A 101924-nucleotide genomic window follows, 5' to 3' on the forward strand; every position below is an offset into this window, starting at 1 on the left:
AGTTGTGAAATTTATAAATTATGCAATGAATATGCAAAAGTGTGCATACATGTGCAAGTGTGTGTTTTAAAGGCCACGGCAGGGGTTCAGAGGAACAAGGGTTGTTTGTTTTGGATTTCAGTGCAGTTACAGACACATTCCTCTGTTATGGGGATCACTAGCTCTCACTTGGCTCATTGTCAGAAATCACAACCCCGACTCTCCCAGCAGAACTGACCTCACAATAAGAAATAAATCAAGGATTTGGAATATAGGGCTCGACTATGCCAAATGTTATTTTCTCAGAGGTAGTGTGTCTTGGGCAAAAGAACTGCTTCTTCTTTGAAGTATGGAAACATGGTTTTTATGTGTGAAATTCATCTGGGGCCAGAGCACATCAGGGGTTTTATAACACTTATAATATGCTTTTCACACTGGCAAGAATGTGTAGAAATGCCTTCTACGCTCCTCCCGGGAAAAGTGTCTTTCCCTGCTGATAAAAACCTCAATGTGTCCTCACTGTGTGCAGGTACACTATATACACAAAAAATATTGGCCCACCTGACCATAACACCAACAGGGACTGTAATGACGTTGCATTCTACATACATAGACAGTCTTGCAGCTATAATAGCTTCCACTCTTGTGGGAAGGCTTTCCACAACATTTTGGAGTGTTTCTGTGGGAATTTGTGCCCATTCATGAAGTAGAGCTTTTGTGAGGTCACACACTGATGTTGGACCAAAAGGTCTGGCTCATAGTCTCTGTTCCAGTTCATCCCAAAGGTGTTGGATGGGGTTGAGGTCAGGACTCTGTGTGGGCCAGTCAAGTTCTTCCACACCAAACTCATCCAGCCATGTCTTTATGGAGCTTTGCTTTGTGCACTGGGGCACAGTCATGCTGGAATAGAAAAGGGCCTTCAACAAACTGTTGTCACAAAGTTGGAGGCATAGCATTGTCCAAAATGTCTTGGTATGCTGAAGCATTAAGATTTCCCTTCACTGGAAGTAAGGGGCCCAACCCCTGATAAACAGCCATATAAAGAGGAGTGTCTGGATACTTTTGTCTGAGAGGGAAAAATCCCACATTCCCACAACATCCATCAATGTGCCTCCTCCCAAGTGCTCAGAGCTCTCTGGCCAAGTAACAAGGTCAAAGCTACTCTTACATTCATGTGAGATGCCAATTATGAAACAAAACATTTACTTTAAGCCTAATTTGAGAACTTTTCTTACTTTTCTTGTGGGTGACACAGTGGTGCAGTGTTTAGCACTGTCGCCTCATAGCAAGAGGGTTCCAGGTTCGAATCCCGGTCTGGGCCCTTCTATGTGGAGTTTGCATGTTCTCCCTGGGCCTGTGTGGGTTTTCTCCAGGTACTCCGGCTTCCTCCCACAATACCAAAAACATGCACATTAGGTTAACTGGCTGCTCTACATTGCCCCTAGGTGTGAGTGTGTGGGATTGTCTCTCTTTGTCTTTGTCTTTCACTCATTGACAGCTGGGATAGGTTCCAACCCCCAGTGGTCTTGCTCAGATAAGCAGTGTACAAAACAGAGGGATGGATGGACTTTTCTGGTATCATGTTCACGCTTGCTCACGTGTTCACACAACCCATGTTTAAATCTTAACAAAGGCATCACAAACTCAGTAATGAGAAGAGTTGAGGAACAGTGTTACTAAATGCATTTAAACTAGATTTGTAGTTTGCCTAGTTTGTAGTTGTTTGGTGTTCAATTTTTCAGAGGTTCCCTACTACTGTATTTGTTTTAATCTTTGCTTTTTTCTTTGGTTTGTAAACTTTAGGAGCTTTCCTATGCAATCTTCAAGGGTAAAAATTCTACTTATATGGGAAATATTAAATTTGAACAGACAAATTGAGCTAAAATCTATTGAGCACATTTTTGCTTCCAAAGGGAAAAATCCTTTCAGTGTTAATTATATTACTCCTAGCTTCCTACTCATGATAAATTTTGGGTGGCTTTCTAGCAGATGTTTGTTGATTTTTGAACTTCTGAATGTCTAGAACACAATGTTTCTTCTCTTTTCTTCTGTTCTGCTACAGTTTAATTCAATTCAATATTTGTTACACGAAAGAAACTGTGCACATAGTTGCTGTGTTCCACAACGAAGGACCAGAAATACACATCGCTAAATACACATTGCTTCAGTACAATTTGTTGTGATTTTAAAGCTGTATTCACCAATTATCACATCCAGGAGGCAGAAAAACCTCTTTGTTGTCGCTTGCTGTTCAACTACTGTATATCACTGATTCCTAACCACAGGGTTGGGACATTATCCAATAAAGTTGCTTTGCTAAAATGTTAGCTGACAGTTTCCTACTTAAAAATCCAGGAGGCACAGAGCAACATTATTCCTGAAGTTCTCTGCAACACCATTCCCACTGGGTGCCTCTGGTGGATATCCATGCTCCATCATCAAGGTCTCAATTATGAGAAGAACATCAGCATTTCTACACTGTCATCACCTCCTTCATCTCCACCTCTTCCATAACCATCTGATATTTTCTGTTTATGCAATACTTGCTTTTTGCAAATCATTTTCTACATATTTTTCTGCTTACCATTTGAGTTAAGCTCAAAGGTACCTTGTGTCTGTATCAGGCACAGAGAGGCGTGATAAATGTCAGTATTCGACAACCTTGGGATGAGATCAGTCTGTCCAGATTTCACAGTGCTGTGATTCTGCTGCTCATTTCATTACTCATGACCTGCAGCAACGAAAAGGGTGTAACAATGAAACGTTTCTCCCAGCTGAAGTCACACAAGCTCACAAGAGGTGCAATGAGGCACCTCATCAAGAGGGATGGGCAGGAGTCTTGACCCAGTGAAGCTTCATTACCCCCCACCCATGGAGAACAATGTGTTCAACATGCTGAGTCTGAGAAAACCACTATGATATCATGGTTCAGATCAGGAAACCCCCCAAATTATATTGAGAGGGACATAGCATGAAGATCCTTTAGACAAGGGCAGCAGTGTGGTGAAACATTTCCACATTCGCACTCATCAGCACACACTGGGACTCTTTTCACAGAGAGGACCTCTCAGGAAGACAGGAACTTGGGGAGAAATTTGTCATTAGGGCCTGTGTCAAAAACGGGATAAATGATGATTTACTTGTATTTTAGTGACCTAATCTGTTCCAGTGGTTGCTGCGGGATCATTGGTACACTGAATGCATACATTATGGAAGAACAGTGATCATACAAAGTAATAGAAGAGATGATAGTTTCAAATGTGCCCAGTCCAGTGAAACTCTAATAGCTGAAAAACAGGTCAAAGTTACAGTACGTCACAGTCTCCAGCACTGCAGCTGGCATGAGAGCGTATTGCATCATAGACCTGTTTCTTGAACATTTCCTTTCCAAGCAATTTTATGTCAGTGGAAACTTTGTCTAATCTTTACTGGAGGAGAGGTGACATTTCTGATTTTCTACTGATGACCTCTGACTGTCCACCAATAAACGATACACACTTGCAGTGCGGGCACACTTGAGACAAAAGCACCACAAAGCGCCTCTCTTCCTTTCAGTGTCCATGTTAACCAATTTGGCTGTCCTCACAGGGTGTGACCTAGCACAAGGGGAATCTGGACAGACAACACACTGATAATCCATTAGAACTAGTATCACAGCTGTTTGTGATTGTGTTTTCACGTATGTATTTCACAGATATGTCGGTTGTGTCTCGATAGAGAGGGATGGAGATATAAACCCCTCCGCACTGACAACACGTTTATCCAGGAACAAATAGTAACAGGTGATACGCTAGAAATCCAAGAGGTTATAATAAAGCTCTATGTGCGATTACACCATGGGAGAAGGAGACCAGGGCGGCCAAATATGTGTTCATTATGAACAGCCCGGCTACTTCTCGAGTATTTTGGGGGGAATCCGCTAAAGCCAGAGCTGCGTCACCATCTAGCATTACATGATTTTATTTTCGGGACACTGACACTGGCTAAAACGGCTGGTGTTCCCATTTACTTTTTTCTGCAAGACAAATTATGCCACATTCTCACCCCAGAAATCCAGATACATTGGCTTCTAGTTTTAGTTTGTTTACTTTCTTCTTTTCTTCTTTGAGTTGTTAGCTGAGTGATCTGATGTTTTTTGTTCTTGTTGTTGTTTTATTTCCATAGATTGCTCTCTAGAAGCTTTACCAGGGTTGATGTAAAAAGAAAAGGGGAACATTTTGATGCAAAATAAGGGAATAAAAAAGAGTGGAAGTGGGTGACTGAATGGGTTAGGTGGGGTGAGCGGGAGGGAGGAATAAGGGAAAACTATTTGCTCATACTGTTTATTACTGTAGCAACCCCACTTTCCCACAGGGATAATTAAAGTTTCCTCTGAGAGAAATAGATCAAATTGTGGTCACAGAAATAAGCAATAAGACTGATGGTTTGAAGACCAGTTTGGGATGGCATATCATCCCTCAATAACTCTTACTGAGCTGTCTTAATCAAAGTATTTATCTCAGCTGTTGCTCCAATGGAGCTGCTCAACACCCAGCTGCCTGAACTAGTTCATAGCAGGTAAGAAATACTACAGAGCTTTATGCTTGTGGCAGCAGTGGTGAAAGGTCATGTGAAACACTGTCCCCTGAGGCCTGTGGAAAGCACTCACACATGTTTTCTATTATAATCTTGTAGATTAGGCTGATTTTCTAATGTGCTAAACATAAACATCCTTATTGAATCAGTTCCAAACCTGGGTGCCCTCTGATTTTTGCAAAATAAGATTAAAGTCTAAAGACATGCTGAGGTTGCAATGTTTATTACACCTCATAATACAAAAGTCAACACACAGTTCATTTTGTTGTTCTTAGAGCCTTAACATTGCTGGAGCTTAAAATGCAAAGTGGTTAGAACACACAACAGAACAACTAATAAAACTTTTACTAAAAAATAGAGTATAACAGTATTTAATTACTGAAGTTGTTCAGTCTGGAGCTGTCATTACAAGTGAACTTATTGATACACAGTTTGGTAGTTTGATAACAATTCTTCAAATGCTTTGTTGGGGACAGACCTTTGAATCAGCTCTCGCCACTGAGTTGATTCCCCTGGTATCATGACATGAAACAGCAGTTTTTCAGTTGAAAAAACAGTGAATCTAATGGGCACTGGGGGTGAATAACAAGGAGACAATCAGTGCAACAGGTGGGACTAACATTATTGTCAAGCTTTTAACAAGAATTGTAAGTTGTGTGGTGGAACCAAGGTCGAGTAAAAACAACAAATGCAACCACTATAGACAAGGAAGACACTCTTATCAGGGCGGAAAAGAAATCATTTAAAAGTACCAATTACTCTGAAACCCAATTCTGATTCTGATTCCCATCAGCTTCACATGTACTTTGTGCGTAATGCTAATTAGCATGCTAAACTAATGTGTTGGTAATGGTAATGATTATATCTGCTGATCATCAGCATGTTAGCTTTTTCATTGTGAACGCTTCACCATTTCCTATTTACAAGTAGCAATTTGCGACTGCGGAAAGAACAGGTATTACCAAAAACCCCCGCAAAGCTGCTGGCCCAGACAACATCCCAGGGTGTGTACTGAGGGACTGCGCACACCAGCTGTCTGAAGTGCTGACAGACATCTTTAACACCTCGCTGTCACTGGCGTCCGTCCCCACCTGCCTAAAGACTGCCACTATTGTCCCCGTCCCAAAGTGCTCCACAGTGACAGGCCCGAACAACTACCGACCCATAGCCCTGACCCCGGTAGTCATGAAGTGCTTCGAGAGGCTGGTCATGGCACACATCAGAGACTCCATCGACGTCACTGTGGACCCCCACCAGTACGCTTACAGGAAAACCCGCTCCACGGATGACGCCATCTCATCAGGGGTCCACACAGCCCTCACCCACCTGGAGAGCAGAAACTCCTACATCCGCCTGCTCTTCCTGGACTTCTCCTCTGCCTTTAACACCATCATCCCACAGACCCTGGTACAGAAACTCTCCACCCTGGGTCTGAGTCACACACTTGGGAACTGGGTCCTGGACTTCCTGACCAACAGACCTCAGACCGTCAGGGTCCACAACTCCACCTCTTCCTCCATCACCCTCAGCACTGGTTCTCCCCAGGGCTGTGTGCTGAGCCCCCTCCTGTTCACTCTGCTGACGTACGACTGCTCGGCGAGGCATCCCAGCTGTCATGTAGTGAAGTTTACAGACGACACAGCAGTGGTGGGACGCATCAACAACAACGACGAGTCCGAATACAGAGAGGAGGTGGAACACCTGGTGCAGTGATGCAGAGAAAACAACCTCTGCATCAGTGTGATGAAGACCAAAGAGATGGTGGTGGACTTCAGGAAGGACAGGCGCCCCACCCCTCCTCTGCACATCTGAGGAGTAGCTGTGGAAGTGGTATCCAGCTACAGGTACCTGGGCGTGCACCTAACCGAGGACCTCACCTGGAACACCAACACTTCCCGGCTGGTCAGGAAGGCCCACCAGCGTCTCTGCGTCCTCAGGAAGCTGTGGCGAGCTGGGCTTGGGAGCTCAGTCCTGAGGAGCTTCTACCACTGCGCGGTGGAGAGCGTCCTCTGCACCTGCATCACTGTGTGGCATGGAAGCTGCACCGCTGATGAGAGGAAGGCTCTGCAGAGGGTGGTAAAGGCTGCACAGAGGACCATGGGGGGCAGTCTCCCCATCACCTCAGACCTCTACACAGCACGATGCAGGGGGAGGGCCCTCCGCATCATGAAGGACTCCACCCATCCTGCACATGGACTCTTCCAACCCCTCCCCTCAGGCAGGCGGCTGAGGAGCATCCAGAGCAAGACCACCAGGCTCAGAAACAACTTCTTCCCCAAAGCTGTCAGACTGCTGAACTCTAGCCATGCCCTGTAGACCCCCCCCACCCCCGACAACACAGACCTGCACTACAAACACTTTACACCTACAAGTGCAATATTACAGACTACTTCCTGGACTACCTCACACTAGCACATACTTGCACGTGCATATTTATGCTGCACAGGCTAAAACTGGCTCCTTTATTTATTTATTTCATTTTCAAATGTTTAGTTTTTATATTGTATTTGTATTTAGCTTATATATTCTATTTTTACCTAGCTTCTATTTTTATTTTTTTATTCAACTCTTCATTTCATATTTCTATATTCTTCTTATTGCTCCCGGGACCTGAGTCCTAATTTCGTACCATAAGCATGTAAATGTGAGCTGGTATGATAATAAAGTTCCTTGATCCATCCCCTGGGGACCATGATTCACCATGAGTAGTAGTAGCAGCAGTTGTTGAGAAGGTGATTGATAAGTTCATGGCCAAAGTACAAGGACTCAATTTTAGAAAACACATTTTTTTCTACAACATAATCACCTCCCTTATTTACATACTTAGTCTAGCCATCATGAAACAGTCCAAGTCTTGGCGTTGAACTGCATGTGCACGAAACAAGAGCTTTATGAGTCATTTCCTTCAAACTTAGGCCACAATCTTATCAGTCAGCCTTGCTTCGAATTTTTTGATGGATAAAAAGACAGCAAATTGACAGACATCATCACTTTTAAAAAAAATCAAGAGAAAATGGAATAATGGAATATTAGGAAGCTCCCACAGTATATGCACATGTGCCTAATTTGAGAGACTCCTGCTCGGTCAATACTCCCTGTAGTAGCAGAGGTTAAACAAATAAGCTCAACTTATGGACAATAGTGGTGGTATTGTCAACACAGTGCTATGTACCAGATCTCACCTGGATATCATCAAAAAGAGGTGCTGCAGACTGTATGAATTCCTTCTGCACCTGTCCTCCTTTTAAATTAAATCAGTATTATGTGGTGATAAAGCATCAAGGAGGAGGCTTAAATCCACTGAGTAATGTTAAACTGACTTCACACGGATGATGTTTCATTTTAGTCGCTTACCTTCTGAATTATTACCCAAGGCTAACAAGAGCCCGTCTTCATGAGGCAGCCTATTGCTGCTGTCCACAACAGAGCACACGTGGATCAGTGGATATATAAACTCCACTCCCTGTACAGGCTTTGCAGTTGCTTTACACATGACAGATGCACAGCTTTCATCCTAGAGACTGGAAATTTCATCCAAACGCTATTGGTGATCATGTTCAAAACCTAACCACGTAGTTTTTGTGCCTAAACTTAACGTTACGATACATTATGAAATTATAGTATAGGCATGGATACATACATACATACATCAGACCATCATACTATTTTTAATATAGTATAGACTAGATTCTATTTACTCTATTTAGACTGAATACTTTCTGATCAACATTCTGAGTTGTAGTTTGAGAATCATCAGCTCAGTTACACTCCATCAATTTTCTATGCCAAAGTAACCTTACTATTAATTGGGATTGCAACTCACCCTGCAAAAAGAAGATGATGTGAAGAAGAACATGGAGGGTCTCTTATGAAACTGCATTAAGAGAACTGCAGGATCCAGTGCTTCTGGAACTTACTGGGGAATGACCATGACCATTCTTCAATTAATCACGATTGCAAATCACCTGGATTTATAGAAACGAAATTCTCAGTTGGTGAAATCAGCATAGTTAGTTAGCATTTTTCTAAATTTCTAAATTGCTGAAGCAGCTGCAAGGAGCTTTTTTTAATATGTACTTTTCTCTCCCCCCTTTTTTTTTTGTCTGAACACCACTGCCTCCCAACACAGCTGTTGGCAGAATGCAGTAGTGAGGTAGGATCTATTTGTGGCTTTGAAAGATAACTGTCACGTGGCAATGGTGAAACTAAGTAAACTTTGGTTTAGTAAAGTTTTCAACATATATAAACTTTTCACCAGTTTAAAGTATCTTGGGAATTCGTCCGAAAAATGTGACGTCAGACTTCCATGCACCAATGAGAATTTAGCAACATTTCAGGTTGAATCTGATGACACTGATGGTTGTTCGGTTACTATCACTCGAATCTGGCACCACACCACACCTACTGGTGAAGCAGACAAGCTTAGTATAAACTCTTAATGATGGTTTTTCAACATTGATTGCTACAACTACATTGATTGTAGTTACTCAGTACTGAATATTTCATGTTTTAATCACTTTCACACATGCAATCTATTCTTGTAATATTCAAGAACATTTCCTTCATGGGGTCATGTGTGAATGGGTGCAGGGGTTGATATTCAGGGAAATCTGTACCACGTCTCAAGACCACGTAACATTGGCCCCAGACGAAAACAGCTCCTTGTCCACCATGGTTCTGATAATAATAAGAGGCCTCTTCTGCCACATACACACAGTCTCGCTCCATCCCCTTCTTCTGTTGAGTTTTACGGCAGTTGAAATCAAGTGTTGCGTTATCTCCATCTGCTGGACTATCCCTTGGTCAGTCTTTTCGGGCATTGCCATGACATTTGTGAAAAGGTGCAAGACAGAAATGTTTCTCAGTTCAGCTGTTAGGCCTGGGCAATGAAACAATGAATATATGCACCAATGACAGATACTCCACCAATAGCAATAAGAAAATAATTTGATAATAATAATTTAATAACAATAATAATAAATTTAATAATAATTTAATAATAAATAATTTCTCTTTCATCCTCTCTGTCCTGTCTACCTCTTCTTTCCCCCCCTTCACTCAGCCGACTATCAGCAGGATGGTTCTCCCTTGTGAGTCGGGTCCTGCTCAAGGTTTCTTCCTGTTAAAAGGGAGTTTTTCCTTGCCACTGTCTGCTTGCTCGGGGGTTCAGGCTCTGGGTTTCTGTAAAGCATCTTGTATTTTGTTGTATAAGGTGCTATATAAATAAATTGAAACTGATAAAATATTCGGTACTTTCACACATGCGACAGGCAAATGACACACACATCCAGTCATTTAACAAGTATGTTTTTTTTGGTTGCACCACTGACAATACCACATGACCAGGTTTTTGGAGTGCCACACTGGAGATAAGATAAAAAAAATTAAGTTTCCCCCTTTTCCCTGTGACGTTTTGTTTCAACTTCTTGTCCATGTGTTAGATGTCTGCAATATAACTGAAGCACCCATATTAAACCTTGTTGGAGCACGGAAAGCAAGCTGACCAACTATCGGGCAATGTAAGTAAATGCTCTGGGATTCAGCTGAAACGGGCAAGATTTGGACAGTATCTGGACAACACTGTGAATGATTATGAAGACAATGAAGATGCTGTGTCCCAACAAAAAGTTACAGCTTTCAGGAAGCAGGGAAGCTAATGTTCGCTAACTACACGTTGCCTGTCGGGCAGCATGTATACCATGTGTAACAGGTCTTTTACAATGTTATAGCTAGTTTCCTAATGCTTAATGTCACTGTTTCACCATACTCCTGTGTGAGGTTACATGGGTAGAGTGAAATCAGCTGGTTAGATTCCAAGCAGATTGCAGTAACTTCACTTACTGCATTGGTCATAGTTTTGTAGCAGATTTTGTAGTTATTGTAATTTTTATACAATTTCTTTCTTTAAAACAAAGCAAAATTGAATTTTGAAACTTTGTTAAAAGATAAAACTGATAGCAAAAGTTGCTTTTTAGTTACAACTTAACTTCTGACATTGATGTGGTTAATCTTTACCACCTTTAATACATTACCACAAAAAAAACCAAAAAAATTTATTGGATTTGGATTTAATTACTCCATTGGTATTACTCAAAAATCACTTCAAAAGAAGTTATTGTAACCTGTAGAGCTTTTGGTCAAAATAAAACCACTGTAATAACTCTTCATACACATGAGGAATAATAAAAATGAGTCAGGTGTAATTTTACAATGTGTGCCATGCATGATTAAGTGCATCCCTCTCCTTATTATCTGTAAGATCTGCATTTGTGGGTAGCTTAGTTTAGTTGGTTTGGATTTCTTTCTCATTCATTAACAACATGTACCACAGTCCTCCTGGCCGAGAACTGACGTGCATTTCAATGTGTTTATGTGCTGCTGCCATGTTTCAACTTCACTGTTCCCACCAACTGACCCAAGTAAGAAGGATACACAGCAGAGGTCAAATAAACTACTCATGCTGGGTGTGAACACACACTAACAAACTCCAACAGTTTTTTAGCCCACTGCTGACCTGGTGGAGTGTGGATCTTCCTCATGGTAACCAAAGACAAGGTTACATCCCCTGAAAGTCTTGTTAAAACATCAACCACAATGCCATTGTGTCACAGAAAGCATGGCTTGTAACTATGACAGTTGACAACTGTGACACCTTACCACTCCAACACCCCTATCAACGAAAAACAAACCCAGAGAGGGAGCTCACAGTCCCACAGTGGATCTAGAGTAACAGCACAGTTCGTAAAATCAGCGTTTGGGTCATGGAGCCATATTCAGCGTGATTTCATTCAGCTCTGCATTTATGAACCCTCACAAAGCCCTGCTGAAAGACTTGAATGTCTGAATGGGTGCAGGTAAGAGCAGTCACTTTTACCATTGTGGGAGAGTTGCTTAAGGGCAGTTTAATGAACTGTAACCCTATCCTTAACCACACACACATGCTTTCTGTTAAGACGCTGTTGATAACCCCACTTGTCTGAGTCACTCAAACTAAATGGTCAAATTAGTTCCAGAGGAGTGTGCCTTCTGTTTTGGTTTAAAATGTGTCAGGCTGTTAAAATGGATTTATAAAAAAAAACAAAAAACGTGCTGGCAATGTAAACTGTTGTGCAGTTTTGTCCCAGAACAGAAGGAAATGTCTGCTATACCCTCTTTAATAATACAAAGAGTTATTTCCCAATCAGTCAGTCAATCTATAGAGGCTGCTCTGTTTGATCTGGCTATACAGGCAAGTAGGCCTGCGGGCTTCATTCTCATTGTTTGCATTTGACAAGATTTTTGCAGGGAGTTTGATAACAGTGCCTGCTTAGTTTATCTAAAAGTGAAGAGCTAATCATTGATAAAAGACCACAGTGAGGATTACATGTGATGAAAGTGTGAAATACTGTAAACTCATTGGACGAATATGAGATAAGATAAAATGGATTGATCACACAGAATTATTGTCAAGCGCTGCTGGAAAATTTTATTGTTATTTTATATGCTGGCTCCAAAGTGGTGATTGGATAGTTCTGACATATGGTCCCCCCGAGGACGAATCCAGTGTACTTTGACGAAGATTTGGTGCAGATATGGAGGATAAATCTTAATGTCATAGATCTCCTGACTGAAATATAAGTGCAGACATTCATGGATCCCATGAGATGAATCCTGATTCTTTGATCTTCTGACATTGCTTGTAGCACCTCTAAACATTTGTGGAGCAAATGCCAAGATAAAAACACCAAATGAAAAAGTGTAAACTGAAGTTCTTCATTTTAGATGTGTTTTAGTCTATAAGCAATGTAGATAACTGACCAAATTTATCAGGGGAGTCTCTGCACAGGCACTGGAAAATGAGCCTTAAGCAAGGCACATGGTAATGATTTAAGTTGTTTTTTGCAAACAGACAGAGAATTGCGTGGAGGGTTTAACAGAACACACACATATTGAATGACTTCTGCTTGACAAATCAACATTCAGAAATGATGCTTATATGTAAAACGTTACAAATTAACCATATTCATATTGCAAAGGTCCTTCAGTCTGTGTACCCGGTGCACAGTCGAAAGCTTATCTTCCTCAATCCACAAAAGGTTTTACTACCTTCAGAACTATGTGGTGTGGCATTTATTTCACTGTACTCAGTTTTTGCATTTTAAAATAACTGTCCACTTCTTATAGTGAGACTAAGGCAATTAGTCAGCTATGCTACATGGTGATTAACTCAATGTTAAGTTCAGAATAACATTCCGTCAGCCACGTATAGTGTAAATTGTGTTTATCATACAGCTGTTCTGAGAGCTGCTCAGAGTGCAGAAATACAACCACTGTGTTTTTACTGTAAAACCAAAACCAAAAGCAATGTTTATATGAGGTTTTGTCTAACATCTAAATCTGAAAACTACCCCAAAAGCCCATGAATTTGTAGAAATTTATATTTTCTTTAAATATTTGGGGGGTTTTTTGGGGGGGGGAGGGGGGGGGGGGTTATATTCAAGGATAACAGGAAGAGGAAAAGTAAACAACATGCAACAAAGGCCCAAGGGGCACACTGGATTTGTAGTTCATGCTGTAGTTCATGATGTCTGACCATAAACACAATAACACAATAACAGCACCAAGAAATTTTAAATAATCAGTGAAGAAATTGTGAAGGAACACAAAGGAAAAACATGATATGCCACAACAGTACACTTACACAGGTTTAGAACAGATACTTTGAAGTTGTTTTCTTTGTGTAATATATTCCAAACATTTACAAAATGTCTGAAGTCTGTCATCTGAAGATTAGAAATCCATACCAAAGTTTTTAAAACTGCTTAACATTTTCCTTTTAAATCAACAACACAGACAGTTTAATTTTATTTTATTTAACCTATCTTTAACCAGGTTAGTCTCACTGAGATCAATAAGATGAATGAAGATGAATAAAAAAGTTACAAACACAACAATGCAGTATTACTGTTACTATAAATATTACTAGTTAAAATACATATGTACATACCAGTCTATTAAATAGAGAAGTCCCTCAGTTTCTAGTTTTGAAGGCTATTCCAATAAAGAGGAGCAGAGCACTGAAAAGCTTTGTTTCCCCATTTGGTCCATGTACTTGAAACAGACAGTAAAGCCACATTTTAAATCGTGTACGTATTTTGTCCGTATGCATGTATGTGTCATATGTATGCATTGCAAGCCACACAGTGTCGCTTACTTACCACATGCTGAGTGTGCACCATCTGTCTTTGCAGAAAAAAATTGTTGGATGTGTGATGAATGAGAGAAGGAAGCATCAAGTGGACTGTAGTTTGGATGGAAGCGTGCACGGTGAACAGAGGAGAAACTTTCAGTCTAAATCCCTTCATGAGAGCACTTTGCTTCCACCAAGACCGCGGTCCTATGGAGACGCAGGGCTTTTGTTCAAAGGCTCTGAACTCCTGGGCCTGCAAGGTGACTACAGGCTGTCTGTTACTGTACCCTCAAATTAAGTGGCATGGCATACAATTATGTTATGCCGTGTCATACAATTATGACACAGCTGTTATGCTGACATTTTATCACATGTCAGATGTCTTATGTTATGTCATGTCATGTCATTTTGTATCATTACATATCATTTAATGTCACTTTATGTTATGTAATTTCGTTGTGTGTGTTGATATGTCATTTAATTCAGTGTCATGTTATTTAATATCATGTTATTTCAATTCATTATGTGTTGTGTTATTATTTATTTGTTGCATCATTGTATTTCCTGCCCTTTCGTCTTATTTTTTGTCATTTCATTTTGTCTTGTGACATGTCATTTCCTCTTGTGTAGTATAGTTTCTTTTTATTTTATGTGTTGTCTTTTCATTTTATAACATGTAATGTCATTTTTGTGTCCTGTCAAGTGATTTTGTGTTATTTTCCATCATGTCACATTGTTTCATCTTCACACGTTAATAATGTTAGTAGTACCACCGTTGGTTTTAAAGGTATGCATACATCAGTCACAATATTAAAACCAGTCACAGGTGAAGTGAATAAAATTAATCACATGTTTACAATGCAGTGTTCTGCGGAGAAACCTTGGATTCCAGCAATCATGTGGATGTTCTTTAACTCACACCACCCAATGAAACATTGCAGACCAACCCGGAAGTTCCACCTGACCTGTCAGGGGACGGGACACAGGATCTCTGGGGGTATTCTGTGGTCCTAACATCAAAATGTTGGATCCTTTGGATCCTGTGCATTGAGGGTGGGGCTGGAGGCCCCAGCTGGAGCCAGAGCACAAAGTTTCTCCACGGAACACTGCATTGTAAACATATGATTAATTTTATTCACTTCACTTGTCATTGGCTTTAATGCTGTGGCTGATCGGTGTATATTAATATATAGAAAACAATTAATATGATAAATGGTAATGGTCTTGTGAGCCTTGTGATTAAATGACAACCACTCCAGGGTGTACCCTGCCTCTCGCCCATTGAAGTGGATGGATGGATGGATGGATGGAGGGTAATGGTCTAATCATTGTTCCTGCCCTAGTGCAGGGATTTTGTTGTCCTCTCCAGCAGAGGCCCAGCAGTGGGAGCACTGTACACAAGGTGACGCCAAAGGGCAGAGGGGGAGGAAACGGGAGCGTGACTCTGCTAAGCAGCCTCAAGGGAAGGCTGGAGAGCAGTGTGAAACCAGCCTCAAGGTTCAGGACTGGGAGCAGACCTGAGATGACTCCAGGAGGTGGAGCTCCCATTATGTGCCACTACAGAGACCCAGTCAGTGAAACAGCAGGTGGATGGATCATATCTGTTATCATATCATATATGTTTATATCCATGTATTCTCAGTGCTGAGTGATGAATTAGTTTCACCACGCAGCATGGATACCCTTACTTTCATTGGTGTGGCTGTGTTCTTGTGGTGTATTCAGAGTTTTAAGGGTTTAGTAAGTTTGAAACTAGTGGCTTCAGATGCAGATGTCAGGTCTTGTAGATCTGTTGTTTATTTAGTTCGTCTGGTTGCCTTTTCATGATTCCTGAAGCGTAAATGTTCTTTTTGTACACTCTTGTACAGCTGAGGTTACAGTCTCTCTCCAGTTCCCTACACTCAAATGGAGTGTGATTTATTTGCTAGAAAAAGACAAAACATACAGTAAACAAAGATTTTCTATTTCTAAACACTCTCTGCCCATTTCAGTTCAATTCAATTCAGTTTATTTATATAGCGCCAATTCACAACAAAAGTTATCTCATGACACTTTCCAATTTGAGCAGGTCTAGACCAAACTCTTTAATTAAATTGTAATGCCTTCATAATGTTGCTCAGATGTCGCGCAGTGCTTCCCCTGGAGTTCACTTTTGTCAGGGTGTAAAACTATCTCTATCTATTTAGGTATTCAGTGAAGCGAAACATTCACGTGAGATCATCATGTGAATCAGTTTATAAATCAGTTTATATTAAGGTCTGTCACAGACAAACAGTTTAGTGTTCATAGACACTACAGTTATCATCAGTCAAAACAGAAGCAGATGGGATTTTTTATGTTGTTTTGTTGTCTAACTCTGTCTGGTATTAATATTGACTTTTCATAATGAGGCTTTAACTGCTGTTTACTCACACCGTTAACCACTTGAAAGACCTTTTTGATCAACATACACAACAGTTTCATCTGCCTGCAAATCTCCATAATCATATCCAGACGACATGCATGTATAAAATTTTCTTCTGACTTTGGGCAGGAACAGCTGTGCTTGACTCAAACAAATAATCATATTTCATTTCCAACTCACATGAAAGTTTCTCTGTTTTGCATTCTTTCTGTATTATTTGGACCTCTGGTGATAAGCAGACACAATTGTTCAGATGTAGTCATCAGTCAAATGACATCTGCAGCATGAACGTGATTTCATTCAAAGCTGTATCTCTGACCGTGACTGAGCCTCTGAAACACATTCTCCTCCCAGAAACTCTCACACGCCGCTGCGACAATGAGATGCAGGCTGGTCAAGGACACCTCGGCGCTGCAAAGGTTTCAGAACTCCATCTGTATCTGCCACTCTGCGATGATGAAGAGCAGGATGCTGAGACAGAGGAGATGAGGTATGAGTTCGTAGTGGTGGGGTTTGGGGTGTGGATGCCATTGCAAGTCAGAGGAGAGCGGTCATCTGCATCGTTTTCTACAACAGCTCCTCGGATAATACCCTTCCCCATCTTTCACGTCACATTTGCGGTTTTCACCCTCCTTTCCAAAAACTGGAACAGAGCTCCAAAACTGGTCTCAGAAGTGATGTCAGTTGGAGGGTGGGGAGACAAAAACATACTTTCCCATGTAAAGACATGCCCACTCTGTCTAAATGGGATCTGTTATATTCATGGAATCATTCCATGTAACAATAAAGCCAAAGAGGTTGAATTTACTGGATGTTCTGTGAAAAGGAGTCCTGTGAAACATCAGTGTACAGATGGGAAGAGACACAGATATGTCAAGGAGGAGGGTGAAGCCAATAAACCTAAAAGAGTTAACCACTTGTTGTTCTACTCAATATTTGTAATGTAAAATGGATCGAAACACTGCTCGTATTGTGAGAAGTGTTGTTCATTGTGATGAACCCACAGAGGTCTGTCAACCCATCACTGCAGTTCCTTTTGGCTCTACTCAGATTTTTGTGGTCTCTCTCAGTGATCTGGTTTTCAGGACCACAGCTTTACTGTTTTGGTTCAATTTCAATATGCTCATTAACCGTGTTTTGAGCAGCAGCGGGCAGCTATTTTGAATTAAATTCAAATAAAGACTCATAAACCTGCTGGACACTACCTGTTGAGAACCAAACCACAAACCCATAAAGTAAGCAACTATCTGGTGAACATAGTGGAGTATTTAGCAGCTAAATAACCAAATGTTTTTCTCGGGAAGCGGTGGAGACCAAACGAGAGCTAAAAGGAGAGTGGATGTCTCACTTACATTCATCAGGTGGACTCAAACACAACTCTAAGCCAATATTAATGTTACTTGGATGTACATATAGGCATCTTTATAAGGTGCTAATGTTGTATTTACAGTTTGTTGTGCAGTGACAGTTAGAGCATGAGACTAAATAATCTAAATTCCCCACAGCCAAGTGGCGGCCCTTCATCTGCAAAATTTGTTAGATGTAAGAATATGAAAATAGAATATGAAAATATAAATATGATTATGATTTAGAATCTTTCTGTGTAATGTATGCTCCAAAGGGGCACTAGAGAAAATATATATGGGAAAATATGTTGAAACGTGTACAGCGTTTTGCCTGATGGTAGAGCTATGTGGTGTTAGACCATAATCAATAGCAGTGATCATCTGAAAGAATGAATGTGCACAGCAAATTTAATGACAGTCTGGCAAGATGTATAAATGAAAATCACTCTACAGCTTCTGAGATGTATTGTGTCAAAACCCAGACTATAGACCACGGCAAAAGAAGGGAAATGTATGTGGTTGTACTGGAAAAAATTAACATGATGTTTGTTTACAGAAATAGTGATGGAAACCATTACATACATTTGTGAAATGGGCCGTCATTAGTGTTAGTGAGTGGATGTGTGGAAAGTGCAGTGTTGTATGATGTAAAATAAAGAGAAGTTCAACTACACCATATCAAATAAAAGAAACCACGACTGAAAGCCAGTTCAGCCAGTGACGAGTGATGAGATTGGAGATTGCAAGGTGAACTCACCTTTTCTTATAGCTCATTGACTAAAACTGCTCCTACCGGTACCTGAGTGGAGGGAAAACAGAGCAGCCGAGGGCAAAACACACACTGACAGGCTGTCGAAAAGCCATAGTGTCATCACTCCCTGTCATGAACCAAGGAGATAGACAGACTGACTGACATGGCCACCATTAGGCTCTACCATGAATATTATACAAACATTTCTCTGGCCTGTTGACTAAGAAGATAAAGTTGTGGTCAGTTACATTTCTGTGTCCTGTACAGAGGTAGGTACATGACATATTTAGCAAAGCTGGGGGAAATATTTGCAAGTGTCAAAAGTTGTGATGTGTTAGGGACCACTATATCACTGCATGTAAAGTTTCTGTGCTCCTTCCAGGACTTCAGCAGAGAAGATTAGCTCTCGGGGGTCTGAAGTCAAACCTAACAACACCAACAGTCCTGTGTTTCCCAGCCCTTCACACACCAGTCAAGACCAGCTTAACACAGGACAGTTCGTTCCACAGCACACCTTCTCATGATTACAGAAGAATGGCACAGCACAGGAGAGCCACCTCCACAGGACAAGACTCAGCAGTCCACCTACATCTTAAGGAAAAGGGACATTCCTTTGATGACAACGATGTCCACATTCTCGACAGGGGGGACATTTGGTACGAAAGAGGGGTCAAGGAAGCCATCTGTGTTGGAAAAACCTTCTCTTAACAGAGGTGGTGGACTTAGACATCATCTCTCCTGCACTTACAATGCTGTCCTCCCATCCATACCTAGGAAGTTTCACTCCAATCCACATGAAAGCCATAGGAACAATAGGTCGTTAACTGGTCATACCCGAACTCATTAACATTCTCACAGCCATTAGCCAGTCGTTAGACACAGGGGACCAATCACTGTCCGTCCAACTACATAGACCAATCTGTAGGACAATCAGATCCTTTGTTTTAGTTAGTTTCACTTAGTCACTCCCACTGAGGGGCATATATTTGTTCCCCACCAGTCAGTTTTTCAGAACTGATGAACTGCTTGGATTATCAGCGAAACGTCTTCAAGACAATCTTCACAAGTCCAGACGCCTTGCTTTAACTCTTCGAGTGACTTCTCATGATATCACACTGGAATACTCAGAGCACAGATGTGGTGTGGAAGACAACAGAGCCCAGAGCAGATAACAGATGGAGACAATTTGCCCGTAAAGAACTTGCACGTGGGCAGAGCAATGGGAAAACAGGCCTGTGCTGATAAGGTCTGCAGCTGTCCACAGATGGAGGACCCACTCTCAGGTTAAAACACGGGCTCCATGGTGACATGCTGGAGAGCCTTCTGATGGTTGAAACCTAGTACACAGCTGAACCACATATGGTCAATGCACTCTGGAGGATGTCTGAGCCTCCTTAAGGCTCTGTGAGTCACTGCAGCTTGTGGTCATACACTTCCAGTTTTTGGGACTGAGATGCCCGCTGCACGCACAGGGCTTTTCATTTCAAGAATTCAGAGGGGGGTTTTGAATGTTGTGCTTTCTGGGCTTTGAAAAAGTTTTACACAGATGGCTGAAAGAGAACTGGTGTTACAGAAAGGTAGACTAACGTCTTTGGCAGATATATGTGCTCTCCCAGTGAACTCATGGTTTAAAAATAAAACTCATATGGGGGACATCTGCAGATGGGACAGCAACTGAAAAGCAAATATAACAAAATACTTAACCAAAAATTAGCTATAAATATGAAGAATGTGATAAACAGAGACTATGTGAATTCAAAGAAAGATGTGACAAACTGGGATGACTATCAGCAGGATAGTTCTCCCTTGTGAGTCGGGTCCTGCTCAAGGTTTCTTCCTGTTAAAAGGGAGTTTTTCCTTGCCACTGTCTGCTTGCTCGGGGGTTCAGGCTCTGGGTCTCTGTAAAGCATCTAGAGATGATTTTGATTGTATAAGGTGCTATATAAATAAATTAAACTGAATTGAATTGAATTGGATGTATCTACCACTGAGGACACTGATGTGATTTGGGGGTTGTTGACCTGTTACAATGTGTACATCAATTCCAAAAAAAAAAAAAAGCAGTTTTAGTAAATTTTTAAGAAATGTGTCCTTTTAACCAAAGCAGTTAAACAAAACAGTATCCATGAAAACCATCAGCAGGGCCCAACATTTTTCAAATCCTGGCTGTGGCTCTAGAAAGGATGTTCATTCTTGACATTTCAGGGAACTTGTTTTCTACCCAAAACACAGTGATAGTTATCCAAAACAAGCAAACAAAAGAGGCATCTCTAATTTACCAATTGAGTTCATACAACGCCGTTTACTGAGCACAAACTTGTTATTGTGAGCAAACTAGGCAGCCGTGGCCTAGAGGTTGGAGAAGCGGCTTGTGATCGGAGGGTCACCGGTTCGATTCCCCCACCGGACGGGCACTGGTGGAGTGATTAATGCGATAAAAAATGCCCCCCCCCCTTCATTAGCCGGCTGATGTGCCCTTGAGCAAGGCACTTAACCTCCCAATATGCTCCCCGGGCGCTTGATGTTGCCCACTGCTCCTGTGTGTGTTTCACTGCATGTAATTTGCCGGGTGTTGACACCTTTAGGTCAAAAAACTTGCCACACTGAGGCTGCAGTGTTCCAGAGATATGCTGCTGCTTATCGTTCACGGTGGGGCATGTCTGTATAGTGTGTTCTTGCTGGCCTTCTCTCAGCACAGAGGCAGCAGACCATACACCACACGCTGTGCTCTGGAGAGATCTGGACCCCGCCGCTGCTCCGAAAAGGCCTCAGAGCGCAGGAGCCTGTCAGGACAAGAGAGGGGAGATCAAAGTCAAGATGAAAAGGGAAGATCTCTAAGTTAGAAGTCAGAAGAAATGACTTGACTATATTAAAAAAAACAATGAATCCAGCAAAATGACCGATTAATATGACTGAGTCTATTTCCACATCTGGAGATCCATCTGTGCATATCTGGTTTGTGGCAGAGCATACAGTCAAAAGTGAAATAACAGCAGTTTTATCTGAAGGGTTATAAACAAGAATTCTAAACGAATGGCATTAATGTGCAGCAGAATTTAATTAAAATGAAGGTACTCATATGACATATTTTACAGTCTTTTGGGAAATTGAAAACAGTGAATCATATTTTATAAACCGATGATGTAATGTGTGGGCGGCACGGTGGTGCAGTGGTTAGCACTGTTGCCTCATAGTAAGAGGGTTCCAGGTTGGAATCCCGGTCTGGGCCCTTCTATGTGGAGTTTGCATGTTCTCCCTGTGCCTGCGTGGGTTTTCTCCGGGTACTCCGGCTTCCTCCCACAATACCAAAAACATGCACATTAGGTTAATTGGCTACTCTACATTGCCCCTAGGTGTGAGTGTGAGAGTGTGTGGTTGTTTGTCTTTGTGTGTTGGCCCTGTGATTGACTGGCGACCAGTCCAGGGTGAACCCCGCCTCTCGCCCGTAGTCAGCTGGGATAGGCTCCAGCTCCCCCCCGACCCTGACGGATAAGCGGTATAGAAAATGGATGGATGAGATAGTGTGTAAAACCTTCATCTATAAAATAAGTAACTAGCTGTCAGATAAATGTTGTTTAGTAGAAACATGATAGCATAACATGGAAATACTTGAGTAAAGTACTAAAGTACTTCAGAATTTGTCTACCAGTGTTCACAGAGGACAAACACTAATAACTGGTGAACCTCTGGTCTCGATTTACATTGGAACATACCGCATCATCAGAATCTACTGGGGACTTGCTCAGAAAGTTTGATAAAAATTAAGACTTAATTAAACTTGCTGAGCACAAACTCCATTCATCCATCCATTTCCTACACTGCTTTATCCATCACGATTGGGGGGCGAGGTGGAGCCTATCCCAGCTGACTATGGGTGGGGTTCACCCTGGACTGGTCGCTAGTCAATCGCAGGGCCAACACACAAAGACAGACAACCACACACACAGGGGCAATGCAGAGTAGCCAGTTAACCTAATCATTTTTGGGACCGTCGGATGAAGTCAGCACCAATTCGTTTTATCTTAATCACCCCGTAGTCATTCAAACATAAATTGTCATTGTCTCTTCTGGATATTCTCTTCTGTAACTCCATCCTGAAGACTGATTATTTCTGTGTGTGGGACGTGGTGTTTGCGCTCAGAGTCTAAAAACAGTAAAGCCTTCAACACAGTGCACGATAGTCCAACACAAACAAACACATCAACATCTAACGACTGCAGGCATGTGAAACAGGAAATTTAGTCATAATCCTTTACTTTTCACACTCTGTTGACATTATCTGCTTTAAGTATGATACAAAGCATTACCAAGGATGAAGTATGCAGCAGCACTAATGGAGAGGATGATGAGAAATATGGTGCCCAGGCCCAGATCTCCCATGGCACAAGCATTTGGACAAGCACAGGGGCTCTCCACCCAGATCTGCAGGGGCTCCTCCATGCTGAGGCTGTGGTCCCGGATGAAAGAAGTGGACTGATTTGGATTACAGTGGTAATGCACTATTGTCAGCGGCTGCTCGTCATGAGCTGGGACAGGAGAAAAACAGGACTGGTTATCGGTCACAAGGTGAGCAGTGGCATAAATGAATGCATGTGTGATGTTTGTGTTGTAACTCACAAAAGTATAAAACAGACAACATCTTCAGGGTGTTGTTGTAGTGGAATTCATTCCCTTCATGTCTCCCATAGCTGATATAATGGCTAAAGTCTCTGCGATACCTGTGCACATGACAAGACATCACTAAACAACAAAGGGATTCTTTGAGTTAACAAAGTGTCGGAAGTGCCAGATGACGAAAGCAGACGGATGACAACATATTTTCTAAATGAAGTTAAACATATGTCGCTGAAAGGATATTTATTAAAGGATTGAGGCTGCTCAATCAAAAAAGAGGCAGTAACTACATTTAGAAAAAAAACAGTGTGAAATGTGGTAGATGTGCACTACAGTCGACTATAGTTATGTTTTTATTTGTTTTACTATGGAAAGTGTTAAGTACTTAAAATAAGAACAAATATAACAAAAGACAAGACAAGACAACTTTATTTGTACAGCCCGTTTTTACAAGCAGTTTGTCTCAAAGGGCTTAACATAACATCAGCAACATCCTCTGCCCTTCGACCCTCACATCGACTAAGGAAAAACTCCCAGAAAAACCATTAACAGGTAACATTTGACAAAAAGCACACAAATCTTTTCACACATTTTCAGTCTGTATGTTTGGGCGCCCCCTGGTGGCCACTGCTGGTCACCACTATGCAAAACCAGAGAGACATGGGGGAAAAAAATGCCCTCCCCAAAGAGGAAGAACCTTGATGCAAAAGCAAAGTGCACATTCACGGTCGGAATTGGTAGCTAAACATCTCAACCTGTCTGAAAGAGTTTACAGGCAATGACTTCCAGCCTGTCAGTGTTCCAAATCAGAGTATTCACAACCAAAAGCAAGTTTTCCAAGCATGCTTCTAAAGATCACACTATGATCAACAAAACATGACAGCCAGATATACACAGAAATATGGTGAAGAATTAAGACAGGCTGGTCATATTCTGGCTTTTCCTTATTGTCAACAAATTAAAGAAAAGTCTGATAATATCTCCTTCCTCTGTGACATAGAGCTCCATTGCTGAGCTGCACTGTCGCACTGGCTGACATGTTAGTTCAATACCATGAACACACACATTGTTGCTCATTTTGACCCAGTCCCACACACACACACACACACACACACACACACACACACACACCACGCTGCTGTCCCAAATACTCACTAAGGTACTTCTGCTGTTGTCAGGGGGTATGTGAGAGATTGTAGGGTAGCTTTAATTTGAAAAAAAAAAAAGAATTGGTTAAAACCGATTTACTTCCATTTGAGTAACGTTTGATTAAAAACTACCAGCCGTTTAAAGAAATGAGTGGAACCTTTTTTAAAAAATAAAACTATACATTTGTGAGCCATTTTTAAATTCAATTCAAGTTCAATTTATTCATATAGCACCTTATACAATCAAAATTGTCTCTAGATGCTTTACAGAAACCCAGAGCCTGAACCCCCGAGCAAGCAGACAGTGGCAAGGAAAAACTCCCTTTTAACAGGAAGAAACCTTGAGCAGGACCCCGCAATGAGTAATTTGCATCTTCAGTTGAACCTAACTGGACCTGAGAGCCACAGGCGGAGTAGAAAAGTCTGAAAGTATTTATTGATATGCCAACACGTTGTTGGTTTTGGTCTTTTCATGGGCCTTGTTGACAATAATGAAAATCGAATCATTTCAGCCCTACCCTTTAAAGAACAAGTTAGTAGTTTATGGAAACAAAAGGTTAAGGAGGGATGAAAATAGCATTAAACTTGGTGGGAAGTTGTAGCATGCAAATGTCTCACGTGCTCCTCAGTAAATAAAGAATCTTAGTGAAATAACCTTCATTCCTTAAAGCATAGCAGCAGTGAGCAGAAGGGTTAAAGTCATGGTGAATCTCAGCACTGAATCCTGTCTACTGTACCTGACAGTGAGGCATACAGCGACATTGGTGCAATCAGTTCCCGTCAGGTCCTCTGGCTGTGAGAAGGGCTGGCAGGGGCTGAAGGACAGAAGGACCTCCGACATGGATCTCCCACTGGCCCACATGTTCTCTGCTGACACAGGCTTCAAACGCCCCAGGAAACCGTCTGCATCTCCCATAGCCTTCAGGTTTATCACACCGCTCCCATCCTTCATGATGCATTTGCAGTTGTTGACTTTGAAGCAACCTAACTTCTTTGCAGATTTGGGATGAGATGAGGAAAACATGTTAAAACAAAGTGAGAGCGCGAGGAGGGCGGTTTGAACACGCATCGTGACAATGTGCACCAGTGCAAGGGACAGTGACGGGTTGTGTGTTGTAAGGTAACTAAAGAGCAGCTAACAGAATGGTGATAGCAGGAAAGTAATTAGAATAAAGGTGATTGCCATTCCAGGCATTCCTAAGGCTCACTATTCTCAGACCACTGTCTTTCCAAATGCAGCACAACACATCCCAACAGCCTGCATGAGAGTGTAAGGTCTGGCACCCAGGTTTCTGCCGTTCCTGGAAAAACACGATCCCTTCAGGTTTGCCAGTAACATTTTGAAGCACCTTGAGAATCAAGACCCCAAGTTTAGTTCACTCCGTTGTATTGGCTTAGAGGCAGATGTCTTAAAACCTGGTCGCCTGGTTTCAGACAGCGAAATTAAAATAAAGTTTGGCATTGGAAACAAACCCCAAATTTAAAACGGAAACAAATTTATATTTCAAAAAATAAACGGCACTGAAAAAAGTTTCTATTTATTTATTTATTCAGCGTTTCAGCTCTAAGACCCACACACACTCACCTGAAACTCCTCAGCTACAATTTTTTCCAAATACAAATGTAATACCAATATTTTCTTAGTTCTTGTTTTGCTTTCCAAATTTTAGTTTAGTTTCCAAAATTTCAAATAACTCTTCTTGGCCCGTAGTTGACCAGTTGCTTTTAAATTTCCTTTAATATTCTATAAACGACAACAGCAGGCTTATTACAATCCAGAAACAACAGAGATCAGCTAGTTGCGATACACCGCAGTTATGCTGTCATTGTTGAGCATTTGCCTTTACGCAGTCAAAAGAAGTGGCCTGGTTAAACAGAATCCTCCAATTTAAATTAACTAGTGACAGCCACACTTGCTGTTCTGAGCCACTTGGAGATCATAGAACAATGATCACAAAAAGTAATCATTATCATCAAACAATATTTTAAACTAGAGCTGCAGCCAGTTTCCCTTTTCTAGACTAATCATCGCTGGCTTTTTTTTTTTTACTCCTCCCTACTTTATCAACTTCATTCAGTATTTAAATTTAACTCATTTATCTAGAGTTAGTGATTTAAGACAATTAGAAATTTCTGTTCCACTGAGCACATTTGACCCAAAGCCATGTTAACATTGCTTGTCCAAACATAAAAAGATCTCCATTTGACAGGCCAACTCTAAAAAACAAAACCACTACACAAGATGAATCATCTTTTACATAGATTTTATTTTGTCAATAGAAAAAGCCTCTAAGCTTTGACTGCGAATTTGCGGATGGAGTAGAGGAGGTCTTTCCTCTGCTGTTTCTTGGTCCGCAGACTCTCTTCATGCTTGTTGAGGCGACGACGCAGAGCTCTGGTCTTCTTGGGTCTCAGATCCAGGGGCTTGTACTTCTTACCCTGAAAAGCATTAACTTTCAGTAAACATGAATAAAATAATAAAAACATTCTGCAGTTCTGTCAGAATGACAGCTGACAAAAGATGACGGAAAAGGCTGATCTGCAGCTGGTTAAGAAGGACAAATGTCTTATGCTAAAGACATTCAAAAAGAGCACGGTTTTAGTATTTTCATACATTTGGTTTTTCAAAGTAAGATGCAAAATGCAATTTTTTGTTTGACAAAGAGGTGAGCCTCAGCCCATGATGATCGGCAGTAACAACATTTAACGTCTCTCTCACACTCACACTCACACACACACACGTGCTTGTGGCCAGCTCAGGAAAATATGACGTGTAACGCATCAACAGAAGAGAATATTACTGTCATGTTCACCGTGTTTACACTGACTGCAATTTTGAAGCAGCACTAAATGAAATTCCATTGCATTTGGATATGACAACATGAAACTTCATCTGCCTTTTTTCTAAGATGTGATTCTAAGATGAGTAGTCACAATCCATATGTCTGGTAAGACATGGTAAGAGATATTTAGGAAGATTTACTATCCTTTACCATCCATTTAGTTTTGTTTCATCTTTAACTGCCACAATCACTAGACCAGGCTTTTCAAATTCTAGTAACAACTTTATAATCAGCAACCCCAATTAACATACAAATCAAAATGTCTGAATTTGAATTATTGCAGTCCATGTAAACACTGATTATGAGGGTTATTCAGTTCATCAAGTCTCAGTCTTTTGGTAAGCAGTTGTCAATGCATCAGCAAAACATCAGCTCAACAAGTATCATCTTCGACTCGAGAAGCAAAGAGAAAATGCCTGAAGTCCCAAGAGGACATGCTTGTGTTTGTTTTCAGTGAGGCGTGTTGGTACAATCCAAAGCAATTCAAAGCTCTCACCTTGTAGAACTTCCTCAGGTTCTCCTTCTGTGTCTGGTTGATTACAGTCAGGACTCTGGCAATGGATTTGCGGACAACGCGGCTGCAATAACAAACAGCAAAGTCAGACCTTCTGTTGGCATCCCAGACTTTTGTTTACTGATGAACTGGCCTAGACATATACAGGTGTTCACAAATCATGTTAAATCCCTATCAAATAAATAGCGCCTAACGCAGCTATTCTACCCCCAGAGGTTAGTCTGCATGTGTAGAACTACCCACCGATTCAAAGGAACTGCATATTATAAAATACTTCGAGCACAAAATACTACCAACTGTACCATCTTCTTAGGTGTACCATTCTTATTAGGTGATGGTAGTGTGTTTGCAGATTGGAGAATCCAAACCATTTAACTACAGTGAAAATGTTAAATGTCAAAGTAGTAACCTCACGCACTTCTAATCACATTAATCTTCAAAAGTCGATTTTAAACATTTTGATCAACGTGAAAGCTGTTCAGTAGCACATAAATTATACCTCTTTCTTCCTAGCTCCCACACTACTACCAAGCCATACTTCTACAGAGAGCACCCCTGTATCTATTAGCCACTAGTAGGGCAATGGACGATAGTGCTGTTAAGTCACTTTGATGTTGCACTTACATCTTGGAGAGCTTGGAAGCAGCTCCACCCGTAACCTTGGCCACACGGAGCTGGGACAGTTCGTTTTTCAGGTCGTCCAGCTGCTTGAGCAGCTCCTCCTTCTTCTTGCCCCGCAGATCTCGTGCCTTGATTTTGGCCTGAGCCATCACAAGAACAGAAACATTTTTAAGTGACAGTAACACATTACTATCAAATACGCCATCTTAGGCGGCATCAGCACACAAACCCCCCATCTCTGTTCAGTGTGATTCTTCCCGACACGAGTCGATCAAGTTGATACAGCTCATTGAGATTATCACACATTATCAATTAGCAACATCATTCGTCATGTTGTAAAAAAGAAAATCTGTTACCGGTATATACAAAGACACAATATCGCTGCACGCTATCTGTTGGCAAAATTTTAGCTAGTTGGCTAGCAGCTCAGGTTAGCGGAGTCGGACGGTGACAGCGCTCCATATTATAACATTTTATTCCTTTCCCATAGCACCCCACGAATCAGCGTATGTAACAACAACTATATGAGAAGCTTATGTGTCCGTATAACACACATTTAATCGCACTTAGCTGAGATAAACACAAAAAAACTCATAATTGCTAGATGAGTATCGGCTCCCCACCATGTTCCTCCTCGCTGCCCTGTTGGAAAGGCCGGACGTACCGCGTGCTCAGATAAAGTAGCTTCCGGAAAAATTCTTCTTCGTCAGCTTGGACTTCATTTTTGACAATACGTCAACAGCGCCACCGATTGGCGAGGCATTGGACAGGCAAAAACAACGCAAAAATCAGAAGAGAATAGCATTTGACAACTGAGGAATTTAAAACGGCTATAATGGTACATTTAAAGAAAACAGGACCTTCATTGCAGTATGGGAAATATATTCACTATTGTATTTTATAAAGTTGATAAGCAATTAAATTAATTATACATTTGACACAACTGAAATGTTCTGATACTGTATATAAAAAATACATGGATGGAATGAATAATTGCAAAATCACAATATTAGTGAGTTTATAATTTTAGATTTATTATTAATAAATGTGGGAAAAGGAAACCTTTCTATTGGCAGCAACAGTTAAATCCTAAAAAGCAAAAGACAGAACAGCTGTAGTGATTGTACCATTTAGTTTCAGCGTTTAACACAGCAGAATTAATCAGGTTAAAAAGTGCATTCAGTGTTTTGATTCTCATGGAGACAATATATTACCCAGAAAGATTGGGGTGACTACATTAGTCTGCTACCTGTCATTAAAAACACAAGATGATGACAGTGTTGCATTCAAAGATGTACTCCTGCGTCCCAATATGCAAATAATGTGCTCACCAGATACAACTTTGGACACCAGAAAAACAACAATCAGACCTAAAATACAGTTTAATTTTCTGTGATTGATTGAATTTTTTTTTTTATGCAAACAGCACCTCGATGTATTTCTGCTTCATATTGTATGCAACTTACTGGAATGAATGCAAACACAGAATCCCCTGGCCTTTACAAATGAAGAACTTCGTAAAAGAAAAACCATACTGCTTAAGGAATTCAACAATGCAGTTTAACAGCAGGCATGCAGATTCCCAGACATCCCACTGATTCTCACCAAAAACCTCTTTATGTTGTGACTGACATCACATTGAGGAAGAAGAACAGTGATGGGCAGTTCCGGTCTATGATGACAATAAATACTGCAAACCGGTTACATCAAAAACATTTACATCCACTGATTTATAAAGTTCTCAATGCATACAGTATGTACATATTTCTACATATAAATAGACATGTGGAATGTACTTTCATTTACATTAGCAAAGGCAGGAAAGGTAGAGTATGTCCTCCAGTCATCTTTTATACAGCATTCACTTATCACATTGTTATTATCCAGATGGACAACTGTAACCAAAATGGTTTATGTTGACACTGAAGGACTTAAACAGTCTGTGTGTTCAGATTGTATCAGCTGTGGCAGCCATTTCTGTTCTGTACTAATTGAGAAAAGACTTTTTCTAACCTTGACCAGAGCTTCCAAGGCATCCTTCAGCTCTATTAGTCAAATGTTTCAGCTAATAGGTAGTTTAGGTCAGAGATGTGGTCAGATTGGTCTGCCAGTCCAGGTGATGGAGGATTTGGGAGCAAGGTTTGCTGGGAGGCTGAACTCATGGTAATAATAACAGTCATGGCCAAGCAGTTTCGATATCCATTTAACCGAGCTGTGGAACTCCAGCACAGCTGTCATCATCAGTATGCAGGTATATATCGGCCAATGGGCAATGAGAAACTGCTGTAGAGAAATGCCAAAGATACAGTATGTTTTGAGGTTTTTTTTTTTTTTTTTTAGAACACAATGATGTCACCATTACATAGTTTGCCCACCAGAAAGCACTTGAGTAGATATCTTGGTCTCAAAATATGAACCAGATTTATCTATCAAAAAATGTTTTTTATATGTTTTTATGTAACTGGACAGGAGCCACAGCCTGAATTCCACCCCTGGAAATCATAGAAACATTTCTTTCACTGCCAGCATGAATATTCTGAAAGATAACGAAGGACACAAATTTAGTCCTATTCCAGTAAATAAAATGTTTTTTATGGCAATTTTAGAAAAAGGGCATTGCAAATGTGAGCCATCTATGTCAATTTGGCTAGCACGAAGAAATAAACTGTCACTGAAACTGAAAGCACATTTGTTTCAGTATCCAGTACAGGTCTTTAAATGACACATTTTCATTAAGAAGACCTCTGTGAAAAAAATGAAAGCGAACAAAATGACAGGATACAAGGCAGCAAGCAAAGGCTGGACCACTGCTGTCCACTGTAGACAGTCAGAACAAGTCCCACCGCGCTGTGCTTCAACAAATCACGTCAAGTTATTTCCTTCTGATCTTTTGTCTTATTGTTATTATACTGATCCATGCTATCTCACCTTTTGCTGTTTCCATAGACTAAAAAATATCAGCTCTATGTCATACGTCAGGGAAGAAAAATAAGACTTGAGACCCTTAAAACTACAGTGTGAAAGATTCCGTTGATCTGCCCTCCATCTCTACCCATCAGTCCATCTGCCTTCACCGCTGAAAACAAAGTAATGCCACTTTAAAATCAACAGCTGATTATGAAATGGTCTTTATCCTGCAAATCTACTCTGCAGTCCCTCTCCACTCCCAAAGAGCCCTTTCCAAACAGATCCAGAGGAATCCATTCAGAGGAAGGCCATTCAAAGCCTAAAGCTGAAGTCCTGCTCAGTGATGGGAGCCACAGAGGAAGGACATCTTCCCTTCAGCTCTCGCTGCTGCTTATCAGCTCCAGTGAGTCGAAGCGCCTGAGACCGAAGGCCGGATGATACCTTTTGGAGAAGGCTTGGATCCAAACCAGGACATCTAGAACACAGAACATACCCCTCGCCAGGTTAGTTTAAATAAAGCTTGCTTGGGTAAATGAATATGAAGTGAATGAAGTGTAATCTCATTCTAAAGAGACATTGGGCATAATACAAGAGCATTTTCATATCTTTCTGTTCTAAACCTCCCTTACTTTCTTTTGTGAAGTTTACTTGTCTAAGTGTTTCCAGTTGGCGTAATCAACCAGTATGAAAGATTTAGCGACATCTAGTGGTGTGATTGCTGTTTGCAACCAAATGTACCCTGTCTCAATTCAATTCAGTTTATTTACATAGCACCAGTTCACAACAAATGTCATCTCATGACACTTTTCAGTTAGAGCAGGCCTAGACCATACTCTTTAATTAAGCAGTAATATAGAGAACCCAATACACCCTCCCCTACGGTAGCTGTTAAACATGTGAAAGGCCCTCTTTGGAGCCATTGTTTGTTTGTCCATTCTAGGCTACTGTACGGCTGGGCGATATGGCAAAAAACGTTATCACAATATAAATTTTTCTATACTGAAAGATATCGATTTTTATCATGATTTCTCTTTCCCCCCTGGCACTGCCAGTTTAAAGCATCTGGACTGAAACCGGAAGAAACCAGAGATTAGTTTTATTAACATATAAAGCAAATGACATACATTAACAAGAGTGATTTAGAAAATATAAGAACAAAACTGCACTTATTCAAATCCTTCAATTTCAAGAGGGAGTGAAAAGTAAAATCTGCAGAATCTTTAACTAATACAGTGCACTGAAGACCAAGCAAACAGCAAAATCTCCATGGTCAATATTTTAAAATGTAAAATGTGTACCAACTGAAAAAAGTGCAAACGCCTTCTTGTAAGGCGTAATGGTCGCAAAAGATGACACAATGTACAGACTGAGCTCGCATTTTCATGCTATCTGAGTAGTCACTTGGATGATATTTTTCCAAGTGATTCGCCAGCATATCTTACATACCGGCTTAATCAGCTGCTCGTCACTTTGGCCATAACCAAACCATCACCACCACCACTGACGTTGTGTAACCTTTTTTGTCAACAATGACTTCAGCTTCGGAGGGTAACTCCAAGTCATGTCCAGCATCGCTTTTACTGCTTTCAGCTCCACCTTCAGCCATTCTATTGTCTTCTGATTTTAGGCTACCTTCTCTGGTAAACTCACGTTAGCTCGCAGCGGTGCAGGGAAGGTGGATTGTGATTGGTAGTTGTTGTGCACCTTTCCGCCGCATGTAATGCACATGATCGAATAAATACGCCCACAGCCGATCACCGTGATCAAACTGAATTTAATCGGGATCACTGATCATGATCGTATAATCGCCAAGCCCTGGGCTACTGTAAAAACATGGTGGTGCAGCATGGCAGACTCTGTGGAAGAGGACCTGCTCTCTCTTTACCTAAACAGTATAAAGCTCATTCTAAGGTAAAGGTAACTGCCTTGTTTGATGTGTACATTTAGTTTCTAGTTTAGCTGACGTCCCACTGTTAACATGGAGCGGGAGGGGTTTAAGACCTGTACTGCAGCCAGCCATGAGGGGGCGATCAAGATATTTTTTGGAACGCTCCTATGTCATCCATCTTTACAGTCAGTCACTGATCTGGACCCATCACTTCTTTTCAGGGTCTATATTTGCACCGCTAATCCCAGGTTTTAGTTGGTGTCGCATGGTGTTCATGTCTGAGGCTTCTCCCCCCACAATCATAGCAAATTAGTGGTATGTTTTGTAATAAAATGTGTGAAGACCAAGAATGAAACAGAGAACTATAAACAGTCATCATCATGCGCAAAAACAGCTGTTCTGTTGGAGAACCTTGCTGATGAAACACAGTCGGTATATAGTGCATTTTGTCTTGTCTCTTGTCTATGACAGGTGTAATGAGCGGTGGAGCGGATGTTTCTACATCCACTTATGGATAATTGTTGAAATGAAGCTTGTGGGCATGTGTCAGTTTGCAACAATGACTGAGATTTAAAATACACAATCCGTGGAATGTAATTAAATTTAAATATCCCTGAAAAGACTTAAATGACCTTTAAATGAAAATGAATTATCAACCTTTCACACTGTGCGGCCCACAGACATGCTGTTAATGACAGTGAAAGTAATGAAACACCAACCTTGTACTCCAGAGTCTGTTTCAACATGTCCTCTTCCTCACGAGTGAAGTTCAGAAGCACGGATACGGCTCGTATTAGCTGGAATGCCTGGCGGAGCAAGACACACAGATTCAGACTAGGTTTGTTACAGAGCATGGCTCAGTCATTTAGTCGATGCATACAAGGCAGACCTACAGTACTGAACACAAAACTTCTGTTAGCCTACTACGGTATTAAAGTTCCTTTTTCTTTTGTTTGTTTGTTTTTTCAATGCGCACTGAGGACTTACCTCAGCCTCTCTGGATGACATAAACTTGAGGACAACGTGCTTGAGGTACTCAAAGTTGATCTCTCGTGAGTCATTGAGGTCTGAGGTGTTGGTCACCATGGTGTTGGAGGTTGGGGGGCTCGGGGTGGATGCTGGTGGTGGGTCTGGACAAACCCTCTCTTGTTTTTCTGCTTTGCATTCTGGCAACTTCTCCTTCCCTTCAGCTTCTGGCTCAGGCTTAAGTTTCTACAGAACACAAAGAAGGAAATACATACTGTATATAATACTCATCTATATCTTCCAAAAATATTAACCCCTTTGCAATGTAGTACAATCTGGTACAAGTTCCTGCAATAGTGTCAAGAGTGGAACGTTGTGGACTTCACTGCTACTCAGAAACACCTGTTTGGAACATTACACAGGTTAACAGGTTTACTGGTAACATCAAAAGATTCTGGGAATGTTGTTACGTTTGTAACTTGCGCTGCAACTGACAATTATTTTCATCATCTATTAATCTGACAGTTATTTTCATGAGGTCTATAAAATGCCAAAAAAATTGTGAATGTGCTCATAACAGTTTCCCAGAGCCCAAAGTGATGCCCTCAAATTGCTTCTATTGTCCAACCAACAGTCTAAAACTTACTATAATAAATGACAATAAAAGCAACTAATTTTCCTTTGATAGGCTAATCGACTCATTGCAGCTCAAGATGCAACACAGTTACACATTACTGAAATGCAAATATTAACAAAGATGCTTACTTCATTAGTTTGCCAACAATATCAAATGTGAACAACAAAATTAGTCAACAAGGTAAACTGCATGTAGTTAAATATCATACAGTTCCTTTATAGAGTGACATCAGGTCAGACACTGATGTTGGACCAAAAGGTCTGGCTCATAGTCTCTGTTCCAGCTCATCCCAAAGGTGTTGGATGGGGTTGAGGTCAGGACTCTGTGTGGGCCAGTCAAGTTCTTCCACACCAAACTCATCCAACCATGTCTTTATGGACTTTGCTTTGTGCACTGGGACTCAGTCATGCTGGAATAGAAAAGGGCCTTCAACAAACTGTTGTCACAAGGTTGGAGGCATAGCATTGTTCAAAATTTCTTGGTATGCTGAAGCATTAAGATTTCTCTTCACTGGAAGTCAGGGGCCGAGCCCAAACCCTGATAAACAGCCACATACCAGACCTGAATTCAATAATAAAGAGGTATGTCCCAAAACTTTTTTTCTACATAGTGTATTTACATTGGAGTTGAAATCATAACAGTTTCTGTGGCCTTCACTGAGTTACTGAACTTAAACCAGGAAGTAAGGTACTGTCAGCCTTCATTTGGTTTTTTTCCCAGCTCTAAACAACACGGTGGACCGGTGCTGCTTCCTGAACAAATGCTTCATCTGTAGACATATAGTCACAACAAAAGAGAACGGGTTCACAGTGACTCACCAGTTCCTTCTGCAGTGTCCTCTTCAGTTCTGCCAGTCTCTGTTGCAGCTGCTTGATGGTCTGCAGAACAATGTAAATGTGTTGTATGAGTGGTGATTGGTACATCTGCTTGGAGCTGATATCAATACTTTATTGAGAGCTAGATTAACAACTGAACGGGAGTATAAGGTTAGCTGACCCTGTTCTTGTCACTGAGCTGCTGCTCCAGCTCTCTGTTGATCTTCTGAATGTGATCCAGATCGTTTACGGTCACACTTCCATTCTGATCCTCTTCACATACTTCAGGGCTGTGAAGCTGTTCGCTCAGGGTTTCCACCTCCACCTCCAGGTATGAGATCTGGCCAACACATGTAAAACCACATGGACCATTAATTCATCCTACATTGGTGGAATGTGATGAAATTTTGTATTTTAGAAATGCTGTAGTTGGAAATAGGTTCTTATATCAAAGAAAATCGGAATATCAACAAGATGAGAGCAAACAGAGAAAGAAAATAAATTTATAAAAAGTAATTACCCACAGGAACAATGAAAATACGCAAAATATGAAAAACATTACAGGAGAAACCTCTACGTTTGGCTGGACATTAAATCCTACAATTTACTAATTTTGCTTGCTGCATCCGTATTGCATGGACAGTGTAAGATCATGCTTATATGTAGGTATTTGGGAGGCTAACCCGAGCCTGGCAGCCGTCTAGCTGCTGTGTCTGGCTGAGCAGCTCCTCCCTCAGTCTAATCAGCTGGGAGTCTTTGTCCAGCTCCATCTGCTCCAGCTGGGCTCGCTGCTGCGCCACCTCCTCCTGCAGCTGGACCAGCGATGCTTGCCGATGCTGTACCTCTGCAAACGCAGACACAGACAATAGATTTCGTGCTAAAAACGACATGTACAGTAAGGGTGGACAAAATCGAAATCCTTCACTTGATGAAAAAGTTACAACATGCAGTTTGTTTTAACACAATCCAAAGTATTAAAGGTTACACTTCTTTTATGAAGACAAATTCTGCAGAGTAGAGGCAACCTAATGTAACAAAGTGACTGTTGTATACAACTGTTGTTAGTTGCTGATAATTCCATTTCTAAGAGGTGTATGAGGGTCCAGTACCTCTATGTTAACAGCTGGCACAAGTACATATGAAACAGTCACCAGAATTTTTAATCTTGTCATAATGGAAAAGCCTTTGAAACAGCACCGATACCATCATGCAATGTTGAACCTCCCTCCGCAAAACCACAGTTTGTGTTCTGTTCTTCAAGAATAAAATGTATTCATGCATATTTACATGGATTGTGTTCAATAAGGCTTCCTTAAGACACCGATCTGAAATAAATTCAGCACATCATTTAATAGCATCATGTTCCTTCTCACAGTGGTGAACCACACTGTATGGACCATATCTGAGCTTTATAAAATCGTATGCTGATAATTAGTCTAACCCTAGGACACCACTTTGGGAAATTAATGACTAGTGTAAGATAAAGGAGAACTATATTAGAGCTTAAAGCTGTGATGACAAAATGAAAACATGTGAACTTCAAGGGTCAATGTTTCCAAAGGATTTAAAATGTGTCTGTGCATGTATGTACCATTCTGGAGTGTTCTGATGTCTTCCTCTCTCAGCGCTAACTTCTCAGTGACTGCTGACAGTTCCTGCTGTGTGCTCTGGAGAGATGAGGTCAGCTTTCCAACCTGACAGCGAGCAAAATCAAACAGAGAGAGCAAGCTTTCACACACAGAATGACACCGAGCTCTCAATTTCTATTACATTTCCTTATACTCTGTGAGCAATCAAATGACAATGTCCACGATCTGATTTTCTGTTCTGTGTATGTATAATTGTAAATACTGCATGATGTGTGTTTGCCCACAGACCTGTGTTTGCAGCTCTTCTTTCTGTTGTCTGCTTTCTTCTATAGCTTCGGCCATTTCCATGCTCTCTTTCTGCCTGCTGTTCAACTCTTCCTAAGGAAATACACAAAGAGTGGACAAGAGAAATTATTTTATTGAATTTTTAATCCCATATACATCTAGTGGATCTGACAATTTTGGTGGATGTTCAGTAAAAAATGATATAACTTTATAGCAAGGCTTTGTGCCATGACTGGGATTTCAGCTGCTTCACAGTATAGCCCCTTTCTCACTGGTCAAAAAAACTCACTAACATCGGACTTGTGTCTTCATTACCATCTGCATCCACTCATTTTTATTATCTATTTACTTTTTATCTGTCTCCATGGAAGGATCGCTCACAAAACGTTCAGTTGGTGGCAAGTTTAGAAAAGAGACTGAAATACAGGGGATAAACACTGTCCCCCCTCTTTTTTTTTCCATGCTGTACCCTGTTTTCTGGTGTGTTTGCATTGTCTAATTGTGACACACCAGAATTAAATAAATAAAAAATACAGAAAGCCAAACTGATTTGTTGACAATGTGAAAGTGAATTTACCAACATTTAAAACACCTGCTTATTCACTATTCACAATACAGCTGAAGACTACACCTAAAGAATGAGTTCTCGACAGTGAAAACTCAGTCAAATGCTGATCTGTGTGTTTAAAAAAAAAAACAACACATGTATACCAGCTGTGGTTGTTCTTACCTTGTACTGCTGCAGCTCTTCCGCCCGCTGCCTCACAATGGAGTCTGCCTCAGCCTTCTGACTGTCCAGATGAGCCTAGCACACACGATGGGAGAGTAACATAGAGCAAACAGCGTTCTCTCTTGACGAATAGTAACGTTTGCCTCATTAATCTACACCTCTCATGACTACTACACAGTGATTAAAACACATCTTGGGGGGGGAGAGAACATACCAGCCTGTCCTGCAGCATGTCTCTTTCTGCCTGTAGTGACGTGATGCTTTCCTCCAGCCGGCTGGCCTTCTCCTGACTCTGCTGCTCCAACAAACACACCTGCTCATCCCAAAATGCCTTCTCTGCACTCCACTCTTCTTGCTGAATAAAATACATGTTGTGGATCAACGGTTTATTGCATAATTTAATATTTTAATTGTGACTGCTCACTTGCAACTGACATGTTTTCAGCAGTCAGGGCATACAAGTTTACTCAAAAGTTAATATGGTTGTTTTTTCAAAACAATAATCCTCAAATTGCAGTATAAGATATTACTAAATTAGCATGGAGCTGTCATTGCCATATGTGTTATTCTTGATACTACCACCAGATGACGCCAAAGTAAAAACATTTTAAAATCCCATCCACTGGTTTAATATTTAAAAATTTTAAGTGACTCTTAATGACATATTGACCTTCACTCAATGTTTAATTCAATTCTTTTTGTGTGAATTAGTAAATGAAAATATGTATTTCATCTTTATTAAGCTCCTAGAGATGAACCATTTTTATACAAATGTCCAACAACAGAGAGGTGACAGCATCCATAGTTCTTGCTTCTGTTTTTGGTGAGGAAAGCTCTACCAGGCCATGTTTTCCAGCTGGCTGAGAAATACGCGTGACAATGTCAGACAGCATCTAGCGAGAGGTTTCTAAGCCACTTCGGGAAGAATCAGGCCTACTTCTGGGGACTAACTTTGCGCTCTTGACTGTTGAAATACTTACCAGTTTATCCACGTGCTGCTGTTTTTCTGTGATCTGCTGCTCTGCATTTTTCAGTCTCTCACTACTGTCTAGGACCTGCTGCTCCAGGTTAGCTATCTAAAACAGAAAATAGCACGATAATTGACTGTGACCAGAGTTCCACACTGTGAGTGAGATTAGGAGCATGTCAACAGAATGCATTTATTTCCTGTTATGGTGAGGGACTAGACACACCAAAGTCAGCCCGACAAACTGGTGATATCTGGTGGCTCTGTATTCTTGCAGTACTATCTGTTTGCTTACTTACTTGTGCGTCCGTTCTCTCTCTGTAGGCTCTGGAGGAGTCGTCTTTGTGTCGGAGAAGGGTCTGCAGTTCAGTAATGCTGCCGTTCATTCTGGATACCTGAAGTCAGACAGGAGAGACACAGATGGATGGGGCAACGGGGCATTCTTTGACAACGATTTACCGTTTAACCTTCATTTAACAATTAAGCCAGTACGAAAGAAAAACCACATTGAAATTAAAATTCTAAGATTTGTAAAGGACAGTCATGTTAGTATAAATGGAAATAAATGAATGAACTCCTTCTTTATTCACTTGACTAGTATTACCTGTTGTTTGATTACCTGTATCTACTAATTCATCCACTTTATCCACAGAAATTCTATTAATTTATAATCATGGCTTTGCCGATTTAGTGCCAAATGATAATAGAAGCAAAGACTTTACCATAGATCAGAAGGCATAGATGGTTTACCTGCGTCTCCAGAGAGCTGACAGTATCAGCATGGTTTGTGCGAACCGCCAGCAGCTCCGCTCTCGTCTCTTCCAGACTTTGCTCCAGGCTGGACTTCTGAAAAGGTATAAACAACTGCACTGAAAAATAGGCGGTAGACTCCCATCTGTCTTACATTTCAATAGGATGTCCCCAAAACAAGTGCACAACACATGTAAAGCTAAACATTAGATGTTTTAATGCACACTGTGTGTGCTAACAAAGACCACAAACTAACCACATGAAAAATGGATGGGAAGCTTCTATTAAAAAGTTAGCAGTTCTTATTATATACAGTTCAGACATAAGACAACAATAATAATAAAAAAAATACTTATGAATGTTTTCTGATGATGTTAGATGTTTGTTTACATCAGCAATGATTGTAAAAGAGACGGAAAATGATCTAATAATTTAACCCAACACAACATACATAATTTAACTATTGTTCATTTTCTATCACTATGTGAACACACATGTAAAAATTACAGATGGGGTCTTTAAAGATCAGTTTTACTGACTTTATACTGAATTGAATCTATTTAATTCCATTTAACTGAAGGATACTGGTCCTAGTCCTAAAAATGACTAATTAATTTGGTATGTACCAAATGTTTTCTCAATTTGGATTCAAAGATTTAAGACTCTTATGATCACCAATGACTCTCAAATTCTGAGCACAAATTTGTTAAAATCCATATAAGTGAGCACAAGACAATCCATCTACCTGACAGCTGTAGCATATCAAGATGCTAATTAAACAACACGGTTATTGCACAGATGCTGGGCTGGTCACTAATAAAAGGCAACTCTAAAATGTGCAGTTAAAATCCACATAAGTTAAGTCACACACCACAACGTCATTCACGTCTCAAGTTTTGTGGAGCATATGATTGGAATACTGAGTGCAGGACTGTCCACCAGAACTGTTGCCCATTTCACTCACACGAATCATCTCTACTATTGTGTCAAAGAACTTAATGGTACACCCAACCAGCCTCACGGCGAGTCACTGAACAGTCCATAACCATCGTGTGCTTAAAACCTGAGAGAATTAAGTATCAGCCTTGCATTTTTGTTGGGTGTACATTTTGGTGTATTGCATATTGCTGCCCTGAATGTTTTTTAAAGGATTCTCATATAAATTATTGAGCTGAGTGAGTTTTTCATTATCTGCCACATGAAATTAGATGGTAGGTTCCAGGCAATGCTGGCCTAAACCAGGCCCTGCTCGTGACATTCACCTCCTGGAGAAGCTCCTGTAGATGCTCATCCTGGCTCAGGTTCCCCTGCAGCCGTCTCTCCAGAGACATCACTTTCTTCTGAAGGTCCATTAATAAGCGTACCTTGTCCTCCTCTGTTACAGCAGCCTGATGATGCCAAGGGAAGACATGAAACTTGGTTCCACCGCTGTTTAATTTATTTTAAAACTCCACTGTGGATATTGCTCTTCTAAAGAACTTATTATCCTACTGATAATTCCAGACTGTCCCAAAGAAATTATCCCTGCCTTGAATACATTCTCATTCTGAATTACACTATAAAGACAAAAGTATACATATACACCTCTTTATGGGTCTGTTTTTCAGGGGTTGGACTAGGCCCCTTACTTCCAGTGAAGGGAATTGCTTAATGCTTAACAGAATGCTGTGTCATTAAATCCATGTTGGTGTAATGGTCCAATGTCCCAATACTTTTGGAGCACACTTAACTTTTATACTAAAAATTCAGTTATAGTTTCAGCATGGGGAAAATGTTAAAGCTAAATTTGCAGTATACAAACAGAAGACTGTCTGAATTAGCTTACATTGTACTCCAGCAAGGATGACACTGACACATTGCCCAATAAACTAGGATAGTAACATCACAAATAGCAACATTATGGATAAAGGTAAAGTTAAGTGGATCAATGTCAAACCAGGATCAAGTCTGCAATTAAACTGTGTGTTCTTTCAGTCTTTTGACAGCCTTAACTACCCTTCCGTGACTCTCCCATTCACGGTGTGGAGTTCACTTCTAGGCTGTTGCCAAAAACTACGTATTACAATATGTATTGCATTTTTAGAACGTGCACAGGGATGGAGAAGCCTCAGTTTGATTACCATCTGACCTTTTGTTGTTGCAGCTTCAGGGCGTCATGTTCAGTCTGCAATTCCTGGAGGGACTTCTCTAAAGTTGACACCATACTCTGTGACTGAGATGCAAACATTTCAAAAACTTGCTTGGTTAAAAACGACTGCATTTACAAATGATTTATGAGTGACTGGTGTTAATAACTTCGGCTAAGTAGCAGTAGAGTATATGTTGTACTTAAAACTGACTTTCTGGAAGTCTTCAGAGACTTGTTGGATGACTGACTGCAGCTCTTGGCATTGTCCATCCAGTTCAGTAATCTTCTTTTCTGCCTCCTCCCTGAGCAACAGCAGTTCCTCTCTGCACAAATCCAATAAAATGCCACTTAGTCATCTGATATTCTTTCACAAAAATCACAGCTCAAAAACAAATGCAGACTTTTAATTTCCCCAGTAGAGTGTATATTGAACTTTTTTAAGATTAGAAAGTTCAACTTAAATTTTTCGTGCTCTTAGAAACTTATAATAACAGTAATCCTAAGTAATCCTTCACCATAATCCTAATTTTTCCTGCAGACTGATTATAAGAGCATAAAATCACACACTGCAGCATTCCTTCTTACCGCTCTATTTCAAGCTCAGAGTTGAGTCTGCAGCTCTCATCATGATGCTGTTCCAGGGCCTTGAGTTTTGCACGAGTCTCAGACAGCCCTCGCTTTGCAGACTGAACTTCAGCCTCCTTGTGCTGAAGCTCCTGCTCCCGCTGGGCAAGCTGCTCTTCCTTCTTCAGCAACTGACAAGCAGAAATGGAAAATAAATTATTAATTAAAGAACATAGCATTCACTGAAGGAAGCACTACTATGGAATGGGGGCTATTCTGCACTGAGGCTAACAGATTGCGGTTAGTGTAGGCCAACAGGTCCTTCCCAGCTTATATCCTCTATCACTGTTTTTAAGTGATGCTAATCTAACTAACCACCTCTACATGTACACACCATGTGTTTAACTTTAGCAAGTTCCTGCTGCTGAAAGCCGTCCAGTTCATCCAGGTCGTCCCTCTTCTGGAAGAGTGCTAAGCTTTGCTCCATCATCTCGTCTAGCCGGGCTGACAGGGCAGCCTTTTCCTAAACAAGCAGCAGTTACATTACACCAATGTACACAGATATGTGGAGGTTTCAACAAGCCAAATTTGTGTGCTTCCCTACTGTAAGTTTTTACATTGTTTCATACTAGAGACACAACAAGCACAAAACACATCTGATTCTCACTCCTTTTCACTTCCTGTTTGTGCAAACCAACTTATGAGGAAAAATCCTTGCATTAACAGATGCAAAAACATACCTTTTCTACAACGGCTATCTTGTCCATCCATTCCTGCGGGTAAAGGAGAGAAAGAAATAATTACGAAATCCACAAATCAGGACTGTTCGGTAAGTGAGACATTTCGAGGCATTTACCTGATCCTTCTTTTCCAGTGCGAAAGCCATCCCCTCTGCCATTTTGGTTCTGCTGGCCTGATGAGACTCATTCTGGTCTTTAAGTTTCTTTATAGATGCTGGGCAATCAAGTAAAAGAGAAACAAAAAGAAAGGAAAAGATGGAAACCATACACAGAGGTTTTGTATGCAAAAGAAGGAACAGAAATCTTAAATAGCAAAGACAGTGGCACCATTAGTAGCTGTGAAAAGTTAGAGTCTGATTAAGAAGTGTGTTCATCCCAGAAGCAAAGACAGGCAAAGACAAGCAATGCATGACGACTGACAAAAACTAAACCAAAAAAGAAAATCCACCCTGAAGTCAACAACTCCTCGAAGTTGCACTGTTCATCACAACCCAGAAGACTAAAGTACCACAACGAACCAACAACAAACTGATGACTTTACTATACCTTAATACCTAATACTTGGTAATATGCCTCAATAATTAGTAGTTCTTGACTATGAAATAAACCTTTAAAGTGAGCGATGAGAAGAGATATTTTGAGGAAAATGGTGACATCTTGGTCTGATGATAGCACTAGAGACTTATGGAGTGCCCAAACTGGAAATGGTTCATCCTCTTGGGAGGATGAATACGCTCGGTTACATGGCAACCTGCCAAAACCCTTTCAAATCCAATAGAGGCAGATTTCCTGTTGTGGTACCACTCCGAAGCTCCAGTGTGCACTGGAACTGTTTCAAAAACATCTTCAAGTAGTTCGTTATCCAGCAGTCACATTTCCAGTAAAGTTGGAGTAAAGTTGAATCGACGACATTACATATTGGGAAAAAAATTGCAGCTAATTATAATAAATGACATAGTACATCTTGTACTTGTGTCTGTGCTTTACTGCTTTTAATTATCAAACACTACAAACCATATTATGTATTTCTTGCCTTTCTCTTTTCTGAACAGTGTATATTACTATATTAGATGAAAAACTTGTACCAAGAAAAGACCTGCAAGTAAGAAACTCTGCTCACACACATCAGATTTATTCCTACACCACTCTCATATACCAGTTTTTCCACTGGCAGTGAGTCCAACAGACCAGAATGCAAAAGAGGATATTGATACTTAATGGTGTGGCTGCAATCACAGCCCTAATGTTCTAAACCATAGGTAGAGTAGCTAGTGAGTTAGGTTTTATACAGTCTATGTTTCTTACACATGCAGTGTCCCACTGTAAGAAGTAGGTGCAGTAGGTTTAGGAGCGGTCATCAGGCAATGCAGAAAAAGTAGGAAAATATGAACTATTAAAGCAGACATGGGGCAGATTGAGGGAAAGTGGGTACACCAACAAATAACAGACAATGCATACGCAACTCTGAAATCAATGTGCTAAACAAACATCAGTGGAAAAGATCTGAAGGTGGATTTTTTGAATAAAATAAAAAAGCATTCAGCGCTCCCAAAGCAAACCTATAAAGCCCAAAATATTGGCATCTGGAATAAAAAAATTCTTTATGGGAGTAAGTGATGGCGGCTATTACAGCTGACAGACAGATGAGAGAAAGGAAGCTAACTGGGAGGAGAGTAGAGGTACGTACAATCCTGATGTTTTTCTAATGCAATTTCAAGCTTGTCCTTGGTCTTCTGCATAATTCGTAGCTGCTCAGCGTAGTCTAGTGTTGGGAAGTAGGATGATGGAATGGGGTATCAAGAGTACATAGACACGCACACACAACCACACACACACAACAAAACACAAACAACAGGCAGGAACAGGCAGATGATGGTAAAGAGAGAGGCAGGAGAAAGTGAACAAAAGGAGAGGGAGAAAGCAAAAGGGAAAACATGATTGAGAAATAATGGAAGGTAAAACTATTAATGATTTTCTTATAAGAGAAAACCATACTGGTTAAGGCTGCATGACAATGAGCGACCTTTAACCTTTTCTAGGAGGTGCAAAGTTACATAAGCCACCCAAAAGAAAAGAGAGTCATTATACTGAGTAGAGGCGAAAAAAAAAACACCTTAAAACTACAAATACGTTTGAACTTGGTCTTGCTGAATAGACACCCAGCAAATATTTCAACAGCAACAAATTTTCATGTTCATTGTGACACATTTGTACAATCACCATTAACAACATTACTGCTAGCATGGCTAACACCTTCTGTGCTGTGCAGGTTTATAAAGAAAACTGTTTTCTTGTTTTAAACTAGAAACAGGTACAGAACACTGTCCTTCCATGGCAAACACAGCACAGAATCTCAAACTTAGGGACAAAGCGGCCAATGAAAAATAACTTGCTTATATTGATTGATATAATGTGTTTAACAAGTGCGTCATATCTGATACACAGTCAACATCTTAATGTAAATTTGACTCCCTAAATAGAATCTGGGCCCCTAAGTGTGTCCACCAAACTGAACTGAGCTGAGCTAACCAGAAAGAGAAGTAGTCATGCCCAAAGACAGCTCAGATAAGATAAACCCTATTGTCCCACGTGTGGGAAATTTGTCATGAGTTCTTCACCCGTGCCATAGCCACATACACAACCGTACAAATCAACAGCAATGATCTGTGTGGTTGACTGACTGACAGAGGCAGGACTCACAAAGTGTAACTTTAGCTTTATGCTACAAGACTCTCACAAACATTTCAAACTGGTTCCAGACAGGCTCTATTCATATTCCTTGGGCAAACACACTTTGTTTGAGTTGCTGTTACCAGTCTCAAAGACCAGAGGCATTCTATTTTCACTACCAAGATCAGTGTGTAATGTGTGTTTCAATGGTTCTTTAAGAGGAGTGCGCTGGTTGGTCCTGTATGGGTCAGAAGGTTAGGTTTATCTATATTAGTTTTCTTATGGTCTGGCAGCTATAAACTTAAGTGCTTTTATTTATTGTGGGCGTGATTGGTTTGCAGAGAAAAAAAAAAGAGAGTAGGCTCTTAACTGACAAGCTGACAAGCTGCACTGGGGTTTAAATTTCTCTGATCATGAGTACTGATTGGTCCTGAGACCTACAGGCTGAATCACTACAGCTGTTTAACCTTGGTCTGATATGTCCTACCTGACAGCTTGGCCTCCAGCTTCCGAATCTGATCATTCCTTCTGAGCAGCTGAGCAGGCAGGTCGTCCCTGGAGCTGCTGCCATCAGATGCCTAAAGACACCAACACAACAAAAGGTAGCACTACATCCTGTTCATAGTGTCCCATGTGTGGCCAATATTCACCAAAAAGTTGCTCTTTCACAGAGCTGTGACGTTCAAAGCATTTCTGTGGCAACTTGATATTTGCATGGCAGGAAACATTGCTCTACTCCCCGCTTTCCTAATCTGGTGACTAACCAGAAATTGTGGTAACTCTGTGCATATCAAGTCCAAAAGCTCAAGAGAAAAATGCTCTGTTATCATACTACGCTGCTGTTGCACTACAAATACCGCTGTGTGATATGTCAGCGCTATCTTGCTTGTCAAAAAAAATAAACATGAAATGGACGCAGAAAGAAAATTTGTCACCAGTCACTGTCATGCAAACAAGCTGGACAAATTGTGTCACCAACACTATTAAGTATTCATTGTTCTAGAAACACAATATGACATATCAGTTGGCAGTGTTGCTACTCAGCAACACCACTAAATAATTTAGCCAAGTAGAAGCAAGATGGAAGTACAGCCTAAGGAGTATGGCTCCCCTGTGAGGGACTGCTCTACCCTGTTAGATGCAGTGAACATAGTTATGGATTTCCTTTACAAGCTCTGACAAAAAGATTTCTCTTGAAATAAGGGAACAGACTGATCAGTCCCTGAAAATACCACGGCACGATCCTTCTGTAAAAATGAGTAACCACAACCAAAAAGAATAAACGCAGGTTTAAAACACACACAGCGTCAGCTGTGAGTGTATTCTGTAGTTTCTGTAACACAGATTTGTGTTCTACTGGTTGGTTCAATCAATACAATGGAGACCAACCCACTAAGTCATCCATATTCTACAGTAATGTCAGTCACACCCAAGCCTTGCTACCAGAGCTGCCTGTCTGGTGACTATTTCAAAAGCCAGTCAAGGTTCCAATCATAGCACTGATCTTAAATTCATGGACTTTCCAGAACTGACTCTGCCCAATTTCATTACAGCTGAACTGTAATATATAACACGTATCATTTCCACATTAAAATATCTAAAGACGATGAGATCTTGGTATATGTTGTACTGAGTTGTGTTCCTATGTTATCCCAAATATTTCCAACAATGTTCAAACCAAGAGAAATCTGTAATTTTATTCAAAGCTAACAATGCACTTCAATAAGATGTCCAAACAACGACTGATTATTAGGGCCGCGTCTTAACAAGAATCGGGATACAATACAGATCACGATACAGGGGTTATAATTCTATATACTGTGATATAATATGATTTATTTATTCATATTATATATAACTACCATGCTACCACAACCACCACTATATGCAGACAATATGAGTAAATAAAAGTTTGTTTGTTGTTTTACTCTGTCAGGACAGTGGGATCTGCCTTCGTATTAACACAACACTGTAACGTCCAAACATCATCAACATCATTAGCACAATTTTTAGCGAAAGTTAAAAAAGATAAAGCAAAGTAAGAAAATAAATAGCTGCAGCATGCTTTTGAGAATCGATACAGAATCACAATGTCATGATACTCCACTGTATCCATATTTTCTTACACTCCTTGTTTATACGCCAAACGTGTAACAAAGACTGAAAAACAAACTCACATAAAGGTTTCAAAGCATCACTCTGGTGAATGGTTCTGATTTCACAGACTACTTACAAAGTCATCCCCCGAGTCCGCCCCCACTGAGGTGATGGATTCCTTGCTAATGGTGCGTGGTATACGAACGCCACTCCGAGGTGCTGTGGCCGCCTCTTCTGCAATCTTCTTCTTCAGCTTGGCAAACATAGTTATCCTTTTAGCGTCTCTTTCTGAATGCAGTTTGCAGATTCTGGAGTGCAAGTAGCTTCACACGATGCATGGAGCTTACGACTTTGTGTTCTGAAGGCTGAAACAGAGCTGCGTCCTTATGCAGTACTGCTCAAGAAAAGTCTGTACTGTTGATGGCATTCTACTACATCTAGAAAAGAAAAGAATGATTAGAATACCAAGAGTGGCAAATGAGGCCATTTTTTGTGCAACAGCCAAACCATTCCAATGAACCAAAGGAAAAAAAGGTCAAGAACCACTCTTTTTGGCAACCATTACTATCATCATGTAACAGGTGGGCTAATTTGAAGCATCGGTGACAGACTGACAAATGGGACCTGATTTTGTTTGTGTTTACTTAGTCTGCTAGTATATAGACCACCTCTAGCAAAGAATCTGACTATAACTTAGAAGGCTTGTGACAACAGGACATTTTACCAGACAAATAATCAAATGGCCATTAAACTGATGTGTCAGTGTGGCTTTGCTTCCTAAAGTAAACCAATATTTCGCTGACTTTTTTCCAGAAAAGTTTGTTTCTGAAAGCAGAAGAAAACTGCTTTCTGAAGGTTTCATTTTCACGCGAAATGCACCAGACCAAAACCTGGGCTACTGCATTAAAAATACTTTTCAAAGTGTTAAAGAAATCTGATTCTGGAGTTACAATACACGTCAACATAAAAAACAGCATTGGAAAACAAAACGAAATTTCGACTTTGTAATTAAATCTGTTTCCATGACTGGGATACCTTGTGTCATAACTCTAAACCTTCTGGCTAAGTAATGTGTGGATAAGTTAGGTGACAAGTTCCTGCAAAGGAAAAGCTCCGTCTGTTGTGTTTCATCAGTGTCAATCCCATTATTAAATATAGAATTACACTGTCAGACTATGTTTTGACAGACACATAGCAAGCTAGACCTTCTAGCCACAACAATGAGAGTTAACACTAACGTTACAACCACCAGTGATGTTAGCTATCGTTAGCTTGCTCGTTCACTAAAGTCGCCTTTCTCTTACCATATTAGCTTGGACAAAATATCAGCCCGTGGCGTTTTCAGATGGTCAATAAATGTATATTCGCCTTTCCTCTGTACAGCTACCGGTGTGGCAGTCGTTACAAACTCGATGAGCACTGCCTCGTCTGAAAGGCTAGCTGCTGCTACTTTGTGAGCTTAGCTACACGTAATCACCCCAACACAGATGACTGAAGACGTCACTGCTGCGTCTCTGTTCATTGGATGGAACAACCGAGCGTTAGCTAGCGCTAGCAACACGCGCCACCTAGAGACAAGAACAGTAAGAGCAGCAGCAGCTTCAGACCTCCATTTACATACGTCTTTAGGCTGTTTATTATTTCAGTTTATTATCTTTTTTATTATGCAGTGAATGCTGACTGTAGGGCTTGAACAAGTTCCCTACACTATATGCCTATATTCTGCGTGTCCTTATAAACCTTATACAATTCTCCGAGTGAATCTGGGCAAAGTGACTGTTTGTCTGCAAAATTCTTTTCTTTTCTTTTGCTGCATATTTCTTCCACCAACTTCTGAAATTTGTGCTATTGTTTGAACAAATATTTTGTTTGCTTAAACAAATAGCACAAATAGTAAGCTTTTTGCCCGGTATTTTTTAGCAGAAACCTGTATACTTTATATTATTTTATATTTTATCACGTTTGGAAGCAATAGCCTTACAACAGTTTTACAACATAAGTATACTTTAAGAGTCATGTGACAAAGAAGTCAGGTTATTTTGGGATCATTTCATTGACTAAAGAATGTATGACAGAAGTTATAGAACACAGTATATTTAACACATTGCACAACATTTCAAATTGTACATACCTTTGTCTTAAAATTCTTCCATTTATCTATCCATTTTCTAAAACTCCTTTATCCGTGCAGGGCCGCAGGGGATTGGAAGCCTATCCCAGCTGACAACGGGTGAGAAGCAGGATACACCATGGATCGGTCCACAGTCAAGCGCAGGACCAACACACACAGACCGACAATCACACCCGCTCACACACTCACACACCTAGGGGCAATGTAGAGTAGCCAATTAACCTAATGTGTGTGTTTTTGGGATTGTGGGAGGAAGCTGAAGTACACAGAGAAAACCCACACAGGCACAGGGAGAACATGCAAACTCCACACAGAAAGGCCCAGACCCTGACTCGAACCCAGAACCCTCCTGCTGTGAGGCAACGCACCACCGTACCACCCCTCCCACCCCCTCTTTAAAATTGAAATGTGAACTGTTTCCTGGTCACTGATCTCAAGAGTAGAAGCTGCACCTGCCCTTTAATGTTTTGAACCAAACTCACTGAATCTATTGTTAGCAGGATAGTTTAAATTCTAATGCAGCTATTATGTGCTTGATCTTTGTCCTTCTATCACAACAACCGTGGCTCCTAAACAACCATCTTGTCAGGCTAAGTCAGGTGTCACTCTGATTTGACCTTCAGGCAAAATGTACCCTAACCATAGCTCAAGAAGGCCACTTGAGAGGCTCTGGACACCTCTGACTTCTATTAGGGGCATTTCAATCACTTGAATGCTGGTTACTTGATTATCAATTTATCAATGCACTGGATAGGTTGATGTTTGAGGACAATGTTATTTACTAACCAAATATTATGACTTCTTAATGTTAAGCATGGCACTCTTATTGCCTCAGCAACCAGGTACTGATATCAACCTTTACTACAATTTTTGGATTTCTTTATTTAAAAACAGAATGATAACACACAAAAAAATAATAATTACAGGAGCTGATTCCAAATCTGGACATTACAGATAATATTTTAAGGTACCACAGGCTTAACAAAAGTGAAATTCCTAATCTTAGGCTTAACCTCTTAGGCTTACATTATATAAGCTCACATAATAGTATAAGTCTACAACTCCACTGACATTTGTCAGAATAGATGCAGTTTTTGTTTTTGTGCAGTGCTTTATCATCTTACAGCTGAAATACATTACCATGACAAGAGAAGATGAAACATATATAGCACTGCAACTTGAATGTGAATTTGTTTTGTAAAGTAAAATGGAGATTTATACATATGAACATTTTAATCTTTCCTCAAAAAAATTCAACAGCATAACAATGCTGTTGAGACAACTAGCTTCAGTGTAATTAAACCTGCAATTTATACTGCGATAAGGACATTAAATGCCAGAGTGTGAATAATAATTGACAATTGGCACCATGAAATGTACTGTAAATACTCTAAATGTGCTATACAAAATTCATATGGGTACACAAGTGCTGATGCCCCTGTCCCAGTCGTTTGGTTTTAATGTGCTTACAGGAAATAAGGTGTTGTTGTTCGAGGCGGAATGACCCTTTCAGAGTCAGGCACTGCTCTGAAAAGCTTTGGCTCTCTTGTGTTGGCATCTTTGAAGACCATAATGGAGGCGATGTTGCCACAGCGATAGCAGTAGTTAGGAGCCGACCACACGGTGACCAGCTTCTCGTCAAACATGAACTTGTAGCCTTCATGGACAAGTTGATGTGCCCTACAGATCAGCTTCAGGTTGTTGATGTGAACAAACTGCAGTTTTTTGGGAGAGGGACAGGGAGAGGGGGAGAGAGGGAGAGAGAGAGAGAGAGAGAGAGAGAGAGAGAGAGAGAGAGAAACAGACAAAGGAGAGAAAGAAAAATATGTTAAAAACCAAAAATATACACAGCATTTGCGTTCTGGGGACAATCAAGAGCAGAGAGAGACAGACAATTGTCTATATTTTGAGAATACCTATAGATAAAGAGAATAAGCTTAACAAAGGCTGTGTCATATTAATTAGAATTTGTCAAATTAATTACATGGAATTTTATTTGTGATTTTACAATCAACAAAATACTGCACTTATTACTAATTTTAGATTTTTTGGCAGTAGCTATTATTACATTGGGCTGCCTCCCTGATGACATATGAGGAAATATACTTACATTTCAGTCAAAGTAAGCCCAAAGACTTTTGGGAATTTGCTGCCATGACGCATGACTGCACATGTGCTATGGTCAGTTTTGCCTCTTGGCAGTCACATACAGCAACTAAACATAACTGAACCTGTGTCTCAAAGCTGTCTCTACTTCTGTTTGAGCACAGAGCTCAATATTGTCTAAGCTGTCCCAAAGTCAAATTTGTATCACTGGTGGTTGAGCTCCCTAAAAGGATGTCCAGAATTCACAGCAGAAAATAGTGAGCTGCATTCTTGCTTTTGCCTTTCAAGCTTTATTCACAGCACATATTTTCACTTGTTGTACTCAAACACAGGTGTTTCTGATAACATAAACAGAGGATCTGTCTTGTTCAAGTGTCCCAGTAAACCATGGCAGTGTGACAGTTAGCCCAGTTAGTCCCAATATGAGTTTTTCATGCATTCTGCCACTGTGGCCTATCAACTTACGTAAATGAACACTATGTATATACAGTGTATTATTCGTATTATTAGTATAGTGTATTAGAGACATGTTTGGCCTTGGAATCATGTCACAGCCAGTGACCCAACAAATTCTAATCAGTTCAGCCTTGAGTCCAAGAAAACATTTGCACTAATTTTGGAGAAATTTCATCAAAGCTTCCCTGAAAAGAATGGGACATACATAGATACAGACAAACCAACAACCTAGTAACATAATGGCTTTAGCTATGGCTATCACTGTGAAGGCATAAAAAACAGAAAGCCTAAATAGGAGTAAGTAGGATGAAAAACACATTTTCGTTGTTTCATTGAGTGATATATTTTTGTTCTGCCTTACGTCACCACTATAACATAAGATTAAGAAACACAGGTATGCGTTTGTTCCGCCTTGGGTCTTAGTTCGCTAACAGGTGCACTCCTTGCTACTTTTGTTAATAATGTTGAGGATCAGGTAGGAATTTAACCTTAATGTACATGTGTGTTTACTGCAAGTTACTCAACGAAAACAAAGACAATGTACCTCATTTGTGACCTTTGCACCAAACAGCCAGCCTGCTCCTCTGGGACTGATGGCCCAAGTGTCCACGTCCTCAGGGTCTGACCACACCAGATCACAGAATGCTCCTTTGTGGGGGATCTCCTGGTTCCGCTCAATGGTTCGAATTTGATCTAGAGTTTTTATGTCTGGGGAGAGGCCTCCGTGGACACACAGGATCTGTTCGTCCATCAGCTGACAAAAAAAGGAAGGGTTAGGACATCATACATATGTATGTTATTCTGTTTCACAGCTGGCAATATGGTTTGCCATGCAGCAACAAACTGGCCTCTTCTAAGCACTGATTGCTTTGTTTAGGAACAGAACAGTGTCAAAAAAACAACTGTCCTCTGAAATACAGAATACAGTGACATTACTAATGCTGAGATAAGATATACAAACAGACAAAGCTGTAGCTTAATCAGGAGAGTTTTCTAAGTGAGCTAAAAGAGTAGCATTCCAATAGTAGTAGGAATGGAGCTATCACCTACAGCTAACATAGGTTATATGACATTAGATGTTAATAAACCCATAGCTGACAAGCAATGACATAAATTTAGCGCAACGGTGATCAGTGGTTACAGAATTCAGCTGAAAATTAAATTCATTCATAATGTCAAAAAATATTGAAATGGTTCAGTTTTTTGAGTGTATGAAATGCTGCATGGCTCTGAGATGATTTTGAAAATAGTGGCATGGGTTACACTGCTTTGTGTTCGGCCACTGTTCTTGTGTAGCTATGGTAGTTACTGTTGTGTGCAGTAACTTGTCGTGTATGACCTTCGTGTTGTGGTAACTGCACATTTGCTGGGTGGGTTGCTCCTTAGGTATAAGGTGGCAACATTTGTGTGTAGTGAATGACTATAGTGAGACTACTTTGTGTTGTGGCTGTTGCAGTCCACTTTTGGTGTGTGTTACTGCAGTCACTCCACAGATAAATGGATCTTGGGATGGTGGGCGCGGCCTCCAAGTTTATCAGGTTAGCTTATGCTGCTGGTTCCGAACATCAATCACAGAAACCCGTATTTGTTCGTTGGTCTACTTGTTGTGATCCGTTTGGTTTGTGCCTGTCGCACTCCGATTTTGTGTTGGTCACCTGTGCTGCTATTTTGTTGTTCATCAACACTGCTTGTGTGCTCCTTCCCTCTGCCTCTCTCCCTTGCTCTCTCTCTCGCTCTCTCTCTCTCTCCTCCTCTCTCAATCCAACCGGTCAAGGCAGATGGCCGCCCATCTTGAGCCGGGGTCTGCTCCGAGGTTTTTGCCTTCTAAAAGGCAGTTTTTCCTCGCCACTGTCGCCAAGTGCTTCCTCAAGGGGGAATGTTGGGCTCTCTCTATTTTACAATTTAATTAAAGAGTTTGGTCTAGACCTGCTCTAATTGGAAAGTGTCATGAGATAACTTTTGTTGTGAATTGGCGCTATATAAATAAACTGAATTGAATTGAATTGAAATTGAATTGAAACACATTCATTTTTTTTTACGTTCGGTTTTGTGGATTTTCTTTTCACCTCATGGTAGTAGCCATTTTGTACCTTGTGGAAGTGCCACCCATTGATTTGGCTACTTGGTGTGGTTGTTGCTCATTCTTAAATTCTCAGTGGTCTCTTGGTTGGCCTATTTGTGTGTGAAAATCTTGTCTGTTCCACACTTGACCCAAGTCTCTAGCCCAGGTTTTGACCCAAGTTTTTTTCTCTGACCCCCCCCCCACCTGACTTTATGTTTTTTTTTAACTGCTGGTGCCCTAATACGCCAATCTAAATATATGAAAACAACTGAAATAATTAAATTAGGATACACATCACAGAAACTGACTTGCTTAATTAATCCACCCACTCCATAAAGCACTTAGGCTTTAGGGCTAACTGTATGACTGTAGATGTAGAAAGAGTAACATGGAGTTAACAACAAATCTGGATAGGACAGTTACCTCTCTTCATAGTATAGCCCCCAGGAAAGAAACACCATTTAATCTGCACTATAGCATCACAGTAATGACCATCTGCTGCTCATACACAGTTCAGTTGCTCCAATCAATCTTCTTACATGAAATACCAACACATAAACACAACACACAATTACAACTCAGTACTTACAGCTGCAACTGTTAACATATCAAACACTTTGGTGCAATAACGCCAGGCGTTTGCATTCCCATACTTGGTCTGACACTCATCTGTGAGACAAAAAAGCACTAATTTATATCAGACAGAATGTGTGATTACTGTTTAGGATGTCCAATTATTAACAGTTCTGTTTGCAGTTGACCAAAAACTGATCAGCAGATAAAATCTCACCATAAAAGCCGTAAACTTGGGTGATCTGTCTGCTCTCGTGGTTACCACGTAGAAGTGTGATACGGTCGGGCCATTTTGCTTTCAGCACCAGCAGGTAGGTGAACGTCTCCAAACTGTAATAGCCTCTGTCAACAAAGTCGCCCTGCAGGTGACAGGTGTTCATTACCAACACTGAGCCAAAGCACCAGGTCAATAGAATGCATTAAGATAGATGCCTCTCAGGTTCAGAAAAATTTCGATATACAAACCATAAATATGTAATTTGTGTCTGGAACCTGGCCACCAGTTCGGAAGAGCTCACAGAGATCATAAAACTAAGACACAAAAAGACTTAAATGTAGTGTGAGCAAGACATTTTATGTGTACATTGATAAATATAAAAAAACACAAGCATACATGCTCAGTAGTATTATAGCAAACAAATTGTTCTGTGGTACTCTTCTGCAGTCACTGCTTTTTACCTGTCCATGTATGTCACCACATACTGTTACAGGTGTAGAAACAGGCTGAACGTTGGACTCCTCCAGCAGCAGGTCACACACATAGTCACATAACCTCTGTGTAGATGAAAACATAACAAACAGGCAAAAGTGATTCTCGTTCAGCGTTCATTTTGCATCGGTGCCGACTTTTAAATGTGACAACCCCAAAACTACTCCTTGTCAGGAAAAAACCTTGGAAGCATCGCTTAGTTCATTAAACTGTCCAGCAACACTTGATCTAATACATTCATTTCAGGTTACCAGCTCTCTTTTGGCAGGGTAACCTTCTATACCTCTGTGATCCTGAAGTTATGTCTTTAAATGAAGACCTAATTTTGCAATAACATTTTAGATATGCCAAACATTAGTCGATGTGAGGGTGAACAAAGTCGCAATAGGCATACAGTGAAAGATTCATTTTATTGTCTATGTAATCCTTCAGTTTTAGGAGAAAAGCAAATGAACAAATTAGGACAAACTCTGCTCAGCCGTCTTAATTGTGATTGGGCTGTGGTTTGACACTGACTCGTTGACTGCCCGAAAACTATGAACTGACTATACTTTGAGTACACCTTGGTTTACCTGTGTTACCAGTTCATTAGAATGCAGCTACTTACACTGAATATCCTGTCACACTCTGGTGATTTCTACATTTTTTAAATCTAAAAGGTTGTCTAATATTAAATGCTGAGACCAGAATGTGACCAGATAAGAATATTCACGTCTTTACTGCTGATCAAAAAATACAGGGAGATCGTTTCGACGTAAAGGAGCAATACATTATTCCCACAAACTTCTGAGCTACCTTTTAAGGTGCAAAGTGTGATAAGGAATTTAAAAAGACGTTATTAATTAAAATAACGTCCATACTAAATGTGTAATTAACAATAGCCCATCAGAAAACGTCTAAACACGCTGCCTGGCAACAGCTTTCAATGCTCCAGATACATTTTCAGTCCAGACTGGTAATAAACATTCAGCTGTCATCCCACCATAATTTCAGCATCATCAAGTCAGCATGGACAACTAGATATTTTAACGTGATCAGCTCATCTCACTCTCGCTCGATAACATGCTATAGCATAGTTGGACTTGTATTTAACTATTGTTGCAAAGCAATAACAATTTCTTTTAACTGTTCTGACTTCCTGGCCAAGAGATGAAGTCAACAGGCTAAGGTTACTAGCTGGCTAAAGCTAACGTTAGCTACTTACGCTGTTATAACCCAACACAGCAATGAGGTAATGTTACCATTATAGGATCAGTCCGTAACCTAAACAAAAACATTTCTATAAAGTCTCGTTTACCTTGAGGTCATTTTCTGGGAGGTATTTACACTGTTTTGCAATCTCTGCATACTTATCCAAATCTAGGGGCGCCATTACGCCTATCTAGCCGTCATGCACAACTTCCTGCAACACTTCGGCGGAGTTCCAAACCTGTTCTTTACTCTTTACTGCCATCTATTGTCTGTATTCAGGAATGGGACTTGGCAGCATTTTAACTTTTGACATATTGGAAACCGAAGCGCAACATCAAAAGCGACATCGGGATATAGATATGAAGCAGGAGTATGTCTTTCTTCCCCATTAATAAATACGAGAATTTATGTTTGTTGGCGAAATGTCATTCATTTCATTGCTTACACCGTATTATTGCGGCGTTATGTCTGACTTGATGCTTGTGCAGTCGATAGATTTCTGGCTGTTATAAGCGTTTTTATAACGTTTATATAATTTTCATAGCGAGTAGCTACAAGTGCTCATTTCAAAAGCTTATTCACTTGACTTAACTAACATGGTAGAATAAAAGCAGAATATAACCAAATTAAGATAAAAAAATATTCTGCTGGATAAATAAAGAAACGAATTAATTACATCAGAATTCAAGGTAAATCTATCACAGTAAGCAGGGACGCAGTTGAACATTGTGACCAACTACGCCCACGTTGTAAATGTATGGAAAACCGATGAAGTATACGATACTTATGTCACCTAGAACTTCACAAGCGTCTAGGTAGACACAAAACATACTATTGCTTCCGGTGAGAACAGTCAAAGTAAAGGTTCTAAACTACAAGCGCACTTACACAATGTGGCGTGTGTGATATGTTTTATTGATTGGTTGATTATATTTTGTTCATTTTCAGACGGGTGAGAACGTTTCATAATTTATAACACACCGTGTTTCCATGGGGCTTTACAGTGACTGTCCAAGCAGCGAACGAAAGACCGCCCAGAGGCCCTTTTCCCATTGGCTAACAAGCACGTCAATCTAGGCTGGCGGATGGTAGGTTGCAGAGTAAGTGAAGTGGGACTGTGGTTCATGGGGCAACAAACAGCAGCGTACGCCGGCGGTGGACATCAATGGTGGAGTATTCAGGGACGGGTCTGAGAGAGACCATTACTGGAGTTTACATGGAGAGCTGAAACAGAATATGAGATTAACATCCTTAATGATGTACATATCTCCGGTTCTGCTGGTTATTTTGTATATATATATTGGATTTTCCGAAGCTGCACCTCGCATCAGCTCCTATGATGCGTCGCCTATATCCAGGAAGCCCGATTCAGCCTCCGACACCTGGGAGACCTTCCACACCGACATGCCTCGTACTTTACCCGAGAGCACGTCAGCTCTCGGTCCTCTAACCGAACTCACACCGTCGCCTGCTATTGTTTCTGCCGGCTCGTCCACTATTACGAGCCCTGTTTCTAAAATTGCAACCACCTTCCAGCCCCCAACAACGGACCCGACGACGACCACCGCTAGCACTGATACCGTCCCCGATACTGGGATTATTTCAGCCACAAAAGAACAAATATCAGCGCTGCTTTCCAGAGTAATCGGCGCACGCAAAAGATCTACCGATGCCCAAACATCACTTTTTGCTCCAGAGAAAATGCTACAGACCGTGGTGTCCATGGTTTCCCAGCGCACCGCAAACGATGCTTGGGCTGCAGATAACATTGGCACATCTGTTACCTCAATAGAGAGTCGTCAAGGTGAGAACCTTTCGAACGAAATAGCTACCAGGGACGGTGAAAACAAAACGAATCCGATTTTATTAGCCTTTGTTAACGACGCAGTCTCAAAAATAGACGTTGGCTGGAAAATTCTGGGTTGCGTGTAACACATTCATGTTGAGAAGATGAGTTTGTGAAGAAGCCATGTCTAATGTGGGCTGTTGAAAGGATAGGGTGGTCGCACGGTGAATTTGACGCAGAGAGCTACCAAATTAAACCAGATTACAACAATGGACAGCCCCCCTCTTGTAGCATGGTGTACCCCTTGGGAAAACCACCAAATCTTTATCTTGAAAAACAGTATTCATGCACAGTTTGTCTATTGTTGATTTTGTTTTGTAGTCTATACTGTATAATATTCCAGAGGCCTTTTTGTTATAGAATCAGTGTGCCTGTTACTGTGGGCTGGAAAGGGTGGGGGGTGTCGTTGTTCAGGCAGTTTATCCAATCCGTTAGTGCAAACACACTCGTGATCCCTTTGTGTTAGATTAGACATGTTTGATATTGACTGGAAATCACAAATAGCTGCTCAGATAGCTGCTCTATCGCCTCTATTGTTGTTTCAATGGAACATACATAACGAGGCCACCCAACCAAAATGGCCAGGCAGGCCAAGCCATGAATGAGCAATGACAGTGGAGCCCCTCCTCTCACACCTCACACATCCCAGTATCCATGTGGATGTGTTGTTCTCCAGTCATGCAGCAGCAAACACTGAGGGATCCTGCCCAAAATGTTTCTTTATTGGTTGGGAAAGCCTGCTGAAGCTAAAGGTATTGGTTTCAGAGCATGGTCTTCCTTTCTCTGAGGAGAGCAAGCTTATTACTTTTTCTTAAACTATCCATGCAGGAAGTGGAGTTTGCCATCTTGTTTGAGATTACGAAGAATACATTAATATCTTTCTTTTCACTTATTGTTTCTCAAAATGCCATTATTTTTCTTCCGTTTACTACCTTACTGGCAGCATTAGTCTCAGTCGTAGGAGGAGTATTCCTGCAAAAATGCCAGACATTGATTGTTTTCAGCTTTTTATTGTCACGATTTGCTGCTGTTAAGTGACAGTTAACTGAATCTATTTGGATTTTGTACCATCTGTCAGATAAAACGGGAAATATGAAGACAGTGGACTCGAGCGATTTTACACCATTTTCTAAAATTTTATTGACCAAACATTAAAATAGTTACGGAAATGAAGAGTGATAGACAAATATACAAATTAACAGTTTGTATGTATACACTCACATATTGAGTAAATGATAAAATAACTGGTAGTTGCAGCCCAGTAAATGATTATAATGCTTAAATTAGTTGATGTATTTTTGTCATTTTTGGAGATGAATTGACCTTTCATGTTTATGCAATTTGCCTCTGGAAATCAGTCAAAATGAATTCTGCTCCTTTGGGTGAGATCATGCATGAAAGCTTTACTGTGCCTTATTGAAAGTACATATCAGGAACCTCAGCACTCTTTATTGTTTGACAATAAAGGTTACTCACACGATAATATCACGTCAACGCCACCTGGGTTAACCTCGCCCAGCTGCAAATATGCATTCTTCTGTAGTGCAGATGGGTGTTAGGTGTGTTTTTACATAGTTCAGGGTTCCCTCTCTTTGAAACATGTTTCAGTATCTTCAGTCAACCTTGCTTGCTTGACGCTGAAATCAAAATTGAAAGTACAGCAATTGTTTCCATCCAGGGGCACCTCCCACAACTGTTGTTTTCTCTGTAGCAGCACAGACAGACGAGTGGGGAATTAGACAACAGACGAGTTTTGAGACATGACTTGTTCTGAACAGCCTGCTGCTGCCCATGTCTTAGTACCAGTCATGCTGTCACACCATTTTACAGCAGTCCCATAGATAGAGGAGAGGCGAACTTTGCCTGTGCTTCCCCCTTTCCTCTCCACTTCACACAGGTCCAGTCTAATCTACATCAAACCTGTTGTGTGGCTTTACAGTTCGCCCGTATCCCACACCTAGAGGAAGTGAGACTGGCTTTAAAACTGAAATGCAGCATGTGTGTGTGTGTGTGTGTGATATACATTCACTAGATCTCAGGCGTGATTAGTGCTGGCAGTTCTTCAGTGGACGTCACTGTAGCAAAGGGTCTGACAGCATACTCCACTGGTTTGCATAAGCCTGCATCAGCCTCCTTTAGGTAACAGAGAAAGAGGAGCATAATCCGAGTGTCTATCTGTGTGCATGCCTTATATGGAAAGTGTTTGTATTTTGCTCTTGCATCTGTTATCTGTCTGTTTCCATTGTCTGGCAGCTGAGCACTGAGTGGAGACATACAGTCAGGGATTCAGTCATCACTCACCACACCTAGCCTGACATCAGATAAATAACAGATTGCCACTCTGTACACTATAAGGTCATCCACATGCCTGTCATTACATCCTGTTTTTAACTGTACAAAGCCCATCTTTGGCAACACAGCAGGACTCAGGTTTACTGGGTTTATATCATCTTATGTTGTACGCTGACATAAAGGTCACGTCATCATATGCAAAATTACATCAGCTAGTTAAAATGGGCCCGATGCCAATGTGGTCTTTTTAAAATCATTAATCCTCATACTGACAATCACAAAGAATGTTTAATGTGCAATAGAGTGCATAGAAGATGCTCATGACAGGAAAGGCAGCCTTTCTGAGTTCTTTGGTGAGAGAAATATGGGCGAGGAAAGTGAATTGGCAGCTTTCAATATTTGTTTAGCATGTTGTACTAGCTTACAGTGGCCCATGATGCAGGAAGACTGTGAATGAACTCGGCAGCTTTACGTAATGGTATGGTCACATAAGCTCACTATCTAATTTCATTTTCTTGCACTCTGTCCCAAAAAAAAATCAATGCAATCTTCCAGGTTCAGTGTATTATTGTATTTAAGAGGGTGATGGTTTATCACAAGAAAACAGCTACCAAATGAATTAATCTTTCAGATATTTTAACAGAGTAATTGCTTATGCTTCCTGTTCAAAGTATCTTCTTCGTTTGTTGTTTTTTTTTCACACAAAAGTCCCTAACCAAAACCATAATCTAAATTGAGCAAATAAACAGAGAAAAAAAAGTAGCAAATCTGAAACCACAGAACTGTTTCCACACTTTTTTGAATAGCTAAATAAATAATCTGTCGGCCAAGTGGTTCATGTTCATTTGTTTTTGTTTTTTGTTTTTTTGAAATATGAATCAGATAAAGTAAAATAAAAAGTAAATAAGCTTATGTTGTTCAGATTTTTGTCAATGCTAGTGCACCTCATGCAGTATTTCCCATTTCTCTCTCCTATTCACTGTGACATGCCCCCTTTTATCCACCCAGGGGGACTCTGTAACTGCAGCAGTGGTAGTGAGGGGATTTTGGATCCGGACGAGTGTGATCACATCACCGGTCAGTGTTTGTGTCTGTCGGGCTACACTGGTCTGCAGTGTGAGGACTGTGAGGAGGGATTCTTCACCAACGGCACCAGCGGCTGCCTGACCTGCGCCTGTGACTCCTTTGGCGCAGTGAACCACCTCTGTGACAGGTCAGGCTGCTTTCTCTGCTTTCTGTATGGTTGAAGTAACACACCACCATTGCTGGAGGTATGTGTTTGTTGTGTCAGCATACTATAACTGAGACCTGGCTGATGAGTGTTTGTCCTAGCTCTAATAAACTGGACTGAAGCTCTATAGAATGCTTTGCGAAATAAATTCCAACGTTGCTCTTTCTCTGATAGATGTGTAAATCAGCAACTGTTTACAGCATGTTCCACTGCCCCCAAATTGACAAAAACAAAGATCAATGCAACTCTTGATCCTGGGCCCGAGGTCCAGCCTTTCACAAAGTTTAAATGTAATCAGACAGCAAATAACAATAAGAACACAATCTTGTTGAGGAACTTCCGCTAAACTAGCATTAGCTGTGGTTAGCAGTTGCATTATCGGTATCAGACATGTAGTATTTACTGAGAAATCATGTGATTAGATGAAGATAACAAAACTGACTAGTAACTAAAGAAATTAAGAAACAGAAATTATTATGTTTAGGTACAACTAAGATCGATTATAATGTTGGGATTAGGCTTGCTTAGGTATAATATTGCAGATGGGTTAATTGGATCTTAATACACTGCTGTGTGCTGCCACTTCTGTTTTACTGTTTTGCTGGAATATTGCTGCTGACATTGGTTGAACTTGGATTTAATCTGCATTTTTAAAAAAAAGCATGTGACTGGATTTGCTTGGACAATCAACCTTAAGCGCTATGCAAGCACACTGAATGTTCACTTAGGCTTCATGAGTAAATGAGCATCAGACTGCAGTTTATGACTGACAGCCCACCACGGCATTCTGCAGAGCGTGGGAAAAACAAGACGGCTAATTGTGCCACTGTGATCTAAACTTGGGTTTTATCAGTTGGTTGATATTTATTTTGAGCATGAGTGTATATTTTCAGGGTTCTCTCATTTGAAGCCTTATTGTATTCATTATGTGTTGGGTGGATTTTAATGACAGACAGGCATATGGATGATGTACATGCACAAGGCTTCAGCTTTTTAAGTGAGTGCTATCTTTCGCAGCACAAAGCACAAACAAATTATCCACAGTGAATTAGTGTTTGTTATCTCATAAAGACACAGCCAAATATTCTGGTGTTTAGTGTTTTTCAGTCATTATGTTCATCTTAACTCTATAGCCCTGCAGAATCATTATTATGCCTATTGAGTCTGACTTGCATGCCTCCCTGAAGCCAGCACAATGTTCAGACCCTGTTTAGTCCTCAAATTCAAAGCCAGAGAACTCACAGCAGGCCTTACATGCAGCTTCTCTGTGATTTGGAAAAGAGGCCGTGTGTGTGTGTGGGTTAGGAACGTGTAAAAATAGAGGCTGTACTTTCTGCCCCCAACCATGAAAAAGAATGCTGCTGCTGCTTGAGTCAGTGTCCAGCGTGTGGAAAATTTGTGCTGTCATGCTCTGAAAAATACGTCACAGGCTTACATAAGATAACTCTTAATCGGTGTGGCCCATCACAGCGCAAGAATGTATTTTCATGTTTAAGTCTAAAGTGCAGTGTCTAGAGACTAATGAAATATGTGTGTGAAGGTGCAGGCAGCAGGGTTATTTCAGACTTTGAGCTTTCACACAGCAACACATGAAATACAGTCCTTCTTAGACAGTCTGAGCCTTGGGCCAACGCTAGCCACTGCTAACCTTGCTAGCCTAGCCTAGCCCCCCTCAGGAGCTTATCACTGTGAGTTACACAGATTAGCCAGCTTTTCTACCCCCCAGCCTGCTGCTTTAGGTATTTTTCCTGTTAAGTAATGAGAAATCCAGTCAAGATAGAACCAGTTGGTACTTCAGTTGTGTCAACTGCCACGAGAACACTGCACTGGCAGTGCAAATAGAACAAATGATATAGTGACTTTACAGCATTAGCTCATATATTCAGAAACAACACATCTATCCAAGTTGCCGACATGTAGGTACCATGAGAAACGTAACATAGTGGGATTTACTATCATACATACTTAATATGTATCTGATATGTTCTTTTCATTCAGAATATATTTCAGAATATATAAATGTAAGTTAAACAGCTGTACAACATGTTTCTAAACTCTATTTACAGTGTTTGTGTGCTGGAGATTTCAAGTTTTTTTTATATCAGGACCAGAATCTGTCCTTCCAAACTGAGAGCGCCTGAAAGCGTCCATGACACATGATACAAGACAAAGTATATGGATATTTGAACATTACAGTCTGATTGTTAAATGTGGAAACAAAATGTAGTCTGTTGTTCAAGGAAATGCTTATTTGCTTTCTTGAGTGTTTGATAAGCTGATTGACACCATTCATCTGTATATTAAATATAAAATGGAACTAGCCACCAGTTAGAATAGCTTAGCACAAGCTGGACATGAGAGGTAAAACAGCTTCTGTACAAAGGTAACCAAATGTGCTCAAAGCTCACTAATTAACATATTATATCCCAATTCTTTCACCTGTACAGAAATCAAACCTTAAGAACTTCAGTTTTATTTCCATTTTATGTGGATTATATGCCACTGGTTGCCTGACAACTAGTATTGGTCAAGAAGTAGCACAAAGGGAGGTTCACTTTAAGATAGCTAGAAGCAGACTTGCAGCATGAGGAAAAAGCTGGAGGGTTACTTTTTATCCTTAAAGCAAAAACAATCGCACATGCATTGTTGTGAAACAGTCTCACAGTTTTTGTCTGAGGCAGCATTACATAACTGGCAGCAGCAAGGATTTGGTTATAATGTGGTGCTGTGTCTGCTACATATACATGCAGAGTACCGTTAAAAACGTCATTTGAATTTGTTGAATTACTGTTGGTGGTACATTTGTCTGAATCGCCAAATATAGATGACATGACATCACAGGGAGATATTTCCAGCAGATAGGGCTGACTGTAATAGAATACTTATTTTCAGCTCCCTAAAACAAAATGGAAGAAGTTGCATCATTTCCTTTGAATCAAAGAGAAAAATCTTCTGTCTTGGCAAATAGTTTGCATGGCCACTTGGCAGTGTCACGGAAGCAGAAACTCCCTATGAAATATCAATTTGTTCTCTAATAACCTGAAGGAAGCAGAATGCGTAGAAGCCACTCAATTCTCTTAAAAATTAAATCTGCGTAGATTCACAAACTAAAAACTTGAGGCTTATGGCCTTAGCAAAGACATGTCGTAGCACAGAATTCGTTGCAGTAGCACTTAATTTGAAAAGGCTTAATGGACCAGAAGTTTGCCTTCCTACACTTTCAATTTGGACTCTGTCCTCAGATGACACTGGTGATTCTCAGATGTGCAATATGAAGTTGAGACTGCTAACAGGCTGCAAACAGGCTGCAGAGCTCTTTAACAGCTTACATCCCAGTGGGTATGCAATGTGGAAACAGCCACTCATTACGACAAACTAGAGGTGCATTGATTGCAATTTTTTTGGCTGATTCCAAATTTTTTGTAAGTATGACCTTCCGGTACCGCTTTTTGCCAGTACAAGAAAGTACTATAACTGACAGCATATATAAACAAAAATCAAATTTTTTTCTTCATTGCAAAATTTTGCTTTCAGAATGAAAGAGTTTATAAGCTTTACAATTTCCTCTCAGCTACCCGACCTTTGTTTTCATTTTACAGTGTGCTTATAAATTCACCAGATTCACCAGACCAGCCAGAACGACTGATCATCCAGGGTCATGAATTCCATAGCTTTCTTCGTATTTTTTTTTCTTTTTCTTTGGTCTTTTCACTGCTTGTACCAAGAAAAGATAAGAAAGACTGCTAGCTTGTGTCCGGCACTGAGCTCTGGCTAGCCTTAGCTTTACCTGCTTTTCCTTTGCTGGCTTCTTCAAACTGGGCATGTTCAGCTGAGTGTTAGCGTTTTAAATGTCTGATTAGGTTTGTTGTTTAAAACAATTTCATGGTAGTGCCCCTTTGTTTTGTTTTGGGGTGTTTTGGCCTTACATGTGTTACAAATGCTTTGTGTCTTCTTCACTCACAGTGAAGAACTTCCATGCTTAAGAGATGTTAGCATGCGGCTGTGACGCTAATTCCTGCCTTCACAATTTTTTGACATTATATGGACAAATCAGTTATCAGGTTAATTTGCACATTATTTCTTAATAAAAATAATCATTATTTGCAACCCTGTGATAGTTGTATCAGTACTGCATTTGGGTCAGGTCTGGTGGGATTTGCCTCCAGGGATTTACAGTACTGTATGGAAAGTGCCACGGTCTATGATGAAATATTGATTGTGAGTGCAGATGTTTCCGCCTTTGCATCATGTGTTAGTGTGCACTGAATATCACTGCCATCAGTGTATCTGCACTCTGTACTGTCTGCAATGTTGTTTCCATATAATTTGATATTATTTCCAGGTACCAAAAGTGCTGTATTTTTCACTGTAATTTAAGCTGTATTATTTATGATTTCAAAAGTCATCATATAAAATGTAAAATAAAAATAGAATGCAGTCATTTATAGATCCCTCTCAACCTCTATTCAGCTGAATACTGTACGAAGACAAGATGCTGTATTTAATGTTCAAACGGAAAAACTTGATTGTGTTTTGTAAATACACTGATTCTGAATATGATGGCAGCAACACATTTCAAAGTTGGGATAGGGGCGACAAAAGACAAAAGAAAATTGTGGATTGCTAAAAACAAAAAAACACACGCTTGTCACATTCAACAGATAAACAGGTTCATTGGTTAACAGGTGACGGTATCATGATTGGGTATAAAAGTGGCATCCTTGAAAGACTCAAGCAAGGATAGCCCAAGTCCTCCACTTTGTGGAAAAACTGAGTGGGCAAATAGGCAGCAGTCTAAGAACAAAGTTTCTTGATGCACATTTTCAAGGAATTTAGGGATTTCACATAAAGTCCAGGATATCATCAAAAGATTCAGAAATTCAGAAGAAATCTCTGGACATAAGGGGCAAGAATGAAAAACAACAGGACTGTTGAGTGGCTGAAGTTGTATATCAAGCAAAAGACTGATTGATTTATCGGTCTGATCATTAAAAATATCACCTTTATATTGTAGTGAATTAGATTTGATTTGAAACGGATTTACAAATCATTGCATTCTGCTTTTATTTATGTTAGGCACAGTGTCCTTGTTTGGTAGCTGTCAGAGACCAGCAGCAATACAAAAAAAATGTATATAAAACAATTAAATTAACTAAAAATAGGATATAAGTTGAATAAGTTAAGAATTCCAGGAAGTTCCGGTTTTAACAATAGGGGTGATATGAATGGCACAGCTTTGGTGTCAGTCGTGCGGGCTGAAAAATCTGAGCATGTCACAAACTTGTGGGGAGTTTTGTGGTGAGGACAGGAATGGAGCAGAAAGGCACAGCCAGGTGAGCTGACTTCAAGCATCCACACGCGTACCCTCACCTGCCATTAGGTGCTAGCTTTTGGCTAGTGTACGGTAATCCCGTTACTTGCGTGAGTAACTTGAATAAAAACTGCATGCATACATCATAAGTTTCGCTGAACTCGCAGAAGAATGGGTTTGAGCTGTGTCATAAATGCAGTCAACAAAATCCAGCTGACTAGCACACAACATAAAAAGTGACACATAATATATGCTGTAATTTGGAACAAAATAATGCATTTCTCATGTGATTCTAGTTACAAAGGAAAACAAGTTTCCTATGTAATTTTATTTAAGCCAGCAACATTTCATTTAGTCGCCTATCACTGTAACATCCACAAGAAAGTCAGAGCATGAGTAAACAAGTCTGTGACTAGACATTATAAAGCTTAAAAACATTAAATTGTCCATGAACATTTTTGCCTGAGTCATGACAGAACAATAAAGACAACAACCTCCATTATCCCTTACTACACAGTCTTTTGTTTTTATCGACCCCTAGCAGCAGAAGCTACATACTTTGTATTTAAATGTATTTGGTTCACTCCACAAATCCATGATATAACTCTCATAAACACTACAGATTTCACCCTTTGCCCACATGCCTTGAAGTGTTGTTAGCTTTTCATTTGAAAACAGACTCCTTAACTCTCATAACAAAATAAATGGCCTGGAGGTTGGGGAGGCGGCTTGTGATTCTTCTTCCTTTTCTTCTAAATGCTGACAGCAGAGCGTGGCGTGAGCCAGGAACAGTGGAGTAGACATCACCATTCCTGCTGCTCTGTTGCTAAACGCAGCCTTTCGGGATTTGGCTGCACACCCAGCAATGCCACTTAACCTGCTTAGTGTAGTTTCCTCTTTTTGCAGGCCATTCACTTCCTGTTAATTAAACCGGCAGTCTCTTCCCTGTTGCAGAGGGGATGTTTTTTTTGACCGTCTGCTCTTATGCATTGCAGCCGCAGCCACAGAATGGGGTTAAGCTTTGTTGCGCATGTAACACTGACCCACTTAACATGCAGATCAGATGCAGAATGGCTGGGCCAGCACAGTGCAGTAAAATCACACCAAAACAAAAACAGCCCCCTCCTCCTGGCCAAGAGGGCACACATTAACACAAGGATTACTGCTCACTGTGAGAGGAGTATCCAGCACCTCACAAGCTTCATCTCTGTACAACCAAAATAATAATCTGTCCTCCACTCCCCCTGCTACTGGGACAACAGGGGACCTGGTGGGTTTTATGTTAGATGAGAAACTTATTAATAGGTGATAGTCTCATTTTTTTAGCTAGGGCTGCAAAACATTGTAAATAAAGAACATGAAAAAATGCAGCAGTTATCATCAGATCACTTGAATTGGTCCATTCGCAAAAGAATGAATCATTCTACAGCTTTCCATAGCAGGTTTGACACTAAGGAGGGGTGCCAGTCACAGTCAGGTCTAACAAATAATAATTATAATATTAAAAAAAAATGGCTCCGTCAAGCCATGCAGAACAAAGCAAATAACAAGTAGCAATGAAATATACATCAGCAAATACCAGCAGTGTAAAAACCACAACTCAGTAGACCACAACTCGAATCAGTTTTCAATAGGTGTTTTCAATCAATCATCTGATGATCTGCAAATATGTGCTTTTGACTTTCCTTACACTGCCAAGGTCTGTTTTGTTTTCCCCACAACCCCAAAACTGCTCAGTTCCAGTAAAGGACAGGTCCCTATTTTGAGCTGTTCATAGTCTGAAATCTCAAAAGACATAGAAAACCGATTTGGCGGTACTGCCACAGGTTGGTGTCTGACTTAATTTTTAATTTTTAATTTTTACTTACCTATTTTTTGGTAGCAGGGACATAAAAAAATGTCACTGCACATTGTACCGTGTATGATTGTGTATGTGACAAATAAACCTATCTTGTATCTTGTAGCCTGTTACAGACGCTCCCAATCTTCTTCACTGTTTTCTACTGTTTTTATTATAAAGGAATTCTGACTGACTGCTGGACCAGAGCAGAAAGCAGGTCATCGCAGGTGCTGGCTTGATTGAGTCTTCATCAGATGATTATGGCCAGCGACAGGCAGGTTAACCAATAGGATGACATAAAGTAGGGTTGAAACTTGAAATGTGAAAATAGTAGTAGCCTGGACAATATGAGGATTTTTTTTTATTTACCTAAAAGAGGAGCTACTTTTGTGGCATGGACATGGTATGACAAGTCTGACACAAACTAGAAAGTGGTCCCCATAACACTCAGACATGAGACTCAGTCACCACCAACCTCTGTACCTTCACCTTAATCACCATTCCTGCCAGTATTTGAACAGTGTGAGCTGTTGGTAGAGGCAATACAGTCAGTGGCCATGCCAGGCTATTTGTTTAGCGGTCTGGCAACAGTGGCATTTTTATTTCTTCTCCCACAAACGGTCACTGCTGGCACAAGCAGCAAGTGCTCTTTGTTTATTGAATATAAACTGTCGAACAATCACTGTTCCTATTGGGCTTCAGAGCACACAGTTACACCGAGCGTTCTCCGCCTTTGTTGTCCACAACATAGACCAGTATTTTATGCAATAAATGATCATCGATTAACTGAGACAAAATTGGGAGATTAAATGATAATGAACTTAAAGCTCACTGTTAACTAAGAATAACAGATATTTGTTTATATTTATTTAAATGTATGATACTTTATCTGCCCTGTTGTTTGCGTCATTTAAAATTCCTTATTATGATAATTACTGTATTTAATGAAGACAGAATAAACAAAGAAGGGAAATACATGCAGAAGAATATTGCTGATCAACAGTGTTTCGACTGGGATTCGTTTTTGAGCACAAAATCATCTGCAGTTGCGCATAACTGAATTTGTATGTTTAGTTGGAAGAATGAGTACTGATCTCACAGCCTTGTCCTCAACGGTGCCCACACCCCACTAAGCATTTCAGTGGGCCTCTTCATTTGCATTAAGTGCATTTGTTAACAAAGCCCTGTTTGTGTGAAGACCCACGCACACACTCATGGAAAGTGCTCACAGTCACTCCTAATTTACTCCAATTGTTTTGAAGTTATTGTCTCCAGATTATAAGTCTGAGTCTATTGTCTGGGTTTAAGGACTGATCGGGCTTGACTTAACATTGTTCTTTTCTGAGGGAATTAGCTTGAGCCATTAAAGAACCACTGGGCGATTTGGCTTCAGGAACGGATAAAATCTCTCACTGTCACTTACATTTCCTTCATGTATGAAAGGGATGAACCTACTGTATTTAACAGCCTGCTACACACAATGGTGACATGCAGATGTGTATTATTGTTTAAATGCAATTAGATTTACTTTTGCTGGAGCTTTCTTGGAGACATTATCCACTGAGAGCAATATACCGTGTTATGTAAAACGCCAATAAAAAGCTTTTATGCTCAGTGCTATGATTTCCAGTATTCAGCTCTGATTATAGCCTAAATCAAAAAATCCCATTATATTTAAAACACAGCTTAGATTGGGATTTTTAAGAATTGTGACTAAAATGCATATTTACTGGGATGTTTTACAGTATGATAATCAGTCAGTGCTCTCTACTGGACAAATTATGAACATTATGAAAATTAACAGGTGAAGCGAATAGCACTGATCATTACAGTGGCAACTGGCAGTGGGTAGGATATAATATATATCACATATATATATAATTTCAAGTGTTCCATAGCCAGATAAAATCTGATGCTATTTAATATGCTTTCTGTGACTATATATGCTTACTTACTTATGTATTCTCCCATTTACCAAATGTGATTGCAGTCTGTTTCGCCTCAGTGCTGTATGCTGTTCAGGGTCAACCCTTCTCCTGCCCACAGGGTGGTGGCAATGCTTCTGAAACCCCACGCTAATGGACAGAAATGCAGTTTAGGTAGCTAGCTAACAACTAGCCCTAAACTAAGATAAAACATGAAAGACTGAGCTGTTCAGCTGAGCTGCTTTCTCCTTGTCGCTTTAATTTGGCAGGTAAACAGATGGCTGATTTCAGAGTATTTTAGTTCCATTCAGCTGCCACCACTACAGTAGCAAGACCCTCCTTGTAGCCATGTCCAGTCTGTTCAAGATGCATTCTGTGGTTAATGGGTTTTCTTCTTCAGTAGAAAGTGCTTCCAATAAAAACTGTGTATTGTGAGGGCTGGGGATTCTTCAGTATATATCACTTTAAAACACTTTTTTAGAGAACAGAAATATTTTAAAGTTTCAAATGTGGCTCTTCAATATATCGCATATTAAATATGTTGTATTGGGGTGGCAGCAGAAATCTCCAAAACCACAACAATCTGTATACTAGGTTAACATTAGTGGTAGGTGTTATTTTGTGGTTTGGACTGATCCTTTAGGTACAGACAAAATTATTTAAGAACAAAACAAAACAGGGAAATACCAGATTTTATGGACACCACTCTTCAGCACTGCCTAACATGAGATGAGAAGCATGTCAGTTGATAAACTAATATGATTGGTCTAGATGGCTCTGAACTATACTGTAACCCAGGGTTCTTCCCTCATGCATAGAGGGAGCAGAGTTATAGGAAGCAGATGGATAAATGGGAGACCCTGCAGGACGTCTGGACATCAGCTGTTATACCTACAATCCAAAAAGCAAAGGCACACAGCTGCCATCACAATTCTAGCTTTGTGTTCAGTTGCATTAAATGAACTGCATTTTTTAAACAATTTATTTTTTCTTCTGTTCTGCCTCTTTCAGCTCAGGGATATGTGTCTGCAAGACAGGAGTGTATGGACCCAAGTGTGATGAATGCCACCCAGGTTTCTTCCACTTCAGCAGCACTGGCTGCCGGCCCTGCCAGTGTCACAACCACACCAACAACTGCCATCCACAGTCCGGTGAGTCTGCTGAGGACACAGAAAATTTCAGTGTTAGATGGATGCACTTTATCATTTTGTTAATTACATAACTGGCTGCTGTTTTCCTCTGAAGACAATAGAAAATATTTAAACAAGTCTGTGTTGCAGTTCTGATTACATTATGACGCCCCCAAAGTTGCTACAGTAGGGGAGCGGGTTGACCATTAATAGCAGGGTTGCTCATTCCATCCCCAGCTTCCCCTGTCTATTGTACATGTTGAAGGGTCCTTCAGCAGGAAAGTACTCCTGATATGTACACGAACCAAAAAAGCTAAAAGATGGATTGAGAAGTGAATTTGCCAGCTGAAAAATAAGTAGGTACACTATATAGACAAAAATAGTGGGATGGGGCTGCTTTTCAAGGGTTGGGCTAGGCTCCTTCCTTCCAGTGAGGGGAGATCTTAATGCTTCTGCATTAACAGGCATTTTGGACAATGTTATGCTTCCAAGTTTGTGGCAACAGTGAAGGCCCTTTTCTGTTCCACCATGATTGTGCCCCAGTGCACAAAGGAAAGTCCGTAAAGACATGGCTGGATGAGTTTGGTGAGCCCTGACCTCAACCCCACTGAACACCTTTGGAATGAACTGGAATGGAGACTGCGAGCCAGGCCTTTTTGTCCAACATCAGTGCCTGACCTCACAAATATTCTACTGCATGAATGGGCAAAAGTTTCAACACAAACGATCCAAAATCTTGTGTAGAGCCTTCCCAGAACAGTAGAAATTGTTATAGCAGCAAAGCTGTATGTATTTAGAATGCAATGTCATTTAAAGTCTTTTTTGTTGTAATGGTCGGGTGCCCCGATACTTTTGTCCATATAGTGTCAGCTCATTATGTTCTCCATAATTTTATATGCAGGTTAACGCCTCAGTTCTATTTGTTTGAGTAGAGACTTGGGCAGTACACAAGTCTTCCAGGTTCTCTAAAGGGACTATTTATTGCGGAACCACAACGGATGTTTAATATTCCATTTGGTAAGAAGGAACTTGAGTCGACCTGGAAAGTGTTGTATCTGAAACAAATGAAATGTGAACGTTCACAAAAATCACAAATCCAGCTTTCAGTCTTACTTGTATATACTCTAAGGTACATCTGTCCTCCTCTGTATACCCAGCAGTCAGGCTTTTAGTTAGTGACAGGCACGAAGAAAGGTGGAGGCCAAGGTGGTGCAGGGGGCTAGTTTCAGAAGCCATATGTCCTTCCATTATAATGCAGGGACAGATGGAGTGCTGTAGCTTTGCCTGTGCTCAGTGTTCACAGTGCTGCGGATTAACATAACTCAGGTTGGACAACTCTCTTTAAAGACTGACCCTGGCCTCTCCCTTGGGCTGCTTACACAAGAACACATTGTGAATATGCAAATTATACAGTATACCAAACACTGCAACTTTCCAATAAACATGACAGGAACCCGTCATTTCCAACAGAAGAGAGCTGGATTGTCCCCACACTGACCCATTGTTTTCAGCTGAAATATTCTCTAAAGACTCCATCAAAGGAAAACATAAGGTTTATTATCAGAAGATATTTTTTATCAAGGTTTCATAATTTCATATTCCTCTGAACTTTAAAACCTGCTCTGTAAAATTAGGAATGTGTTAAATCCAGCGATTCAATTTGGCACAATAAATATAAATTTTAACTTTATCTCATTTGATTCAGAAAACCCATCATTGATCAACAAAAGTTGTGTGAAAACATATCCACAGGTTTGTGTAGAGGATCATTTCTCTCCAGATCAAACCCCTCTTCAGCCTGCAGTTTGACCTGTAATGTGTTTGGTTTGCTGCCGTGACTCTTGGTCAGTTTTCAGCAGCAGATTTCACTTATTAGTAGCTCCTCTGTGGATACTGGATTAATGTATAGTTGGAACAGGGGACTGTAGAGTCTTCCAAGGCTCATGGTTGAAACCGCTGTTACCCAAAGGTATAGCAAGCTGAGCAGCCTATGGACTAGTTTAGTCATGTCTGCATAACCTCTGTCTGACATCACAGAGGCACAACAACTCATCCACACACAGACAAGCACCACAACAGTGGTAATACCTTCAGAAATGTTTACGACAATACCAATTAATGATTTAATTCTGAGAGAACATTTGTTTTTGATGTAATAAAAACATGGCAGTAAACATACACACTTGAATGTCAAGAGTCCGAGTGTCCTTGGAAACGACAATAAGTTCTGAAAACTGCAAGTGAAAATGCTGCTAAGGGTTAGGAGTTAGCGACACACCTTGGCCATCGCTGTCACCACAGCGCTTCCTTCATAGCTCCTCTCCAGTCTCATAGTTGTTCACTGTGATGTACTCAACAAATGGCGTCAGCTCACAGAAGAATGAGCTGGCTAATCTTTTAACACTGCTAGCCAATGAGGTGATGAGAGAGAGAGAGCTTGTTATCTGTCTCTTGCTGTGCTAATTTATCGGCTTTGTTTCATGGCTCCGTGCAAGACATTCATAGACAGAGGTTATATCACTCTGTCCCGCCCAAAAATGAAATTATGGATGTATAATGTATGTGTTCTAGTAGAACAGTGAACACATGCAACTGTAACCACTGTAATGTTTCTATATGAAATGGTCACATTCAGTGGATAGAAATGGCTGCAAGAATCCAAAGATTTCAAAAATCTCACAGTAGGTGAATGATTTTGCAACTTGTGAATATTAAAAAAGTAGCGAGACACCTCATTTTTGGTTTTGACTGAAGTGTGCAGATCCAGGAAATAGCCCTGTAATCATGTGACCTTTGTTCTGTCCTCCAGGAGTGTGTTTGAACTGTGAGGGCAACACCCAAGGATCCAACTGTGAGGAGTGTAAAGCAGGTTTCTATCGCAGCCCTGGAGCTGCCGTGACCGAAGCCTGTGCCCTGTGTCCCTGCTCCAACTTCAGCTCCACCGGCACCTGTCACACAGGTGAGTCACATCAGGCCGTTAGCTTACATCTCATTACACAGCATTAAGTTTATTGTATACAGTACACTGTACTGGCTATTGTTTGTACTTACAGCTGTCAAGCTAGCAAGTTAGTATTGGGACCACTTTCTCTTCTCTTTTGCTTGTGTGACTAGCTTGTTTATAGTTCTAACAATATGTGTTGAAAGCCATGAAATGATTGGATGGGCTTAATACAGTATCTGATTTACTTACAGCTGTCAGTATGTTAAAGAGTTTCAACAAATATAATAAAAATGTTTCTAAAATACATTACTAATCCATGCTTTAAGAGTGATAAATTGAGTTGGAAAACACTGATTAAAAGAATAGTGTGACATTTCTGCAGTTGCCAGGTACTCAGTGGAAGTTTGGAAGTACTCAGTGGAAGTACTCACACAGCCTTGTGTGTAACAGCATACCGGTTTTGGAATGGACTAAACAAACCAGTGTTAACTAGTGAACTTGAGGTGCTGATAGGTGGATTTTGTTGACTTTGGACAGAGCCAGACTAATTGTTTCTTAATCTTCGGTATTAACGCCAAGCTAAGCTAACCTGTCAAGGCAGATGGCTGCCCACATTGAACCGGGGTCTGCTCCATGGTTTCTGACTTTTAAAAGTTTTTCCTCACCAGGTGCTTGCTCATGCGGGCTTAATTGGGTCTCTCTGTACCAAAAATGAAATTAAAGAATTTGGTCTAGACCTGCTCTAATTGGAAAGTGTCATGAGACAACTTTTGTTGTGATTTGGCGCTATATAAATAAACTGAATTCAACATTCAAAGCTGGTCCGTTTTAGGCAAGCGCATATGCAGAGTGGCGCGGGCAATAACGTCACACAGCTACACGCTAACATCATAATGAAGTGAAAAAATTGAATTTCCCTCTAGTTTCCCCTGTTGTATACAACTCATTGAATATTTCCTTAAAGTGTTTATATTAATTTGCAAAATAATGTTTTGGCAGTTGGTAAGAAAAACTCCAAAAGTTCCCAAATGGTTAAGTAGAGTGCTTTCGATCTCTGTTTCCAGACAGTCTGGGATTAACAATGACCTTTCTATATGACCCCACTCTTTCACCTCCAGGCTGCTGCTGTCCTACTTATACAACACACCCACAGGTCTCTGTAGGGTTGAGATCTGGGTTGAGCTACAGTCACTGAACTATTCCTAAACCACCACAGTTCTGTCTGAAATTGTATTTTAAAACGGCTTAACTAACCATGAAGGGATGCACCTGGTCAAAAATAATGCGAAGTGTGAAAAGGAAAGACATCAGTACACAGTCATCTTGTGCTATGTGGAGTATATTTTTGAATTCATGCTACTGCACTAGAATTAACTGGAGACAGCAGTATGTTTCATACCTAATCTCCCAGTCCAGTACAGCCTTCCACCACTTACTTACACCAGCTGTATGTGAAATGCCCTTCTGCCTCTCGCCTATAGTATATTAATTGGCTAATATATCAATTGTTTCTTTTCCAGACCAAACCTTTTCATATTGTCTTGCTGGATGACAGAAGCAGCACAGCTGTCAGCGGTTTTAATGTTGTAGCTGATCAGCGTATGCACCATATGTAGAAGCCACTTTGGCTGGCTCGGTTCAGTCCTGCAATATGGGAACATTGCTGCAATATTGGAAAGGCCACAAGGCTGGCCTGTAAATATATACAATAAATGGGGGCGCTGCTGCTTTTATGAATAAAAAGCCCTATAACATTGCTCAAGAAAGGAGTGTGTATTAACCCATGATTTAAAAAAAAGTATGGAATGTGCATATATATATGTGTGTGTGTATATATAATTAAAAAATTAAAATAGCTTCAGAATATATACTAGATTATGTATTTATGATAACAGCGATTAATCTAATATTATTTGAATTATTACTTTACAATGCATACTCATACTACACATTATATATGAATATATACTGTGTAGTATGAGTATGCATTGTATGCATCCTGATATAGGATCCTATATCAGGTTGCATTTATATTCCAAACATTCCATTAAACTTTCTGCACACTTCATGTACATTAAACTGTATTATAAAGGGACATCAAAATAAGCCAAATCTATGGTTGATAAACATCATCTTTTTTATTTATTTATTTTTTTAACTTTTTAACAATGAATTATTTTCCACAACATAGATAATTCAGGTCCTGTAAGCCTCTAACAGTGATACACACTCTCTTAAGCATCTAGCTGGGTTAAGTGGAGAGGTTTTTTTTATAGTACTCCATGTAGATCATAAAACCTTGAATATGAAATCACTTGCAAAATGTAAACATAACAGCACTATATATATAGTTGCAATGCTGGCGTACAGTCCAACAGCCAATGAGGTATCTGTGTTTCTGTATTTGGGAAGGAGAAAGGACACAAACTAAGCTGAGCTGAGTTGGGACATCATGAACACAGCTGGGTTATATCAGCGCCAGTCAGGCAGTAACAGAGTGGGGAGGGGGTGCACCGCCACGTTCTCTGCTTAGACAGAAACACTAGAGCTGTATCAGAGAGGACTCACACCATGGAGAGCTGCTCTTACGTTAATAGTGTGTGTGGCTGTAAGGATGTTTTATACTAAACCCCTGGAGCAGGAAAAAGAAACTGCCTCCAAGTAGAGGTTGCCCTGGCAACACTGACAAATGAGAAGATGCCACAACGCAGTATCATGGTTCTACACCGGAGGATAGATGCTTTCTAAATGTGCTGATGAGGCCTGTTGCTGTAAGTGAATATCCCTCCATGCTGACACACAGAGAGGTGCAATGGAGCATTGCACCAGTTCAGAATGTGGGTCACACATGTTCACTCATCCATGTATAATTTTATCTTTAGTCAGTGGTATAGGGTTGTTCAGCTCATTCAGTTTATCTGGAGGTTCATCAAATATTTTTCTTCATTTTTATCAGTAGTAGTTAACAGGCCTTGTGTGTCATAGCAAAGTGAAGGGCAATGGTAAACAAGTGAGTCAGATCCTCTGGCCCAATGCAGTGCTGTGAAGCTCATGTTTCCTTCTGGTTATATAACCCAGCAGGCGAGCTGTCTTTGAACCCCCAGCAGAGGTTAAATCAAGCTTATCCATAGCAGCCTTCTCAATGCTGGAATATAACACAGTTACATGACCATACTAGTGAGAGACCAACATCTAGGCCATTGGAAAGCAGCTATCTGTGTCTAAATCATTCAGCATAGAGGGCTCTGGTTTGGTGAGGATTGGGATTGAAATACAGAGCATCAGTTGGTCAACAGAGCTGCAGAGGAGGCTAGTTAAAAGGGATTTAGTATCAGAATCAGCTTCACTGCTGACAAGTCTGTGTTCACATACAAGTAATTTGAGTCCATTTTTTTCTGCTCTCAATGTTAGACACGGTTCCAGTTTCTTCCAATTTCAGGAGGATAGAACTAGATATCCAGTTAAAAACAACTACAACAAAGCTTAATAAAGATAATATAAAAAATAAATTATTATGTACTCACAATATGTAGCTATACATAGATAAATGAGAGCAACAATGACCAACAAAATACAATGTCTATATACAAACATAAATGGTTTTGTTATTGCGACACCAGTATGTACACATCCAAATTATCAATCTGTCTTTGGAAAACTGCTTAATTTTCCACTGCCAGAGTTCAGTCTCTTAACAATATGTTCACAATATGCACTGTATCCTTATTTCTTTCCTTGTGGTAAGAGAGCCCATACCAAGGCAGTCGCACCTTTTGCTGAGGGGTAAATCCAGACAAACTTCTCTCCCAGGTATGGCTCGAGGAGGGGGCCCCAGTGGCTTCATAAGGGTAAAAACAATCTATAAAAACAAAAAGGAGCAGGCTGTAGTGGAACTCCAACATAAATAACAGCTTTAGTTTGTCTGTTTTCAAGTTAAATGAACATGATGCCCCACTGTAAGGAGGAGGAGACACCAGGGCAAATCTAAAACATACTGGAGAGACATGTCCCATCTGGTCTGGGAACACCTTGAGATCTCCAAGGAGGAGGATGTGGGGAGAAAGACATCTGGGGGAGAGAAAGACACCTGGGGTCTGTTCCATTAAGCAGGTTTATCAAATAAACCAGGCCCATTTCCCTCAGTCTGACTCATTTTCAGTTGATCCGGTACCATAAAGCAAATACTATCTGTCTATCTCTCTGCTTTTGTTTATGGCATCTATATGACCTTTCTTTGGTTACTAGATGTTGGAAATGTTTCTTTTTCTCTAATAGCAAGCTCTGTACCACTGCTGTGTGTAATGGTGGATCAATCTGATCTATGTCCCGCCTCTCAAGCTGCTTAAGAACAGTGTACACATGCTCTTATCTTAACTGTTTGAACCTTCCTGAAATTAGTCTAATTGTGTGAGCTTAAATTGATCTCACTTAAGTCTGGACTCATTTGTTAGGTTCATTTAAGTGTTGGACTTAAATCCCTGCTTTTCTGAGTATGTTTTATATGACAGGCCCCTGGTCTACTCTATGAGTGCTTTCATTGTCACATTGCATTTGTAAACTTACAGTGTTTTAAGTTTGTCTCAGGTACATGCAAAATCCAAATAAAATGTTACCTTTTAAATTAACATTGGGTTTATAAATTATAGTTAAATAAAAATGGTAATAAGACCATATGCAGTAACCACAAGATTTCTTGGTTGCTTTTGTAGTAAAAATGCTCTTGCAAGAAGACTGGTTAACCTTTGAACGGCCTGCTGTTTTGCCAAACATTCCTACATGCCGCGTCTGTAGAGCTTAGGTAATACAGATTGAAGTAAGCATTACAATAACGCTGTTTGTTAAATATTCAGTGTTAACAACACTAAATGGCCGAATGATATCAGCATTCAGTGGTAGAGAAAATATTTAGATCCTTTACTTAAGTAGAAATACTAATACCACACTGTAAAAATACTCTGATAGATGTAAAGTTCCTGCTTTGAATATGTCTCCCTATTAAGTAGCTATAACATAACCAGGATACCAAAGGGCTTTATAAAGTTGCAAGAATTTTGCAAATAAATTTAGGAGTATACAATGGGGCATCTGATGCTTTTCCTTGGGAACGTTGTGCTGCTGAGAGTAAGGTACTGTTGTACTGTAGTTCCTGTTTATAGTGGCATCATATTACCAGCGACCGCAGGTTGCAGGAAAAAGCTGACCCCCTTTAAATGACATGCCTGTGCTGCTGCAGCTGAATGATGGTACTCATAAGGAGCTGGAACCAGTTCAAACTCCAGCTGAGCCTTTAAGAACTCCACTTGGCCATGAGATCTCATTCATGTGTAATGTTCAATACAATTCAAGAGTTACACAAAGAGTCTTATGGATCCATGAGTACATATAAGTCTTTAAAAAAACATATTCAGAAATATACAATTTGATGACAAACTAATAGGAAACCAATTTACAGTAAGATCTTAAGAGTAAGAGTTGTTAAGACTTTGTTCCACTGCAAGCCTCCAGATAAATGAATCTTGTCATAGATGTTAAGTGTGTGAAACTCAGCTGCAGGGATTCTTTCCAAGGAGGGGGGGGGGGGGGGTGGGTGATGTGAGCCAGAGCACTGTCATAATATAGATTTACACCAGTGAATCATAATCATGCCATCATGTTTAGGTACTTTCATCCAGGAAGTGACCACTCTCATTAAGATAAAAAAAGGTTTAATCGTGAACACTCAGGATAACTTCTTATGCAGTGACCTATTCCTTTAAGGGGATATGTAGACCCACACCATTCAGGTAAACCTTAACTCAGTACTTAGTTGAAACACCTATGGCAGTACCTTCTTTAGTACAATGTGACAAGCTGGATTGGATCTAGATTTGAGGATTTTGGTTAAGTCTTTTCTGCATAATCTCTAAAGCTTCATTAGATTGGATGGGGACTGTCAGTGGATAGCCATTTTCAGGTATCTTCAGAGATGTGTGTTTGGGTTAAAGTCTGGGATCTGGCCAGACCACTCAAGGTCATTCAGAGATTGTCCCTGTGTGCTTAGGCTCAATGTCCAGTTAGAAGGTGTCCCTTCAACCCAATGTGAAGTCAAGTGGACCAGGTTTTCATTATGCAGTAATTTCAGTTCAATTCAATTCAGTTTCATTTAAAGTGCCAATTCACAACAGAGCCATCTCAAGACACTTTACAGGTGTGTAAACAACACATTTTTTAAAAAAAAGAAGAGAAACAGAGAGAAACAGGTCTTAGGGCAAAACCCCACACCGAGCAAGCATTTGGCGACAGTGGCGAGGAAAAACATCCTTTTAACTGGCAGAAACCTTGAGCAGAACCAGACTCAGTGTAGATGGCCATCTGCTGCAACTGGCTAGGAGGGAGGGGAAAGAGGGGGACGACAGGGAGGATAGAGAGAACAGTGCAGAGCAGGAGCAGCAGGATCCGGGCAGGGCCATGGAGAGTCTTCTGGATCCAGCAGCAGTACCAGGCCTCAGCAAGGCGAGGCAGGAGATTTTGGATCCAGCAACATGCTCTGGAAGTGCTGAGAAAAGATAAGAGCTCCGAGGGAGAGGGCAAGTTAGTACTGTACCGGTGATGGGACATGATGAGTGAGTTCCCCTGCTCTGAAAGCTCGGTGTCTAAGGATCTCCCCCAGCAATCTAAACGTATAGCAGCATAACTGGGGGTTGGTCTAACTATAGGCTTTGTCAAAAAGGAGGGTTTTAAGTCTACTCTTAAACATAGAGAGGGTGTCTGCCGCCCAGACTGAAGCTAGTAATTGATTCCACAGCAGAGGAGACTTACCAGTAAGTCTGAATCTGAACGCAGCATCCTAGAACGCTGATATGGTTCAATGAGATCAGTGATATATGCTGGTGTCAGACCATGCACGTCTTTGTAGGTTAGGAGGAGGATCTTAAATTCTACTCTAAATTTACTGGAAGCCAATGTAGAGAGGCCAGCACAGGTGAAATGTGGTCACGCTTCTTAGTCAGAACACAAGCTGCAGAGTTCTGAGGGACTTTTTAGGGCATCCTGACAAAAGAGAGTTACAGTAACCCAGCCCAGAGGTAACAAAAGCATGAATGAGCTTCTCAGCAGCATCTAAGGAAAGGACATGCCTGATTTTTGCAATGTTATGAAGGTGGAAGTATGCAGTCCCAGAGATTTGTTCTGATCAAAGCTAACACCCAGGTTCTTTACAATGGTACTAGAGGCAGGAGCTAGTCCGTTATGAAAGGCTATATCATTAGCTAAAGATTGTCTAAGATGTTTTGGACCAACTAGTAGAACCTCAGTTTTGTCTGAGTTCAATAGAAGAAACTTGTGGGTCACCCAGGACTTAATATCTGCAACACTGGATTGTAGTTGTGTTAGCTGATTGCTTTCATCTGGCTTCATTGACAAATACAATTGGGTGTCGTCATTATAACAGTGAAAATTTATCAAGTGGTTTCTGATCACATTGCCTAGTGGGAGCATACAGATTGTGAATAGGATCGGGCACAGAACCTTGTGGAACACCATGGCTAACCTTAGTGTGCATGGATGAGTTGTGATTTACATGTACAAAGTGATGTCTGTCTGATAGATAGTATTTGAACCAGCTTAAAGCAGTTTCTAGTCTCTGTAAAAGAATCTGGTGGTCAACAGTATCAGATAACAGGTCATTGGTGACTTTAACCAGTGCGGGCCCTAAAACCTGACTGAAAGACCTAAAATAGGCTGTTATTATGGAGATACTTGCACAGCTGACTGGCGACGACTTTCTTCAAAATTTCTGAAATTTTTTAGCAGGGGTTTGATTACAGCAACTTTAAAAGTCTGTGGGACATAGCCTGATGTCAGGGACAAATTAATAATAATCTAGTAAGGAGGTGCCAAGTAAAGGGAACACTTCCTTAAGTAGCCAAGTAGGAATAGGATCTAAGAGACAGGTTGTGGATTTAGAGGAGGAAACGATAGAAGCCAATTGTTGAGGGCTGATAGAAAGAAATGAGTCCTGGTACGTATCTGGCTTAGTGGTTATCTCCAGTGCGGCTGCATTGACGGACAAATAGAGTTATGACTCTGGGTCAGCCTGGCTACAGTGCTGAATAGAAACCTGGGGTTGTTCTTATTTTCTTCTATCAGTGATGAGTAATAACTGGCTCTGCTGCCCTGTGTGTTTTTAGACTATCTTGCCAGGCCTGCTAGAATTCATCCTTTTTTGTTGAACCCCATTTCTTCTCCATGTGTCGTGATCTTTGCTTTAACTTGCGTGTTTCCTGAGTGTACCATGGAGCAGAGCTTCTTCTAGTTATATTCTTTTTAGACATAGGCGCGAATAGCTGCCTGCAATGCTATCAACAAAGTTATCAATGTCATGGCAACTAGGGGGAGCGCTTGAGTCCCCTGACACGCTGAGCCTGGGTATTGTACTAAGAATCGACGGAACTGCTTCCTTAAATTTGGCTAGTGAGAGTGCTTCTGCTCGGTTTTGTGCAATCAGCTAAAAGAAAATCAAAAGTTATTAAATGTTGGTCAGACAAAACTGCATTCCGAGGAGAGACTGTTTCAGTGTTCAATTTCAATCCCATATGCTAACACAAGGTCTAGGGTGTGGTTGAAGCAGTGAGTGGGTTCATGCACACATTGACAGAAGCCAATTGTTTCTAGTATGGAAATGAATGCAGCAGCCAAGCTATCATTAACCACATCTACGTGGACGTTAAAGTCACCAATAATTATAACTTTATCTGATTTAAGCACCAGGCTTGACAGTACCTGGTATCTTCCAGATATGATACTAGAATTAAGGCCGAACAGTTCAATATTGGTTTCATCAGACCAGAGAACATTATTTCTTACAGTCCACAGCACTTTAGGTGCCATTTTTGCAAACTCCAAGTGAGATTTTGTCTGTCTTTCACTGAGAGGCCTCCATTTGGCCACCCTGCCACAAAGCCATAAAGACTAGTCGAGTGTTGCCGTGATAGGGTGACGATTTTAAATGATTTTATCTTAAGGCTGCAACATGACAAAATGTGAAAAAAGTAAAGAAGTTATGTACTGAATGCACTTTTCAAATACCACATGTATTTACTGATTACCAAACCCCTCACATGGAAACACTCGTGTTCCCTCATCAATACAATGTCATCTTGATCCACTTGGTGGCAGTGTTAGCTGTTTCATTTACAGCTATCTAACTGAAGAGAAGATTATTTTCACAACTCTTGAGTACCTTTTACCAAATAGTAAATAAATTATTTCACTGACTATATTTGTGACATATTGACAAAGAAATACCAGGAAATTGTACAAATTTGTTACTTCACGTTAATGATCACCATATATAACATAAATATGGACTAGACTTGAAGATTTGCCTAGCCTTGTAGCTACATGATTAGTAGTTGTCTGTCTTTTTTTTTTTTTGCACAGATCCCAGTGGCTCCCCAGTGTGTGAACGATGCCTTCCCCGGTACAGTGGCTCACTCTGTGATGAGTGCAGCTCTGGCTTTTTCAAAGCATCTGGAGTTTGTGTTCCATGTGACTGCAGTGGGAATGCAGACCCTCAAGAGCCCACCCAGCTCTGTCACCCCAACACCGGCCACTGCCTACGCTGCATCAACAACACTGCCGGGCCTCAGTGCCAGCTCTGTGCACCAGGCTTCATCGGGGACGCCAAAGCACATAATTGCACCCGTCCAAGTAAGACCAAATCACAATGTATTGTTTGATCAGACAAATGATTTCATTACTTACTTGTTGTGAGACACATTTTCATTTGCTTTGGGAGGAAATGGAACTCTGGACTGGAACTGGAAAGATTTTAGTCCTGTTGTTGGAGTAACATACAGATGAATGTCAGAGTAAGGTGTTGCTGGAGTTATTTAAAATAGGTTTACTTTTAAAAGTATTGATGAGAGTTAGATTTTGCATTTCAGAATTTTGTAACTATAGGTTGATTTGTAAGAAAATTAAAAAAAATGCAGTCCCACAATAACGGTTGTATGTAATGTAATGGCGCAAGACTTTGAATCCCAAATTGCTCCCGATGGCAGTTCCATCAGTGTGTGAATGGTTATGACTCCTGATGAGCAGGTGTCACCTTGCATGGTATGCTCTGCCACCAGTGTATGAATGTTTATGTGTATGGGTAAAGGCCGGCTGGTGTTGAATTTCCCTCGGGATCAATAAAGTATCTATCTATTTATCTAAAGCACTTTGAGTGGTCAGTCAGACTAGAAGAATGCTATATAAGTACAGTCCATTTACTCACAACTGAGACAACTAGTGTTATGCTGTGTCTGTTATATTGGGAGTTGTTTGAGTGAGGACAGTTGTGCCGTATGTCTTATGCTGCACATAGCAGTTTACTAAATAAACTTTTCAAAAAAACGTAATTAGCCCTTCTTGCCACAAGGTGTCACTAGTTCCTTTGGTTATGCCAACCTGGAGTCGTCATAGAAGAGTCTATTTGCACATTTACACTCATTCGTTGCATTGGTTTTCAGGATTGAGAATTGAACAAATTTTTGAAGTAAAACCTTGAAATGTTAATAATGTTAAATGTTAATTAACATTTTAACTCCTTATCTGTCCTCAGCTCGTCAGCTTGTTCCTACACCAGCAGACACAACCACAACAGAGGCCCCTAAGTCGAGTACATCCTCCCCCTCCATGCACACCACCAGCACCATTTTGGCCTCTGCTACAGGCATTCCAACCACCACAACCAGCAGCAACATGAGCACGGTCCTGAGCACTGCAGCCACTACCCAGGCCTTGTTGACCAGCCTGAGCAGCCCCACCGACAACACCACAGCAGCCCTGACGGAAGTCTCCTGGACACAGTTCAATATCATTATCTTGGCTGTCATCATTCTGGTGGTGGTGCTGCTGCTGGGCTTTGTCGGAGGTGTGTACACCTACAGGGAGTACCAGAACCGCAAGCTCAACGCCCCCTTCTGGACCATCGAACTGAAAGAGGACAACATCAGCTTCAGCAGCTACCATGACAGCATTCCTAATGCTGATGTGTCAGGCCTCCTGGAGGATGAGGCCAACGAAGTGACACCCAACGGCCAGCTGGCACTCACCACGCAGGGCAATTGTTACAAGGCTTAGTAATCCACCCATCCCCAGACTGGATACGTAGATTTACAGATGACACAAAGCTGCTGGAAAGTACCAAATCCAAAACTCAGTGATGTATGCTTGTTACCCTGCCAGTTTGTGGCACTTCACAACGCTCTGTAATCTTACAGTGAGATCAAGAAGATGTGATCAAAGATACGGAAAACAGATGCAGAGCTTCCGCTTGAAACATTTTCCTTTTGTGATATGATTTTGTGTGGACAAAATGGGAGAACAGTAAAATGGGTCCAAAGAAAAAAAAAAAAAGGTGTTTTGTTTGAGTTATGACTGCAAAAGGCGCTATTGTGCAGATTAGTAAGGTAACTGGCATGGAGCCAGACAGGTGCAAAGCATACACCTGTTTGCAACAATGACCTTGACAATGGTTAGCGGACTGCAGGAGCTTAGCATTTCAGACATTTTTAAAATTGACTTTTGACTGTTTAAGGTATAACTGGATCACTTGAACTGTGATCTTAATCTGAGACAATGATTGTTATTTAATTAATTTTTATTCAGTTCTTATTTATTGGTTGATGTTTCATTCTTGGGAGAAATGCTGCACACGTATGATGTGGTTAATTCATTGTGTTTTACCTTACGTGCTGTTGAATGGTAATTCGAATCGCCCAGTGTGTTTTCATGTATAGTTTCTATGTTTGGAAAGAGTCATAGGTGAAAATGAAGGCTGCTGGCACAAGCATTTCAATGACCTCATATTTTGTTTATAGCTTCCTGACTTTTGTGCGCCAGCTCACCTGAAGTATCTAAGAGGAGTGTTTCTTTGATAGAATCTACAACTACCAATTATAAACTCTCCCTACTTGGCAGTACTACAAGGGAGTGACTCATACTAGGCTAACATGCTTGTGATTTCACCTGCTCTTTGCTGGCTACCTCAGCAAAAGTTGAACAAACCATTTGAAAAATGTTCCACAGAAAAATGTTCCACTCCACAGTTGTGTGGAGGTTGGGTTCTGTGACTCAGATGATAAGACATTTTGAAAAGCAGTATTCTAGTGTTGATACTGTTGTTATGGAGTGAAACCAGCCTACATCATGTTGCATCAGTACTTCAAAGCTTCACACTGGATCCTGAACACAAGTCCCATATTTTCTGTGTTGTTTATCATCGGTTGGGTGTGCTTCATGTTGCCACGGTGACTGAGTAAAGCTAATTATGGAACTAACTCCTCAGGTACTGGCTCTTTCCCTAATGTGATCACTGTAAATATGATTATTGTACAGATGAATGTGAATAGTAGCACTATTATTGTACAGGTAGAATACTGTGTGTACACTGTCACTCAAGAAGCTCCCAACCTTCACTCTGCAGGGTGTGATTTTGCAGTCAGCCCACAGCTTTTTGTATTTTTATTTCTTATTCTCATTGGACTTTGCTATTTACACAGCTGCAAGACTAAAACGCGCCACGCAGAATTCAAAACAAAAAATAAAATGATGTAAATAATACCCCAAAGTCAGAACTCACCTCTCAAATAAAAATGGGTTTAACTCTTGTCTTTGTGTTTCGCACATACCTTTAATCTCAACCACTGCTGCTACAGATTCTGCAATAATAATGAGTCTAAAGTCTAAGCCTAAAGTCGACTGTCATTCATTTGAAGGCACTCCTGGCCCATACTTTCAGGGTTAAAACAATTAAAGTAAATATTATGAGTGATTTCAGTATCCATGTGGACAATGATAAGGATAGCCTTTGCACAGCATTTATGTCTCTATTAGATTCAATGGGCTTCTGTCACTGTGTACATAAACCCACTCACTGTTATATTCATGCTCTTGAACTTGTTTCGAAATATGGCTTTGAAGTAGAACATTTAATAGTCTTTGAACAAAATCCTCTTTTATCTGACCATTGTTTAATAACTTTTGAGTTCGTAGTACTTGACTACATACCACCAAGAAAAAACTCCTACACTAGATACCTGTCTGATAGTGCTGTGGCTAAATTTAAAGAAACAGTTCCATTGTCATTTACTTCAGTATCATGTCCTGGTACAGCAGAACATTACAATACTAAAGAAAAGTCTTATTCCAGTTATATTCCCTCTCAAATCGACCATTTTGTGGACAGTGCTGCAAGCTTGCTATGGTTAACAATCAGCTCTATTGCCACGCTAAAGAAGACTAGTGCCATGTTATAACACTGAGGTTCACATATTAAGAAGAAGTATATTGACAGTATATATATTTTTACATGCACACACTGAATTCGCCTTCTGCGTTTGACCCATCCTTAGTTGAACACACATGCAACACCTGGCAAATTACATGCAGTGAAACACACACAGGAGCAGTGGGCAGCATCAAGCGCCCGGGGAGCATATTGGGGGTTAAGTGCCTTGCTCAAGGGCACATCAGCCGGCTGATGGAGGGGTGGGGGCATTATTATATCATGACATTATCCCTGACAGTGGGGGGCAATGTCGTGTTGTGATATGGGACAGTTAAAACTTATCACATAAAGTCCGTTGTCGATATTTTGGGTGGGCATCAGCTATTACAGAAATTCAAAAATCATTTCGAATGGGAACATGGAAGCAGTCGCCGACCGTACACATAACGCGTCTCGTGCTGAAGATGTAAACGTTTGTAAATCTCAGAAAGAGGAAGTTCATGTTTGAGTGCCTGCACTCAGTGAAACTCGCTTAAATCGAGACTCCTTACCATCGCGGTGGTTTTCAACGTGGGCGACACCACACTGATAAATGGAGATGCTGGATGGGAGCGGAAGGCTGATCCGTGAATGGGAAACCAGTGGCATGGAGGAAGACGGCTTCTTCCGAGGAGTGGACGCACGATCACATCGACACCACACGAATACATCGCCAAACGAGGCACGACTACAACGGATGGTGCAGTTTTTAGCCGTGGCTATCCTGCTACTGACTTCTGTAGTCCTGGCTTTGCTGGTCACGGTTCTGCTCGGAGGACGAACACATGAGTTCCCGAGCAGCCAGGTAACCTGTACACCCCTAACAGGCGATGTTGTTGCCAATGGCTCACCTTAGTATTATTGTTTTTGAAGTAACGTTACAGTCTACCTGTGTCCAATGGCTAGTCGATTAAAATGCCTTCTAACAGCTGATCGGCGAGTCGTTCAATTTGCTGCTCTTAATGAAAAAGTTACGTTCGGATAATTTGACGGTTCTGTAAGCTTTCTTGGTAGGTCAAAGTTTATTTCCTGTTGCATTATTTGCTACTGTTAGCCTAAATGGACGTCCAATGAAATGATCCCTATGTTGCTACACGCGCACGAAGGCAATGCAGGCGCTCGCGCTGCTGTGAGCTCCCGTTGGTGACAATCAAGCTGTTAACTTTCAAGGTGTTTAGTTTTTATTTAGTGACACATTTTTCCCCTTTTTGTTCCTCTAATGAAATTGCTACGAGGGTGTCTGTTGTCGTATTAAAACAAGTTTTTGATCTGTTTGTTTCTGATATGGCTGTTCAGGTCGGAGCTCTAATATCCTACCCAATCGAACGCAGCCTAAATCAATCACAGACTTGGCTGTCGGGATGTTGTGTTTGATTTCCTTTTAGTTGACCAAACCAACCAAACAGGCTTTTCATCGGTCGTTAGCTTAGTTTTCCCAGCATTAACACGACATTCACCATGCATTTGTTCTATGGTCATTTCAATCAGACCCAGCTTGTGTTTACTAGAGAAGTATTGTGAGTGATATTGTACCACTTACAGTATATTTAAATCCTTAAGTGTTCTCCCTATGAATAATGTGCTCCTACAATATGGTTACAGCAGCAGTGTTTAAATGAACTGTTTTTTAAGTAATATGTGTTGAAATATAATAATATTGCTTTCTTTAAACGGGATGATTTATATTTACAACTATTCAAGTGAATCAGTTCATTATGTAGTTACAGTTGTGCCATGAAAATGCACACTCGCCATGACATGTATTATTGCTTTATAGTAGTATTCTTTTTGTCTTGTATCATAATTTGCAGTTCTCACAAATGTTGCTAACACTGCTTGATTCTTTACAGCCCACAGCGCATCCTGTCAGCAAACCACCAGGTAAATATCTTGTTCAGTGGCTCGTGCTAGTGACATTAAGATTAATGTTTAGTTCTGGCGAGGGAGGAGATCATGGGATTGTGGACGCAGTCATTCATCGCTATCTCCCTTCTAGGCATCAACTTCAAACAGCCACAACAGCAGTCCAACAATCCACGTGCCATGCTAACAGGTAAACCATGGCAGTAAAACAGGATTAGAGTTTCACTGTGCATTCCTAGAAAGACTTTAAAGTTTCATTCCCACGGGCATTTCGCAGCCAAAAATATATATATATATATAGCCAAGAATGAGGAAGACAACATGAGAAAAGAGAAACAGTTGTGAAGTTAACATTGTGGAGCTAGTTTCAGTACGTGAATAGTCTGTGTTAGTTGTTATATAAACTATATCAACCTCTAAATTCTATATATACTGCATTTTGAACTATATAATCATACCAGAGACTACTCTAGAGTTACTCTATGTTGTATACATGATACAGACAACTTGCTTCCTGTGGCTGGGGACAAAGAACAAATCTTGACAAATATTGTTAATAAGAGTGAAGGAGTGACTAGAATTGTTGGAACTGGAGGAAGAAAAAGAACAGTCGAACAACTAGTTTGAGATCTGGAGGCTGAAAAGGCCGTGTGATACGCTATCATTTTCATAGTCCGAGTCACAACGGAAAGGAAGAACTTAGGGACAGAAAGGTGGAAACACTTTAAGGGTTATGAAATACATGCAGCAATACTTAGCTTCCTGATGACAAGCACTGAATGTCACTGGTCTAGACAATTACGTTGGAGGGACTTACTGACATCAACAAGAGCGCTGCAGGCTTTCATTCCAACCAAAAAGACTGCATCAGCACATTTTACACATTAGTTCTTCCTCTGCGATTGATAATGTGTGTTCAGGTTTTAATGGCAAGTAATTACCCAGCCACACTTTAGCATGTTTCCAGCGTTACTTAAATATGTGAGATATTTCTTGTTTTATAGAATTCATACAGAAGCGGAAACATTCAGAACATCATTTTTGCCTTCCTGCTGTCGTTCTTAGCTCCAACAGGCAGCCACACTGATGGGAAATATCTTCAGTGGGAGAGTAATGATGGACATGCTTTCTGTCATGGAGGTTTCAATTACTCCAGTGGGGACCTAGTGGTGCCCAGAAGCGGACTGTACAGAGTCTTCCTGCAGATCACCTATGAGAGTAAGGACAAACACAACTGTGATGAGCTTAAACTCATCAACAAGGTGTTTGTTTTCCGGGATTCTTATCCTCACGACGTGCCTCTCCTGTCATCAGTCGACACAGTGAGTTACACGAAGCCATGGAGTAAATCCCTCTATACAGACGGTTTGTTTTTCCTGGAGGCTAACTGCAGACTGCATGTGACATCATCCTGCCCTGATCTGATCATTAAGAGAGAATACCAGGTGTTCTTTGGCGCTGAACTAATGCCCCAGTGATCTGGTCTGACAGTCGGCTAAATCTAATTTTGAGGTTGCACCTTGAACTCCACACAAACAAAGCGACACCACCATTGTAGTTTTATTTTTTTCATTTTAATCTTACTCCTCCTGTCATATCTAAACCCAGTAATGAATTTGCGACAGAAGGAAGCAACTAGTATCTGACTGCAGGTTGGCTTTATCTCATTGAAGTTATAAGCTGCCTTGTTTGTAATTGATTAATAACAGTTCACAGAGACATACTGCTGCCTTAAGAATGATTTAACTATGACACACTATTCTAAAGAGCATGTTTATTTTTCTCACACTCCTAGGGTCAACAAAAGCGTAAGGATTCGTTGTTTTAGCACACACAGATTTTCAGAGCAAATTCTGCACAACACCCGATAGTTTTTGGACATTGATTGAAAGTTGGTTGCGTTATAAACGTCTTCTTTTCGGACAGCTAACTTGCTTTAAAATGTTGGACAGAGTGACATATTCATCAAACATTGGCACCATTGTTAGGCTGCTATCCTAAGGTTTTCTCCCACCTAAAACACTACTGTGCTGTTGCAAGCATGACTGCATTATTGTGCAAAGGACCGAGAAGAAATCATCCACATTCAGTTGCTTTTACCAAAAAGGTTGTTAGACTAACACTAGGTACTCTATACTGAATACATTTCCCCTATCCATATTTGGCCAGCCCACAGGTCAGTTTATCTGTCAAACCCTGTGGAGGACTGAATGGCTTGATTTGAATGATATTGAAATAGCAAATAGATTGGCTCAAGGAACATGTTTTGAAAGATGTTCTATCTACTTTATATCCTACCAGTTGAATGTGGTTTGTGTTGGTTTAGTACAGAGCATTACATTAGCTTGAGTTGCAGATATAGTGAGTAACCCCTGTGGAGGATATTACAATACAAGGCTGAATCACTCTGTTGTTGTTTATATTTACAATGTGTTGCCATAGCCAGCTCAGTGGATAGAGGAAGAAAGATAGTAGTAAACGGAGCAGAATTACCGGCAAACTGTCACACATAAACTCAGACTACGCCCAGTCGCCCACACACTCCGACTGGCATGTTAACATTTTCTGGTATGCCTAAATGTGTTATGGTTTATGTAACAAAGATGAGAAATGCAGAACTGCTTTGATTACTGCCAAGAACAACACAGAAATACTAAATTTAGTTTCTCTAAAGCCTGATTTGTCTTTTCCAAGTAATGTCGGAAAATGTTGTAATTAATGCTGTGTACAACTTGATGTGTGATATATTTAAAGGAGTAGTAGTATGTACCAGTACTATGTAATATGTACTAGCAGTACGTCTGTGAGTATTAGGATGATTTTTTTTAGTTCATTGACATTATACTGCAACTGTTGTGAAACTGACTGAAAATAGAATGTGCTGGAAATGTAAAATAGCAGAAAGTGCATGTACCTACACCACAGTATGACCAGCTCTGTCTAAAATGTGATGGCTGAGATTCAGATGCAGAACTGGCTGCACACCTGACACCAGGTGAATCTGTGCTGTGGATCCGGTCATGGATTACATGGGTCGTCTCTCTGGATGAATTTGAGTCTTCTGACCATTCAGCTCAAAGTAAACCGATTGTAATAAGTGGAAAAGGGTTTCTCTGTGTTATTTTTCTATATAAGGTGCTGTTGTACAAGTATGCTTATATTTGCCTATTTAACAAGGTAAAAGATGTGGTTTTTTTTTTTTTTTGTTTTAAATTTAAGTATTTAATTCTTTGCCTGCTGAGCTCTCAGTACTTTGCCTTGCAAATTGACTTTTTTTCTTATTTTGAATAAAACAATCATATAATTTCAGAGTTTTCATATTTGTGTGTACTTCTGAAAAGATAGTTTATTAAAAGATATACATAATGGCAAAAAAATGGCAGTTTTCTTCTGTCAGTGGGGAGTAACAATGGGGAGGTTCATTTTTGGCCTAATTCTTGAAACAGATAACATATGTAAGTGATAGTCATTGTGTCAGTCAGCCTATTCATAGTCATGACATGGCTAGAGTGTGATTTCCTCTAGGCATTTTACAAGTTCTGAATGGATTGTTGGCACCACTTAGTCATCAATATGAATCATGTACTGGAATTTTCTCAGCTTACTTTGCTCCGCCTATCCTTGTTTTTTCTTAAAGCTATGGATATTCCTCAGGATATTTAGTCTCTCAAAGAGGCCTATTTGGCCAGTAATATATAGTGATATATAGTAATATAAAGTAATATAAGGTGTCTTTGTTTTCATTACATAAAGAAATGGATTTAAATTAGTTTATTATGAATATTCATGTAATATCTACAAGGACTGTGTTATGTGTGTATCCCTTTCTAAAAATTGCATATTTATTAGATCATAAAAAAGAAAGTAAAATGTATTTTAGTTAGTTAGCGCTATCAATGGAATGTGTTAGACAAGAAATGAATTCTGCTTCTAAAATATTTGGCGCTGTAGTAGAGTATTTGCAGATTTGCAGATGCAGAAGTTTTTTCAAAGTTAGAACCCAAAAGCATACACTGAGAACCAAGGTCAAAGTTAAATAAAAGCTTTTACTTAGGCTTGTTCGAAAATGTTTCCACAAAAACAGTCTTTAGATTCACTAACAAGAGCATTTTACTACAATCCTGGTCAATGGGGCAGCAGGGGAGTGCACATGGTCTCTATGACCAAAACAGATTTTCCACTGGAGCTGAAGACTGGCGAGTCCAAAACAAAGACTGGAAAACCAAGGGCAAGAACCAAGCTAAACAGACTGGCAGGCACAAACTGGTGAACCTGAGCACAAAAAAAACCCCAAAAAGTTTCCAAACTGCGTGAGACAAACATCCAGAGACAAACGGAGGTGATACTGTACTGCACGAGTGTAGGGACAACCCCCATGACCCTGACGGATAAGCGGTATAGAAAATGGATGGATGGATGGATGTAGGGACAATCTGGCAATGAAGGCAGGGGAAAGCTAGTCTTGAGAAGGCCGAACTCAGGGTGGAGTTGATTGCACCGAAGTCAGCACAAATGCACAGCAGGCAAGACTGCCAGCTTCAATACAGCTTGGTGAAGAACAACCACACACACACACTCACACACAGAAACAGGGCAAGGTGGAGGGAGAATGGAACAAATACCTGAAGAGGCATGATCTTGACAGCTTAAAATGATCTAAATCTATATCCTGCTGTATTATGATCTACTTTAATGAAACTTTTCAGCTTTGTTTTAATCATTATAAAAACTGTTCAAGAAACACTGTCTATGGGATGACCTCTCTGAATATTACATTTTGGACTTAAGGTTTTCATCTCACAGTAGGAACACAAAGAGGAATATAAATAACAATTTGAATTTGTAGTGACAGGCTTCAAGAAATCGATCAAGAATCGAGCATGGAAATATTTTTTCTGATTGCTACAGTCAATTCAGCAAAGTAGTATTTCAATTCCATAAACTGTAGGATTCACAAGAGTCAAATAAGAATCATCAAAATTGAAGAAGCACTACCCAGTGCATCCTGACTTAGTCCCAGATGGCTCATCTCTCACAGTGCAATGGTTTTCTGTTCTAAATTTGCCGTGTCAAAGCCCAACCAGAAATAAACCTGATAACATCATCAGTTTCATGCATATCTTTTACCTCCACACACATTCTTGTACTGTGCCACTTTGTTTGCCTTTACCAAAACCTGGCTGTCAAGTTCTACACCAAGCTCTGGATGGATATCATAATTCCGGATGTGACACCAATATGTGTACCTTTGCCCTGTTTCCCTGCTTGTGCATGTGTCACCCAATCCAGAGCTCAGCGTTCCTACCTGCTGTCTCCTACCTACACACCTGTCCTGAATCTGTTCCAATCAACTCCAACCTGAAACGCTTGGTGGAGTGGGAACAGTCTTGTATCAGCACTCTGGACCTGATAAAAGACCCCATCCTTGTGCCTCTCTGTCCCACCGTCTTCTCCAGCGGAGCGCAACTATGGCGTAGGTAATCCTGGCTGTGAAACTAGCTCTGGAGGAGTGGTGCCACTGGCTGGAAGAGCTTGAGGTACCATGTGTTGTTTGGATGGATCATAAAAATTTAGCCTACATTCCACCTGGTCAAGGCAGATGGCAGTGAACCGCAGTCTTTTCCTTGGCACTGTTACCAAGTGCTTGCTCATGGGGGTTTTGTTGGGTCTCTCTAAAAATCAAATTAAACAGTTTGGTCTAGACCTGCTCTAACTGGAAAGTGTCATGAGACAACTGTTGTTGTGAATTGACGCTATATGAATAAACTGAATTCAGATCGCCAAAAGGTTAAATTCTAGACAAGATAGCTGGTCCTTGTTTTTTGGTCAGTTTAACTTCCCGTCAGTACTCCGACACTGATGGGGAAAGTCCTCCCGAGTCTATCCTTCTATCCTGTTCTCCCACATTGTGTGTCTGCTGATTTGCCTGCAACCCATGTTTTTTTGTCTTCTTGGTATCCCTCTAGATATTAGCTCTGACGTGGGCCCGCAGGTCGTGTTTTGTGCTGTGTTGGGAGCCACAGTCAGTTTATCTTCTGGTTATCGTCCTCAGACCAATGGACACACCGAACGTGCCAACCAGGACCTGAGATTGGCTCTGTAGTGTGGCGGCTACAAACCCAATTTCCTGGAGCGAACACTTACCTATTTACAATTTAATTAAAGAGTTTGGTCTAGACCTGCTCAAATTGGAAAGTGTCATGAGATAACTTTTGTTGTGAATTGGCGCTATATAAATAAACTGAATTGAATTGAATTGAATTGAATTACCTTGGGTGGAGTACATCCACAACTCGCTAACCAGCTCCACCAGAGGTATAACTCCATCTGAGGCTTCTCTTGGTTACTTACCTCCTCTGTTTCCCTCTCAGGAGGCGAATCTGGCAGTTCCCCCTATACAATGCCACATGAGGTGCTACAGAAAAGTTTGGAAGGACATCCAGACAGCCCTCCTTGGAGACCAACTCGAGGATTGCTGAGGGCCAGCAGGTTCTGCCCCCCCAAAACACCAAGTTGGTCAGAGAGTCTGGTTATCAGGCAAAGACATTCCTCTAAAAACTGACTCCAAGAAACTGTCATCCTAATATTTGGGGCCATTTACCATTGAGAAGATCATCAATCCAGTTGTTGTTGTTTTTTTTAGTATTTTTCAGGAGGAAGCTAAACACAAGTCCTCTTCCTGCCTTCCTGCAGGGCCCGCCTCTCCAACATCCTCTGTGGCCAAGCCCCAAGTCTCCTGTTATTATTTAAAGTCTGTGAGCATCCAGCTGGCATGCATCCAGTCTGCACCTCGGCTTTCTAGTATCTGACTTACTTCCTGTCCCGCTGCTCTGTTACCATCCTCCAGCCCTGGAGTCCAGCCACTGGTTTACAGTTCCACACTGCAGTCACAGGAATCCAGGTCTGTTCTCCAGCCTCATCACCATCCCACAGAGCAGTCCCGTCTACATCATGGGCCTCCAGAGCTCTCCTGCCTACATCATAGGTCTCAAGATTGTCCTTCAGAGGGGCTCCACCCTTATGATTACCCAGCTAGCATCCAGGACCTCCAGACCTGCTCCTTTCATCTTTCCATCAGCTCATCAAACTTGAGAGATGTGAGAAAGATGTGGTCATTGATTGCATTTTGTGTATAAGCATTGTCGGAGTCCGTCAGTTATTATGTGACAACAATTTATCCTCTGGGGGAAACAGCCAATGTTTTGGGGCTTTTCAATGTAGCCGGTCAATATGCAGGTAATGGCAATGGGTATCCAGGCTGAGATATCCTCAGATGATCTGGAGACCAGATCAGAAATGGACTACTGGAACAAGGCATTCATGGACTAGGGTAAAAAACAGACTTGAAAGGGCTGGATGGAAAACTTCATATCCCTAACCCAGCCCATGCACACCCTGGAAATCCCCGTCTACCGTTCATCCTTCCTGACACTCAGAGAGACAAACTTACACCCCTCTCCCACCCAAGCTAAGAAACATTTCTCTCTCTCTCTCTCTCTCTCTCTCTCTCTCTCCATATATATATAAGGTCACTTAATTGTTTTCTTAGGAAATCAACATTCACTGATTTCCTTTCCCCTATTAAGCCAAGTGAGAAACAAAGACAGAAGGAAACAGACTTTGAGTGTTTGCCAATATGTGGGGAGAGGGAGGTATGGGAGGACGTGACAGAAAAAGAGTGAAAGCAAAAGACACATCTGGCAGTGGTGATTCCCACAGAGAACCCGCTGTTTGTAACATTTTCTCTGTCTGGATATTTGACATTTCCCCCTGCAGCTGCAGGATGTGCGCATGTTGTGCTGGTTTTGAAAAGATAAGGTCACTTGAAAATGGGCATTTATTCACTCAAAACAAAGAAAACTTGTAAACATACACTTTCTCTACATTTATTACAAGTGATGTAACCTCAGCTCAATTACTGTAAATCTCTTTCAAATGATCAGAAGCCCAGATATGACTAATCTTTCCATTTCCACATTAATAAGCATTATTTTGACTGTACCATGTCTATGATTTAGCCACGGGCTATTATTGGCCACAGTCCTGTTTTATCCCATAGTCCTGTTTTATCTATCTGAATTTTCTAAACACTTTTTGAATTCACACCCTAAGCTTATCATAATGGAAACTACCTGGCATCTGGGCATTAAGGACATTAATACCACCTACTTAATATTTTGTAGGTCCCCTGTGTGCTGCCAAAATGGCTCTGACTTGTCAGGGGAAGGGACACAGGACACTTGGGGTTTTTTTTCATCCCCACATTGCAACAATGGATCCTTTGGGTCCTGTGCATTGTGGGTGGGGCCTCCAGGTGGGAGGGTGGATTCAGTTTATTCCAGTGCATCCCACAAATTCTTGATCAGGATGGGATCTGGAGAGCCCTGCAGGCCATTGCTGTGTGTAGTGTTACTGTTGTGGCCAATCAGTGTATATAAAGATGGACAACGTGTCTACACTTCCTCCCACTACACAAAAGGGAAGCCAATATATATATAAATATCAGATATGAGTACAGCCATCTTAGATTAGATTAGATTCAACTTCAGCAGCAGTGGCCTAGAGGTTGGAGAAGCGGCTTGTGATCGGAAGGTTGCTGGTTCGATTCCCCCACCGGACCGGCAGGAAAAATTTGAGTGTGGTGGAGCGATAATGTCCCTACCCCCCCATTAGCCGGCTGATGTGCCCTTGAGCAAGGCACTTAACCTCCAATATTCTCCCCGGGCACTTGATGCTGCCCACTGCAGTGTGTTTCCCTGCATGTTGCATGTGTGTGTGTTTCAATCAGTGATGGGTTAAATGCAGAGAAGTAATTTCTCATCTTGGCATTAATAAAGTAATTTAAAATTAAAAAAAAAAATATAAAAAAAATATAGCACTAAAACATCTCATAAATGAAACTCTTAACACCCCAAAGCAATCAAAAATGTATTATTATTGTAAATAGTATTGTTTTTATAAGCAAAGTAGACATGAAGACCAGAGCAAATAAGCAACTGTTTCTGGGATTGCTGACACCAGAGTTTGTTGTAGTTGTTGTTGTTTTCATTTATTTATTCTGTTTTATAGACAGTGCATTAACTATTACTGATGTCCTGTACATTAGTGTGCAGCAAAAATGTTTTTAGAATTGTTGAAGATGTTTTGGTTAAATACATGTGTGCATATGTGCTCCAAACTTTATGTGGCCTTCAGATTAGCTCAAGAACAGTGTGTAGAGAGCTTCATGGAATGGGTTTCCATGGCTGAGCAGCTGCATCCAAGCCATACATCACCAAGTGCAATGCAAAGCGTCAGATGCAGTGATGTATAGCACGCCACCACTGGACTCTAGAGCAGTGGAGATGGGTTCTCTGGAGTGACGAATCACGCTTCTCCATCTGGCAATCTGATGGACGAGTCTGGGTTTGGCGGTTGCCAGGAGAACTGTACTTGTCTGACTGCATTGTGCCAAGTGTGAAGTTTGGTGGAGTGGGGATTATGGTGTTGGCTTGTTTTTCAGGAGCTGGGCTTGACCCCTTAGTTCCAGTGAAAAGAACTCTGAACGCTTCAGCATACCAAGAGATTTTGGACAATTCCATGCTCCCAACTTTGTGGAAACAGTTTGGGGATGGCCCCTTCCTGTTCCAACATGACAGTGCACAAAGCAAGGCCCATAAAGACATGGATGAGCGAGTTTGGTGTGGAAGAACTTGACTGGCCTCAACCCGATAGAACACCTTTGGGAAGAATTAGAGCAAAGACTGTGAGCCAGGTCTTCTCATCCAACATCAGTGTCTGACCTCACAAATACGCTTCTGGAAGAATGGTCAAATATTCCCATAAACGCACTTCTAAACCTTGTGGAAAGCCTTCGCAGCTGAGTTGAAGCTGTTACAGGAGGACTTTTAAGTGGGTTTCTTCAGCAAAGAAGAAACTGGAGGAAAGAGAAAGGAGAAATTCAAACACTGAATGACAGTGAAACACTACACATTAGTGTAAAGATGAATGTATGTGTTCTTATCTCAACGAGATAAGACAGCATTACTGCAGCATTACTGCTGTCGCTGCACCAATCCGCCTGTCAATCTCACGCTCCCATCTTCCCTCACTCGTGAACAAGACCCCGAGATACTTAAACTCCTCCACTTGAGGCAGGAACTCTCCTCCAACCTGAAGGGGACAGACCACCTTTTTCCGGTCGAGAACCATGGCCTCGGATTTAGAGGTGCTGATTCTCATCCCAGCTGCTTCACACTCGGCTGCGAACCTCCCCAGCGCACGCTGAAGGTCCTGGCCTGAAGAAGCCAACAGGACAACATCATCCGCAAAAAGCAGAGATGAAATCCTGTGGTTCCTGCCGGAGGCCAACATGCACTGGGAACAGGTCCGACTTACTGCCGGCAATGCGGACCAAGCTCCTGCTCCGAGAGTACAGAGACCACACAGCCCTTAGCAAAGGACCCCGGACCCCATACTCCCAGAGCACCTCCCACAGGATGCCACGGGGAACACGGTCAAATGCCTTCTCCAAGTCCACAAAACACATGTGGACCGGTTGGGCAAACTCCCATGAACCCTCAAGCACCCTGCGGAGGGTGTAGAGCTGGTCCAGTGTTCCACGACCAGGACGAAAACCGCATTGTTCCTCTTGGATCCGAGGTTCGACTATCGGCCGGATTCTCCTCTCCAGTACCCTGGCATAGACTTTCCCGGGGAGGCTGAGGAGTGTGATCCCTCTGTAATTGGAGCACACCCTCCGGTCCCCCTTCTTAAAAAGAGGGACCACCACCCCAGTCTGCCAGTCCAAGGGCACTGTCCCTGACTGCCATGCGATGTTGCAGAGTCGTGTCAGCCAAGACAGCCCCACAACATCCAGAGCCTTAAGGTACCCAGGACGAATCTCATCCACACCCGGAGCTCTGCCACCGAGGAGCTTCCCAACTACCTCAGTGACTTCAGCTTGGGCAATGTATGGACCCGCCTCAAGGTCCTCAGCCTCTGCTTCCATAATGGAAGACACGTCAGCAGGATTGAGGAGGTCCTCGAAGTATTCCTTCCACCTTCCGACAATATCCCCAGTCGAAGTCAGCAGCTCCCCACTTCCACTGTAAACAGTATTAGCAGGGCACTGCTTCCCCCTCCTGAGGCGCCGGATGGTTTGCCAGAATTTCCTCGAGGCCGACCAATAGTCCTCCTCCATGGCCTCCCCAAACTCTTCCCAGACCCGAGTTTTTGCCTCCGCAACCGCCCGGGCTGCCGCACGCTTGGCCCTCCGATACCCGTCAGCTGCCTCGGGAGTCCCACAAGCCAACCATGCTCGATAGGCCTCCTTCTTCAG

At 40.9% G+C, this 101924-nt stretch overlaps 7 protein-coding genes across 11 annotated transcripts; 3 read left to right on the plus strand and 4 right to left on the minus strand.

The window, feature by feature from the left end:
- Positions 1-10327: 10327 nt before the first annotated feature.
- On the plus strand, positions 10328-18870 carry LOC124057609. 3 transcript variants are annotated; one of them, XM_046386020.1, is made up of 4 exons: positions 10328-11408; positions 13785-13983; positions 15067-15309; positions 16482-17590. In XM_046386020.1, exons 1-4 carry the CDS (start codon positions 11391-11393, stop codon positions 17072-17074), a joined length of 1053 nt encoding a protein of 350 aa, XP_046241976.1. In that variant the 5' UTR covers positions 10328-11390; the 3' UTR covers positions 17075-17590. The 3 variants fall into 3 exon arrangements, with proteins under 3 accessions (XP_046241976.1, XP_046241977.1, XP_046241975.1); XM_046386021.1 differs by lacking the exon at positions 10328-11408 and adding an exon at positions 18607-18870 and having other exon boundaries at positions 13691-13983; positions 16482-16617; XM_046386019.1 differs by lacking the exon at positions 10328-11408 and having other exon boundaries at positions 13691-13983.
- Positions 18871-20803: 1933 nt separating this feature from the next.
- Positions 20804-26090, minus strand: LOC124057611. The gene is made up of 4 exons (XM_046386025.1): positions 24724-26090; positions 22842-22942; positions 22532-22750; positions 20804-21007 (listed from the first exon to the last, which is right to left on the minus strand). The coding sequence occupies exons 1-4, from the start codon at positions 25053-25055 to the stop codon at positions 20862-20864; spliced, it is 798 nt and encodes a 265-aa protein (XP_046241981.1). The 5' UTR covers positions 25056-26090; the 3' UTR covers positions 20804-20861.
- A 143-nt stretch (positions 26091-26233) lies between these two features.
- rpl35 (ribosomal protein L35) lies at positions 26234-28716 on the minus strand. The gene is made up of 4 exons (XM_046386026.1): positions 28588-28716; positions 27968-28104; positions 27326-27407; positions 26234-26425 (listed from the first exon to the last, which is right to left on the minus strand). Exons 1-4 carry the CDS (start codon positions 28588-28590, stop codon positions 26276-26278), a joined length of 372 nt encoding a protein of 123 aa, XP_046241982.1. The 5' UTR covers positions 28591-28716; the 3' UTR covers positions 26234-26275.
- A 949-nt stretch (positions 28717-29665) lies between these two features.
- golga1 (golgin A1) lies at positions 29666-49194 on the minus strand. 3 transcript variants are annotated; one of them, XM_046386022.1, is made up of 24 exons: positions 49002-49194; positions 47834-48134; positions 46088-46178; positions 44618-44692; positions 43047-43144; positions 42931-42963; positions 42585-42713; positions 42212-42381; positions 41838-41949; positions 41627-41710; positions 40761-40886; positions 39499-39594; positions 39048-39143; positions 38762-38857; positions 37996-38136; positions 37782-37856; positions 37055-37144; positions 36769-36871; positions 35861-36021; positions 35359-35517; positions 35181-35240; positions 33747-33971; positions 33479-33565; positions 29666-31346 (listed from the first exon to the last, which is right to left on the minus strand). In XM_046386022.1, the coding sequence occupies exons 2-24, from the start codon at positions 47960-47962 to the stop codon at positions 31266-31268; spliced, it is 2517 nt and encodes an 838-aa protein (XP_046241978.1). In that variant the 5' UTR covers positions 47963-48134; positions 49002-49194; the 3' UTR covers positions 29666-31265. The 3 variants fall into 3 exon arrangements, with proteins under 3 accessions (XP_046241978.1, XP_046241979.1, XP_046241980.1); XM_046386023.1 differs by lacking the exon at positions 44618-44692; XM_046386024.1 differs by lacking the exon at positions 42585-42713.
- Positions 49195-50690: 1496 nt separating this feature from the next.
- LOC124057615 (serine/threonine-protein phosphatase 6 catalytic subunit) lies at positions 50691-57171 on the minus strand. Its single transcript, XM_046386028.1, has 7 exons — positions 57032-57171; positions 55704-55799; positions 55491-55556; positions 55243-55384; positions 55042-55121; positions 52935-53144; positions 50691-51543 (listed from the first exon to the last, which is right to left on the minus strand). Exons 1-7 carry the CDS (start codon positions 57104-57106, stop codon positions 51295-51297), a joined length of 918 nt encoding a protein of 305 aa, XP_046241984.1. The 5' UTR covers positions 57107-57171; the 3' UTR covers positions 50691-51294.
- An 819-nt stretch (positions 57172-57990) lies between these two features.
- On the plus strand, positions 57991-88082 carry si:ch211-158d24.2 (multiple epidermal growth factor-like domains protein 9). The gene is made up of 6 exons (XM_046386027.1): positions 57991-58729; positions 62072-62276; positions 72382-72521; positions 75310-75459; positions 84865-85134; positions 86033-88082. The coding sequence occupies exons 1-6, from the start codon at positions 58162-58164 to the stop codon at positions 86551-86553; spliced, it is 1854 nt and encodes a 617-aa protein (XP_046241983.1). The 5' UTR covers positions 57991-58161; the 3' UTR covers positions 86554-88082.
- Positions 88083-89294: 1212 nt separating this feature from the next.
- On the plus strand, positions 89295-94031 carry si:ch211-158d24.4 (uncharacterized protein LOC560966 homolog). Its single transcript, XM_046386029.1, has 4 exons — positions 89295-89546; positions 90592-90622; positions 90738-90794; positions 91670-94031. Exons 1-4 carry the CDS (start codon positions 89295-89297, stop codon positions 92080-92082), a joined length of 753 nt encoding a protein of 250 aa, XP_046241985.1. The 3' UTR covers positions 92083-94031.
- Positions 94032-101924: the final 7893 nt, after the last annotated feature.

Source organism: Scatophagus argus, chromosome 4 (genome assembly GCF_020382885.2).
Source record: "Scatophagus argus isolate fScaArg1 chromosome 4, fScaArg1.pri, whole genome shotgun sequence".
Lineage (NCBI taxonomy): Eukaryota > Metazoa > Chordata > Actinopteri > Scatophagidae > Scatophagus > Scatophagus argus.

What these genes read in the sequence shown, in the direction of transcription:
- golga1 (XM_046386022.1), bottom strand. Translation starts at nt 47,962, where the DNA reads ATGTTTGCCAAGCTGAAGAAGAAGATTGCAGAAGAGGCGGCCACAGCA. An exon ending in GCTGGAGGCCAAGCTGTCAG is followed by an intron (nt 44,693 to 46,087) that starts GTAGGACATATC and finishes TCCCAACACTAG; the next exon opens with ACTACGCTGAGCAGCTACGA. An exon ending in CACTGGAAAAGAAGGATCAG is followed by an intron (nt 42,964 to 43,046) that starts GTAAATGCCTCG and finishes CTTTACCCGCAG; the next exon opens with GAATGGATGGACAAGATAGC.
- LOC124057609 (XM_046386019.1), top strand. Translation starts at nt 13,701, where the DNA reads ATGTATGTGTCATATGTATGCATTGCAAGCCACACAGTGTCGCTTACT. An exon ending in TGAACTCCTGGGCCTGCAAG is followed by an intron (nt 13,984 to 15,066) that starts GTGACTACAGGC and finishes TTCCTGCCCTAG; the next exon opens with TGCAGGGATTTTGTTGTCCT. An exon ending in CCCAGTCAGTGAAACAGCAG is followed by an intron (nt 15,310 to 16,481) that starts GTGGATGGATCA and finishes TTCTCCTCCCAG; the next exon opens with AAACTCTCACACGCCGCTGC.
- rpl35 (XM_046386026.1), bottom strand. An exon ending in GCTTCCAAGCTCTCCAAGAT is followed by an intron (nt 27,408 to 27,967) that starts GTAAGTGCAACA and finishes TTGTTATTGCAG; the next exon opens with CCGCGTTGTCCGCAAATCCA. An exon ending in ACCTGAGGAAGTTCTACAAG is followed by an intron (nt 26,426 to 27,325) that starts GTGAGAGCTTTG and finishes AATGCTTTTCAG; the next exon opens with GGTAAGAAGTACAAGCCCCT.
- si:ch211-158d24.2 (XM_046386027.1), top strand. Translation starts at nt 58,162, where the DNA reads ATGAGATTAACATCCTTAATGATGTACATATCTCCGGTTCTGCTGGTT. An exon ending in GTGAACCACCTCTGTGACAG is followed by an intron (nt 62,277 to 72,381) that starts GTCAGGCTGCTT and finishes TGCCTCTTTCAG; the next exon opens with CTCAGGGATATGTGTCTGCA. An exon ending in CAACTGCCATCCACAGTCCG is followed by an intron (nt 72,522 to 75,309) that starts GTGAGTCTGCTG and finishes TCTGTCCTCCAG; the next exon opens with GAGTGTGTTTGAACTGTGAG.
- si:ch211-158d24.4 (XM_046386029.1), top strand. Translation starts at nt 89,295, where the DNA reads ATGGAGATGCTGGATGGGAGCGGAAGGCTGATCCGTGAATGGGAAACC. An exon ending in TCCTGTCAGCAAACCACCAG is followed by an intron (nt 90,623 to 90,737) that starts GTAAATATCTTG and finishes TCTCCCTTCTAG; the next exon opens with GCATCAACTTCAAACAGCCA. An exon ending in TCCACGTGCCATGCTAACAG is followed by an intron (nt 90,795 to 91,669) that starts GTAAACCATGGC and finishes TGTCGTTCTTAG; the next exon opens with CTCCAACAGGCAGCCACACT.
- LOC124057615 (XM_046386028.1), bottom strand. Translation starts at nt 57,106, where the DNA reads ATGGCGCCCCTAGATTTGGATAAGTATGCAGAGATTGCAAAACAGTGT. An exon ending in ACACAAATTACATATTTATG is followed by an intron (nt 55,385 to 55,490) that starts GTTTGTATATCG and finishes TGTCACCTGCAG; the next exon opens with GGCGACTTTGTTGACAGAGG. An exon ending in CCAAGTTTACGGCTTTTATG is followed by an intron (nt 55,122 to 55,242) that starts GTGAGATTTTAT and finishes TTTGTCTCACAG; the next exon opens with ATGAGTGTCAGACCAAGTAT.
- LOC124057611 (XM_046386025.1), bottom strand. Translation starts at nt 25,055, where the DNA reads ATGCGTGTTCAAACCGCCCTCCTCGCGCTCTCACTTTGTTTTAACATG. An exon ending in GCTGTATGCCTCACTGTCAG is followed by an intron (nt 22,943 to 24,723) that starts GTACAGTAGACA and finishes TCATGTGCACAG; the next exon opens with GTATCGCAGAGACTTTAGCC. An exon ending in TGCTGCATACTTCATCCTTG is followed by an intron (nt 21,008 to 22,531) that starts GTAATGCTTTGT and finishes TTGTCCTGACAG; the next exon opens with GCTCCTGCGCTCTGAGGCCT.